This window comes from Filicampus tigris, chromosome 12, assembly GCF_054856515.1.
Source record: "Filicampus tigris isolate MCC_2025a chromosome 12, RoL_Ftig_1.0, whole genome shotgun sequence".
NCBI classification, from domain to species: domain Eukaryota; kingdom Metazoa; phylum Chordata; class Actinopteri; order Syngnathiformes; family Syngnathidae; genus Filicampus; species Filicampus tigris.
In genome coordinates, this window is record NC_141228.1 from 16,275,071 (window position 1) to 16,417,206 (window position 142,136).

The 142,136-nt window shown below is 41.4% G+C and overlaps 10 protein-coding genes and 1 long non-coding RNA gene across 24 annotated transcripts in view; 5 read left to right on the forward strand and 6 right to left on the reverse strand.

The window, feature by feature from the left end:
• The window catches only part of LOC147138719 (cyclic nucleotide-gated channel cone photoreceptor subunit alpha-like), a 12,240-nt gene extending 2,144 nt beyond the window's left edge, over positions 1–10,096 (reverse strand). Inside the window, exons 1-8 of one of the 2 annotated variants that reach the window (XM_086047609.1) lie at positions 9,885–10,096; positions 3,800–3,924; positions 2,551–2,622; positions 2,260–2,391; positions 2,119–2,178; positions 1,403–1,612; positions 1,190–1,291; positions 1,007–1,113 (exon numbers count right to left, since the gene is read on the reverse strand). In XM_086047609.1, the coding sequence (XP_085903735.1) occupies positions 1,007–1,113; positions 1,190–1,291; positions 1,403–1,612; positions 2,119–2,178; positions 2,260–2,391; positions 2,551–2,622; positions 3,800–3,900 (784 nt within the window). In that variant the 5' untranslated portion in view covers positions 3,901–3,924; positions 9,885–10,096. Of the gene's footprint in view, positions 1–1,006; positions 1,114–1,189; positions 1,292–1,402; positions 1,613–2,118; positions 2,179–2,259; positions 2,437–2,550; positions 2,623–3,799; positions 3,925–9,884 lie in introns of both variants that reach the window. The other variant, XM_086047608.1, reaches the window with a different exon arrangement.
• Positions 10,097–14,734: 4,638 nt separating this feature from the next.
• LOC147138720 (uncharacterized) lies at positions 14,735–17,575 on the reverse strand. The gene is made up of 3 exons (XR_015088919.1): positions 17,382–17,575; positions 15,525–15,693; positions 14,735–15,449 (listed from the first exon to the last, which is right to left on the reverse strand). It is a non-coding gene; the product is annotated as an uncharacterized LOC147138720 (long non-coding RNA).
• tmem131 (transmembrane protein 131) lies at positions 16,796–52,432 on the forward strand. 3 transcript variants are annotated; one of them, XM_086046785.1, is made up of 42 exons: positions 16,801–17,145; positions 20,201–20,262; positions 20,563–20,600; positions 23,905–23,961; positions 26,292–26,360; positions 28,808–28,928; positions 29,938–30,054; positions 30,131–30,253; positions 30,342–30,422; positions 32,591–32,741; positions 32,844–32,900; positions 32,983–33,044; positions 33,125–33,233; positions 34,061–34,169; positions 34,242–34,395; positions 35,375–35,545; positions 35,796–35,906; positions 36,078–36,212; positions 38,443–38,547; positions 38,628–38,714; positions 39,138–39,290; positions 40,363–40,438; positions 40,523–40,637; positions 40,784–40,922; positions 41,016–41,125; positions 42,116–42,188; positions 42,267–42,418; positions 42,496–42,638; positions 43,034–43,220; positions 45,266–45,451; positions 45,602–45,757; positions 46,029–46,462; positions 47,006–47,184; positions 48,035–48,162; positions 48,484–48,602; positions 48,688–48,837; positions 49,240–49,390; positions 49,466–49,581; positions 51,077–51,158; positions 51,246–51,349; positions 51,497–51,648; positions 51,728–52,432. In XM_086046785.1, the coding sequence occupies exons 1-42, from the start codon at positions 16,977–16,979 to the stop codon at positions 51,983–51,985; spliced, it is 5,451 nt and encodes a 1,816-aa protein (XP_085902911.1). In that variant the 5' UTR covers positions 16,801–16,976; the 3' UTR covers positions 51,986–52,432. The 3 variants fall into 3 exon arrangements, with proteins under 3 accessions (XP_085902913.1, XP_085902911.1, XP_085902912.1); XM_086046786.1 differs by lacking the exon at positions 23,905–23,961; XM_086046787.1 differs by lacking the exons at positions 49,466–49,581; positions 51,077–51,158; positions 51,246–51,349; positions 51,497–51,648; positions 51,728–52,432 and having other exon boundaries at positions 16,796–17,145; positions 49,167–49,296.
• A 554-nt stretch (positions 52,433–52,986) lies between these two features.
• Positions 52,987–55,383, reverse strand: LOC147138722 (uncharacterized). The gene is given in 4 exon segments (XM_086047585.1): positions 52,987–53,147; positions 53,150–53,260; positions 54,468–54,528; positions 55,132–55,383. Coding segments are annotated over 4 exon segments (585 nt in total).
• On the forward strand, positions 53,466–61,089 carry LOC147138723 (basic immunoglobulin-like variable motif-containing protein). Of its 2 annotated transcripts, none has more exons than XM_086046788.1 (9): positions 53,466–55,931; positions 56,457–56,893; positions 57,325–57,451; positions 58,064–58,159; positions 58,229–58,333; positions 58,931–59,158; positions 59,536–59,619; positions 59,664–59,778; positions 60,257–61,089. In XM_086046788.1, the coding sequence occupies exons 2-9, from the start codon at positions 56,473–56,475 to the stop codon at positions 60,515–60,517; spliced, it is 1,437 nt and encodes a 478-aa protein (XP_085902914.1). In that variant the 5' UTR covers positions 53,466–55,931; positions 56,457–56,472; the 3' UTR covers positions 60,518–61,089. The 2 variants fall into 2 exon arrangements, with proteins under 2 accessions (XP_085902914.1, XP_085902915.1); XM_086046789.1 differs by having other exon boundaries at positions 53,473–55,931; positions 59,682–59,778.
• LOC147138724 (uncharacterized) lies at positions 60,684–65,055 on the reverse strand. 2 transcript variants are annotated; one of them, XM_086046791.1, is made up of 7 exons: positions 64,837–65,055; positions 63,890–63,957; positions 63,543–63,813; positions 63,164–63,325; positions 62,892–63,097; positions 61,747–61,826; positions 60,684–60,958 (listed from the first exon to the last, which is right to left on the reverse strand). In XM_086046791.1, exons 1-7 carry the CDS (start codon positions 64,993–64,995, stop codon positions 60,861–60,863), a joined length of 1,044 nt encoding a protein of 347 aa, XP_085902917.1. In that variant the 5' UTR covers positions 64,996–65,055; the 3' UTR covers positions 60,684–60,860. The 2 variants fall into 2 exon arrangements, with proteins under 2 accessions (XP_085902917.1, XP_085902918.1); XM_086046792.1 differs by having other exon boundaries at positions 60,684–61,012.
• Positions 65,056–65,500: 445 nt separating this feature from the next.
• nme7 (NME/NM23 family member 7) lies at positions 65,501–82,805 on the forward strand. The gene is made up of 12 exons (XM_086046414.1): positions 65,501–65,799; positions 66,612–66,719; positions 68,000–68,166; positions 68,430–68,540; positions 69,073–69,123; positions 69,671–69,866; positions 72,123–72,228; positions 74,774–74,838; positions 75,448–75,516; positions 75,635–75,736; positions 80,143–80,250; positions 81,227–82,805. The coding sequence occupies exons 1-12, from the start codon at positions 65,797–65,799 to the stop codon at positions 81,257–81,259; spliced, it is 1,119 nt and encodes a 372-aa protein (XP_085902540.1). The 5' UTR covers positions 65,501–65,796; the 3' UTR covers positions 81,260–82,805.
• On the reverse strand, positions 81,905–97,713 carry atp1b1a (ATPase Na+/K+ transporting subunit beta 1a). The gene is made up of 6 exons (XM_086046415.1): positions 97,305–97,713; positions 90,066–90,194; positions 87,262–87,417; positions 85,975–86,159; positions 85,712–85,792; positions 81,905–84,516 (listed from the first exon to the last, which is right to left on the reverse strand). Exons 1-6 carry the CDS (start codon positions 97,396–97,398, stop codon positions 84,259–84,261), a joined length of 903 nt encoding a protein of 300 aa, XP_085902541.1. The 5' UTR covers positions 97,399–97,713; the 3' UTR covers positions 81,905–84,258.
• Positions 96,162–112,663, forward strand: dpt (dermatopontin). 2 transcript variants are annotated; one of them, XM_086046417.1, is made up of 5 exons: positions 96,162–96,203; positions 108,518–108,997; positions 111,845–111,970; positions 112,166–112,273; positions 112,358–112,663. In XM_086046417.1, exons 2-5 carry the CDS (start codon positions 108,711–108,713, stop codon positions 112,422–112,424), a joined length of 588 nt encoding a protein of 195 aa, XP_085902543.1. In that variant the 5' UTR covers positions 96,162–96,203; positions 108,518–108,710; the 3' UTR covers positions 112,425–112,663. The 2 variants fall into 2 exon arrangements, with proteins under 2 accessions (XP_085902543.1, XP_085902542.1); XM_086046416.1 differs by lacking the exon at positions 96,162–96,203 and having other exon boundaries at positions 106,721–108,997.
• Positions 112,664–122,562: 9,899 nt separating this feature from the next.
• zbtb11 (zinc finger and BTB domain containing 11) lies at positions 122,563–130,606 on the forward strand. Of its 2 annotated transcripts, none has more exons than XM_086048202.1 (10): positions 122,563–123,123; positions 124,003–124,184; positions 124,636–124,867; positions 124,995–125,971; positions 126,066–126,374; positions 126,597–127,008; positions 128,157–128,274; positions 128,341–128,499; positions 128,982–129,157; positions 129,863–130,606. In XM_086048202.1, exons 1-10 carry the CDS (start codon positions 122,814–122,816, stop codon positions 130,420–130,422), a joined length of 3,435 nt encoding a protein of 1,144 aa, XP_085904328.1. In that variant the 5' UTR covers positions 122,563–122,813; the 3' UTR covers positions 130,423–130,606. The 2 variants fall into 2 exon arrangements, with proteins under 2 accessions (XP_085904328.1, XP_085904327.1); XM_086048201.1 differs by having other exon boundaries at positions 122,564–123,123; positions 124,003–124,283.
• Positions 130,607–131,130: 524 nt separating this feature from the next.
• The window catches only part of tp63 (tumor protein p63), a 54,783-nt gene continuing 43,777 nt past the window's right edge, over positions 131,131–142,136 (reverse strand). For 5 of the 7 annotated variants that reach the window (XM_086047141.1, XM_086047138.1, XM_086047134.1 and 2 more), the window contains 10 exons: positions 140,183–140,369; positions 139,975–140,090; positions 139,648–139,757; positions 139,227–139,363; positions 138,732–138,814; positions 138,529–138,653; positions 135,578–135,723; positions 133,954–134,101; positions 132,022–132,115; positions 131,131–131,937 (listed from right to left, as the gene is read on the reverse strand). In XM_086047141.1, coding sequence (XP_085903267.1) covers positions 131,644–131,937; positions 132,022–132,115; positions 133,954–134,101; positions 135,578–135,723; positions 138,529–138,653; positions 138,732–138,814; positions 139,227–139,363; positions 139,648–139,757; positions 139,975–140,090; positions 140,183–140,369 — 1,440 coding nt within the window. In that variant the 3' untranslated portion in view covers positions 131,131–131,643. The remainder of the gene's footprint in view (positions 131,938–132,021; positions 132,116–133,953; positions 134,102–135,577; positions 135,724–138,528; positions 138,654–138,731; positions 138,815–139,226; positions 139,364–139,647; positions 139,758–139,974; positions 140,091–140,182; positions 140,370–142,136) is intronic. The other 2 variants (XM_086047135.1, XM_086047140.1) reach the window with 1 other exon arrangement.

The window sequence follows — 142,136 nt, forward strand, 5'->3', positions numbered from 1 at the left end:
TTTGTGTTAGGCTCTTTGTCCCTTTCTAGAAATGGTTAAAAGTGCATCAGCCACTCTGCATTCTTGCCCACATATGAGGACACTCCAGAACCTCATTTACTCAATTTCTTTTTCACGTGACTTGAGTGGCAACATATCTGAAGTTCATTCGAAACTGAGGTTTTGGCTGGCAACAAGAAACCAAAAAAATAAATAATAAATAATTAAAGTCAAACAACGGACAGCTATTAACTCAGAAAACTAGTAAATTGGTTTGGACAATGGCAGTTACTCTAAACACAAAGGGAGCAGGGAGTTTGGGGTGTTAAACATCACGTTAAGGTCACGCCTCGCATACTACATTGGAAAACTGCAAATTAAAAAAAAAAAAACTGCATTCATACCTCACACACAAGACAGCGAGCTGGTAATAAGATGGCTTTAGTTAGCCAGTGTCTGAAGGACTGGAAGTGCTCCTTATTGGCTGTGCTTCATCCGGTATTGGATTGTGTTGTATACTTCTTGGTGCTCACAGACCGCAGTGATATTGTCCTACATTGCTTTTCTTTCACCACGCTGTATGTCTGTTTGTGCATGTATTGCAACTGTACGTGACATAGTGAGTGCATTTTCGACGCCAATTGGTTGTCAGTGATGCGATGCTGCTTCAGTTGACATTTTCAAACCTCAGTGAAGTGGGCAAAGAAGCAAATGTTTTGCTTCCAATGATTCATCCACGCTGTATGGTACGAATTCCCGCCTGACTGTATGAACTGCGTTGATTACGTATGGAAATGCACTGCCAGAAACACTCAATTCGCGTTCATTCTGACCGCAGCATAACACCAGAGACACACTGCCCACACTGCTTTCCACTTTAAAATCATCTGTCGCCGTCATCACCACACATCTGATTATCTGAATGTGCAAAGCTGCAAGAATGTACATTTTGGACTACCAGCATGTTCTGTCTGAAAAGCATAGTGAATAAGCATCAATGCTTATAGATACCGGCCATGAAACTGACCTGTTCTTGATCTGACAAACGTGTCTGTATAGTAGATGAAGTCTGAGGTGTAGTCCAAGAAGATCCAAAGTTTTGTGAAGCGGTCCTGGAGTTCATTGAAACAAGCCCTGGCAGAATGGATGAAAACATTTAAAGACGTTTCATTTTCACTACAAATAATAAACCAAGAAAGTAAAACAATACCTGGTAACAATCATTATCAGGTTGTAAAACACTGGGGCAGCAATGACTGTCAGCCACCTGTAGTACATGTCTGCAGCCGGGTCCATGATCCAGATCTCCTTCCTGGATTTAAAGATAAAACTTTTATTGGGCCCTTGTCGGAGAATGCAGGTATCAGACAGATGTTTCTGCAATGAAATCATCCAGATGTGAAGGCTATCGGAGAGTACTTACGGGGGCTCCTCTTTCTTTTTGTCATCTTTCTTATCATCTTTTTTGTCATCCTTCTTCTCATCCTTTTTATCATCCTTCTCATCCTTTTTCTCATCCTTTTTCTCATCCTTCTTCTCATCTTTCTTCTCATCCTTTTTCTCATCCTTCTTCTCATCGTTCTTTTCACTCTTCTGGTCTTTTTTAATGTCGTCTTTCTTGTCTTCCTTTTTGCTAAGGGATACAATCTTGGGCTTTTAATTGTCTTAATCACAAAGGGGTGTTTATATCTATGAGGGACAACCAAAGTAATACCAAAGTACACCAAGAGGGAAGGGTCTGGTTGAGATCTAGAACTATCTTGGCAGATGTTTCTCTTTTTGAACTCCTCTTTCTTGCCTTTTGCCAAGGGTCACAAGCTCTGGATGTTAATCGGGCAAAAAGGGTAGAGTATGGTAGGACTATAACTGGAGGGACTCCGGGCAATACCAAGAGGGGAGGGTCTTGTGAAAGTAGGACTGGTGCTGGTAGGATTGGTGCAAATCATAGCTTTCCATCAGATCCATTGTAAATACAAATTACGACCGCGTAGTACAGAGATTATTTTTGAAACTGTAGCTTCGGTTGGGTGTAACCTCAAAAACCACCAAGACAAGGAAAGGAAGATTAAACTAGGAAGAGATGTCGCTATCACCTAGGCTAGAGTAGCACCCAGTTTTCTACTAAGTCTATGCACTTACTCATCTGTGTTGTTGCAGTTATTCATGTTGCAAGTAGCTAGTGGCCACTTACTGCTAAGACTTTGGAAACAAACAACATAGGGTAGTCAAGACCCTTATATCGTGGTTGACTTTATTCAAACTACCACCATTTCTACTCACTTCTTCCTGTGCATTGTGCCGTTGCGGTCCAGGGACTGGCCGTCGCTCTTGCAGCCAGACACCTCTTTGAGCTCAGGGCCTCGGAAGCGCTCCAGGAAGGAGTCGTGCCTCACTGGTACTTCAGGGTTTATCCTGTTAAAGGCCCAGTTGCGCAGCATGTAGAAGAAGTAAGAGAGCCTAGAAATGGTCAGAGAGAGCGGAGAAAACAACAACGACGTGACACCCATCTAGGCTACTGAGAAAGGTAGTTGTCAGATCACAAGGGAGAGTCACTAGTATATGGGTGTTTACCTGGCCATTGCTCCTGGACCAGTAAAAAGCGTTCTGTTGGACTTTGAAGACAGTGCCCTCTCGGAATTGTGACTGGAAGACATTGTCCGCAGAACTTGAGCAAGAAAGTACCAACATAAAATGTCACAACCAAAATGTTTTTCCCTATCATAGGTCATAGGTCTGTGTCCCTCAGGCGAGGTAGTCTGCAGATTGTAACCTTCCAAGAATCCTTTAGGGGAGCCATGAATATTGCTGTAACAGATATCTGGAGAACTACCAATGATCAAAATGTTGCTCACTACAACTATCTCCCTTTTTAAGAGGCACACCATTCAAATGACCCAGATAATGCAGTCTACGGCGCCGAACCTTCTGAGAAATCTTCACAGGAAATTTCAGGTGAACCTCTGAAAATTGCTGTATGTCTAACGGGAGACTCTCAACTTGTGAGATTTCCTGGTTGCATCACGCTACATGTTCGCATTATTAATTTTTAAGGTGACACCAAGATCAACATTGGGGTGACAGATATTTGAAGAATCCAGATAATGTACACTACAGATCCCAAACTTTTGAAGAATATTTGGAAAGGTATGTCAAATGGGACTGCCTACTTGAGAGTTTTCCGGGTTGTGTCACATTCTTACATTTGCACCAGGATGCTACGAGTCAGCGTGCCAACAGGTTTTTAGGGTCCCCCAAAATTTAACACTGCGGTTCTAGAGAACTTGAGCTAGAGACTGCCAACATTTCAGTCTTACATATAATAGGTATGATCCAATTCAGATGTACGGTACCCTTTAGAAACCCATACAATATATTCTGCAGATCGGAAGTCTCGGAGGAGCCTTCAGAGGAACCTCCAAAGTTGTGTCAAATAGGACTGTCTACTAGGGAGATTCCCTGGTTCATCCCAGGCTTAACTTTAGGTCATGATGCTAGTTGGCTAAACATTAGCATTCCAAAAATATGCTGAGAATATGCTAAGATGACATCAAGTTTGACACTGGGGTCACATATATTTAAAAGATGACTGAATTTGTTGTCTTTTGTTTATATTGAGTATGAACCCAAAACTTGTGTGCCTTCTTAAAAACGTTCAAGACAAGGGTGTACAAATATTCTTCGGATATATAAAATGCCACAAAATCTAAAAAAAAAAAATGGATGTGATATGTATCCTCACAAAAACAGGACGGAAGACCACATTACATTTGGTCTCCTCAATGGGGACGAGGCTAACGACCGTCTGAACCTTCAAACAAACCTGCTGTCTTCATTTTCAATGACGGCTAGGTCCGCATCAGATGTGTGACTGGACAAACGACATCTGGTCGAGTAGGAGATTTCGCTGTTGACCTTCGCCATGGTGTCGTGTCGGGCCCTGCTGGCCTGAGAAGAAACAATAACAACATCAGACGCGGATGCTACAAAGTTGTTTTTTTGGACAGAAGTTCAGGAAAAGACTCACTGGATACATTAGGTACACAGTCTATTCAGATACAATACAAAACTGCTGTTGTACTGTATCTACAAAGGGCCCTGGCATCCCTGACCACTTTAGGGCAATGGCACTCTGGGGTCCTGGCATGTTAGATTTTTTTTCATGTAAGATTAGGAAATTGCTGATTCAAACCAAAATGACTGACTTCCCGTTAAATTTGAAGCATTGGTTCTTCAGACTTTTTTGCGCATTTTCTAATACAGTAGTAGACATGTGCATGTCCCAAATTCTACTGGCGAAACTCGTGTCCGGGGATGATTTTTATTTTTTATTTTTTAAACGTTACGGTGACGTTCAGAGAATTGTATTCGATGGCCTGTTCATCTCTCAACTTCAATCGCGCTTTTTTCCAAAATATATGGACCCGACATAGACACTTTTCCACTATGTGGCGGAGTATATATATACAGCCACTAAAAATACACCCTTCTTATGTCCTTACCACTAAACAGGATGAGCGTGCTGTATGTGTGTAAACGGTCAGCCCTGCTTTTAAAATAAGTGCTGCTTACGGGTCTGCTCTGGCCTTGCTGGCGGCATGGGTGTGTGAATATATAGCACGGTTAAGTCCATTAGGCAGACTTCTTTGGGAACGCATAGTTAAGGGCTGCTTTCCTCACCTCTGCGAAGGCACAGTCTGGGCCGGTTCTTTTAAAACAGCTTTGTTAGGTACCAGTTGTGACTTTCACGGAAATTGCTTGTTTATAACGAAAGTTGCAATTATAAAAGAAAAAGATAAAATGGAGCATATAATGTATGATGTCATATCACAATCTATGGATAGCGTCAAGCATAGCTGTAATCTTAAAAGCAAAATATAGTCAATCCTCATTCGAAATTATCATCAAACTTTGAAAGTACAAACTCTGAAATTAACCCAAATTGGCTGATTCAAACCAAAATGGCTGACATTCTTTTCAATTTCAACCATGAGTCCTTGAGCCTTTTTCATGCGTCCTGTTACGTTAGACATGTCCATCAAATTTGCATCGATTGGTGAATCAGGTGCGCGGGGCCGATTTTTTTTTTTTTTTTAACTTTCACAATTTATGAATTTTTCTCAAGAACATAACTAAAATTACTGGCTGAAAAACACATGTATTCATGTCTATCTGCATTTTTTTTTAAGATCTTTCTGTAACACCCTAAGATGGCTCCCACAAAACAGTCTGCTCTTACTAAGATACCAGTAAAGGGGTGGCTAGCACTGGCCACTGTCCGTCAACAGAAGCATGATGGAAGCTTCCAGTAGAGTTCTGACAGGCAGGTAAGTTTTTGCCAGAGAAAGCTGGGTGATAAACTTCTCAAGATGAAGCAGAGAAAGGTATCATGAAGGGGAAAAAAACATAATAAAATGGCTGATAGGAAAGTGCAGGGCTGCCTTGGACACAATTTAATTTGGTCTGTGACCATGGAAATACCATTGATTAGTCCTAGCCTCCCCCCAAAAAACCCTAACAAAAATGTTTGTAATATACTAAGAAAAATAGCACTTAATAATAACATACAGTAATGATGTAATTAGATAGAAAGGAAAGGTATTAACCAGTTTTTGTCACATTTTTCGCTTCAATTGAATGTTCATTCTGCCTCTCCATCTGTTGTGTGTGTCTTGGCCATTTGGGACTGTATAATGTTATATTATCTGTCTACATGAGTTGCTTCATCATTTGTGTTTAAATATCCATCGCTCAAAGCATTGTAACGCCACAAAACAGATGCTATACGTTAGCTCATCTTTCTCATTGTGTTAGCGTTAGGCTAACAGATTTCAAGGCAAAGTTATGTGGTTACCTTAAGTGTGCAATGTAATTCTTTTTCTTTCATATTTAGTTTGACAGTAAACTTAACTGGAAATGGCTATAAACAGTTTGAGGTCTCTTTTTTTTAAGAAGAATTGCCCTCTATCTGCCACACAGCCGATACTGTGAAGTGAGTTGAGTTCAATGCCAGCATACAGCGCTCATATTTTTGCTCAAAAGTCAAATCAGACAAAAAATCACCTGAACGCTGGTTTATATCTCAAAAAACTCAAGTTATTTGTATCTCAAAGCATCGCTGTATTGTGGACCACCGCATGCTCTACTACTATTTCCTGAAATGTGTCTATGATGTCATAATTTGACTAATTTGCATAACAACCCCCACACAATCTCTGCCTATGACTTGGACCCTAAGATGGCTGAAGATCTGCCGGTTTCTGACTACCGTACCACATGGAAGCACTATCATGTCCAAGCTAAGGTAAGCAGTCTGAGTTTTATAAAGTAGGTGCCAACACGGTGCAATTGAATGGCTTGGTGAAGAAGTGCTGCCTCCACAAGGGAAATTACGATCAAATCTTTATCGGCTGTGATTTAATTAGTCAGTGGTGTCTTCATTTGCAGTCTGATAGTGGAGGTGTTGACACCTATTCTGAAGGAGTTTCAGAAGCCTTCAGAAAACTCTAATTACACCGCGTGGCCAGATTTGTTGCTTTTCACTCTTTTTTAATAGTTGCTAGAGAGTTTGTGACAAAGTTACTGGCCTAAGCTTCTAATACAAATAATGAGGAATAATAAATAATGTTCAGCTTAGTGCTGCCTCCACAAGTGAAAATACATTAGAATCTGTTTGAGCCCTCTCTTAGTGGCGGGGGTTATGGTGAAATTAGCCATTAGTTGCTCTGCGTATGTGCCATTCATTTGCAGTCTGGACATAGGGGGTGTGAACATCTGCTCTGTAGTAACACCATAAAAATTATCTACAATTGTTGCTCGCTACTTTTTGGAAAATATTCCCTTGAGGGGCCAGAAAAATTGTTACATACAGAATAGCCACAAAGTCCTTAAATTGGCCGCACAGAGCAGCCACATTGCTTCATCGCAATGCCCCATCTCCGCCCCTCCATCTTTGTAATGACAGAATATGCATGAACAGTTTCACCATTAAATAAACAAAGTAAAGCCAAAAACATTTTTAAAATACATATATATACATTTTATGAAAATGTTTTCATTTTTTTCTTGTAATGTTATGTATGTAATGTTTTAGATATACATATATTCTTGATTGAGTTTTCCACTAGGCTGCTATTAAGCAGTCAGCATTCATCTGTTTAGATTTTTTTCATTGTCATCTTTGCAAAGATTTAAACTTGCTTGCTAATGTCTGTGGTTGTAACATGTGTAGGCACGCGTAGATTAGCGCTAATGCCAGGGAGTTAATAAGCACAGTACAACACCCCCTGCCCCAACCCCGGCCCCACTATATTAAGCGACACTGACAGTAGTTTACCTTTAGCCAGTGCAGCTAAAGTTTAACTTGAATAGCAATTCATCATCAGCCACATCAACAAAACCTTGCTGAAATGTGAAAATATTACATTTTGACATAATACCTGTATTTTTCACCCAAACATTTATTTCATGGTATGTGCAGTCAATGGATCTAAAAAGTCTACACACCCATCAAATTGGAAGAAATTATGAACGGTTCAAAACAGCAGTCAATGGTTAAATTATGCTTATACTGAAAAGAAGGAAAAAAAACCTCCTGTTACTTGTCACATGTTGTTGTTTGAGAGCTAGCTAGCGTTGGGTCAAATTTCATACTTTAAAAACAACCTGTTCCCATAGCAAACATTTTTGAAGTGTGAAATGGGGGCAACAAACTTCACGAGCAGTCAGTTTGGCAGTAAGTGAACAAATATATGTATGTCTATATTATACACAGTAACAAGGTGGACTCCAGAAGGAGCAGCATAATGTCCATTGAATTGATCGAATAAAATATATTTGTTTTGGTCCCTTAACGCTTACAACAATAAAGATATGGATTACTATTACAATTTTACAATACTTTGTCCTTTAGTGTTTGTTTAACGTCACAACAAAGAGAAAAATTTGCAAAAAATCTTCCAATATTGTGGGACGTCATGTTCGAACGTTCTTAATTTTCTTCTTGTTGTAATATATGTTAATGTATAAAAAAATAAAATAAATTTGCAACAAAAAAAAAAATCTGCCGATTTTAAAAGTTAAAAAATTACTGATATTTGTGTTTAAATGTAGGGTGTAAGAATAAAAAGTCATCAGGAAATTAATTACTCAAGTAAAATACAGATAACTGAAAAATCTACTTGAGTACAGTTACCAAGTATTTGTACTTTGTGACTCCCCACCACTGAATGAAACTAAGCACCGAAACTTACTAGATCAGAATTACTGTTAGCATTATGGTTAACATAATGATCTATTAATATAATAATGCTCTTATTTGGTTTGTGGGAGATTAGCAGCACTGCAGTTTAAAGACCCGCTAAGAGGCTTGAGGCTTGAGGCTTGAGGCTTTCTGTTTATCGGAACAACCTCACCCGGAGCAGGAACAACAAAATACATGCAAACAATGGAAACGATGACGGTTTTGCTCTGTTTTAAAAATTTTTTTTTTTTATTGACATTTAGATGTGTAATCTATAATGTATATTTGTTTGATGATACTTGACTGAGTAATTGAATTGATTTTTCTTATTTATTTTCCGATTCAATTTCAATTCAGAATGTAAAACATATTTGTGTTATAAATACAATAATTACTGTAAATTAGAAAAGTACTGGTGTGCATGTTATTTAAAGAGTAGCTTTGCTACTATACACTGAACTACTCCATTAAACAAAATTACATAAAAAATCTGAAAGCTAAGATTTGTATTTAATATTTATTTTCATAATTACATTCAAAATATATATTTTTTTATGTTTTTAATGGATCGCTATGCATAGTATTTACTGTTAGTAGGACCTTTACTAATGGTGTTCTATTAACTCACTGAACTAGAGCAATCTAAAATACATCAAAAAATAATTTTAAAAAAAGGTGTTATTTATGTGATATTTGAAGGATTTTTTTGTTTCTTTTTTTTCTAATTATTTTTATGCATGGATGTGCACTGTATTTAAAATTACTTTACAACAGATTTGTTTACTGTACATGCTGAAGTAGTACATTAAAACATTAGTTCATTTAAAAAATCACTCTTAAATTGAGACTGATCAATGTACATTTGTAATTAATTTTTTTCTAATGTACCATTCAAGGGTAGCTTTGCTAATATTTTGTATTCAACTAATCCAGTAAACAATGGGTTTTATTTTTTTCAAAATGTACACAAAAAGTAAGATTATTCACCATGTCTTGTTTAACTATTATTTGTTTATTTATTTATATATGTTGTTTATGTGCACAGTATTTAACGAGTACCATGGCTAAAGTTTGAGAGGAAAATCCATGAAAATAAAAACCTTTCTCATATATTTGATATATGTTTTTTTACAATATTTCATTTTATTTTATTGTTATGTACTCCCAATGTTTGTTGTTATGTACTCATATCCACTAAACTGAAAGGGCTACCTTTGCTAGCATTGTTGCTGATACACAGAGCCATTTCAGTAAATATATTTTTTGTTGAAGAATAATTAAAAAAAAAATCTTTATCTTAAATGTGACAATTTATGATTGTCATTTAAAACATTTTTTATTTATAATATAATTTTTGTTTTTATTGAACAAATTTTAAGAGTTGCTTTGCTAATATTGTAAAATAAAATACATAGAGTTAAATAAACAAATTCTGTTTAACATGAGAAAATTTAATATACCGGTATTTCAGAATTATTTTTACAGATTTTTAAAATGTGATTATTTATTCATTTATGTCCATTGTATTTTAAAGGTGCCTTTGCTAATACAGTATATATATGTTTAAACTACATTACATTTCGTAAACAATATTTAAAACATTCTCTCTCTTAAATGTGGGAAAATTCTATGGACGTTTTTTTTTCCCCTGTAATGTGGCACCTACCTGGTCATGCGTTTAAGTCCACCACATAAGAAGAGACTCCTCTGAGACCACCACCGTGCGCATCCATCCTATCTCAAACCACTGTCTTCCCCTCACATGTATGGCAAAATTTAGACAAACAAATATTTCCCCATGGCTCGCTCCTCCGGCTACGGACATCCGCGGTATAGAGATGTGCGCCACCTGGACATCGTCACTGCCAGACCAGGGACTGTGAGGATGAGGATGAGGACGAAGAGGAGAGGCTCAGCCGGCAGATCTCAGATCAGGAGAGGGGAGGAGTCCTCCATCAAGCGGATGAGATGAATATGACCACATTGATAAGATAATAAAATAAGCCAAGGAAGACAAAAAGAAACAAAAGTACCATTTAAATTTGGTTCTTAATACATTGCAGTAAACTACCCTCTATGGCTATTTCACATATTTTTTTTATACGATTCATAACTCTATTTAGGACTAACGCTCATCAATTTTGGGTGTGATTTAACTGTCGACCACTTGATAGTGACACACTGCTTAGTTTGAAACTGTGTAAATTTGAATGAATGAGAACAAAAACAGGAAGTATTTCAGCCCAGCCTAATTTTTCTTGAAAATGATCGAATGTCATATGCTGTAATCCTGCTTTTTACGCCTACAGAAAGTGACGACCAGAGGTGGAGTGGCCATCAGGAATTGCAGGAAGGGCTGGTGTATTTCCGGGCCGGTCTTGGCCATCACGGCTGCCAGCATAGACCAGCAGCTGAAGGTCTGGAAAAACATTTCCAAGGCACTTACTGACCACAAGTCAGGACTTTTTTGTAAGCACTGAACGGGATATTCTTTTGCAGTGGCCTGAGTTTGTTTTTCTCTTATACTGAAACCTCAAGTGAAGGCAAAAAGCAGCAAGTGAAGGCCAGGCAATCCTACGTTGCTATTAGCATGTCATTATTATAACCCATCAGGCACAAATAAATGGTTAGATCTGGAGGGGTCATTATAGTGATGAAGCAGCGTGGCTAATCTCATTTCAACTGTTTGCCCCCTCTCCTGCACGCTCCACCCCTCTCCTCTCCAAACCTCATTAGTTTTAGGCCAGGCTCCAGGTGCATGGAGATCCATTCAAAGCCTCTTTACTCAACATACCACGTGTTCATGACTGCGTTCTTGATGTGCTGCGGCGGCAACGGCGCACCACCCAGATCCTCCCCATGTATACCCGGTGCATTTCCAAGTCAATCACAGCCTAGGTCCCTTTTGTTTCAACCGTCAGCTGTTCGACAATGGGCAGCAAACAAGCGCATTTAATTATTTGTAATGGAGGCTATTACCGGGGAAGGCTCAAAACACAACATGTTATGGAACTTACTGCAGCGATCATTTCAAATAAAAGAAAAGTCATTGAACATAAAGCTAATGGCTTATGCAGTGTTGCTAGGTTAAAGCGGAAATCAAGTCTTTTTTTTTACAATATGTTCTAAGTGGTCCCACTAGTCTATTTATGACTTGACTTCCCCATTATGGTAGCACATAAATAGAGGCTAAGATGCAGCCAAAAGGCAAAGTTTTTTTTTAATGTATCCTGATCAGATATGAGCATCTTCTCATGAAGACATCCTGCCTAAAATAAAGGCATTGCAGACATTTAATATTTTTACAGGTGCTCTGTCTCAGTCTCCTGCTGTAGGGCTCCGCCAGTGACCAGAACCGGAAGGAAGAGCTTTGTGCTGGTTTTCTGAATGCGGAAGTTGGTTGCGCATAAGACAGACTTTTTTTTTTTTTTTTCTGATGCTTAGACTAATGGCACATATGTGCTATTTTGACGCTGACATGTAGAGCATGCTTTGAGGTGACTTTATCTAGAAGGCTAGCCATTAGCTTTTGTTAATTACTCAAAGACAACTGAACTAAACTTTGTATACAGAAAATGCATTCCACAAAGCTGATGATGTAGGTTTGGGTCTGTCCCTTTTGAAGTGGCTACTACCACACTATTAGACAGTCTTGCCAGGTACAACAGGTCCCACTAGATTAATTTGTATTTTTTAAGAAAATAAAATAACAAAACAAAATCCTTTGGGGTATATACCTGCCGGACAAACCCTTCTTTTTTTTTTTTTCATTGTTGTACTTCAGGTCAGCCATAGCCACTCAATTTTCTGCTATGGCACCTATTGTTTGCAAACATTATGAAATGGTCGATAAGAGTATGCTACATCATACATGGCGGAAGCTACTGATTGGCAGAAGGGCCATCGCTATGGACGCCAAAGGCAGTCCTAATAGGGACTGAATCATTCCAATCACTGCTGACAAAAGTCAAGATGCAGCCAGCCAGTCAAGTATGTGTAATCAGGCTACTTCAGCATGGAAATTAAAGTGTGGGGGAGGCCAGAAAATAGCGATGATGATATAAACCAAACACTGCAGAATGATTGAAGGAACATTTTAGCCTACTCTAAGATTGCTGCCATGTATGAACTCCACACGTGTTAGTTACAAGCTGTGTTCGGAATCACTCCCTATCCACTATTATAGTGCCCTATGTAGGGTTCATTAGGAATTCAGTCTGTTGCCCTAACTTGACTCTGAGAGTGCAAGCGTTCAGAGAGGCAGAGTGGACTCCCTTTCTTTGAATTTACGAACGATTGCCTTCCTTGAATGAACAGCTTCCATACTCGTCCTGCCTGACGCCTTTATGCTCTGTATCCCCAATCAGAGTGGCCAGAGTGCATTGTGGCACTCCCAGAGCGCGCTGCTCTGAATAACCAAACAGCCCTTACCAACAACACTGAGTACCCAGACGATTTGGAGTGTAGCAGCGCACGCTCGAGGTACATTTCCAATTTTTCCCTTTAAAAAAAGACTTTAAACAGGAAGTCAACCCCAAAATGTTCTTAATATGTTCTATGCAGCCCCGCTTGTCAAAATACAGTATTCTGATTAATAAAATAAAACAATTCAATAACAAATATAAAAGGGAAAAACAACAAATTCAATGACAATGGAATCTCCAGTCAAACGTGTTGTCTCATGTATAATATGTGTACAATATTGTAAGTATCTGCTCGGTTAAAATTAATGTATAAACTAATTGCATTGCTCACATTTTACTGAGCAGCCAGGCGCCTTGCCTTTTTTTCTCCCTGAGACCTTGAGAATGAGAAAATGTGCTTAACTTTTTAATGGCGGTTTCCAATTCATACCTCCACTAAGGAAGCTAAATTGTAACTATTTGTTGTTTTCCACTGAGGAAATTTGGTACAAGCATACATGTACGTCCTCGTGTGAAGTTTTTCATTGAATCTCCTCCCAATTGTGTCTTTAATGGGAACTTTGATTCCACTAGTAGTCGCTGTAGTTGTAGTACTAGAAGTAATAAATATTCCATTGTTGTCAAATATTATACACAACATGTAATTACTAATGACTTTTAATTAATTTGAATTTTGATCATTTCTTTTACTAGTATTAGTAATACTTTAAATATTCATTCTCGGATTTAGCTTGTTTTCTCCTTTTTAATTATATTTATGGACAATGTGCAATATGGGTATCGCTGGCATCGGGCCAAAACCTTGTCACATTTTGGTGAATTTCATATTTTTTTCAAAATTCTATACTATTGGTCAGTCTACACACCTCTGTGTTTTTTACACATTATTGACCAATCTAAAGTGTTGAAAATGGCTTGCTCTCTTTCAAGATGCAATGCTAATGGTTGAACAAACTTGCCGTTTTTGGTGTCTCCTGAAAAGTGACTGTTTTGGGGGTACAAGGTTTTGACCCAACACCAGTGGTATGCTTGTGCAATAAAAAAAAAAAAAAGATTATCATAATAATAATTTATTTTTTATTTTAATGCTTTTAACACATCAAGGGTGCCAATAATTATGGAGGGCACTGAAACACACACACGCACACTTAATTATATCATGAATAAATTGCTGTTTTTTATTGTTGTTTTACATAGCACAGCACTGGCAATTTCATCCCACATACGCCCTCTACAGGCCACCTTGGAAGTAATGACACGAGCCACCTTGCTACGCTGCGCTAATGCTTTAATATCTTATGATTACTTATCACATATAGAATCAACATAACTAGAGAGTACTTCACTGAAACCTTTATGAATTTAACCTTGACTGAAGCCATTATGGGCCTCGATTTTCAACCAAAACAACGTCATCCTCATCCTCAAAATTTGTCAACAATCAGAACCTCATCAAATATTTCTTGTATGACTTTAACACAAAGATGGTGCCAGTCGTGGTTATGAACTATTGTGGTTTTATTGTGAACAACAAGGGAATTGAGTCATTTTTATCATGTATATTCTCCGTTTATAATCATGATCGACAGTTTGCATGTGTCCCTCGAATCCTGTCATCAAGGGGTAAGTGCGACCGTAAAGTAATAGTTCAGTGACGTCACTAACAGCATTTTGCCTTTCTTCTAAGGAGGCTGAAACAGTGGCTAGGTGCAAATATTTACACCGGTATTTCATCATAGTAATGTGTGTAGTTGGATGATGTCAACTGTAACATTCCCACTTTGTCTTATTGACGTAAAACTGTCTACTTCATTGTCCACCATGTCAACACGCACACATTTTTTAAATATTATATTCAATTGTGACATAAGATGTTTCAGCCCAACAACAGTGAAATACATTACACCAGACACTGGCGCTGACATAATCTAATTATCGGACTACAGAAGGACCTGAAAAAAATATCAATTTAAATTTGGGACTTATGAGGCCTCGGTCTGACACCAGCGATATGTATATACATTTATATACTATAAATACATAAAGAAAAAAAAATTAAACTGACCCAAACTTACCTGAGACATTAAAAAAAGAACAAACTAATTCAAGCAGGTCTCTGATTTGGTTGTGGAAAAACAACCTTTGTATCCGCTTATCACAGAGGCAATAATTAGTATCTTAAGTGTGCTTTTTTTCACTGATATGACATATTAGTCATTCTGGCAGATCATTTGGTTAGTTTAGCACAAATAAACATCCTCTGCAAAAAAAACAGATGACCACATCAAGAGAGGCTTATTATGTTGCATGATGACAAATACGAGTGTGTAGCAAACGTGCTCATGAAATAAGGCTTGTCAAAGACATGTTATCAATTCACTGTAAATATATAATCATGACTGTAGTTTCATTTTCTATTCATCATTTACAACAATGATCCACTGCCCTTTCTAATCTGTTGTCTGAAAAGCATGTCAGCCGTTTTACAGGCATAAAATCCTCTTCAGTCTAAATAGGCTGGGAAAATACATATTTTCTTTACTCATTTTGGACATTTTTAGACCATGTTCTCATGTCAAGACACTCATTATAGGTCATTTTGGTGGTTTTGGGGTTTTGTTGCTATAGATGTTGCATAGCAAAACAGCAGAACATAAAACCGGCTACTGTATGCGACGGTGGTTTACTTTGGCTTCTCCTCCTAAAAACATCCATCCATCCATTATCTATACTGCTTCTCCTCACAAGGGTCGCGGGGCGTGCTGGAGCCTATCCCAGCTGTCTTCGGGCAGTAGGCGGGGGACATCCTGAATTGACACAAAGACAAACATCCGCACTCACAATCACACCTAGGGGCAATTTAGAGAGTCCAATCAACTTACCATGCATGTTTTTGGAATGTGAGAGGAAACCGGAGCACCCGGAGAAAACCCACGCAGGCACAGGGAGAACATGCAAACTCCACACAGGGAGGCCAGAGCCGGGATCGAATCCACGACCTCTGAACTGTGAGGCGGACGTGCTAACCAGTCGACCACCGTGCCGCCCCTCCTAAAAACAAACAAACAAAAATGATGAACAAACAAAAGAAAAGAAACAAGTAAGAACATGAAAAAAATGATTTGATTAGTACTTTTCCAGAACTTAGCAGATATTTCTTTCGGTTTACCTGCACAGTCGAATGACACCTAATATTAAGAAATGTGATGTTACAAAATAGAAAATGCTGAGGAAAATCAACATTTCAAAGCACCAAACAATTATAGAAATATTTTACATGAGTTAAATTACTTTTGAAATATTTTTTTTTTTTACAATTTTATTTCTGGTAATTAATTGTTAAGAAAATAATAAATTACATCAATTAGTTGTTACCCATTTTTAAAGTAATTGCTTCATCAATTTGTATAAAATTATTTTCAAGTAGTAAATTGCTTCATCAATTTGTATAAAATTATTTTCAAGTAGTAAAGTGAAACAATATGAATAGTTGATTGACAATTATTAAAATAAACGTTTACACATTTTACTTGTTTTTATTATTTTATGGCTTTTTAAAATTCATTCATAAAATCACATAATTGGTCAATTGATTTTTGATGTGATAAATAATAAGCAAACAATTCGGGTTTTCTACCCTCATTAAATAGTTAAATAATATCCAATATTTTTAGTAGTTGTAAACAACGTGTAATACTTTGCTTATCAGATTAAAAAAAGTCAATATTTTTAATTGTATTTATTATATAGTTTTTATTTCTTTCATGTAGTCATTGATTAATTAATTCATTAAGTGAATTATTTTATCAAAATTATGAATTGTTAAAAATATACGTATTAATTTAACACATTTTGTCGATATTATAAAATTTTTTAGTTGATTTTATGATAAAGAATAAAAAGAACCAGTTGTTTTATTATTAAATAATTGTTTGTGATTATAATTTATTTTACAATAAATTTTAAATCGTAAAATTAAACGAGAATGATGAATCAATTCAATTTTGAAATACACATCTTTCGCTTTACATAATTTGCTTGGACGTTTGCTGACGAAACGTTTGCCCACGAATGCCCTTGAGGCCCCTCCAAGGCTGCAGGGGGCAGCACCTGCCTGTGCACGTCACAGTGAACGTCTCGCTCGCACGTTAGAGTGCGTCACCCGTGCAATAGAAGAAGAAAGCCCTGTAGCCAGAGAGGAGAGGCTAATGTACGTCCACTACTGTACACTTGGAAGAAGCCCGCACCGCGACGACGACTATGATTGACCGATTCCGAGGAACTTTCCTCGGGCAAGTCCTCACTCTCGCACGGTTCACCTGAAGTGAATAAAAATGAAGAGCACAGAGCTGTCTCGGCGACTGGAGGGAATGGCGGTGGGCCAGGAGGAGCGAGCCTGCCGGACTTCTCGCCATTTTTCGTACACGAGAAAGCTGCCGTGTGTGGGACTCTTGAGGATATTATTTATTGCTTTTATCCACACGGCGCGGGCGAACAAACAAGGTCTGTATAACGGAGGAGAAGGAGGAAGGGACACGGGTTAGCGAAGCTCAAGTGAGCTAGCGTAACTTCATTGTAAATTTTTTGTAAATCATTTGTTATGAAGGCGAGCTGTTAAATCAAGACTGACTTTTGTTTTTTACCGTAATGACGATAGCAGCCTGGTTTGAATACTGGCTGACGTTCCGCTACGTTGCGGTTGTGTTATAAAGCTGGTATGGTTAGCATCGCGGCGCTACCTTAAGGTTAAGTCAGGTGGCCCAGGTGAAAGTTTGTAAACGTGGCCCGGCTTGGCTACTATGGTGGGGAAAAGAAAGGCATAAATGACAGCCGTGTCATTTCTGTTCCCGGCTCGGGTGTCCGGACGCTGGCAGGTCATGGTAATCCACGGCCAGTGGACAGCTACCCCCCTGTCAGGACCAACTCCTCGCGACTTTCCCTGCAACATTTAATTACTAACTTCACAGGAGGACGCTGGCGTTATTATGTGATTTAAAGAGCAAAATAAATCGTCACTTTCACTTTGTGGAAGGCTGCGTTTGAAATGGTCTGAAATGCGTTGTTTTCATGGTGATTTTCGCTTTCGTAAAATGAACGACATTAACAAATCGTGTCTTGCATGCATGAGATACACAATACGGTTGGATGCAAATTTGTTGCCGTAAAATGAGAGAAATCAAATGAGCCCTCTGTCTTGATTGGTTAAATGTGATATTTTTCACAAAACTATACTATTGGTCAGTCCACGCGTGTGGGTATTTTATTTTACTAATTAGACTGGTCAACAGCAAAATTGAATCAGATGACTTTGTGTGTCCGTAAATATATGCATATAGTTTGACGTGTTGACGTTTCAGAAAAAAAAATAACCTGCTGCTGGACATAACCCTCAATTCATAAATATTACCCAATATATTATTGTTAATTATTATATTATATGGTTATGAAAACCCGATGTGCTAGAAAAAACAAGGGCAGATTCAGAAAAGTGATGATTTTGGAGATACGGGGATTCTGCCTGATCCCAGCAATATGCGAAGTTTGTTGTACAGGTTTAAAGGAACCGCTCAAATCAAACACGAGCAGTTTCCCGAAGCCAGTCAACATCAGATTTGTTCAGTTTTAGAAAGAGTTTGTCATTGTAAAAGGAACAAAATCCCCAAATCAAGCTATAGAATGTATTTTCACATTCAAAGAAACTGCTGTAGCATAATCAGTTTGAAGACGCTTGTCAACCTCTGATTTGCCTGGCTTTGGGAACAATTTGTCATCGTCTACAAATAAACTTTTGCAAAGTGTTGTTTGGCTTGCCAATTTTGAAGAAACCGCTAAAGACGAACATGAGTTTCTGAAGCCACTTGACCTCCGGTTTGTTGGGGAAAGACCATTTAAAGATTGAAAGCAAATAGAATCTTAAAAACAACTCTAAAATGTACAGGGAGTCAGTGAAGGGACGCCAGAGTAGGAGTTATGTGCTCCCTCTTACGAGTACCAGTCATGAGGCAACCAGCAGCATTTTGGACTCCTAACTGGAGAATCTTGATGGAGGATTGGTTGACTCCAACATAAAGTGCATTACAGTAATCAAGCTGAGATGTGACGAAGGCAAGAATTGTTTCATAGTGCTGTTGATAAAGAAGAGGCTTTACCTTAGCCAGCTGCCTAAGATGAAAAAAAAAATGGGTTTAACGACAGCACCAATTTGCCGGTGCAATTTAAAATCACTGTCCGATTTAAGAACCAAATTTGCGAGCGTTGCCTTCAGATAAGGCCCCAGGGGGCTTGTTGCTTGTATGTTTTGCTTGTATGTCCTATCTTAATTGATGTTTCAAAAGTTACAAAGAAATATATTGTCTTGTATATATATTTTTATTGATCAGTTTATAAATTGGTTATCGTAATTTTGTTCTGCCAAATATCAGAATCAGCATCGGTCGGATACTACTTGAAACTCGGACGGAATAGTTACACATTTATCATGGTCCACTGTAACTTTTGTGGCTGTTATATCGTGACTCCATTTTTTTGTCTTTCGCAATGCAAACTGACAATAAGCAAACGTGTCATTCCACCAAAAAAAAAAAAAAAAAAAAAGGCCTTGCGCTAGCCAAAATGTGCTGAAACACATTCACTGCCTCACAAGCTCAAGTACAAAGTATCTGTTTCTCAGCTAATGGAGCTATGATATGTTTGCACAGGGGGATTATTTTCGGCTGTGCTAAGCCACTTTAATTGGAAGTACGCACTCTCGCCTTCATGAGTTGATTTAATGTATCCGTTGTGTGTTAGCGTTTTCCTCCAATGATAATAACCGGGTTCTGATTTCGCTGGACGAAAACAGCCACGCGTGATCCGATTTCGACGGTGTCAGGTGATGCGAGCGAAAAGCCTCGTAAATCCCGAGCGGGCTCCCGTTTACGCTTCACTTAAGAATAACGGCAAAGTCAAGCATTGGTGCTGTCTGTCAAAGTAATTGTGCGGAACTCTAAATTCCATACAGTGTACTAAGTGTTGTTTTTGAATTGTAACTCCCACCGTAAGAAGTAATTGTCTGCAACGTAAAGGCAAACACTTTATATGGGACGGTCGTTGCCTTATGTCCTGGTCAGCAGGCCGTGGACTTGGATCGCTAATGCTAAAAACAATGCTATCAGCAAAGAAATGTTGTCTGTGGTGCTTGAGCATTGATCTGTGGCAATGAAGTCATAAGAGACCCATGTTAAGGACAGAATGAAAATTCTCTCGCAGTGTGAGTCGTTGTCTTATCTTTAGCAATAGTCACAATCTAACGAGAACCAATGCAATAATGGGAAAGAAAACAATCTGTATATTTTGGACCAAAGAGTAAAAATACATTTTTGTCACTGTGTGAATCTTGCAAACGTCCCTGCTGATTTCTGTATGTACAAGAAAATATTACATAGACAATGCGTGATTGATTGTGCATATTGTGCGTAAGTGTTCAATTCTCTTGTAAGACGCAAGTTTTATCCTTTTCGTTCGTCTGCGATGCTAATTTGCCTTTTTTTTGTTTTTTTTTTTGTTTTATCTTTCACAGCATTCATTCAGTGCGACACAGTACTAGAGGTTCTACATTTTGGTGATGGAGGTGCTTTACCGGTAAGATGTCACATAATGCTCTTTTTATACAGAAACATTTTAAAAGATTAAATTGGACAGCGATACAAGGCTGGATCCAGACTGTGAGGTGACATTTCTGCAGTTATAGTGTCATCCAAAAGAAAGTTGAGATCCCTATTTGAAATATTTGGTGAATTCAGTCTGTTCTTTTTCTTTTTCTTTTTCCATACAATGACACGTCACGATGACTATACAAGCAATATGGCCTCTTTTTACATAATGTAGGTGTGTTCCTCTAACAACGTTTTACTGACTGCGCCCATCTTGTCCTTTTTGCAGGCGGACTCTGACATCAATGTTAGTTTATATCAACAAAGGTATGTATACAGGTGTTCCGCTGGTCACTTCAAGTTTCTAGAGTTTTATTATCCCCACTCTGGATGTTATATTTTCAACTGCTCCCGATTGTTTGTGTAGTTATTCATCCAAGGACGTTTTCCCATTAAAATAGGACAGCAATCCACCTAAAATTATTTCCTGTCAAATGATTCTAAAGTAGATTATTCCATTGATTAATGGAATAATCGCTTATGCAAAATATTTTTCCAGATTATTATAATTAACAGATTCATTTGATTATTTGGTGTTGGGGCTGTATGTGATGACAATTTTAGTAATCGATTAATCTGTTGATAATTTTTCAATTGATCAATGAATTAGATTTAAATAAGTTTAATTTCCATCCCTATACTGTAAAACAGGACATTTTTTCAAATCGACAGTGCAGAAAATAGGGAAAGGCTGATAATCAAAGGTTTTGCACAATTTTAAGTTAAACAGCGTCTCTAAATGAGAAGTCGATTATCGAAGCTGTTAGTTAATTCAATAATCGATTAATCGTCAGTTAATTAAATGTTGCACATATGTTTCCAGTCGCCAAATCTCGTAAACAATTCCCAAATTCACCTAATTTTCAAGGTTAGACATTTTTAATTTGAATCCATTTCGGTAATTGCATTTGATTAATCAATTCCGCCAATCAGTAGTATTTTTCAGACGTGTATGTTATCACGTGGGTTATGCAGCCAATCGGGTGCCAGTATTGCTCATACCGGCACCCGATTGGCACGAACCCGGAAGTGGCGAGCTTTTATGCTACACTGGCAAGCAAAATTACATTTTAAGGTGAAACGGCTTATTATTTTGCAGTGAAACAAGACCAGGAGATAGCAAGGAACTTTTAGCACCATTCCATGCTCACCATTCCTCACCACATACACAACGAATGGCGTTGACGGCGCAATGCACCCAGCGAAAGGACTTCAGGAGCCGCATGAAACCGGCCAAAGAGCCGCATGCGGCTCGCGAGCTGTAGGTTGGCCAGGCCTGCTTTAAATCCTATCTGGCAGACAATGTGTGTTAAACGTGAGTCCCACTGTGCGCCCAAGGCACTTATGGGGTTCCATAGGGTTACATTTTAGGGCCCTTTGCTTTTCTCCTTACATTTGATGCCCCTGGGCTCCAAACTTGTAATTGGCCCGTGCCTAGTTGAGTATAAACACATAAATTTGGATTTGAACATAATACCACACCGCCGTGATGCAATGATGTTCACATGAGCTTAATGCCATTTCAAACGACCTCAATAAATTGACAAATTTGATGTGCTGACAAAATCCAGAGTTGGGTCTGCCCTGTATTTGTTTACAGAGTAGGGGGCCGTTTCAGTTCTGTCCTTTACCTTCTACGTTCCGCACCAAAATATTGGCACACATGTACCATTAGACTCGTAATAGCTGCAGTGAACATTCCTTCTGCACCCCAGTGAAGTGGGTCACTCATTGATTTTGTTTTTATTTTTTTAATTAACCCTAAGTGACAAATGTGAGTTGTAATTTTATAGCCAGATTTGAGTTGTGTCCCATCAGCTGATCACATATAGTCCCAGCAAAAAAGGAGAAAAGAAAGTTGACACATTTTTGGAACATTGATGCAGGATCTGAGTGTCCATCTTCATGCCCACCGTGTGTTCAGTGTCGGGCACAAGCAATGAGGCTTGACTGTACGGCACGTTCCAATCGGTAAAGGATTATCTCGCGCCTGCTCCCCCACACTGTGGGAGAGCAAATTTTCATTTTCATTTTTGGTTTTCCCTGAAGCAAAAGTTAATCACTATCTCCTGCTCTGCGGGCGTGTCCATGGGTAGGAAGACCGATGTCATTGTTGGCCAGTTTAAGTAAAAAAGACTTGCCACATAGTTGGACGAAATATGATTTGAAGGCCAAAAATATATTTTTTTCTTTTGCTTTTTGAGTCACATCTAGAACTGTGGTGTTTGGCCTTGAAGGCTCTGCTGGGTGCTGTTCAAGTGTTTCATGGCTGTTGATGTGAAGCAGTTTGCAGAAACTAGCATGTGGAGAGAAGGGGAATGAGCGGATGTGGAATGGGGTGAAGGTGTGACTCCAAGATTGTGGCCTTTTTCTTTCTTTTTTCCCAGTAAGTGGGTGATGCACATAACTAGAAGCTAGGCAAGCTTACATGGCAAATCCATTCTTGACGATCCTTTTTTGTGTTACTTCTGTTGTGGTAGAAAACATGTACACCCCTTTCACTTAGGTTTTGTAAAAAAAATAAAAAAATAAAAACAGAACAGTGCCTTACAGAACACAGAATCCCAATTTAATTTAGTTTAGTTCCTGCAATTGGATAACTAGTTGTGCATCGCTGTCTGTGCCAGCATGTGATTATTAATAGTCAAGGAGGCCAATAACCGATATTTGGAGCCCATATTTATTTTCAGCAAAAATTAAAAATATTGGCTTCATAATCTAAAAAAATAAAATAAAACTCTTAACTTTGTTGAAACGTCTGTAAGCATGTTTATTGAACAATTTTTCAGATTTGTATAATGTTTTTTTTTTTAATTATAAATGTTTGCCAACATACAAAATGGGTCCTCCCAGGGACATCAGCATGGCTTCAAAAGTTAAATGAAAACTTAAAACAATAGCTCCATATAATTATCTACAGTAAATAAAGTCCTCCAAAATTTAAAAATGACAGTAATGTTAAAAGGTCACTTCTTTGTTTTTGTATTTCAAACAAAAACAAAAATTGTGGAGTGTTCCCTGGGTCAGTAGAATCTCATAAAGTTAACAGAAAATTTAAATAAATAGGTCCTTGAAGTTAGCACAGTTTTAAATTGATTTAGTATCGTCCATCAAGATTTTTTAAAAAGGCAGATGCTGAAATTTGTCAAATCACTGAATTTTGGAGCCGATATGTATGTGAGTGTTTGTGAGTGCCAACTTGCACAGCCGCAAACAGGGTGACTGACTGGCAGGAGAAGGAATGACGCAGCTCGAATAAATGTTGCTGAAGTATGTAATCAAACACGCATGAAAATGGCCATTTATCGCATCCTTTTTATTAGAATGATAAGTCGATACAGTATTTATCGTGACCGATACAGTGTTTATCATGACTTGCCTACCCGTGGCAGAATTCCGCACACGGTACGGTCGTTCAGCAGCATTTGTCCGCGTGTTCAGTATACTCACGACTCCATTCTTGCCAACTCTGTCAATTCTATAGAGGTATCTAAGGACGCATTAGCCCTTTTTGCACAGAAAAAAAAAAAGCAATACAGCTGCCCTCTGTTTGCTTGTGCCTTTTACACAGAACCCAACATAATGAGGCATTCCTGTGCGGGCGATGCAGCTTCCTTCCATGTGCGAGGTAATTAAAAGTGTGACTCACAGCAACAGTTGCATTAAACATCGCACCTCTGCCCCGCCTCTGCGTCTTATCTTTGATACTACCTCCGAAGCCAGGAAATTTTCATGTCCCCCAACCCCATTCCATGTGGGCTTTCACACGGCGCACCGGCACAGGGAAAAGTGGTAAAATGGGCTGCTATATAAAATACTCAGCGCTGTCGCTTTTGTCCATTATTTTCTTTCTGTAAGCTTACCTGGTAACTCCATTCTAGCCAACTGTCAAATCTATTGTGGTAAGACTTGGGGAACACATTAGGTCCTTTCAAACGGAGAAACAAAAGAGCATTTGAGCAGGCCTGTATTTTGTATGCACACAACCCGACAAAGCGGGACATTCCGCCGGCGACAATGCGGCGTCACGCAGTGAGATTTAGAGTTTCAACGGGCAGTGATAGCGGCGTTAAACTTCACGCCTCTCTCCCGTCTTTCCACTCTGTCCTACATTACGCATCCCTACTTTTCACACAGAACAATGCAGGAAAAAGTTGGTGAAAACATGTGAAAGAGGCTACTATATCACACCCGTATTTGTCTGTTCGGCTTCTGTTGTCAGGCAGGCTTCCCGATTAGCATCATTTTATGACCTGGCTCAAAATTCGTACGTGTTGCCCACGCGCAACAGGAACTGTTTTAATTGAAAGTATTGAAATGTGTTCATCGTTTCTGATTGTTGGACCTGAGCAGATCAAGGAGGGTAAATTCATTCTTATGCCAGAAGCCTCTGTTCCCCCGAGAGGCATTCTAGTAACCCGGTTAGCCTGACATGCAGATCACAGTGCTCTTAAAATACTCCCCTCCCCACAACTGCCACAGCCGCCCCTCCTTAGATCCTTGGCTTCTCCAGTTACTAGCATTCAGCACATTAGCTCTGAAGCCCCAAGCTCAACACCGCTCAACCCCATTCACAGCCGTGGCACGTTTCGATTCTCCAGAACCCGAATGAGGGAAGCGAGGACTGAGCCGCAGATCTCACACACTGCCCCAGTCCAGTCTTTACACACTTTGGATGTCAGCGTGTATGTGTGTGCATGCACCTCCAGAGATGGAAATCAATCCCGTCCCTCTGCAGAGCACGTCACGGCCGCCATTGTCTGCTTCTACTCAATGAAAATGATCTCCGCTTGATTGTTTGACAGCTGTGTGAAGCTGCTGTATTTAACGGTTGAGTTGTGAATTATACAATGGCTTTGGGAGGATTGGAACTATAGGAAATGCAAGAAAGATGCTTTGCTAGGTTGCATTCACAATATGGCATTGTGGACGTGATTAAGGAGCGGCAACATTTTCATTGAACAAAAAGTCATGTTAAATTAGGTCGCTTATTTGTTTGAGCGTAATTTTCTTCTCTTGGCCAATAGCTGCGAGTGGATTTGCGTTGGCAATTAAGATTAAGCAACAGCTACACACCTAATTTACTAGTGCTTTAGAAGCATCTAGCTGGGAAACCTCAGGCATGTCCGAAACCTGCTGCCAGTTTTCAGAGGCGGGGCTGCCAGGCTCGTCTACCGCAGATGCCGGCACCTTCCAAAATCAAAGGTGCTTCTCTGACAAATTGTAATGGCATCTTCCAGAAACGTCCGAGTTAGGTCGACTGCAAAACTGCACGTGTACTGGAATCTGAGTGCCAAGCATACAACGGCAAATTAAACATTTTCTAAAGTTGTCTTCCTGTCTGCTGTATTACACCCTACAGTCTGTAAAGAACAGTTTTCCACAGCAGAAATTGTATTCATCATGACTATCCCTCTTTTTGGATTAGCTAAACTGGCCATGCATTTCGGGGTTACAGTTCCACCTGTGGTTTTCGCAGCCTGTCGTGGGGTTTGTTGAGCCTGGCATGAAGGTGACTGCTTAATAAAATGGGGAAAAAAAACCATACAAAGCCTATAATGTCGGCACAACTTTTGTGATGAAGTGTGCGCCACACCTCTCCCATGCACTTCAATTGATCCTATATTGGCTCCTATTACATCGAGGGCCTGGTCTATTTAAGATCCACCTGTCGCCGAACAGGCTAGGCGAGTTATTGTGTCTGTGTCCTCGACAACAGACGAGCTTCATGGCTGTTACTACCGCTCGCACGCCAGGCGGAGGTGTTCTGAAGAGTCGTGTGGCTGTAACTACCGTTCGCACGCGATGCTGCTGCGCGGACGTTGCAAACGGAAGCCATCCCAGTTGAACTCTTTCCGCACCTCGCGTGTCCCTAGGCGGGTTTGCAATGAACACCGACATTGATGCTGTTGTCTCCCATCTTTTTCTGCTCCTGTCACATCTCTCTGTCCCCCGCAGCACGGCCCCGCACGGTGGGAGCTGCCGCCCCATACGCTTCGAACCTCCAATGTTGGACTTTCACAAACAGTGAGTTTCTGACTCTTCATCACGTTCACACGCTTGTCGCGTCAGCATTGTCGGCTCAGCCAAAATACTAGAAAGCCATGGAATGCGTTGCACTCGACTGCACTGTTTGCTTAGTTTCACCTTTAGCCTGACTGGCGCACATTCCGCACTTGACAGCAGGTACACGTCCGTGCCACAGCAGCATGTCAATCAGGTCAACGTCAACCACATTGAAGTTCAGGGGCCACATTTGCCCAATTTGATGTCACGTTGGCCAGACCGGTAAAATCCTAGCATAACATTAGATTGTGGTTTTCTTCTTTGTTTTAAAGTTAGATATATTAAGATAATCTTTTGAATCAATGAACTCATCATATTAGAAAAATGTCTTCTTAAAAAAATGTGCATTACCTACATAATTAATTTGACCCTTTAAGATTCAGGAATTATTTTCACTACCATTTTCTACATGTGCAAAATTCTCCAAACCTAAACTGACTTCCGTACAAGCTAGATTTAATTTCCTCTCAAGTTGAAATGTTTGCCTGTATGACAATAGTTCTTTGAATCTTTGATATAAAGGGAGAACTATTTTAAAGTGTAAAAGGCAATGGTCACATGCTATAAATATGTGTGAATTTTATATATTTATCTTACCTAAAAATACCTAATTAGACTTTATGGAATTGCATAAACGATGGGAACCCGTCAAACCGAACTCTTTTATAGTGTCGCTATTGACTTTTAATTGTGTAATTGATTGCACATTTTTAAACTATTACCACAGCAAGGATTCATTTTCACAGAACTGTAAGCAGGACAGGTCCTGCGGGTCATAGCAACTGCTAAAAGCAACCCGCGCTGGGTTTTATATGACGCTAAGGTGATGATAGCGAGTCAATGCCGATTAATAGAAATTGTCATTGAGATTTTTTTTTCCAGGTATGAACTCTCAGTAGGCAAGCTCGCTTGCTCACATTGCCCGCCGTCCTCCAATGGACTGGCCCCACTCCTTGACTTGTTCATCCAATTACATTCAGCCACGCACTCATCCAATCTTAAAATACATTCATGGCTTCGCAGACGGTCAGAAATTGTAATACTGTTAACACTAATTGACAGAGCACACTGTAGCACATTATGTGTCGTAGCAAACCTGCACCTGCGGTATGTGGAGTATTGCAAGGGTTTAAAAGATCCGGACTGTCTGCGAGACCATGGAGGTGTCTTGAGTGTGGTTTGTGATTGGGTGAGTGACGCAATGGTGGGTCGACAGGAACGCTGTAGAATATGTTGTCGTTCATTTTCGCAACGCGTTCGTGTTCTTCACTCATCCACTGCCAGACACTTTCAGACCTTGTTTACTCCAACTAATAAATATAAATATGTCAATGGCAGTGAATGAGTTAATACCACAACACAATTGGCGATTACTCGACTTGAATTTTGCAGTGGTAATGTCGACTAGTTGGTTTGTCATCCTGCGGGCTGGAATGAACCCCGTAAGTGGACAGGTTTTGGCCCATGGGCCATATATTTGACAGCACTTGATGTAAAAGGAATCGTGGGGAAGTATGACGCCAGCATGCAGGGGTTCCAGCCTGTCACAAGCTATCCTCACCCTGGCCTACGACAACAGTAACAAACATGGCACTTATCAGCTGTAACCTTGAGAAAGCTCGCTTATCGCTTTTACCAAATCACGGCGGCCCTTGGATTTTTCTGTTCACTAAATCAACCTAATACAATCTGAACTCCATGAAAAAGGTTCAAAAGTTTGCGTCGACCTTGTTGAACAACTCCCACACGTGACTTTTCCAGAGTGCCAAGTGTTGAAATGTTAGTCATTAAAACAAATTATAAGTGGAGATCACCGTCTGCCTGGACGGGTTAGATCAGTTTGATAGTAACAGCAATCAAATGTGAGTTTATTATTGGATTTAATTAATTATTATTAGTATTATGAAACCCACCTGAAATAAACTTCGCCCAACCTGTTTCTCAACTCTCCACTTTTTATATTGAGAAAGTAATTGTGTAAATAATTACAGTATGTTATCGCAAAACAATCTCTAAGATAGAAAATATTACTTACCGTCGATGTACGAGGAAAAAGCATCCATCTCCAAATTTGGTTGTGTGTGCTCATAAGTATAAGTAGAAAAAAAAGTAACGATGCATGTTTTGGGTTTGTGTTGTGATTCTGTGGTTTAAAGACAAACTTAATTTAATGTATTACAAAATAACTCAAAGCAAGTATTCCTACTCGTCATTTTTGGTTGCATTTTTTGATTCAATTATTTTTGTTTTGTATTTTGTTTATTGATTTATACAATTTGTTCTATTTTTATTTAGTTTTGGGGGTAAAAAAAACAACACAATTTGGAGTAACATGTTTTTCCATCGTGGATGGCAACATTGTATGCAGATCTCTCTTGCTCATTAATCTTTGTTTCTTCCATTGACAGGCCTGTGGGGATGCCAAAAATGGAGAAAGTTTATTTACATAATCCTAGCCCAGAAGAAATTAGTTTGATATCAATATCAGCGACGACGGCGCATTTTCATGCCTCCTTTTTCCAGAACAGGGTGAGTACATACGTGTTATGTTTGTTTTGACACATTGCAGCTGATAGCATCTTACCATTTTTTTAATCATGTTGCTTCAAACAATGTAGCATGTGAGCCCCCCAAGCCCCCTCCCGCCCTCCACGCACACACACACCCCACAACTCCTAAATGTAGGAGATCAAGTGATTCAGGTATTTCACCTTGGGAGGTAATATCAGAAGTACAAGCATGAGAATGAGATCATGCGTATCTCCGTTCATCTGGGAAAGAGGTGTGAAGTTAAAACCCCCGACACGGCCGCCTCATTTTACCTGTTAAGTATTTCATACTCGATAATATCCCGCCTTCACTGGGCACCGTGTCAAAAGAAACCAGCGGATAATTGCCGTGTCTTCTGCTAAGGCTTTGATGAAACATTTAGTCACTTTGCCCCACCCCTGTGTAAAATAGGCTGATAGAGAACGTCTGTTCTCCCCTGTGCAGTCACACCTATCCCGTGTTTTTTTTTCTAAGCTCAGTTTAGTTTGATTCATAGATTATTTTATACACACCCGCAGCTGAAAGAAAGCGCTATAGATAAAAAAAAAAAAGACAATTGAGCAAAACATTTAAGGACAATAACACAAGAACAAAATTAAAAACAAAAGAAATACAATACAATACAATGCAATACAATATAGCGCATTTCATAACAGCTAATTAACGTAAAACACGATATACAATAGAGGACTCTATTCTCATGCTGGTTTTAATCGATGCAAGGAATACAATTTTTTTTTTTTTTTTTTGGTTGAGTGGCTTAATGTGCACTGTGAATTCATTGCATAGTTTGGCACCAGCGACAACCTCAGGAGCAGCTGGTTAGCTGACCTAGGGCACTGGTTAAGTGCGTAGGGATGAAGCAGGTCAGGGAGGACAGGCAGGGCAAGACCATTTCAAGATTTCAAGACAAATAGCAGAATATTCAATTGAGCTCAACCTAGACTTGTCTCATTTACTCTAATCTTTCTTTCTGTGTCCTCCACAGATAATTCCGCCAGGAGGAAACACGTCATTTGATGTCGTGTTCCTCGCGCGAGTCGTCGGGAATGTAGAAAACACTTTATTTATTAATACATCACATCACGGAGTGTTTACATACCAGGTAACACATGAAGTTGCACGTCTTTCATTTATCTTGCCCTTGCTGACTTTCTTTTTCCCCTCACCCATTTCTGAAGGTTTTTGGGGTGGGGATCCCAAACCCTTACAGGCTCCGTCCCTTCGTCGGGGCTCGAGTCCCAGTAAACAGCAGCTTCTCGCCGCTAATAAACATCCATAACCCCTACAGTGAACCACTACAGGTAACCTAGAACGGCCAGCAAACTGTTGATGAGGTATTAATTGTACTATTATTAAAATGGCTTTGCCTGTGTGTATGGCTGGCTGGAGGTGGTTGAAATGTATTCCAGTGGAGGGGATCTACATCTCGAGCTTCCCACGGGACAGCAGGGCGGCACTGGGAAATTATGGGTGCGTGATTTGCACGTTTTGTACCAGAAATTGTTCATATTTATATGCTTTTAGCGTTTCCTAACAAGGTAAAACAACATGTTTGCACAAAGCTCAAGGTTTCTGTAAAGCATGCATAAGATGATAATTAAAAGGGTCTTTTGCCACCTGATCACTAAAAGCTGCCCTGTTTTACTATTTTATTTAAACAGTATGGCTCATTGCCTGTCTTCAAAACAGCAGCTGGAGGAGGTGTGCTCTGTAGTTGAAGTTAATGTTTGATGGACACGCATGGGGGTACTCTGTTATCTAGCTTTGTTGTCGTCTTCAAGCCGATCGCAGTTACGTTTGATAAACTATTACAACCTTGCACTGTGAAAGATAGAAATGTACGCGTACTGGATGTAATTGGCTATCTTGACATACTATGGGATATATGACCCACCACAACAGCTACAGCTTGGCAGCAGTCGAGTTTATTTCACAAAGATCAATTGCCCTGCCCTCCATACGGGCAAGAAAAAACTGAGAAAATCCAGGGAAAATTTACAGCGAAAAATGTAAGAAACCTTCAAATGGCAGGACAGAAGGAGGTGTTTCCTTCCAAATAGCATGAATATTTTATTAAATGAAGCACCACATGTAGACACCTTCAGGGAAGTGGTTCTCCTCAAGACTTGTCGCGTTTGGTTGGTGCAGTATCGTTCATAGCAGGCTCACGTCGACCATTGCCACCGAGCCCCCTCGCTGAGCAGGCGGTGAAGCTGCAGTAAAACAGGCCAAAATTCAGAGTTTTGTTGATGATGCCAAGTCGCTTGAAAATGCCAGATCTTCAGCCAGTCTAGCTTCCAGGTCATGAGCACAGAAATTTTTTTATGCATCGTAACATTCAGGATGCCTTGCCTGGAAGTAGGCATCTCTGGTTGGTTGTTAAATAGGGGTGGACGATATGGGCAAAAAAAAGAAATATCTCGAAATTTTTTCAAAAAACTCTAACGATAATTTTTACGATATTCTACAAAAAATATTTTAAGTCTGCACTTGCTTCACAGACCAATTCTGGATAGACAGCGTTTGTGAAAAACATCTGTTTTGAATTGTCAAATACAGCTTCTGCAGAACATAATGATATTCTATGACAATATTTAACAATAAAAAACAAAATTATGTATAGACTTAAATTGACTTTTGGGAATATTTACGTCATTTAAATGTCTGTTGTTATTCCATAATGATGTGACATTTTGAGCTGCAGTAACTTCTGGTGTACCACTGCCAACTACCAGAGCAATCAGAAGGAGAAAAAGGTGTCAACTACAGCAATCAGAATTAGAAAAAATGTATTTGATATGTGACGTGTGACGAAGTGTCACCCAGCGAAAGAAAAAAAACGCCGTCGCCATGACAACACCCATTCTCATTCATTGGCCAACGTATTCAGAATAAAGTTGAATAACAAAACAAAAACTTACAGAAAAGTGCATTTTCCCACTCATTCATCGCTGTGACTTGTAGACTCGACTTTATTCATGTTTGGGTGTATGCTTATATTATATATTTATATTTGTTGGTCCAACTCGGCGACTGTTTTCTGAGTGTGTGTAAGTAAGCTTTTGTTTAGCGTGCTTGCGTGGTCGCCAAGTTTTCCTCATAATCCGTATGGCTCGTGGTGCAACAGAAGTGCTCTTCACGGTGACCGTTTTGGCACGTCAAACAGTGTTATTCCCACCGACGTCAGTCTTGTCAACACCAAACCATTTACAGCCTCGCTATGAATATCCGCTCGACACTCCTCCAGTAGTGCGGACAGAGTCACGTGACCGGGACCTGCCCGCTGATTCGGTGAATGATTATCACTTCCGCCGTCGATGCGCACTGATTTTTCAGCATTTCCTCATACTTTGCGGCCGTCGGCTGACTCGCTTCGAGGCAGTATTAATCTCGATAATGTAAAATTACACATCGTGAAAGCAAGATTGACGATGATATCGATAACGATATATATCGCCCACCTCTATTAAAGTTCACACAACCTTTTTTTTTGTAACTAATATAAGTCCATTTTGTCTTCTTGACATGATGCCGAGGTAAAATATCATAACCCGTTGAGTATGTGAGCTTTTTGTGTAAACGTGTTGTTTTACAACCTGAGAGGCGCATTGTCACCGCGTTACACTTATGTCCCTAAGGAGATCCCGCCTTTCGAGACTAAGGGCGTGATGAGAGCCAGCTTTTCGTCCAGAGACGAGGACAACCACACAGCTTTCATCCGAATCAAAACCAACGCGCCCAACGAAGACAAGTTTATCATCCTGCCTGTCGAGGTGGAGGTCACATCAGGTGTGCTGTAGTTTTTTTTTTTTTGTGTGTGTATTTTTTCATTTACCCCATTCTAAAGAGAGCTTCCATGTCTCACGTTTTTACGGCCTTGTGTGCATGCAGCACCTGGTATTTACTCCTCCACAGAAATGCTCCACTTTGGCACATTGCGCTCGCAAGGTATGTATTCTAAACGTGAAATGGATTGTATTGTTCGTTTCCCCCACACACCCTAAGCCATCTTGTTTTGTTTTTTTTCCAGATCGGCCAAAACTGATGGCTTTGTATCTTTTAAATTCGGGAACAAAAGACGTTCCTATTACAGTAGGTTGCCTTTTTATCTGCTTTTAAAATTCGTCCACATGTAACGCTTTGATTCACCGACTCATGTATCTCTTGCACAGAGCATCCGTACGACGCCACCCAATGATGCCATCACGATAGACTTTAAAGCTATCACACTCAGAGCAGGAGATAGTAGATACACCAAAGTAGCTACTATTAGCTTTGACGGTAAGTCTACCATCATATCGCTGGTGTTGGGCCAAAACCTTTTTTTTTTTTTTCTATCTGTACTATTGACGAGTCCACACGCGTGAATATAAGTATCTATCTCACTTTTCATGTCCCCTTCCTTGAACAAATATCTGTATAAAATGTTTATTCAACAATCAGGAAATAAATTCAGTGGTGCTTCCGAAGTTGTCATCACAAAACTAAACTGCAGGCATCCTTGCCAGTCATGAGTGTAAAACATATACTGCAGGAGGAAAACCTACTGTGAACCCATTGGAATTTCTTAAATTTCTGCATAAATCAGCCATTAAATGTAGTCTGATTTTCATCTGAACCACCACTGTGCGCAAATGAACTACTGCAGTATCCAAGCGACCACCACATTTGATCGTGGTCCAATCGCACAAGAGTCGTGGTGGAGCATGAGCTGTCCTCTGCGCACCCTAATGCGCAAGTTTTTATTCCATTTAGTCGACAGAAGTGACAAAATGGCTGCCCCCAGCGATGGCTAAAAACAGGTGGATTAACTTTTATTCCACAAACGCAGTACTTATCAGAATGCCTTGTTTTAACTAGTGGGCCTGCATAGAACATATTCATGAAAAATATGTATGGGTTGACTTCCGCTTTAAAGAAGTGAATCATTTCCACATGAGCCAGACTCAGTAGTTTTGTCTGTAACTTCAAAAGGTTTGAAAGTAAGCCACTTCATCTTGTATTTGGCTGTGTTTGCCATTTTGCCTACTCCTTTATGGAGCTTTAGATGTACCCGTGTGCTGACTTGCACAACTTCCTCTTTCATTTCTTCTCATTTCTCACTGCAGCCTCGAAGGCCCGAAGACCATATCAGTTCTTTGGTAAAATCACAGTAAAAGCGAAGGAGAAGAGCTACTCCAAGCTCGAAATCCCCTACCAGGCAGACGTTTTAGAAGGGTAAGTCAAACGTGCCTGTGAAAAGACAGATATACTCGTTGATAGTAATGTTACTTTATGTTCCCTGTCCAGCTACCTGGGCTTTGACCACTCAGCGACGTTATTCCACATTCGTGACAGCCCAGTGGACCCGGTTGACCGGCCCATAATCCTCACAAATGCCTTCAGCTTTGCCATCCACATACATAATGTGTCGCTGCCCGAAGAGGCCAAAACCATGTTCAGCGTGAGTCCCCAACAACTCTTAACCTTCCTTGAACGATAGTTTCACCGTAATAGCAATAATGTTCCTGGGTCAGTTTGACCCAGAGCAAGCTCAATTATTTAAAAGTATCACAAATAGGGAAACGATCCCAATAAATGTTGTTCATATATCTCATTTGCGCAATTGCTTTTTATTTGAATATCAATATTTATAGTTGGTTAAATTTACGCTACTACGCGTGGTACTTTGAAACTTTTTTTCTCTCTCTCTGTGACCAGCAACATTAAAGGAAAGTTGACATTCTTTCGCGATCAAGTTGGCCTCTGATCTAAAAAGTGCCAAACATTGTTTATTATAAACTCTATTACTCACCATTTAAAACAATATTTTAAGTCGATTAAACTGTACATCCAATACACATTACTTAAATAAAAACAGGTTAAATGGTTCACATTGACTTGCAACATAACAGGTAGGTAAACTGTTTTTTTTTGTTTTTGTTTTTAACTTTGAATCAATTTGAACTAATATGTAAGGATCCGAAACTAATATGCCCTCTAGTTTTTTGTACTTTGTTTTTTTTTAACCTTAAAATGGGTCAATTTGACCTGCAACATCACTGATTTTTTTTCGCTTTGACCCATTACTGTTAAGTATGCCAAAAAGGAATCCTAATAAACATTGTTTACATCTGATTAACTAAATGTAAACTATGGTGAAAAAAAAAATCCCAATGAACGCGTTTTAAATGTCATTATTAACCCCATAACTCACTGTTTCAAAACCAATAAGCCACTAATTTTAATACTTTTTTTTTATTTATTGTTGTGCTTTGAAAAGGGTCAATCTTAGCTGCAATTTAACTGAAGGTTTAACTTATTGTTATTTTTAATTTAAATGGGTCAATTTGTCCCACATATTCTTATTATCTTAACAGGGCGAGTTTTAAATGTTGTAAGAAACCAACTTGCATTACCTTTTTTTTTCCTGTCACTTATAGGTACAAAACTTCAGCGCGCCCGTTCTGGTCCCCGCACACGAGTCGCGCTACATCTTCTCACTCCTGTTCCAACCGGTTCGGCCATCCATCCACATAGACAGCAACATTCTGCTCATCACTAACGCATCAAAATTTCACCTGCCTATCAGGGCCTACACAGGCTTCTTGGAGGTACACGTCTCATTAACGCCCTCTTTTCCACTGCACTGTACTTTCACTTACTCTTTTACTTAGGGATGCATGATAGCTGCTGGGATGTAGTATGCAAGGATGAATTACCCATCATGGCTCTAACTTTGACTTAATGTATCTGACATTACTACAGCATAAATCACAAAAACAGTTCTGAGCTTTACACTGACACCTAATTCACTGAACTGATCAAACGAGGGTTATGTTTTTTTTCTGCCACCCAAACCAGCCTCATGTGCTGCCGCCCAGCCTGAAGAAGAACGTACTAGACTTTGGCATCCACAGCGCCACAGACACCAGCAGCATCATATTCGTTGTGGTCAACAGTAACCCCATAGAGGTGAAAGCTGTCGCCTATTTCCGTTCAGTGCGTGTCCGATTCAATAGCCATGTTACAACATGTGCTTTTGTGCCCGATGTATTCACGTCTACGCCGACTTAGAGTTGCTCAACCTCAAATGGTCACGTATACGGTATTCCCAAATAAAAATGTGATTTTGAACTCCCTCAGTTGGAGATAAGGTCCTGGCAGGTGACGGGTGACAGCCTCTCAATGGAGCTGCTCAAAGCTGAGAAGGGAAACGCAACAATGGCGTCCAATCGCCTGAGAGACCTGCAGAATGTGTCGGCGTCTCATCACAAAACGGTAAGAGTGCCAAAGATGCGCGGTTAGGGGTGCACTGTGCTGAAAAAAAAAGTTCCGTAATTCCTTGCAGTCAAAAACTGTACAATCCTACGTTTTTTCAGTAGCTGTATTTTTAAGAGTGGCTGTGTGCAGTTCCACAAAATAGTTGAAATTTACTCTAAAACTGACACTTAAACAACAAAAGTCCACTAACCTCATGTGAAACTCCATAGACGGGTTAAAGACAAACATATATGTTAAAATAATTATAAACGGTCAAACAACAACAACAGAGCAGCCTCGACACTTATATTTTAGTATGGTTAATCGTAATGGGGACAAATTAAACAATTGCACATCTATGCATCGCTTTTAGCACACAACGAATAAGTGTCAACACATTACACGGGTCTACCGCACTAAAGGGAAAAACCTAAGCCAACACAACTTGTGTCACATTAACCATCCATCCATCCATTATCTGTACCGCTTCTCCTCACAAGGGTCGCGGGGCGTGCTGGAGCCTATCCCAGCTGTCTTTGGGCAGTAGGCGGGGGACTGAATTGGTTGCCAGCCAATCGCAGGGCACACAGAGACAAACATCGGCACTCACAATCACACCTAGGGGCAATTTAGAGTGTCCAGTCAACGCACCATGCATGTTTTTGGAATGTGGGAGGAAACCGGAGTACCCGGAGAAAACCCACGCAGGCACGGGGAGAACATGCAAACTCCACACAGGGAGGCCGGGGCCGGGATCGAACCCACGATCTCTGAACTGTGAGGCGGACGTGCTAACCAGTTGACCACCGTGCCGCCCTAACATTAACCAATGCACCTAAATATAGGAATATTCGAATACTTCATATATTAAAACATTATAGATGTGTAATTAATATTAAAGGTTAAGTCAACCTAAACTTTTTTTTTTTTTTTTCAAAAATATGTTCTATGCAGGCCCACGAGTTGAAACAAGGCATTCTGATTAATATTGCGTTTGTGGAATATGAGTTGAACAGCAAAATCCACCTGTTTTTAGCCATCTCTGGGGGCGGCCATTTTGTCACTTCTGTCGACTGAAAATGACATCACAGTTGCTCAGGGCTCAGGTAACGACCAATCACAGCTCACCTGTATTCTGAAGCTGCGCCATCAACTTGTCAACTTTCTTTTTCTTCACTATGGTATCTCTTTTAGAAATGGGCAACACAAAAGGTCATGCAGCAAGGTGTTCATTCTGACACCTAACACGAGAGTGGTGTTTTCGGAGAGGCAGAGCGCGCTCGGCGTTTATTTCCGAAAGCACCAAAGAGTGCTGCCATCTATTGCCATCTTATGGTTAAATATAAAACAGCTTAAAAATGTTTTTTTTTTTTTTTTTTTGTACTGTGGTCAACACTCCTGCCGGGCCGCTTATTGTTAATTGTATGCCGGAGACCGCGGGCCAGTAAAAATTTGAACACGGGCCGCATTTGGCCCCCGGGCCGGACTTTGGACATTGTGCTCTTCGAATATTGTTTCTAGGTCAAAAGTGTGCTACCATGAGATCACTATGCAGCTCCATTGATGGGCTGTTTAGTCTTTTAATCATAAGTAAACAATACACTGGTTTACGACACAGGGTGTGTCTAATCTACAGTTGCTATGAAAATATACTAGATACCATGTGTGTTTTCTTTGTTGAATTGTCGGATGCGTCACTATAATGTTGTAAAGTCATGCTGGTTACACGCACACCCATGGTGAATACGTGAGCTTGATTCAAACAGGATGGTGGCAAAAAAACGTAACTCTAGGTAGAGACTTGGAGGCTTTACATATTTTGGTTTTACTTTTACATATACAATCAGTACCTCATCATGAGCAGATGTATTTTATTTAAATTTCTGTATATAATTTTTCCTTTAATGTAATTGCTTTTTATTCTAAATTTGTTGAAACATATAGGGATTTTCACGCACTAAAGATTGTTTTTATTTTAATTCCTTTTCCTCAATTGCCGCTTCTGTAACTGCATTTTTCCCCAGATATTACTTTTTTTTCCCTCCAGGCTTCTGATTGGCTAAAATTTTGTTTAGGGCTTATATTGCCACCTGTTGAATAGACATTCACCTGACAGAGTGTGTCATTTTTACTAACGATGGTAAGAATAGTTTATACCAATACATGTATGCGATGACAGCTAGGTGGCGTGACATTTTTTTTTTCCACATGTACACAAATTTACCTGTTTGTCTATTTGGCTCTCAAGGTAATTATAGCGTCTGGCTTTTACGCCGCCTTCCGCGTGACACTGGTGGCCAAGGCACTGGAGGGCACGTATGACGGAGCCATACACATCACCACAGACTACGAGGTAAGTCGCCGTTTCCCCCATTTGTCTGCTACGCCACCTCGACTCACCGGCTCATTCTTGAACCGCGTTTGTCCCCTCAGATATTAACCATCCCGGTGAAAGCGCTTATCGCGGTGGGCACATTAACCAGCTCCCCCAATCACCTTGTCCTGCCTCAGTCATTTCCAGTAAGTAAGACAGCTTTTACATTGGCACTTGTAGGTTGTTTTTAATCTAAACCTACATTATGCCTATTGTCGCTGTCCTGAGAAAAACATGTATGTCCAATTTTTTTCTCCAAGTTAATGCAATGTCTGTAACGCGGAAACGCCATTCATGTAAAAATTGACTTAAGTGTAAGTGTTTTTTACAGGACAGGGACGATCTGAAAAATCTGGGTTTTACTCAACAAAACCCCTACAGTGGCAAGTGTTGTAAAATACACATAATTCAGTTCTAAATTAAGTAAAAAATAAAATACATTGGAAATAAAACTCATAAAAATGTTATTTGCATTTGTGAGATAATAATAATTTAAAAAAACTCTTCATAACCAAAAAAAACATGTTTTACATGTAGCAATGTTTCTCATTGTATTTTTTGTTTTATAGGGAAAAGTTGTTCACCAACTTTTCAGCATTCGGAGCTCATTCTCGCAAAAAGTGAGACTAGAGCAGATTCGCTCACTGACCGAAGACATCCGCTTCTACTATAAGCGCTTGCGCAACAACAAGGATGAGCTCGAGCCCAGACGCAAATCCAAGGTAGGCCTAACTCTTTGAGTCGCTGTGTTTATTTTTATGATTCTGCCAATGAATTGCCATTTTTATTTTTATTTTCTAAATGAAAATCAACCATTTTTGTTTGAAGCTGCAATTTTGGGGCGAATTCCAGGGCTCATACTCAGTGTTCAGTATGAATGAGGGCCGAGCATGGTATCGAAGCTTTTTGAGGATTCGCCATGAACAGATCCCAGATTGCTCGTACTGAGGCTACATTCACACCAATCGCGTATGAGCGTTCTGCTTCGCTTTATTCGCTGGCGCTGACTGCAGGAAATTTGAAACCTGAATGCCGCAGCTGCTCATTTGCGCACAGTGGAGAGTGGAAGGTCTTCGCTCGGTAGTAGACATCGACAGCATTTTTCGACATCTCAATCAAGTGGCAGACACTGTGCTAATGTAAACGATATTGCCATCTTGGTAAAGTTCAACAGCTGTAAAAAACAAACGAAAGAAAGTAAAGACATCAGGTATACCAAGCTCCTCATTCACGCTTCTCCGAGCCCGTTTTTTTTTTTTTTCTTGTGCCGTTAGTGATAGCTGGCCATGTTATATAGCTCGGGATGTCCACAAATGGCAACAATAATCTTTTTCTCCATTTTGCTCTCCACACAAAACCCGCTGAGTGTACAGGACGCTAGTGACGTACTCCCCGATGCTGATTGGCTGTCGCGAGGTAAAGAGGGAAAAAACAGTGCTTCGCTCCGTGTGACACGGCTGCAAACGCATCATTCGCGCCGCCCCGCACGCAACCGCGCCGTCCGCGCTAACTACATTGACTTCAATTGAATCGCTCCACTAGAAACGCCCTCTATGGATTTTGCGTGAATGCAGCATTAGACTTCACCGACCGAATTCACTCAAATTAACCTTAATTAGAAGCAGATATCAATACAGATGAGTGACGCTAAAAATGATTTTTGCCTGTGCCATTGAAAGCACAGCATCAAAATTGGACCTTTTGGAGTATTGGCCTTGAAAACGGCCTGTGTAATGCTACTTGCGGCTTAAAGTAAGTACTGTCCCACTTAACATATCTCATGCCGCATTGCAGGTTGCAAATATTTATTTTGACGCCAGTTTGCAGTGTGGAGATTACTGCTACGTGGGGCTGCCTTTCGTGTTTAAATGTAAGTGTTATGACATCCCCCCCAGCGCTCGCAACGGGAATCTTGAAAAAAAAAAAAATTAAAACTCAAACTCTCGATTGACAGCTGAGTCGAAGCCACACAGTATGGCGATGCAGGAGGACAATTGGGATGCCGATGTGGATCTCCACCAGAAACTTCTCAGGCGATGGAACGAGTTGAAAGAGCGCTCCGGCCACATGTGAGCGATATATCCTTTTTTCCCCTTTCAAATTAGTGGCTTCGCGGGTGGACACAACTATTTACAGAACACCACATGCTTTTTTTTCCCCCCCACTTTCTCTCCCCTACTGAATTTTTTTCCCCACTTTCTCTCCCCTACTGAAGAATTGAAGCCATGTTTGAAGTCAATACAGATCTCCAGAAAAACATCCAGGCTAAAATTACAGCCCAGCTGACCTGGCCCTCACTGATCAACTCCACGCGGCACATAACGTTTCCGCTGACCAACACAAACAGCTCATCTGTAAGTGCCCTACAATGCGCCTCTTGTGCGCCCGCAAACTCCCGCAGGAATTTTTTGAGGTGTTGTTTAACTTCTCTTCCGCTGCATCTTAAGGAAAGAGAGGTAACGCTGCACAATCCAGCCGACGTTCCCGTATACGTCCAGATTCTCCCGCTGGCGCTACTGCCCAACCCATCGGTCTTCTCTGGAAAGTTGGCAGACAGGTGACATTTCACTCGCACCCTCTTGCGTCATCTCAGTATGTCTACATGCGTCGTTTACAGATGTGTGTACTTGGGGTCTTGTCTCAAACTGTAATTGGTCTGCCTTGGCTACCATAGGTAGTGCTGCCCTCGCTGTGCCTCTTCGGCTGAATTTACACTGCAGGTTCAAGTGCTCATTGTAATTTAATGCCTACAGGATACCCCGTCGTCACGGAATTCCATAGGTGATGAAAATCCACATTACAGAAAAAAAATTATTTAACCCGAATTTCCAAATGACTCCACTGGTCACCGTCTGCTAATGTGGTGCTTTTTTTAATGGACATCAACTGTAACATATATAAAGTACTGTAGTATATACATCCAACATATCTAATATTTAATGTGCTGTGATTTTGCTTTTATGTTTTCAGTGGGTTTTTTTTTTTTTTTTTACATGTTTGTGTAGACATGGGTGTGTCTTCATCACTTATTGGTGTATTTAGATGATGTCAAGCTGGCATTAAGGGGATATATCCCAATTGTATGTTTATGCTGCACTTTTGCATTGGTATTTGCTTTTGCATTTTTTCCCGGTTTTTGATCTAAAATCAATCAATTTCCAATGCATTTCTTTTTGTAAGCTGTCATGACCCATCTCACAAAAAAAAAAAATCTGTCACTTGAACCATGGAGTGGAAATCCCGCCTAGATATAGTACAATGTAGTATTTATAGTCCCAAACATGATGAGGACAAACTAATAAACGGCTCACTGGTCACCTCTAAAAGCTGATTTTTTTTTTTTTTCTGTATGTTTTCCTTGCTGTTTTGCATGAATTGCAGAGGCATGGGCAAGGGAACAAAGTCAACTCTTAAATTTTCTGGAATCACTTACTCTCCTCACAAATAAAATCTGGCTCCATACAGACAACCCTTTTATCGTGTCTTGTTCTGATTGACGTGTTCAATGCAGCTCGATTTTGTCAGACTCCCTCTCTCTGTTTGTCAGGTGGCAACCAGAAAATCTGTCCAACATCAACATTGACACACACACAATGGAGTTCCAGGTACAAAGAAACCTGGTGAGTGGTTGTGAAGATCCCGCATGAGCTCACACAAGGGACGCCATTTGTCTCAACTCATTTTTGTCTGCTCGCCAGACAACTACGGTGAAGAGCGTCATAGATTTTGCGGAGGGTTCAAGCCGGCCTTTTGTGTACAACCTGGTCTTGATGCCAAGGGAGGTGAAGTCATTCAACGCAAGATTCACGCCGGTCCGCAATCACAGCGTCTCCTCGCTGCTCATAGTCAGGTAAAGGCCTCAGCTTGCAAACACAATTGTCTCTACCCGAGTGTGCTTGTCTAAAGACTCCAGTTTGGCTTTTTCAGGAATAATCTGACTGTGATAGACACCATCGTCCTACACGGCCACGGCGCCACCGAAAGCCTCAAAGTCGCTGGGAAGCCTCCGGGCCACGGCAGTTCGCTGAGGTTCAAGATGACAGAAGCGCTGCTGAGAGAATGCACAGACAGTGAGTACCCGCACCAAGCTCAAGAGATGTCGCAAATCTTCTCTATAAGGCATCTCCAAAATAACTTTGCGGGAAATAAAAAAAAACAACAAAAAAAACATTAAATTGGTATTATATTGCATTGTGTTCAAATTTGGATGTGCCAAATCACACTCTGCAACAAAGTATTACACTAGCCATAGTCGTTCAACTCCTGTTTGAGAACAGCAAGTTGTGCAAAAAGTACCCAAACAACAGTTGGACTTTAGAAGAGGTCCAATTAAGTTCGCCTTAAAGATTGTCGCATTGTAGGTACATCCTGAAATTTCACTGAGAATGCCCAACTATGTGGTAGATAGAACACCACTCACCAGCATCCTCTAAATCTCAGCTAACTGAACTCCAATTGATTTCAGAGAAGAGAATCAAAGATCCTACCTTCACGCTGAAGAGAATGTTCCGCGTAGAGAACACGGGCCTGCTCCCCATCACCATCCGCTCGGTGGAGATCAACGGGAAAGCGTGCGAAGGATTCGGATTCAAGGTTCTGAACTGTCAAGAGTTTTTACTTCAACCCAACGCATCAGAAGACCTCGTCATACTGTGAGTGACGTACGACTGACAAGTTACAAAATATTAGTGTTGTTCCGATACCACTTTTTGGGCCCCGATACCGATTCCGCTACTTGGCGGTGCAGTATCGGCCGATGCCGATGTGCAGAGATGCTTGCAAGACTGCCAAGTGGAATAGCAGCCACTTTTACAAGGAGAGACTGCCGATACTGCACCGATGCATTGCCATTTGAAAAATCAAAATCAAAATATATGCATTGATGCATTGCCATTTCAAAAATCAAAATATATGCACTATTTTTCTTGTAATTCTAAATAATTGCATACTCACTTGAATGTAAAATTATTCATATTTAAATCATCACTTGTGAAGTATCTGTTGTAATAGGGCTGCTCGATCATGGAAAAAAATATTAATCACGGTTATTTTGGTAATAATTGACATCAAGATTATTCAAACGATTATTTTTTGCTCCAAAACAAGAACAGGTTTAAACATGTAAAAAATATTAAGACAAAATTCTTTGATTAAATTATTTTAAAAAATTTAAAAAGTGCAAATTTATAAATTAAAGTGTGGATTCTTTGTATAAACAAACAGAGCATTGGAGTTAACTTGCTATGCACTTTGTCAAATTGCCGAAGTAGTGAACTGCTTGGAGTAAAATGCCAATTTTGACAGAATAACAGATATGCTATTCATCCATACATTTAGACCTTTGTCTGTTTTGTTTTTAAAGTAATATTTAAGTCATTTGTTTCTGATAAATTATAAGTTTAATATGCTGATTGCGTCAAACTAATTTAAATGTTGACTGTTACATAATAGTAATCTATACTATACAATACTTCTAAATTACAGTAAGCCATATATAAACTATATTACGATATAATGACCAATAATATGTTTGCAAATTGCATTTGAAGCAATTTGAAACAAAAATAAACACAACAACTTTGACTTCATATTATAGACTACACAAGAAATGTAACTTAAGTCACAATAATAATGTTTAGCATGGTTTCTATTTTTGTGCTAGTAAAAGTAGTGTATATTTGCATAAGATATGTTATTTAAAATAAATCCCTCGTGCCGATTGCGAAGTGGAGTCTGTGCCCTAAACATTTGGAAGGCCTTTCCGGGCAATAGATTCTGTTATCTTTTTATGTCTCTCTGATGTTGATGGGTGGGGGTTGCTGCGTACAGTGTTTCAACGTTGCGAACGATGCCAAATCTGACTGTTTTCTTGCTTTGGTATATCATAACATCATCGTAAACCAAACGATGGTTGAATAGATTTTTCGCGTTGCCGGTGGGTGCGGAGACAACTTGCACTTTATACGCCTTTGCTCACCGTCTTCCACGGCGAACCCAAAATGTAAGCAAATAAGCGACTTCGACTTGCCTTGCTTGTTTACAAGTCGTTCCTGTGGCGGTTCGTGTGCCATTTTTAGGTCTGTTACTTTGTTAAAACGTTGAGTAGGAGCGTGTGCAGTGTGACTTGCCGGGTGCGGGGTACGGGCTGGCTGGCTGGCTAGCTCGCTAGCTAGCTAGCTTAGAGAGGGCGGCGCGGCGGAGTAACTCGTGAGCGCATGCCTCAAAACAACTCAAAATTAGTAATAATAATCATTTTTTTTAACGATTATGCCAATTTTGTAATCGTGGAGTGTAGTAATCGAAAATGTAATTGAATTTCGATTAATTGCACAGCCCTATGTTGTAACATATACACACACACACAGAATACGTGTGTTGAATAAACAGCCTATTTGCATAGCTCTTCGTGCTGGTGAGATTGCGACATGGGCTAGATATTAACATGCATGTGCATTTGGATAAGGCTCTTCTGTTTCACTCCCGTGTGCGGCTCTCAAATATGCGCGCTGCTTTCAAAGAATGATACCAGTATCGATACCAGTATCAATAACCAGCATCGGCGCTTCATTTGTTCGGACCCGCCGATGCCGATACCAGCATTTTAATGCGGTATCGGGATACTTGACGATACCAGTATCGGAATATACCTGATATATTTGTAAATATCCAAAATATCTAAAATGCCCGATCCTGGCAGATTTACTCCAGACTTCACCACATCGCGAGTGATACGCGAGCTCAAGCTGGTGACGTGTGGAGGCTCAGAGTTCGTCTTTGTGATGAACGCCTCGCTGCCCTACCACATGCTGGCAGCGTGCGCCGAGACCCTGCCCCGGCCCACCTGGGAGATGGAGCTCTGCATCATCGTGACCATGGTCATGAGGTGAGGTCAGCGTGAGTGTACTAGATATAGCTATAGATGTAGATGAATTAAAGACAAGGTGAGGTGATAATGACTAATACAATGTGGGGAAAGACTGATGATTATGTCTACATCTCCTCACAACACTCACACTTTATATTTGCCCTGCAGTTCTATGTTTCTCTTGGTGATCGGCACGGCCTACCTGGAGGCGCAGAGCATATGGGAGCCCTTCAAGAGGCGCGTGTCCGTCGAGCCCAATTGCAGCTTGGAGACGGGGAGGCCATTTAATCTCAGGGACATAGTGCAGCTGCACAGTGATTCAAAGTGAGTGAACGAAGGCCTGCAAAACTGGCCATGTACATACCAGCAGTGTTAACTTGATCCAGCTAGCATGAATACAGTACATCTCTATTTCAGATACGACTGCAGCACAGCTATATTATGAACACCATTAGCATTAGTTTTATCGAGGTGTCTGTGTTTGCGCTATGAGTGCCTCTAAGACTAAGACTTCACCGCTTTTAGCACTGCTAACACTGGTTCGTTACACAAGAGGTGAAATTAGCTCTAACGTTTGACCACTTTCATGTTTCAGTGACTCATCTCAGACCGCGAGGGGCTTGTACGCGTCCACCAACGGAGCGACGCGTGGAGGCCGACACAGTAACAGCCGGACCCTATCCGACTCTGACGTCCAAGACAAGCGCTCCAGGATCAGCCTGAGCCGCCCGTCTACGTCTATGCAAGCAGCTTCCTCCTCCCAGGTGCCCAGAGGGGGAAGCGGCAACTCGAGCCAGGAAGGCGCCACGCCGCCCTCCGACTGCCAGCTGACGAACCGCAAAACTCGCAGCGCCAAAACGGACCTCCAGGCTCAAAGTTTAGCAGTGTCGTCGTCACCGCCGCAAAGAGGGGCCACCTCCGACACGGAATACGCTAACCTGGTCAACGCCATGGACACAGACCGCCACCGTCCAGAGTCACTCGTAGAAACGCTACAGGACCAGAGTTCTCAATTACTTCACAACAAAGGTGCTTTATTTTGTAGTATTTTTAATCAGATACAAATCCACAACGCAGGTGTTCATAAACTCTTTGGATCCAGGGAATCTGTACAAGATGATTTTTTTTCCCCCAATGACCTCATAACACTAATGGCAATCAAAGATGCCCACCATGAGTATAACATGGGAGTAAAAAAGTTGCCCTTTTTTTGAAAAAGGTTATGAGAATGAAGTTTCTTCTCAAAAGATTATTTCTGTAGACAAAAAGTATTTTCACAAGAAAACAGTGGTAATCTTGAGAATAAAGCCATATTTTTCCAAGGAGCCCCTCATAATCCGAACGCCAACTAACAAAACTGTACCTCTAAAAGCCATGAGAATTAAAAAGTTTACTATTTTTGACAAACAATGTCTGAATGTTACAATAACAAATTCATATATTTTTTAAGGCTGAAAGTCATGAGAATAGTTTTGTGTTCTATTATGTCAGGCTAAGAAATTATCTTGCGAGAATTGTTTTATTTTTCCAAGATAGTCCTAAACTGAAATAAAATGTTTTTTTTAACATTAGAATCCAAAGGGAAACTGCGGGGCAAAACAAAAGTGCAGCGGAAGAAGGAAGAGAAGGTGAAGAAATGCACAGTCAAGACGCCGGGTGATGAGCTGAAAGACAACTTGGCCGACAACGACGACAGCTCCTCCACCACCACGGAGACATCTAATCCGGACGTGGAGACCAATATCAAAGAGGTACTCCCCCAAAAAAGTTTTCTCGTTTTCATAGCACATTTTGCCAACCTTATTTTGAAGATACATGCACAAGGGGGTACGAAAAGGGGACGAGCTATTCCTTTTTTTAAACCAAAAGTCTGACCAATTCACCAATTTGGAAGTTTTCTGTAAAAGACTAAATTTATTAGTATCATCTGTGAATACCAAGTGTTGGCTGGCAGAGGTATCAGTCTGGATAATTTAACCTTTCATCACTTCATAGCAATCCTCCAGCATCCTCGCTGCAGGGCTCTAGTGTTGTTGGACATACACCTTATCCTTTGCCAACTGTGTTTCTTTCTGGCTCATTTAAATGATCCTGTCAAAATTGAAAAGATGCAAATCGAGTTCTTGAAGATCACAGACAAGGTCATAGTCAAACAAGTACCGTATTTTTTGGTCACACTTTTTTTTTTTCATAGATTGGCTGGTTGTGCGACTTATACTCAGGTGTAACATGTATATATTAAAATCAGAACTCGGACTGGCACCCAAAATCCCCCTTCCGTATTCGTGTTGACGCCAGCGAACGATTTGTGTTTGGATTCAAAACTTCCGCTTCCACCTACAGAAAGTTTAAAATTGCTTACATAAGGCCTGGTACACACACAAGGCTTTTTCAAGTCTAAAAACATGTTTTGTTTTGGACCCTATTAATAGAGACAAATCCACACTCAACGCACCTCTCACATAAGGATAATCTTATTGGACATAAGATTGTCAGGCATTTGAAGTCTTTGGTCTGAAAGGGTCAAAATCAGGACAAAAACAACCAAATTGTGTGTACCCTGCATATATATCATTAAAAGTTGTGTTGCTTTCCTGCCAGGAACCACTGAAAAAGAAAGGAAGGACAGGAATTCCAGCAAAAGAAGATACAAATTCAAATTTCCTCATCAAACAGAAACCCAAGAAACAAGGAGCTGCCAAAAAGGAGGCCCAAATTGAAAAAGCCAGGTCTGTAGTCAAATGCCTGCCGGCATGTTTTATCGCCTTGATCGTTGCAGACGTCATGATGTCACACGTACATCTCGGTGGCAAAAACTCAAGATCAGTAAAGAAACCCTTCCATGTCATTGAACCAAGGTGGAGCAGCCGAGAAAACAAATGGAAATGGTTATAATGGTGATTTTTAGCCTTCTCTACCTCTCTTTTGAAAGTGTGAAGTCATTGAAAAGGGTGATTCGGTTCCCAGTCTCCTTGTAAAAGTGGCTGCTATTCCACTTGGCAGTCTTGCAAGCATCTCCGCGCATTTTTACGATTTATTTGTATTGTCAGTTCACTGGAGTTGCCGTACGTGACGCCGCTTGAAAACAAACAGCGCAAGGGCTTCACGTCCAAATCCACCCAACCCCTCACCAGCGTCCCCAAGACGAGACCGCTGCAGAATCCCAAATGTGAGTCTTCACCACACCCCGGGCTCGTGACCTCATCTTACTTTTGTTGTCATCTTTGCAAAGTTTGCCTCATTGTCCCCCACAGTTGAAACAAAGCTGGAAGAAGGTCGCTCTTCTCTGCTGGTCAAACTGCTGTCCACCTCCGTGCAAGAGCTCGGACACAGCAGCAGCTCGGAGGGCGAGAAGGAGTTTGCCCCCCCTGAGTGGGACATCCCCATTTGCAAAAACAGCGTCCGTAAGTGCCCATCCGGAGCTTTTTCAGTTCAAAGTTTCAGTTTTGAAATAAACGGTTGTGATTCTGTTGTCGCTTGCGGGCAATTTGATTGAGTGAGAAAGCTGCAGATTTTTTGCTAGCTTAGCGTACAATGCTTTTTGGTTAGGCTGTGCATCCAACAACACTGCAGCTTTTGTAGCTCGTTGCCCAACTATCTCCCCACTTGTTCTCTGGCAGCCATGTTTATCCCAGGAACCACTCGTTGTGTATCATCCCCCGCAATAGAGCGGCAATTAATGGCTCGATCAATTTGCATAAGACTGCCCTCCAAAACAGACTCATCTGAACAGGGCTGTTCTGGACTGGGAGCTGTTGAAATGAATGCGTGTACAAATGCGGTGCCATGACTCGTTGAATGCATAGAAGCAGACAGTCTCCAGCAGATCTCCCTCCAGACGCTAAACGCAGACCCCTTCCTCAAGCGATCGTCCACGGCGGGGGCTTGCTCTCCACCGCCCACCTCCCCCAGCCTGCTGTCCCGCGGCAGCTACAGCAGCGTCCTCAACAGCAACAGGTGAGCAACGTGCGCACGCACACGCGACGACGCAGCTCCCTGCGTGCCGTGATTCAAACTCCGGGTTTGTTGCAGTGATGTGAACCACAATAAAGCCCCAGGAAGCAAGTCTTGCTGCTCCACGCCGCTCCCCGGCAAAAATGGAAACCCCACCTTTGCCGCTGTGGCTGCCGGTTACGACAAGAGTCCAGGTAATATTATTGTTGGAATTTAGCGGGTCACTAGGACGTAAGCCCACTTAGCAATTCGTAAAAACAACTACTTCCTCAATGCGTGTTCATTTTATCGACCAAGAAGGCGTCCAATGGAAATACAACTCACACCAAGTCAAATTTAATTTGTTTGTTTCTTTCAATCTCTGAAGCTCGGGAATTCTACAAAGTCAGATCTGGGCTGCTTTTTCTTGTCCCCACCCAAGGGGTGGGCGAAGTCAGACTAGGCACGGTCTAAAATGCAACCCTCACATTTATAGTGTTGCCCCAAAAAATTGAGTCGAAACAGGATGTCGATAGCTGCTCGCCGGCTGGTCCCCGAATCCCCGGGTCGTCCTGGGCGTCTGGGTTGCCCTGACTCCAACCCTCCCTTCGTTCCCTGACTCAATCCTCCCCCTCGTTTCAAGGCCTCCGTTCCTGTAAACATGATCTAATATTTCCAATACACAAGACTATGTGACTGCATGTGTGTGTATGCGTGTGGGTATATGTCACGTTAGAGCACAGTGAAAATACACGAGAGGCAAAGGGTTTCTTTATACCATCACTGTTGATTGTACTATATGGTGTTGATATAAAACTGATTATATGTGATGACCATAAATGTGTAATGCAATTACTGTCTGATGCATATGTGGCATGCAGTTACTGTCCGATTAACATATAGCTAACAAAATGACGAATGTAAAACCATGATTATTGTGTAATACAATTAATCACTTGATTAACATTGGGTTAACTTATTGGCTAATATAAGGCCACCCATATAGAGTTAGTAATTAACGGCCTAGCTCTAATATTGAATAGATCCTTCAATATTAAAAGCTGATGTACTAGAGAAAAAAAACGAGGGCAGATTCGGAATCAGCGCAAACATCTAGAAATCTCTTGATTTTAAAAAGTGGTTGTCAAAGTGTAGAAAAAAATAAGATGTACATAATCATGAATGTGGCCTCTATACGCTCATGTGTGTCCCTACTGCATTACAACAAGGGCTGAACGTTGACATTAATTGGTGGAGAAAAGGATCAGTGATGCCTGACTTTTTTTTCCCTAAATGTTTCGTCAGCACGATATTCTGATTACATTTCTTGTATTGGACTTATTAAAAAATAAATGAAAAAAAACATTCAAAATAGCCTCTAGATGAGCTGCGCACACGGATCCACTCGTTAATGTCACATTTAAAGTGTGACATATTTTCCAAATGGATCTCTATGAAATTCCCCTTTTGTGAAATCTCCACCATCTGAAAATTAGGGCCACCTTCAGACTTGAGCGAATTGCACCTATTTGGTGGTTGTACACCAATTTGCACATTACTTGTGGTGGGTGGGTGTGCCGGAAGCCTGGACGGGAGAATCGCTGCACCATGAAAATGGACGGCGGCCTGCAAATATCCCATTAGTGACTAAAGACGCCCCTGATTTACTGTAGAAGGAAACGTTGGCCTCAAGTTATTTTTCGCCAACAGGTGGTTCTGGATCGGGCAGGCTCGAAGGCCAATCAAGGAGCCTGGCACATACGACATCAGTAGAGAGTGACAGCTCGGACAGGTACTGACGACAGACCGTAAGCGCAAGCGACACGTGACGTCACGCACAAATCCCAACATGCACATGTTTCGTTTGTTTGTGTTGCAGCTCAGGGTTGTGGAGCCCCATCGACACAATCAGCAGTCCAAACTTTAACTCGACCAACTCCTTCTCTGCTTTTGGGCCCAATAACTCCTTCAACCTGACAGGAGGTAAAAAACTCACATGGGTTGACACTAAACAGGCATGTGTAAGCCTGGATGCAGATTTTTTTTTTTTCTTTTTCTTTTTTAGCATGCCAGTCGGACTCGGCCCATGTATTTTTTTAATTTTTTTTTTTAATGAAAACCTTGTTTTAGTTTTCAGCGGAATGAGCCTCCAGAAGCCATCCGAGCCTCAGTTGAGCTGGCCCGACTTCACCACAGTGCAGTCGTCCATCTGGGACATGCCCAGTGCGGACCCCCTGCACTCCTGGCCCAGCAGCTCCAGCTCACCCACCGCGCCCACTTCAGTAAGACCCTGCCTGTCCACCCCGCCTCTGCCGCCTCCGGGTCTAAGTTAAAGTTTTTTTGTTGGTTTTTTTGCCTCAGTCACTCCTGGGGAGCAGCCACAACCCGTGGTCCACCAGCGCCGCCTTCGGCAACTCCATTTGGTCCGCGAGCACAGAGTCGTCGCTGCACCCCTACTCTCCCGCTGTCAATTCGCCCACGCTGACGGACCCCCTGGAGCCCTCACCGCCGCCCTCGACCGACATGAGCCGCACTTACAACCCGTGGAGCATGTGGCGGCCCACGCTCAGCCGGCGGAGCTCGGAGCCCTGGCCCAGTTCCTTGGAGGACGGCAGTTAGAACGACACTTAAGGCGCCGACCCGATCTGATATTTTTCTCAAGCGGGACGGGAAGGATTTCGATCACTCGCCAATACTTTGTTTTTCCCGTCGCTTTTTATTCACGGGGGGCCGGCACTTTTATTTGTTTTAACAGAGGCACACCTGCCCCTCTGCCCCTCTAAAATGAGACGTTACGGCTGGTAAGGCTGGAAGTTTGGTTCGCCACGCAGAATCTCAGTTCAGTATTAAAAAGTTTAACGTTTTTCAAGAGTTTTATTACAATTGGTTTAATGGACTTTCAGCCACACGCAGAGCAGCTCAGATTGGACAGCAACCTTGGCTCTGATTGGACGTTTAATGAAAAGGCTCCCCGTTTTAAAAGTCCAAAAACTACTTAAGTTTGAGGTTTGAATTACACCGGGGCTCCCATTTGTCAGCAAATTACAATAAAGGATTTCAGCACAGCGCCTCCTTCTGGGTCCCAATATTTACTGATTTGCAGTGATTTTGCTTTATGTGAATAACATCAAAGGGGGATATTATACAGTGGGCTTAAGAAATAAAAATTTTAATTTCAATGTATTTAGACATTTAGCAGTACCTAGGGGTTGTTTAAAAAAAAAAATAGAATCACTCATTTATAGAATATTCACCCCAACTCGATATGCTTTGCATACTGTAATTAAAAGTACATTTTAAAACCGTTAGAAGTAAAGAGATTTAAAAACAAAGTGAAGAAATGAAAAATAGCTTGAGTGCTATTCACAGGATTTTACGGTACTCTTTTGCCTCAAATAGTGACCACTTAGGACAAATATTAATGATTCACAGCTATGCACTTTTACACCTTTGTTCCCTGTCTTATACTGCCCCCAGGTGTCCAAGGTATGCACACTAGCAGTAGCACCATGTCAGTTGATGCAAAAATTAGTCTTTTTAATTATTATCCATATATGAAGGTACAATATATTTTCTTCTAATGTAATCTAATTGATTATTGGTTGAATTAAACTGGGTGTTTATTTTCCAGCGTCAGGGCTCCTAAGGGGCTGCCTGAGCGACTTGAGCAGCAGCCGTCCCAACCTGTCCTTGTGGCATTTGGTGAACACGGTTACGCTGTGCTTCTTGTTGAGCCGGCCCACGCGGTCCAGCGCCATCATGCCACGGCACATGGCTCCACGCGCACGGGGCAGCGCACGCTCTCGGCCACCACGCCGGCGTCCACGCAGGCCGCCATCGCGTATGAGTCAAAGGAGACGAAGCCCGGCCCGAAGTCAAGGTCACGCGCCTTATATATATAGATCTATATCTCTATATATATATGTCTATATATATATATATATCTATCTATATATATCTCTATATATATGTATATATGTATGTATGTGTATATATATATATATGTATGTATATATGTGTATGTATGTATATATATGTATGTATGTATATATATATGTATGTATATGTGTATATATATGTATATATACGTATATGTATATATATATATATATACGTGTATATATATACGAATATATATATGTATATATATATATATATATATGTATATATTTATATATATGTATATACATATTTTTTTTTTTAGACAATACCTTTTCTGGAACAAATTAACCCTTTTTTCTCAATTTATTTTCTCAAATAAACAATTAAGAACCTTTTTCTAAACCATGTTCTCTCACACTCACAAAAATTATTACTTTCAGTATGACGGTTATAAAAAAATATGAGTATGACTTTTTTTCTGGAAATAATTTTGTTCTCGTAAATTTACAACTGTTTTTGTTACCAAGAATATGTAGAGTTGCTGTTTTGAACCACTTAGAATTTATTTATTTATTTATTTATTTTTATAAGTAAAGGTGAATTCAACCCAAACATACCGGTACATATTTTTTAAGAATATGTTCTATACAGGCCCACTAGTTGAAACATGGCATTCTGATTATTATTGAGTTTGTGAAATATGAGTTAAGCAGCAAAATACACCCGTTTTTAGCCATATTAAAAAAATAATAATAAAAAATACTTAGGTCGTCAACCCTAATATTTTTTTTAAAGAATATTTTCTATACAGTCCATCCATTTTTAGCCATCTCAGTCTCTTCTTTCGACTGAAAATGACATTGAAGTTGCTCAGGTAATAACCAATCACAGCTCACCTTTTTTCTGAAGCTGAGCCATGATTGGTCATTATCTGAGCCCTGAACCACCTTCTCAAAGGGGAAGTCAACCAAAATTTTTTCACGAATATGTTCTATGCAGGCCCACAAAATTGAAATGATGTATGAGTTAAGCAACAAAATCCACCAGTGTTTAAAAAAAAAAAAAAAAAAGTGTATTGCATTTTTATTGCACCCAAAAAATGTGAATTCACTCTTCTGGAAAAATCACCTCACTCTTGCTCCCAGTGGCGTGAATGATCATTTTTACCTTTTTAAATAAAAATAATCTAAATAAAAAAACTCCCCTGATGTTGGGTTACCTTCCATATTGCCGCCCATGATGTAAAGTTCTTTAAGCTTTCCGGGGAAGCTTGGGTCCAGCTTGGGCATATTTCACATGCAAAGGGGTAAGGTATGTACTAAATGTTAACAAAAAAAAAATTGCTATCGACCTTTTTCCTCGTCAGTAAAATGGGCGTCCTGTGGTGTAATCCATGGTATTACATGTTGAACCACTAGAGGGCAGTGCCTGTGCCAGTTACTGTCTGTGAGGGCAGACTATACCTGTGGGTCTGGTATCACAGAAGAGAATAGTAGTCTATTTAATAGAACACAACAGTCAGTACTTGACTCGGTTAGTGACTATTACAGGGATGGACGAAACCCACTTCCGTCCTTGTTTAGTGCATACTTTAAAAACAAAACAAACAAAAAAAAACTCGTATTCTGTCCCCAAAATGGTCCCATAATGACGGACCGTTCTGACCCTCCAAAATGGTCCCAAAATGAGGGACCTCCGTTCCTGGGAAAGATATAACATATCTTACCATGCTATGTGATATTTATCACGTTAAAATGTGATAACTTACCACGTTGTAATGTCATATAATGTTAAAACTTTTTTCCGCAAAAAAATTTCTTGGGCAAAAAAACCCAAACTTTTTTAGGGATTAGGGGCTGTATTTTTTAATATTTTAAAAAAATATACATTTTACTTTTAAATCTGAAATGAAATCGATTGTTTTTGCTTTTCCATCCGTCCATCCAACCAACCTGCTCCCGCTGCCCCACTGCAAGTACTTTCAACACATTCTGACACACGGCGGCCACCGACGCGTTCCCGAACACGCAGGTGATCGCTAAAGCGCGTACGTGCGGTGCCGCCAAGGCCACCAGGATAGCCTGGGCGTCGTCGATGCCAAAATCTGTGTCGATAACGAGCAGGTTCTCAGACATCTTTGTATCGGAAAAAACGAAGCGTCAGTTTTCAAGCGAAGGAGAAGTTTGACTTTTCCGAGCGGAGTTTGAACCTCTCTCCACAGAGGAGGTGAGACGCAGGATCCTCTCGTTTGATTGGTTCGAAGTGGCGGAATCACTCTGGGAGGGACAATATGACGTAGCTATTAAAACAGTCAAAATGTATCGAAATATACTTGAAAAACAGACATGACATTAATAAATCATAATAAAATGTTTCACCAACAGTTCCCACGTGAGTATAACTGTATAGCATTCCTTTTTTGTCCAGTTACTAATTTTGTTTACTCCTATTCTCGAGAATGGTTCAATCCGGTACAGCTAATCCGGAAGTGTATACATCGAGAATTAATTGACGTCTAAGCAAGCTATTATTGCAAATGTGATAACAAAATGGCTCTACTTCTAACATTTTAATACTAACAATTAATAATAACCTCACAAGAATACGATTTTGTGTGAAAACAGCGAACCACACACCTGCTTTCATCCTGAACTGATGTATAGCCTGGCGACCGAGTACTCAGGTAAAATGGGATTTTCTTATGTTTGTTTTGTTGATGAGCAATTTTGTTAATAGATCAACGTTTTTGGTAGGGAATCACAATGGAAATACCTTCAAAGGGCAACACTGTTTATTTCGTACGACTTTTCCAAAGGAAAAACAAACTTTCATGGAATAACTGTTTTCGTGGAAAAAAAATTACGAAACCAACTAAAATGTTTGCAGAAATGCGACTATTGGAGCATTTTCTTTCTCTTTTCTTTTTTTTTTTTTATTGGACAGATTATTTTATTTAGTAGGTTTTTCCCCCTTTGGGGGAGTCTTTTCCCTAAACCTAAAGTACGATGATGGTTTTTGGGGTATATAGAAATACGACGAAAAAAGTTTATCGTAAATTGTAAGAAAAAAATATTTCTTTCTTTCTTTCTTTCTCAATAAATACGACTTAATTGTTCTTGCGAAGCAGTATTAATGTTTTCTTGGAAAATGGCCCTGAACAGAATATATTTGAAAAAAAAAAAAACTTTTTGCATCGACATTTTCTCAGGTAAAGTGAGTCGTCCATGCCAAACACCTCAGAAGGTCACGCGGGTCCGTCAGAATTGTCAAGTATGCATAGGCAGACCGTGGGCAGGGAAGAAGAGGACCGCCGCCTGATTGGCTCCCTGGCCCGGGACGCCTCCGCCGTGGTAACCCGGCGGGCGTCCAGCGGCGAGCTGCAGCTGCCCCGCGCCTTCCCGGTCACCCACTCGCGGGAGAAGTTCTACACCGTCTGCTCCGACTACGCGCTGCTCAACCAGGCAGTGAGAAAGGATGACGGAGACAAGGCCACCCGAGACTTCGAGTCGGCGGGAGCCTGCGTGGTTTCCGACGGTGACTGCGACATGGAGGACCTGACGGCCAGCAGGGATTCCAAGACCACGCTGGCGTGGGAGATCGACACCACCGACTTCAATGCGGTGTTCACGCGCAAAATTCGGAAGGGTAATATGACAGAGAAAAAAAAAAATCTGAATGCCCCAAAAAATTGAAAATATGGGAGGAAGCTATATTACAGTCGGACTTGGTATATAAACATTTTCCTTTTTTTTTTTTTTTTTTTTTTTGAGTGCCTTCATTGAGAGAGCCTTCATTCCAACTAAATTTACGGAAACCATATTTATTTTCCTGACCCCTTTTTTTTCAATACAACTTGTCTATTCACATTTGTATAATTAAGTAATTAATTTATGGTAGTTCATCAAATACTAAGTTAAAAAAAACAATTGGTTCAAATAATTATAAATACATTAATCTAAAATTCTAAATAAAAAACGGTCATGAATTATTTTATTACTACATTCCTCTGTTTTACATATATGAAAAGATATTTCTGTATCTTATCAAAATAATGTATTTTTTGTATTCCTCTTAAGGCAGCATGAAGAAGTGCAGCAGCAAGAAGATGAGGCCGGACCGAGCGAGCCGAAACCTTCAGGAAGTTCCTCCTCACCCCTCGCTGGAGGACGTCAAGCAAAGGAAAGTTCTCGACCTCCGAAGATGGTAACTATTTTTCCACATTGTATACCTGAACATATTTATTTTATATGCAGTGGTACCTTGCTGTACCAGTGGCCCGAATAGAGTTTTTTTCTTTTTATTTATTTTTTAATTTGGGCTTTTTGTGTACAACTTGTGATTTCCTTTTATTTTGGGTGCTTTTTTCACAGTTGACCGCTAGATGGCAGCACACCATTTTAAAATTGTGTAATTATAACCTAAGAGAAGATGAAACCAGGAAGTGCAGTATTTCAGCATGCCCTAGTTTTTGTTAAACTGTATTAAATGTCACACCGTTATCCTGCTTTTTATGCCTACATAAAGCAACAAATGTAGGTTCATTTTATAATGTACATATTTGGACATGATTATTGCCGTATATTATGAGATGTTTGTTAGTTTGAAAAAAAAATTGAATTTGTAATGTTTACTAACAAGAGAGGTATCCGTACACAGTACAATATTTCTATCTTGTCCATTGCACTTGCTCTCGCAATATATTATGTTTAAATATGTATTATTTTCTAAGTGTGTTTAAAGACATTAAACAAAACTTATTTCTATATTGCAACATAATTCAGCAATGTTGGGACGATTGCTGTATTTTGTTGCCAGGTACTGCATCAGCCGGCCGCAGTACAAGACGTCGTGCGGGATCTCGTCACTGGTGTCCTGCTGGAATTTCCTGTATAGCACATTGGGGGCAGGAAGGTGAAGGCCGTCGCCATCTTGGCGTCATCACACACAAAATGTCGCCTGTTGACTTTGCGTTTCCTTCAGTCTGCCGCCCATCTCCCAGGAAGAGGCCCTCCACATCCTGGGCTACCAGCCGCCCTTCGACGACATCAAGTTTGGGCCCTTCACAGGCAACGCCACCCTCATGCGGTAAGGAGAGGAGGCAATATAATCTATCCATCAATCCGTTCTCTGTACCGCTTATCGTCAGACATAAGCCTATAAATCACAGTAATAGTTGTTCTTTGCAGAGGATAAAGATTATATGCTTAGAAGTATTGTTATAATAGCACCTAGATAAAATGATATTATTATCAACAAGTGAATTCCAAGAATAATTTTAATGTGCCAAGAATATGCCTTATTCCGGAGAAAAAAAAAGCATAAATTCGGCCCCAAAAAGGGACTATATTCTGAATGGGGGAAATAAACCCACTGTTGTTCTTGAGAAAAATAGGACTTTATTCTTGTAATAACCTTTTGTTCTATTTATGTGATGAACCATGACAACTGTATCAAAACGAGTTAGCGATAAATAACTGGTTTAGTATGTTTCCCCATGAAACAACAAATTATTTTGCTGTCCCCCAAGCTAGGGCTCATGGACCCTATTTGTTTTTATTAAAAACACAGGTATCACAGGTAAGTGGGGCTTTGTATTCTCCGTTGACAGAGAAATCGAACTACAGACTCTTATTAGTTGGCCTCCAGTTGTGCCTTAACATGTGTACCTCGCACTCTCTCAAGGTGGTTCCGGCAAATCAACGACCACTTCCGCGTGCGGGGCTGCTCGTACATCCTGTACAAGCCGCACGGGAAACATAAGACTGCGGGAGAGACGGCGGAGGGAGCCTTGGCCAAGTTGATGCTGGGCCTGAGGGACGACACCATGGCCTACGTGTACCACTGCCAGAACCACTACTGCTGCCCCCTCGGATTCGAGGCCACGCCCCTCAAAGCAGCCAAGGCGTATAGGTAAGTAATTAACGCACAACATTTAATACGTTTACTCACTAACATTTTGGCTTAATTGTACTTGTCAGTGGTTTTAATGCAACATACTTTTTATTTTGTGTTTGATGTTTGACTTCATTTCACCAATCAGAGACAGTCACATGACTGCAGAAAGTCCCTTTATTTTAATTTATAAAGCTTGACTTTTGTATATTAGTTAAGAATTTTATTGTTGGGCAATATTTAGCTAAGTTGCACTTTCGAAGCGGAGCACTAAAGATCAAATTACAAAAAACTCACTAAACAAATGGACGTGAAAGGGAAATATAAAGCCTGAGTCTGAAAACAATGTGGAATATTTTCGAGTAAAATATGCTCCTGGTGTTGCACTTTGCCAGGGGTCCTCTGCCCACCAATGAGATGGAACACTGGATCCTGATCGGAGAACCCAGCAGGAAGCACGCAGCCATCCACTGCAAAAAGTAAGCCTTGTGGTCCTCCCGCCAAAGCTTAGCTCTTCTCTAAGATGGTTGTTCACGCACAGGTGGATGGACATTGTCACCGACCTCAACACCCAGAATCCGGAATATTTGGACATACGCCACATGGAGAAGGGCATCCAGAGGCGCACCACCAAAAAAGTAGGCATTTTTTTGTTCGTCAAATTTGAACTTCCGGGCTTTCATTTGGGGTATGGCTTTTTGTACTTTGTTGCAAATTAATTTATAATTTGAGGTATGCCTTACTACTTTTGGCAAATTGATTTATGACCCCGTTGCAAATTTGATTTATGATCATGTTACAAGTCGAATTTGACCTATGGCTGTATGTTTGTGTGTTTTTTTATGTCATTATACGAGGGCATATTGAGAAAATAACTGTCCTCATAAAAACCATTACCTTCAATTTGATAGGCATCCACTTGTTTTGTTTGTTTTATTACATCGCCATGTACAGTACATCGCAATATGAGGGCAAATAGACCAAATAGTTATCGATCGGGCAAGCCCTCATTTAAACCTTTAATTTGACGTGAGTTTGCGCGGTTTCTTTCAAATAGGTTTATGACCCTGTTACTAGTTGAATTAGCCGAAAAACGACGACGTTGTGGGTTCTCAGGTGGGTGGCAACCTACACTGCATTATGGCCTTCCAGCGGGTCAACTGGCAAAAGCTGGGCCCCTGGGCCCTCAACCTGGAAATGCTACGGCACGCCGACGGCGAAGGGGAGGAACCAAAGCGCCTTGCCCAACTGGGACGCTCGCAAAGCACGGGCAGCCAGAAGGACGCCCCCTGGAGGCACATGTCCAACTCTGCCGACAACAGACAGAAGAGCTCGCCCGACAGCGACATCAACGAGGATGATGAAGGGGGGAAATAACACGAGGACAACAAACAACAAGAGAACTAACTAACTAACTAACTGATGGTGGAACGGCGACATGGCATGAAACAATTTCCTCTGGTAGAATAATACGCATTCGGAAAGTTCCTAAATACAAATGACATAGAATGCATACATTATTACAAATACTGCTGTTACATGCTGAAGAACTGAAACGTTAATTTATTCTTTGTACAAAACACATAGCTGTCACATGACTTTTTCTCCTTTTTGTCATTGTAGCTCAAAATGGTCAAAACGAATGAATTTTCTGTTGTGTTTACGCGTTTTTCCAATTAAAAAAAAATACTGTGATTGAATTGAAACTGCATTTTTAGTGTTACATTTCCAGCTCTGCTTCCTCCTCCATTGGGTGACGTGTTTTTAAGTGTTGTCTCAGCTCGCCGATTTGTTCCGGACGAACGCGGCAGCAGCCACCTGACAGGACAGAAACATTTTGAAGTCGTGTAGTCTTTCATCCATCAGATGCTGCTGTGGTGAAAAAAATGATTTTTCTTACGTAGTGATGGTGAAATCAATGTGTAAATAAAATTGCCATATAATCCTTGTACAGTGCTGTTTTTCTAGTGACCCTTGACTTCATGAGGTATGACTAGGAGCTCGAATAACTTCAAAACCTTTGTTTTGAGGTTGATTTATGACTACATCATTTGAAGGCCTATTGATGAAACAATTATATATACTTTCATTTGATGTATGACTACTGGATTTTTTCTGCATATAAATGTATGGCCCCGTTACCGGTTAAAATGGACTTGGGGCTGTGTTTTTGGTTAAGTCGTCACGTGTGGGCATATTGACAAAAAGACATGAGGATCCCTGATCAAGACTTAAATTTAAGATATTACTCCATGTGGTTTGTTGAAAATTGATTTATGACCCTGATGCTTGTCAAATTTGATGTGGGACTGTCTGTTTTTCGGGTTTTAATCATTGTGTGTGCATGTTGAAAACAATTAGTGATCTGGAAAAAAACGCAAGATCTTTAATTTCAGGCCTGACTCCATATGTTTTGTTACAAAAATAATTTATGATCCTGCATAGGAGTCAAATTAGTTTGGGGCTGATTTTGTACTACATCTATTCTTCACAATGAGGACAAAATTGACATCTAGAAAATCCTCATCAAGACCTTCAATTTGAGTTATTACTACATCTGATTTGGTCGGATGTGAAGTTTCATAAAATAAAAATCATGACCTTACCAATCAAGGCAGCCCCTTGCTTTATCCAAGTGTCACTTAGATCTGGTATGGTTGCTGATGTTTTCCCTGATGTCTGCCATCTTAAACAAAATGTACAAATCAAAATTTGACTCCATAGAAATGATAAAACAAAAAATGAAACCAAGCAAACTAATACTATTGAGCAAGGCATGCTGAATTTCTACAGATTCTTAGATTAGATTTTTATATTAGATTCAATGGCATTGCGTAGTACTTTTTGGCAAATTGATTCATGGCACCTTCCAGAGTAGAGACTGCATGTTTTATTACGTCATCTGTTTGTGTGTATATTGATAAAATAATCAGAGAGACAAAAAGTCCTCGTTAAGACTAGGTGTGGTTGCAAATTGATTTATGACCCTGTTAATTGTCAAATTTGAATTATTTTTGCTTATTACGTTCTCTTATTAGAGCACATTGACAAAGTTACTTAAAGAAAGGTCAACCCCCCCAAAAAATCTTTTCAATAATATATTCTATGCGCCTGCACTAGTCTAAACATGTCATTCTGATTCATATTGCGTGTGTGGAATATATGGGTTAGGCAGAAAAATCCACCCATTTTAGCCAACTCAGGGGCGGCCATTTTGTCACTTCTGTCGACTGAAAATGGCATCACAGTTGCTCAGGTAACAACCAATCACAGCTCATATGTTTTCTGAAGCTGAGCCATGATTGGCTAAAAATGGGTAGATTTTGCTGCTTAACTCATATTCCACAAACGCAATATTTATCAGAATGCAATGTTGAGACTACCGGGCCTGCATAGAACAAATTCTTGCAAAGAAACATTTGGGTTTGACTTCCGCTTTAATAAAGTGCTCATTTTTTGTTTTGAAGTACGACTTGTCAGGCTTTGTTTCAAGTTGATTTATGACCCAGTAATTGGTCATTTTGCATAATTTATTATGATGTGGTCAAATGAGAACAATTGCAAAAAATGTGCTTATCCTGTGAAGCCTTCGTCAAGACCTTCAATTTGAAGTACGACTCGATATGGTTTGTTGAACATTTATTTAGGACTCCATTACCAGTCAAATTAAAATTGGAGCCTGTTTATTAGTTATGACAAAATAAGCAAACATTCTAACTGTAAATTCTAAAATAGCCTCTTGTCAACTCACCCCCGTTGATTGTCCCACTCCTCCCCGCTGTTTGGATACACCACCCATCTCCTATCGGGGCTCCTAAGGGCCGCCACAGAGTCCAGTAGAGGTTCCACCCACTCTGGAGGACAACAGTTGACGCCAGTGGCCAGCACTTGCGTAGACCTGCCCGCCACACGGACGCCATCTTGCAGCGGGCTTCCATCAGACAGATGTGTCCCGTCCTGACGCACCGGCACAAATTTGCATTGATGTAGTCGACCGAGCAGTGGTTATTGGTCTCTCATTACCTTGCAAGAGAAGGAAATCCAGGCGTTGCAATTTGGGAATTCCCGGAGCAGCTCCACCAAAGCTCCTGCCTCTTTGACACTCGGGATGGTCTCAAAAGCGAGGACGTCCGCTCCCGCCGTTGCCAAACACTCCAGCTGAGGCCGATGCCAAGCTTTCAACTCCTTGTAATGCGGAGATCAAGTTTATAGAACTGATCTGCCTTGTTTTGAGGAAAGATTCTCTAGGGTTTTAAGTAAACTGATTAAGGATCTTGGTACAAGTGAAATTTGCATGATTTTCCACTTACATGGGTTTGAATAAACCTTATTTGAAGAATATCATGGGCCCAACAATGGAGCCCTGAGGGACAGCGCAGCTAGTTTATGCAATGCATCTCACCTCTACGCTCATTTTGTTGGCGTATGCTCCATTATACTCTGAGCCGTCGTGGAGAAAGGCTCCGTAGGATCCCACGGACACCGCAACCGCCACAGGGCGGGTCACCCGCTTCCCGGAACCAAACGCCGTTACCACCTCTTCTGCCAGACGAAGCCCGGATGCTAGCAATTCCCTGGCGGCGTCAGAGCTAACACACAGGTGTTGAACGAAGCCTTGGATGGTGGCCTGGTAGGTGGCGCTGGTGATGACGTCGGCACCGCTCAGGAGGAAGCTGACGACGCATCACGTAGATGTCAACCAGCAGTTAAGGAGACATTTTGATTCATGATTCAACAATTCAGACAAACCTGTGATGAGCATCTTTGATAGATTGGGGATTGGTGTGTAACAGCCTGGCACTCCACAGTGGATCTCCCTAAACATAATAATAATATTAATAACAATAACATTGTGATACCTTGACCTACGATTTAATTCGTTCTGTGACCATGCTCATAACTCAATTAACTGTGAAATTTGCTGCTGCCATCGATTGGCGAATGGTCTGAAGCTTACTCAAGTTTTGTCTCGCAACAAAGCAAAAAAAGAAAGTTGACCCAGTGACAGCTCGTGACTTAAAAAAATAAAAATTAAAAAATCACAATTTTAGTACGGGTAACTATAAAAATTCTGTGCTTTTCCTTTTCTTTTTTTTTATTCTGAAAACAAGACTTTTTAATTAGATATTTTCTTATTCTTATTCCTCCTTATTTTATTAGTAGTACTTTTAATTATCACTCCTGTGCCTTTTACATTACTATAAAGAACTAAAATTAAGAAGAAGACCTCATATGTCACATTTTAGTAATTTTTTTCCTAAATCTACACCATTGGTCTGTCCACAAATGGTGGTGTTATTTTACTAAATAATTGACCAGTTTTAAGTGTGTTGAAAATGGCTTGTTCGCTTTGACCTTTGACCTATTGTTAACAACGGTGTAGTGGCAAAAGTCCACTTTTCATGTTTGTAATTCACTTAACGTATGTATTGTCACAATGAGCAATTAAATAAATGCTTCTTTTTTTTTTAATGAATTAATCCACATTTAAATCGGTCAGTTTTAACATCTTCCACAAATTGGATGAAACAATTCTTTAGAACAAAGGAAATTATATACAAATTATTTTATTGGTATCATATAAATAAGAAACGTGTAAAATATATATTTTTTGCCCTTATTTATTCATTATTTGTAGTATACATTATACAGTTAACTTGAAATGAGTATCACTGCAGTACTGTGGTATATTTTACCTCTAAACGTGCACCTTGTGCCTCCAATTCTGTTGCTAATCCGCCGTCCAAGAGCAGAACTCCCTCATTGTCCGAGTCATTTCTCAGTCGAGCTCGTAAATTCATTAAAAACAACAATGATGTGAAATAAAAGTGAAAACAATTGCTTATATTATTCATAAATAACAGTGACACAACTTGACAACCACCTCGCTCCTTTGCAGCAATGTTGTGCTTCCGGGTTCGAAGCAGGTTCAAGTGTTGCGTTTTAGTTACTCGAACTTTTAACCACCACGATTGTGATGACTTTTGCACTACCACAAAATATTTTGTATATGACGCTTTAAGACATTATTTTATTTGTAGCTTGAACACTTGCAACCACAAAGTAATTCGTTCTCATATTTGATTTTATTTCACTTGTAAGTTCTCCTCTTACCAATCCTACTCTTCCAAATCTGCCAGTAAAAGTCATTTAGTCTACCTTTTGACTGATTTATCTATCAAATTTGGAGTTGTGTTGTCTTTTGGTGAGCTACTATATTTGGTGATCAACGTGATACATTTCTTAAATTGGTAGAAATCCTTTTACCATAAATAAGCGCTCTTTGTTTGGTCCCTGAACGCATTCTACTTGTAGTATAGTTACTATAGAAACCAATGCCGCATTCAAATATCCTCCGAAATGTTAATTTCATAGTTCATCTCTAAGTCTCAGCCCACGACTAAAAGGACATAGACGTCTTAAGAGATTGTAAACAATAATTCTATTTTAAAAATTGCAAAGTATTGTTAAAAACGAAAGGTTGGGCATTAAATATATTTAGGAACTTTGTGACGTTCCATTAAATATCAAGGAATTCATTACACATCCGACTTTACACTAGAACGGCAACGCACCACGAGCACAGCCAGGGCTACCTAGCTAACGCTTGCCGAGCTAAACATTTGTGAAATGAGGACTTCGTGAACGGCTAAATAATGGTAAGTTGAGTAAAACTAATCGTTTATATACAACAGACAAGGCAAACACACTCTTTAATATCTTTATATTTGCCTCCGGTACAAAAAAGTCGTCGAAAGCTGTCATTTGTGCTCCCCGCTAGTTAGTATTCACGGACGCTAGTACTGCACTTAACGAGAATTAACGATTTGTCGTAGTTTTTCCACACATTATAACCAATTGTGGTGAATAAATGCGTTTTTAATAAATGTTCATTTGGTGTCGGTCGATCGAGTTAATTGACTTTTGAGCCGCTATTGTGCGAGTTTGTGTCAATTTTCTGTTGCTATGGGGATTGTTGGTACAACAAGACCGCAGCAACACAAGCTACACTTGCATAAACGATCGACAATTTCATGAAATCATGACTTATTTGTGTACAGAAAAAAAAAAAATCATTAATATGTAGTTTTTGCCAGTAGGGAGCGCGACTACTCCATATTTGTGCTTTAAGGGCATCGATCCCCAACCATCGGGCCGCGGACCGTTACCGGGCCGTAGGCCACTTTGGACCGGGGCGCGGCGGGCTGCACAGATGAAAGGAAAAAAAATATATATAAAGTACGTCTGGTTTATTTATTATCTGAGGCTGAAAAATATTTTATTTTGAAAAGTGACTGGATTCTCTCCGTTACATCCATCTATGACTGACTCTTTTCAACGCAAGTTGTCCCCGTCGCGTAAAGATAATGCACAAGCTAGCAAATGATTAAAACAAACAGACGTATTTGGAAACATGAAAACACGTCCATGGCATTGATTGAGTTTAATGTTTTTGTCTCTTGTTGTCCAGGAGGAGAAGGAGCGCTTCGCCTTCCTGGCCGATTGGTATGACTCGACGGCATCTCTCCTGCGGCGCTACCAGCTTTTTTACTACCCCCATGACCAATCCGTGGAGATGGTACGGAGCCGTGTGTGTTTTGTGTTGTTTTGTTTTACTTTGTTTAATACTTTATTCGCCCCCCCTAGCCTTGATCGTCTATGTGCGATCACTTCAGCAGTGATGTGTTGATATTGTTTTTCAGTAAATGAAAACATAAATAAATCTGCCATTAGGTAAATAAATCAATCATCAAATAATAAACTGGTTATAAAATGTATAAATAACAGAAAAGTGGTCAACAAATGTTTTCCTTTTTTATCAGTGGCGCAAGTAAACATTTCTAGATGTTTTTTTCTCTAGAACATCAGGTATTAACAATACAATACAATATAATTATTAATATTTAAGAATTAAGGCTTAGGTTCAGCAACAGTTGGATTTTTTTTCTGAAACCGCTATAAAAAATACAAGCAATGGTTAAATCCGTATTGTGCAAGCTTTCATCATTCAAACTTTTTAACAATTAAAATATCTCAAAAAAAGTAAAGACATTTTTAAAATAAATTGGACATGAAAAAATAAGAAATGCATACTCGAATGAAGGCTCAGGTGGTTAACATTTTTATCAGAAATAAATAAATCAGTCATAAAACAAATAAACCATTAGAAAAAAGAAAAAGACATGCCATTATTAAATAAACAAAAAATCGCCTTGAAATACATGAGTCATTTATTAAATGCAGAATGAAATGAGTAAAAATATCAAACAAATACAGAGAATAAATAAATAAAATAAATACATTTGTAATGATAATAACAAAATTAAACGGTCCTGAAACATATATTGTCATTGCATTGAATACAAGGTGATTGAAAAATTAAATATGTAAATAATTCATCATAAAATTAAAACATAATAGAATTAATCAAAAGCCATGAAAACATACATAACTAAATTTATTATTTGGTTATGACAAATTGGTCATGAAATGAATAGACCAATACATACTTTAGGTTCTAGTCAATTATTTCGCGTTAAAATCAACATTGCTATTCATTAACAGCGATTTTTAGCTTTTCATTTAAATTTCATCACTTTATACTTTTTATTTGGTCCCAAAAAACATACTGTATTGGTAAAGCATTTTAAACTTTGATGAAACTAATCCATCAACACTCTTGCAGTTGAATGAATAAACAACACTGGCCATTACTTGAATATGCGGAAATTTAATCTTATTTATTGCTGTGGTGATGGCTTTTAGTGTTATTTTTATGTGTTATTTTTAAGACAGGCCTTTTCATGCCTCATTAGCAACACAAATGACGGAGCCCAACTTTCGGTGTTTTCATGACAGTTTGACGTGAAGAACCAGCGCATCTTCCTGCGACGCACCAAATACGGCGACCTGCACCAGAGGGATCTGTTTGTGGGCAACCGGGTCAACGTCTTCTCGAGGCAGCTCAACATCGTCGACTACGGCGACCAATACACGGCCAGCAAGCTGGGCAGCAAGAAAGAACGGTAACGGCCTCACCTCGTCAACAAAAGCTGCCTGGAGATTATTTTTAGAAGCTTCTTAAGCAGAAGGCCAGACGTGAGCGCCACGTCAGATCAGAATAATCATGCTCGACGAGGTCAAACGATGACTTGTATCATTTTTCGAGAGCTATTTTGGAAGAAAATCTCATCCACTTTCACATTTACTGCACATTTGTTCATCTTAAAAGTCACGAGAGCATTTAATACGCATAATAAATGCAATAAATTGACTTGATGTCGTACAGGACCCTCGCGCTGCTCAAGCCGGCCGGCGTCAGCAAGGTTGGAGACGTCCTGGAAATGGTCACCCAGGCCAACCTGCTGGTCACCAACGCCAAGATGACGCACTTGACATGGTAATTCATTCCTTAAAGCATTTATGCAGTACGGTAATACCTTGCTCCGATAAATACAATTCTCCCCATTGAAAGGAATTGAAATGCCATGAATCCGTTTCTGTCTTGGATATGAGCAGGGAATTAATGTTCCCTCGTCTTCACGTGCCTGGCAGGCATTTTTGACGTGTGAACAGTTTTACCTTATTTTAGTTTCATTTAATGTTTTTAACATGAGCGTGGTGTGAATCCTTAGAGACTAATGTTTCAGCCTTGTTTGATGCTAGTGACCATCTATGCACATATGGACTGGAACATACTGTATGATTCGAATGAGTTGCCAGTTAATTATCCATTAACACACATTTACAGCAGCATGTACAGATGTATTTCACGTTCCCCTCGAGGCCCACTACGTTTTATTTTTTTTATTTGTTCAGCGCCCCTCATTCGTTTCCCTTCATAAACAATAAACGTAAGAGTAGAGTGCTAGCGTGGCAACACATGTATTTTATTCATTTTATACACCATTTACAATATGTTTTCATTACAGGAGCCAAGCTGCAGACTTTTATGTGGAGCATCAGTCAAAGCCCTTCTTCAAGTGAGTGTAAATGTTGACAGCAGGTGATGTGATTCATGATAACTATTCACCACGGACATAAAATGTTAAACAGCTAGAATGAAACGACAACATAGATCAATAGAATTGCTCAGATGCTTTCAAGGCCAATAAAAATGAGCAAACTGTTGTTGCTGGGCAGACTAAAATAAATCTGAATTACAATAGGCCAATGAAACAAGTGAAGGCCGCTGTTGCTAGGCAGATTAAAATATGTCTGAATCACAATTGGCCAGTGAAAGCAGATCAACTAGTTGTTACTAGGGAGAGTAAATAGAGCTCACAACTTCACAATAGGTCAATGAAAACATAGTGGGCAGATCAAATTGGGCTCTTTTGCAACTGCCCAATAGGCCAATGAAAATAGAGTAGAGATGAACAGGAAGCCACTCCAAAGTGCATGTTGTACAAATCTACTTTGTATTGCAATTGAAGTCACTGCTCTGTATTGAATACAAAATACACATTGGAAAGAGGATACATTTCCATACAGTGTATGCATGTTATTAAACATGGCTCCTTTTGGCAGTTCCTTGGTGCAGCATCTGTCCTCTGGTCCCGCGGTAGCGTTGGAGTTGGTAGGCGATGAGGCCGTGTCCGTCTGGAAGAACCTCCTGGGACACTCGGATGCAGCGGTGGCACACAATGAGACGCCACAGAGCGCCCGAGGGCAGTTTGGCAGCGATGTGGCGCACGGCTCGGACTCGCTTTCCGCCGCAGCCAGAGTAAGCAACTTCAGGTCCTTCTTCATGTCCTTTCCGGTCTTCATGCAATAAGATAAAGTCAACACTAATCTCATAACTAACATGTTTTGTGTCTTCTGTAGTCCTAATGGCCTCTCTGCTATTTACATCCCTTTTAGTATAAATGTGCCGTCCTCTCTTGACTGTACCCTTTGTTCTCCCAATGTACAAACAAGTCATAATGTCCTCTTTTAGCTTGTTGAAGTCATACCAAATCAAAACAAACTGATCACATGTAGTCACAGACTACTTCTACTTTTTCCCACTACTCCCACTAATACTAATAAGTGTAGTGCTATTCTTACACTTCTGCTGCTGATACTACAACTACTACTACTGCTACTACTACAACTACTACTACTGCTACTACTACTACTACTACTACTACCCCTCATACCCCTCAAAACTACTTCTCATTAATTTAGCACTGCTACTACTTCTCTTTCTTTTGATACTGCTGCTACTACTATTTCTACTCCTCCAACTGTTGCTACTACTACGACTCCTATTCTTCTTTTGCTGCTAGTAGTATTGCTATTTCTTCTTTTACTACCAGTACTACTGCCATTCTTCTTTTACTACTGCTATAACTGCTGCTGTTTCTCCTACTACTACTAGTACTACTTCTATTTCGTCTACTACTATCTAGCAGTTTGTTAAACTACTTCATCTGCTATTCATTCTTTCTTTTTTTTTTAATTAAAAAAAAAAAAGCTTCACTAGCCTTACTACTTCCGCCGCTAATACTAATACTACTCATTCCTTCATCTGGTACTATGAATAAGTCAGTATCTCACTGAGCGGCGAGTGTTTGCACACAGCCCAAATGTGGATTTTTCGTCAGGGTCTGTTTAAAGTTGCAAAGACGTTCACCAGACGTCTGCAAACAGTTTTAATGGTCGCAAATAGTTTTTCTTGTCGCAACGAAATTTTGAACATGTTCAAAATGTTGTTTGCAATCTTTAACGAACCCTGATGAAAAAAATCAGCTTTTGCTGCGTTCGCTCACACTCGCAAGCCTCTGCCGCTCAGTGAGATATGGGCTTATGATGCTACCACTTCTTTCATGCTCTATAAATAAAGTTGCGTGTACAGAATTGAGGACTATTACTACTACGACTTTGTCTTCCTCTACTACGAGTACTGTATTTTCCGGACTATAAGCCACACTGTCATATAAGCCGCAACCACTCCATTTTTCAGGACATTTCGAAAAAACCTTAAATAAGCCGCACCTTTATATAAACCGCACCAATCTATGTTGAACACTTTTATATTTACTGCATTTACAGAACGATTATGAACTGTAAATGTACATGTGTGTACCTGAGCAGATTCTTTCCTAACAGTGCCTTTTAACACTGCAGCAACGTTGCTGATTAAAACGGAAGAGAAGAAAGAGAAAATAAACAGTACTTATCTTCATTCACTTGTCAGCTAATGTCCACCAGACTCCACCATCTATTGTTCTACTACATTCTACATTTGCACCTGTCTTGTTTTATGTGAATAAAGTCAGCCAATCTAACACACGACGTGCTAAATCAACAATAGCATTTCACATCGAAACAACAGAACAGACGTAACATCGGCCAATCGCATTCATGTGCACTTCAGGAACCTCTAGGAAAACATCAAATCAAAGCATTACAGCACCTAATGCAATAACCTAGTGCATGGCGCCCTCTCCTGTTGAACTCCTCCACCTGCAGTCACATCCAGTCAATGGCAAATGTATTGTATTGAATTGTACTGTCATTCCGGTTAGAGCGCCCCGAGCGGTGGAAGAAAAATCCACAGAATAGCCGCACCGGACTATAAGCCGCACGGCTCAAAATCTAGGAAATAAATTGCGACTTATAGTCCGGAAAATACGGTAGTCCTTTTTTGATTACTTCTACGGAGGCAAAAAAAATCGTAATCGTGCCACCAATGCTGGTCGAATCCGGTCTGAATGTCCTCACTCATCTTTATGCACACTCTAGTTTTAATTGCCTACGTCTCGATGGCTTCTCAAGTTTTTATGTCTTGATGAGGTGCAATGTCCTCCATAGTCCTTATGCCCTCCCAAACCGCAATGCCCTCTGTACGCCTCACATTCTCTGAAGTCTCTGTCATCCCTCATCAATCTTAATGTTCCCACTAGTCTTTATGTCCCCTCTAGTCTGTCTTCATTAGTCTTGGCACCTGGCAAGTAGGCGCCATGTTCTAATGCAGCGTTGTGTTCTCGCCGCACAGGAGCTGGAGTTCTTCTTCCCGACCACAATCTGCCACGGCCCCGTCAACACGGCCCTCTATTCCCAGTGCACGTGTTGCATCATCAAGCCGCATGCCGTCTCCGAGGGTAAGAGCGAGCGTGCACCTTCCTGCGGAATCTTTTCCCAGTTATTCGCTGAGAAACTCTGGTATTCGCGTTTTTGGTTTTTTTTTATGCTCATTCTGAAACGCCCAAAAATGCCATATGTCGCCAAAGACTAAAGTCTATATTGGAATGGTTGTACACTAATTGGTGTCAAGAGGTTTGTTGAAGTGATCTCAATTCTCGACTGGGAGTTGAGTTTTGCGGCGTCGGCAGGGGGTAGGTTATGCCTGGGTTGTAAGTGGCAGAGGCGAGTCTCGTGAGATCGAAGCTCCCGATTTTAGTATTTATAATCATTTGATTCCCAAGATTATGTTTTTGAATGAGAGCATGCCAACATGCAAGGTTTGCAAATGAACGATCGGAGAAAAGACAACTACGGCATCGCACATCTGTCACTGTAGAAGCCACAAAGAGAGGTTAGCTGTGTTAACGTTGCAGTTTAGCTAACCGATAGCTGGTCATACGCTAACTAAGCTTCATATCGGTTATGTGTTTGATTGAGAAGACATTCAAGTCATAAATTATTTACAATCCTATTTGCGTGGGATTACTGTTGATCGTTGGGTTTTACTGTTGTGACCCGCAGAGCACTCCTAAATCCTTGGACGCGGACCAGGGACTTATAAAATGTTTTAGATTTAGGATTTTTAATACCTTGCAATCCCGAGTGACAACGTAAATGACTGCTTCCATTCACTCCCCTGGTAATAAAACTAGCCGTACTTATTAAGACACGTCGGGATCACGATGGCATGCACGTTCCTCCCGCCACACCTTCCTGGAGCCACGCCAGGGTGAAGTTTGTTGAAGGAGTTTGCTTCTCCTGTCGAGACACGTCAATTTTTGGTTTATATAAGGTAAGCCTCGGACCGTGATGTTTGTTTGGCTGCCGGGGACGATTGAGCAACCGGCGGTGAATGCTCAACTGGCGTCAGTGTTGGGCAGAGGAGAAAGCCGTGCATGTTACTTTCAAATTCACCTAAGTTCATCTCCCCAAAATCACCCAAATAGTTTGTTAATGTTAATCTAACGAGATCACATATACGAGCTCTATCTCAAATTGTTCCTCCTACAGAGATGATCGTGGTCCGTTTGGATCACACTTTTAACCGTATCCCAGCCACGTAAATTGCATAGAATAGTCATTTGTTGCGGTTTTAATTGGAACGCGTTTTCATAACAGTATTCAAAAACACTGTGGATATACAAACCGGAAACACTGCAGAGGTGGAGAATTCAGCTGTGCCTGTTTATTGCCTTCATTGCCTCTGATAATTTGGTTGTATCGGTTCACTGGCTCCAGTTAACGGGCTCGTCGAAAATACCACTGATTCGGATTATTTGGTTCCGTACATCGACTTGAGTTAGCAGACTGACCGGGAACACTGCGGACAAGGATAATATGGTTGCATCAGATCACTGACTCAAGTCTGCAAACACGACAGACTCAGAATATTCATCTGTATTAGTTCACTGACTCGTGGACTCGGGTTATAACCGTTGTCCCCGTTCACTGACTCGAGTTAACGGACTCACCAGTAACACGCTGAACTCGGACGACGTTATTGGTTCAGTGACTCCAGTTAGCAGATTGATGACTTGGCTGTATGGTTCTGACTCGAGTTGGCAGATTCGCCAGAATCACTGTCGACTCTGATGATTCAGTTGTATCGGCTCTCAGATTTTGGTTTGCGGCCTTATATGGAGTCGCATCCGTTTATCGAGTCGATTTATTCGACTTGCGCAAAACACTGCAGATGATTCGGTTTTACTGGTTCGCTGAGTGAACTCACGTTTGCGATCGGCAGCTCTTGTATTGGATCTGATTAGAATGTGCAAGTGTGCCTTTTGAGGTCTCCAGTGGTTCATAGAGTAAGACAAACACAGAAATGGCTAAAGTAAAGCCGTTTTGCACAAATGGTCCGCTTTGAATCGGCACGCCTGGCACCCGTCTTGTCAAAATCGCTATTCCAGCCGCACAGTCTCATTCCAGACGAGTCCGCAGCGTCATGGCGGCCGAGCGCCCCCCACCCAGCCCCGCCCCGCCCCCCCCGCCACCACCACCACCCCCGATGGCGGTCACGCTCTAGGAAACGCGCCGTGCAGACATGATTGGAATAGAAGAAGCTTCTGTTGCCAGGCACCCACAAGTAGTAGCGGGTCGCCTAGCAACAGGAGCAGTTGTTTCTTTTTTTTTTTTTTTTTTTTTTTGGGGGGGGGGGGGTTTGTTTAGTTTTTTTTAAGAGGGAGGGCGACACATGAGCCAAACAGACTGAGCCAGATTGGCAAACGTCTTATCATCATCCCATGTGACCTTCGCTGTCTTTTTGTCGTTATCCATCCCGTTTTTCAATCTGCCTCCACCTGACTCCCATGAGAGCATCTGAGTAGCTAAAGAGACAGCCTGGAATAACCTGTAAAGAAGAATGCTGCTGCGTTTAGGGTCATCTCATCTGATAAGAATACATTTTCAAAGAGCTGACGTTTTTTTATTTTTTATTTGTCTGTTTATTTGTTCTTTCGGCAGGGCTGGCCGGCAAGATCATCAACTCCATTGCCGCGGCCGGCTTTCACATCTCAGCTCTGCAAATGGTAAACACTCACACACACACACACACGCTGTTGTCCTGTCACGCTACAGGTAAAAGTATTGGGATGCAACCCGAAAACAACATGGATCATTCCTTTCCCTTCAGTCGGAGTCACTCAAGTCAAACAAGCACCTGTCAAATGTTTTATTTGGATCTATTATAATGTGTTGGTGGGCGGCACGGTGGTCGACTGGTTAGCACGTCCGCCTCACAGTTCAGAGGTCGTGGGTTCGATCCCGGCTCCGGCCTCCCTGTGTGGAGTTTGCATGTTCTCCCCGCGCCTGCGTGGGTTTTCTCCGGGTACTCCGGTTTCCTCGCATATTCCAAAAACATGCATGGTAAGTTGACTGGACTGTCTAAATTGCCCCTAGGTGTGATTGTGAGTGCGGATGTTTGTCTCTGTGTGCCCTGCGATTGGCTGGCAACCAATTCAGGGTGTCCCGAAGACAGCTGGGATAGGCTCCAGCACGCCCCGCGACCCTTGTGAGGAGAAGCGCTATCGATAATGGATGAATAATGTGTTGGTGCCGAGTTCCGCACACATACACAATGGTGATGTAAGCAAATGTTTTTTTTTTTCTTTTATGTGTGACCCCCCCGCCCAACACAGTTCAACGTGGACCGGGCCAATGCAGAGGAGTTCTACGAAGTTTACAAAGGCGTCGTGACGGAATACTTGGTAAGTACAACATCGGCGCGTCATCGGCTGAGTGGGAAAACATTTCAGAGTAAATGTTGACATCCGAGCGCGCGTTGTGACCACGATTAGCAACATTAGTTATCGTGTCCCCACGCAGGATATGGTGAGCGAGCTGTCTTTGGGAAGCTGCGTGGCCCTGGAGCTGCATGGCGCCGACGTTGCCAAGACCTTCCGTGACTTCTGTGGACCCGCCGATCCGGTGAGTTGCTCACCAAAACGGCAACACCTACCAACATTTTACCACAAACTCTCTTGTCCCGTATGTTATTGAGCTAACCATCTGCGGCGGAGTAAAAAGAGGAAACGCACTATTTCAAATGGCTAAGTTGCCGTTACCTCCCTAATGCGTGTCGGTGACACATTCCTACGATGATGTGACTAAGTGAGCGTGTGATCACATGACTGTCACCTTCATATTAGATCATGTGCGTTTTGACATCGAGATTAGATTTATCAGTTTTTGTTTAGTCATTTTTTTAATAGTGTAATTTATTAACGTGAATTATTTTCAAATTTTTACATTATTCATTATAGGATATATTTTCTTATTTATTTTGTATTCATTTATTATTGCACCCTTTCTGTTGTACATATCTATTTATTTCGTATTTCATCTGTGTGTCAATTGCTTATTTTTCATTTTATTTTCACATAATTTTATTTCTAAATTGGTTTGGTTATTTTTTAACTTATGTATTTATTTACTATTATTTTTGTTTTATTTTATTTATGTCTTGTTTGATTTATATTTGAATTATATATATATATATGTATGTATATATAATAACATATATATGTATGTATATACGTATATATATACATCTATATATATATATACGTATATATACATATATATTTACATATATATGTATATACATACATATATATATATATACATATATGTGATACGTATTTATATGTCCTATATCATATATATGTATATATATATATATACATGTGATACATATTTATATGTCCTATATCATATATATGTATATATATATATATATATATATATATATATATATATATATATATATATACACATATATATACATATATATATATATGTATGTATACGTATATACATATGTATATATATATATATATATATATATATATATGTCAATTGTGTATTTTCATTTCATTTTTATACTTATTTTTATTTTATAAGTACCCCTTTGATTATTATTGTTTCTGTAATCGATTATCAGTTAATCATCATTCTAGTTCAACATGTAGCGATGGAGTCTGCGCATCTGCTGAGCGCGTTCCCGCCGCAGCAGCACGTGGTTTTGCTTTGTGGATATATCAGCAGCATATTTCGGAAATGACGCTCTGCCTTTGTCTGAAATAGAAGAGCTGTTGTCGTGCATCTTTGCATGCTGTTGCGTAACTTCCAGCCACCTGATGAGACACATGCAGCCCCACCCCCGCCAAATACGTCATCAATGAGTGTAGCGTCTGATCAATGAAGAGGAGGGGTGTCTTATTATTAGCACCGACAGTTGTGCAGTCATGTGTTGTGGATCTATTAGTCAATAGTCCATTGTGACCATCAGCCACAATACAAACGGGCACGGTGACCTTCGCACCGCAGTCGGGGGCTCGCTCCAATTGGTTGGAGTGGTGGTAGCTCTCCCCCCCAAAACCGCGTCCCGCGTCCAGCTCATTTCACAACACAACACATGGATGCGGGCCGGTATCGAGCCAGCCTCATTATTTCGGCAACCGGAGCCCGGCAGGATGTGCGCTCTTGTGACCGGCCTGGAAATCATTAGCCGATTAATTAACCTTATTTTGCCGCGCACTTCCCTGCATGTTTAATGACAAGGCGAGGAAAATGTCAAAAAATAAATAAGAAGAATGAGCCATTTAATCACAAAAAAGCTTTTATATTTGTTCTACTGTATGTAGTTACAATTTGTATTATTCTAATGAATTAAATATGATTCTTTCACTTTTTTATTCAAATTATAAACACTTGTTTTATTTCCATTTTATTTAATTAGTAACATTTTTTTAACATTATTTGTATTATTAATTAAGAATGAAAAATAATTTATTATTTGTATTATTGTATTTATTCATTATTGAATCATATTTTTCTTTTTTAATGTATTTAATTCAGATTGAATTACACGTTATTTTCCATTTAAAATATTTTTATTATTATTATTTGGAAAACATTTAATATTAATATTGTAATTATTAATATGCAATTTAATTCGATAAATATGTATTATTATTTTTCATTCATTCATCATGCATAACATACCTTTCGTGTGCAGGGAAAAAGCCGTCATAATAAATAAAATAAAGAAACTCCCCCAAATTATTATGAATCCTTTTTATTTAGAATTTATTTCTGAATTTAATCTTATCAGAATACCAACACGTAAAGAAGAAGGTGTAATAAACCTGCTTATTATTTTTTTTTTTTAAATTAATAAAAAAAACTGTGCTGAGTCACATTCCTGCTGACAAGCTCGTCGCCACAGCAACAGGGCCCGGCGTTGCATCCATTAGCTTTCACGTCACGCACCTGCAACCCCTTAACTAACACACGCACACGCTCTCTGTCACACACACGGTAAGGTTGTAAGTTTGATTCATAGCAAGAACAAACATCTGTCTCAAGGTGCAAGGTTTCTCTTCACTTGTCTCCCTCGGGAGAAAAGGGGAAATGTTATCTTGGAGCAAGGACGGTGACATGTTGACTCATTTGGTGGACTGCAAAGATTTTGAATGTGAATGTTTATCGTCAACTGAGGTTGTGAATTTGGGGAAAATGCTCCTTTTTCCTCAACTGGATTTGAGTCCTTTTACGTCCTTTAAGAATTCGGACATTCCAATCTTATTGATATATATATATATATATATATTTAAAAAAAATAAAAACCACATGGCAAAGGAGTTTGTGCAAATGGCCAGCGCAACACTGTGTAGTGGTGTGTAGCAGAACAATAAAGTAAAAGTGCTTCTTCTTAAATGAAGGTAAAGTCAAACTAGTCAGCCTATAATGGTAAATGCGATTGTATGGTTGAGTGAAGCCTCTGCAAGTAACTGAGCAAGGTGGGGTTCCTAATGCCTTTTTTTTTTTCTTTTTTTTTTTTTTTTGTCCTTCCGAATGTGAGCGATGACGGCTGTCAGTCCTCCACCTTGTCGATGCGCTAATGTGATCGTGAGAAGAGTTTGGCCCGACCTCTAACTTCATGTCACTGCTGTGCTGTAACACAGAGAGGCCTTTTGTATGTGTAAATGCAAGGTTATAGTATTATATAACATTGGGTACTATGCGGTAGTGTATTTATACAGCAAAAAATAAAATGGAGACAATACAAAATGGTCAGTTTCTCAGATTTGAGTCATATTATGTTTTTGTTGTCACATCAGTGATATTTAAAAAAAAAAAAAAATACAAATGTATGAATGTAATTTCCGATTATGAGACTCCTTTTGCCAATTTCATGCTAATGTTAGACCTCCGAATAATTGCCTTTTAAACGGCATCTTCAATTTCCCCGATGCATACTGCGTACGTGCGCGGATCGACGGACGCGGCAAGCCGTGACGCCGGCGAGGGGTCCGCGCTCCCTCTCTGTCAACACAATCCAATTACAGTTGAGGAGGAAGGTCGATCACCAGGAACCGACGCAGTTACGCAAACATCTCTCGCATGAAAAACTAACGCCGTTACCGCCCCCAAGGCCGCTTCGCCACGAGCTCTGTCCCTGCGTATATTGCGACCGTCGGTCCGTTCGGTATTCATCTCCTGTTGTGCTCGTGTGGCTCAATAACGTCCATTTCCTGTTCTACATTTGTTATTATTATACATCTATACATTCGGTACTGTCCCATTTCCAATGCACACATACTGTACAATCCTGTGAATAACACCATTTTTTTCTTTTTGCCCCAACCTCCAACCTCTAGTTTGCGCCACCGTGACCCCATTCAAACTTACGGAGGGTCTACGAAAATAGCAACTTTCCCCTGCCAAAAGTCTTTTGTGCGCAGTAAATAACAATCCTTATTGTTGACTTGGTGCGTTTCCCCCCGTCGTATTACGGCGTGTGTATAACTTAACCTTCCCGTCAGGTCGTATGTACTGTTTTACGTTCATAATTCATGAAAATGATGCACATCAAAGGCAGATAAGAGCCTCTTTATATTAGAGGACAATGAAGGACTTTGGGAATTGCGTTCCTGTGACAAGTTCCTGCCGTTTACAATTGGGACCGACTTTCCTCATGATCTGCTTTCTTTGTCGGCTTACTCTCCATAGAATTAACACTCGTCTTTGCACGTGTGTGTGCTCATTTCCTGGAGGCGAGGCGCGGTGGTGACCTTCGAGGAAGGACACTGGCGCTCAGGATACGGCGTGCGCTGCCATTTTGTGTGTAACACAAAGAGGACCGTAGTACTCACTTTTGGAGCCATTCATCGGACAATGTGATTAGTATGGGACTTGTGGTTCGTAGTGTGTGTAATTGTTCAGGTGTCCCTAATCAAGTGTCCAGTGAGGGTCATAAATTTCAGTTTCAGGATGTTACGTAGTTGCTTCCTGATGTGAACCTTGTTCAACTTTTGGTCCTTCCACAGGACACCGCTCGCCACCTGCGTCCGTCCACGCTGCGAGCCATTTACGGCACAGACAAAGTTAAAAACGCCGTCCACTGCACGGACCTTCCCGAAGACGCCATCCTGGAGGTGGGTGTTAACTCACCGCGCTCAGTAGCCGTGCGAAATGGATGCAGCTCGACCGAGACACAAGGGAGAGCCTATGCCAATTTAACATTTTCGACAACGAAGTTGAGAATGAAGGTCCAGTGATAAAGGCAAAATGTTTGAGATCGGAAATCGAATATTTTGGAGCCCCCCCCCAAAAAATTGGTATCGTCGGGGCATCATTTTTAGAAAGTAGATCTTTTTGATGAAAAAAATTTGATTTAAAAAGTAATGAGAAAAGCCTAATGGAAAAAAAAAATGTGTATCTGAGGGGCTAAAAAATCCTATTTGAGCAAAATTAAACCCTTAGCGGAAAAGAGGCCAATATTTTACAGACAAAAACTCAAATAATTTCGGTGAAAATATTTATATATGACAGGGAAAAGAAATAAAGAACCAAAGCTAACATTTTTGAGTCTTTTGAGATTAAAGTCAAATTTTTGAGATAATGATTAAGATTTTTTAAATATAACTGAATATATTTGGGAAACAGATGGTATAATACACGAGCACAAGCAAAATTAATAAATGAGTCCAAAGGAAAATCAGCTTTTGAAGGCTGATTTTGTGGGTGCGGAATATATGAGTGTTCGTTATACTAGAGAAATTACGATACTTGAAAAGATGTCTGCTTCATATCCCCCATTCCTGTTGGTGCCATCTGTACACGACAACTTGGAAAAATGCTGCCTTTTACAGGCAGTGTTGAAAGGGACTATGTTACCCCCCCAGCCCATCCCACAGAAAGTCTCATGACCGCAACGTGGGCCCCGATCCCGCCCGCCTCAGATCTCTCACAGTATGACGGGAACAAGAATGACGGCGGGATTTGAAACAAAAGCTTTTGTTTAGAGGTGGAGGGGTGGAGCGATGGCGGGGGGGGGGGGGAGACATAATGCCTCCTTGTTAAACCATTTGCCACTTGAACCTGACGGTGCGGCCATTTTGTGGTCCACAGGTGCAATATTTCTTCAAGATCTTGGATGGCTGACTACAAAGAAAGTCACGACACATCAAGACTTTTATTTTTTTCCACACAGTTAAAATAGTGACCAGAAGACCCCTGGCAAGTGTTTGGATTAGTATCATTACTAGTACCCAACCGATTAATCGGCCGATATTAGCTCCTTTATATTCTGCCAAATTTTGAAAAAGATGCAGCGTGAATAGAATCCTTTTTTTTTTTTTTAGCGGGCGTGGTTTCACACATTCATCAGACACATCCACAGCACACTGAGAGCGAAGAAAATAGATTGATTTTGATACGTATTCAAATTTGGCCGGGTTGTTAACTACACACTCTCTTCTCTGTGGTATGCCAAATGCAGGAGACATTTATTTTCACTTGACAGGAACTTTGATGAAACATTACTGCTCAGATCAAGTATCAATGGTACCGATGTTGATTTGAGAATTTTAGTCCATAAAAATTTTGTACCAGAGGAATTGCTATGTTTCCAATGGATGATCTGATACTCTTGATTATTCTACTCATTCTAATCCCTCAAAGATAGATTCAACTTAAACAAGGTCTTGGACGGCTGATGGGGGGAAAAAAATGACAAACAGCACAGGACTTTTTTTGTTGTTGTTGTTTATTGTTTCAGCCAGATTAAATAAAGTGACCAGAAGACTCTTGACAAAGTGTTTTGATTATTTTCTTCTTTCTTTTTTTTTGACAACATGTAACGGGATACTGCATTAATACTTGTTTTTTGTTTTTTTAAATGTTTTCAACCAGCGACTACTTTGGTATCAGATTCAAAACATGACATTTCTGAGAGAGAAAAATAAAATGTACAACTGCATAAATATAAAATTCTTCCACCATGAACATGGCTAAAACATTCAACAGTATAGGACTCTGCTAGGAACTACTAAAAAAAAAAAAAAAAAAAAAAAAAAAACTACAAACGACAGAAGGGGGGTGGGATGATAAGCGTACAAACAATGGATCCTTCCTCGATGGTGTCCAGTACCGCGCTAGTATTTCAGTTAGTCGCACACACACACAGACAAACACGCGCGCAGGCACACGCACACAGAAGCGGACGAGACAAGATTTTACGACACAAACACGTCAGTAGTAGTAAGTAGTAGTAGTGGAGTTGCAGGTTCTGTTTTTTGTTTTTTCATAGACAGTATGGACGCGTCTCTATGGCTCCAAGAGGAGTAAAATTCATCATCATGTACAGCAGAATAAATATGATTTGATTTGCTTTGCTATTGCTACGCCACATCCTAAAACCCTGGACAGACACAAGAGAAGCCCGAGTGGGAATGAAGCGCGCACTTTTTTTTGTTGTTTTTTTTTCAAGTGGAATACGATCCTGTAGAGCAGTGATTCTCAACTGGTGGGGCAGCACCTTAAAGTGGGTTTGGCGGTGGAAAGGGAGTGGAAAATCGAAGACGTGCCCTTACTTTATGACGGTAACCGACATATGGCAGTGTAGGATTATAGAATCATTTCAAGCACGGGTTAAAAACAAATGTAGGTTAAGAAACTAAACGTTTACATTTTTTTTTTTTTTTTTTTTTTTTTTTTAAAACCAAGTAAAATTTTTATGAGAACAAAGTCACAGTTTTGAGGAAAAAGGGTCCTAATTTTTATGATAGTCTCATATTTTCAAGAAAAAAGCCCAGATTTTTGGAACAAAGTTGTAATGTTAACAGTCTCATATTCAAGTAAAAAAAAAAAAAAAAAAAACTCAAATTTTGTTGCCCTCAAGAGGGTTCTAACTCTGAAACCATATAAATGTATTATGGCCTTATTGAATTTATTACAAACAAAATAAATTGATGAATCACTTGTTTTTGAAATCAAGAGTAAAAGAGAATAATATCAATTATTCAATTCCTTTTGAAAAAGGAGTTTGGCAATAAAATAATGCTTGAAATGAGAGGTGCAATGATTAATCGATGAATCAACAACTAATCGATTATCAAATTAATCTATAATTAATTTGGATAGTTGATTAAACATTTAGATGGGTGATTTTTTGGGGGGACGTTACAGACCAAACCAGTGACTGAATCTTTGAAATAATGTCAGGTTTTTGAATCTTGGAATGGAAATCAAAACAAGATTTTTATGATCCGTTTCATCGATTGACAGATTAACTGATTATCATAATAATCGTTTGTGGCAGCGCTACTTGAAATATCTCAACGTCTTTAACGTGAGGACAATTTGCAATTTTGGCACGGATTCGAGCAAGAAATGTGAAGTTGACGTGTATAAAATTATGTGGCGGGCCAGATCTGGCCCCAAGGCCTGAAGTTTGACACCTGTGTCCGCGGACGGTGATTCCCACACCCGGTGGAAAATGATCCAATTTCACATCATTGGTCCAAAAATTAGGATTTATTTACTACAAATAATATTTGTTCATCTATCTATACCAGTGATGTAAAGTGACAGGCAGAACAATAACATGCTCTTCCAACATTTTGTGACTTTTTTTTTGTTTTGTGGTGTGCCAAGACTTTTTATTTTTACTTTTAATATTGTTAGCTTAATAGCATAATTGACCAAGTCATTCTTAACTAAAAAAAAAAAGTTATTATTTTACATCTGTGTAGATGCTCAGTCATCCAGTTTGTGGTAAAACCGCAAAAGTCGAATCAAGGCAACTGGACTGGTCTTCAATTTGTCGTCTTTTCTTGTTTTTGAAAACATAAAAAAATGACTTTTGCCATCATACTTTTAGGATAACAATATTTGCCTTGGCTTGATAAATTTGGAGGAAACTCTGAAGTCGGTAACACGAGTTGAGAACCGCTGCTGTATAGTGTGAATGCTTAAAAACTACTATAGTGGTGTTTTTTTTTTTTTTCTTTCTTCCTGATTTGACTTTTATCATCTCAGTTGGCTCTACATGTTTTTTTGGGAGAGTTGCTTGTCAAAAGAAAAAACAAAAAAAAACAAAAAAAAAAACCAAGGGGCGGGGTGATGAGTGCGCGCCGACTGACCGACCGACCGTGTAGAGGTCACGAGTTGATGGTGAACTTGACATCGAATCGTCCCTGATAGCGATCCTTGTCGCTGTACTGGATGTTGGTGCCGTACACCTTGCACTCGATGCGCACCTCCTGGCCCCGTGTCACGTTGGTGAACTGGATGGCCACCAGGGGCTGAAGGTAGTTGGCGTGCAGCAGCCGGCCGTAGTACGGGTAGTACTGCAGCGGGAAGGTGCCGTCGAAACCGAAGTAGTTGATCTCACCGATCTTGTCCACGTCCTCGTCACGCTGACAAACACACACGGGAGCGGCATGATTCTGAAGTCCTGGTTTTATAAAGTCCTTGAGCCCACTTACTGCGTTTTGCATTATGTTAGCTCCAAGCAGACGTTCATTAGATTCACTGATATGATTTTGGTTGACATTTTCAGTTTGAATATGCGTTTCATTTTCATGTTTTATGTGTCAGGTTTACAGCAAACTTTAACTGGGAGTGGCAAACACATTCGGAGAACGGCGCGAGCCAGCGTATTCCTTTCGTTTGACGTAAGTGATCTTTTAACAATAGTCTCTCAACTGGCGCTAAGGAATACTTGAAAAAGTGTTTTACTATGTTTAAAGCGCATGGGAGGAGTAAACTCTTACTCTTAGACAATGCGATTCTAAATTCGTGTGGTACGAGTCCTCGCTCTTGCGGTATGCCAAAGACTCACCGAATTAAATGTTCCAACCGTGCATAATGTTACAGCGGCTTCAACTTATTTTTCATTTAGTGCAGTACATTTGTTAGCAGTCATTTGAGTCTTGTTTACTGTAACTTAACTACGATACATTTGCATTTAATCAATTTGAAAAGTTTCTTTTCAATGTAACCAATTTGAAAGGTTTATTTTCAATCATTTAGGTCAAACTTGCATTGAATGTTTGTGTAATACCATTTAACTGAGACATTAAGGACTGAAAGCGGAAGTCAACCCAAACAGATTTTTTTCAAGAATATGTTCCCAGCAGGCCCACTAGTTGAAACACGGCATTCTGATTCATTTTGCGTTTGTGGAATATAAGTTAAGCAGCAAAATGCACTCGTTTTTAGCCATCTCTGGGGGCGGCCATTTTGTCTTCTGTCGACTGAAAATGACATCACGACTGCCCACAACGACCAATCACAGCTGACCTCTTTTTCTGAATCTGAGCCGTGATTGGTCACTGTGAGCAGTCGTGATGTCATCTTCAGTCGACAGAAGACAAAATGGCCGCCCCCAGAGATGGCTAAAAACGAGTGGATTAACACTTATTCCACAAACAATTCATCAGAATGCCCTGTTTCAACTAGTGGGCTTGCATAGAACATATTCTTGAAAAAAAGTATTTCTACTTTAAGTATTTCTAAGTATGTGAAAAAACGGATTTTTTTTTTCCGTTTGGTGGATTTTCATCATGGGTGGCTCTGGAACCCCTGGGGTTCACTGGAAACGTTACTCACCTTGTTCTTACAGAAAATGGGCACGGAGTTGGGCTGTAATCGGTCCTGAAAAGGCGCGGGCACGGCATCTGCGGTGGGAACCTGGAAGCGTACAAACGAGACATTTATTTGACGGAGACATAATTCTAACTAAGGCCAAGGTTTGAGAACATATGCCCCATATCTTTGATTCCGGCTGTGGCGAGGTGGTCACCCGAGCAGCCGTTTTGTGACGAGGTGCGCGTTACACGGGTGGTCATTTCGTGTGACCCCGCCTCACCTACCTTGGGCCTGAAATTGACGATCCTGTTCAGTTTGACGATGATGCACGGCCATCCTTTCTGGAAGCCGTAGGTGGCGTCGCTATTGCCCGAGCAGCCTTGCAACCAGGACCTCTTATATCTGCAGGCCTTGCGCTGCCCTTTGTCGTTCTCTATGGTGTCGCGGTCGCGGTACGGCTGGGGATTATCTGCGCGGCGACAGGTCAACACATTGATAACGCTTTCACTCCATTCGGTAACCGCAATGGTAATATATACGGACAACTTTATATCAGCGGCTGTATTTTTTTTTTGTTTTTCTTCGTTAATGAAGACAAAGTGACACGACCCCTCCCTCTCCAGTTGTAGGTGCAAGCAGGCAGTTTTCCCCTTGACAAAAAAAAAAAAAAAGTGCTTTTTGAGGAATTTTTCAGATTCGTCAGTTTGGTCGAGGAAGAACGTCCAAAACGCGGACGCAACGCTTGCAATGCAATATGACATTTACGAGAGCGCCACACCCATCAAAGTAGCGTCGCCCGCTACGAGAGTTGGCGTGTCTCCACCTAATGAAATAAATACCGTAGACGTGCCCCCCCCCCCCGGCCGATAACGTGGCTCACCGGCAAGGCCAGCTTCAGCTCGTTTCCGCTTTGACCTGACTTCACGAAGCGCAAAGCTCCACATTTTCAGAAAAATGTGTACTTTATCTTTTGTAACACATTTTGTTTTCATTGTATTTGTTTACTAAAGTAACACATTCTACATGTTGCTTTAAAAGTAAAATAGGTTGCACGCAATGGAGAAAGGTTATTTGCCCCCCCCCCCCCCCCAACATTTCACGATGAAACCTTTTACAGCTGTAACGTCAATAAACCGTTGCCGTGAAATCGCAATACTTTTTGGCTCGGGTTGATCAAACCATCAGAATTTGATATCGGCCATTGCCTACTAACAAAAAGGCAAAGCTAACAAGCCTTTTTGTTGAAAGACACTGCTTGATGCTAAAGAAGACTTAGGAAAAGGCTTTTGAGGTCAAAATAATCATTCATTTTCAAATGCAACCATGAAACGAACCCCGAGTGATGCTGACTCGGCGCACGGCTCCAAACATTTGTAGGGTGGGCATCGATTACTCTTCTTTTTTATACAATATATTCTATTTATCTAACTGGGAAGAGGGATGGTGGTGATTGTGTTGTGATTAGGAGTTTGTATCACATGTTGGTGCTTCACTGCTGTACTGAGATGAGGCCATCCCTTTTTTTTTTTTTTTTTTTTTTCTTTTGCATGAGTTGATGCTAAAAAACTTGCCTCCGCAGTCTTCGTATTTCATCAGGTCGGTTTGGCGATCGTCGTCGTAGAGCGCCAGGAAATTGTTAATGCTTGCCACGTACTTCTCGTACGACTTCGGGTCGCTCATGTTGAATGAGATCTCGGACTTTTCAGAGCGTGGTGTGTGTGACAAACCTGCAAGAAAGGCGGGGCAAACGTTCAAGTGGACATATGGCAAATTTACTTTTTTAATTGCTGGTATACAATTGGTGCCCTGGAGAGTCATCAAGTGTGAAATGACACGACTATGTTAATTTTCAACTCAAATCTAATTTACGTAATCCCACCCGCCGCTGACCATGATAGCTGTGATAGCTCGGGCCAAAAGCGGCAATTTTCAAACGAGAGACAAACTACTAATCATTGTTGTGTCAGAGGTAGACGCAAAGCAGAGATGCAGAGCATGAACAGATTTGCTTCCAGCCAAATAAGTTCTTTATTTAAAGCACAATTCCACAAGACGGGTAATTTACTCCAAAAAGATTGGCGCTTCAATGATCCGTGCCAGAGTGATAGCACTTAAGAATATATCAGGCCTTAATTTAACGTTCAAAAAGATCAATCGTTCTTATCATCTTCCCATCCGTAGCTATTTCCACTCTACTGTGTATCTGATTAGAGTGATATAGCGTATTTTCCCAGAAACTAGCATGATCAACAATATCATTGGGTGTTTTTTTATGCTGCTCTTTCGAAAGAGCATCTTAAATTGAGTGTAACCTTTTCGATAGTAAATAGGTTTTGTTCTCAAAATTGAACATTAGCATTGAAATGTAGAACAATAAATAAAATATCCAAGATTAGTAACAAATAAAACAGAGATACCGACGTACAGTCGAGTCAGCAATACCTCAACAGGCAATATACTGCCAATCAAATTTCCAGTTGGTTAAGAATAAGTGCCAAGTAACAACATTAATTTGGTCCAGTAACAACAAATGACATCATAACAAGAACCTGTTGTGCATTAACATTCGTACGCCTATCAAGAAGGCAACATTTGCGCTGTCATTGTGTCGACACGTAGTAACAGTGTTGATATTTGAGTTGAATTTGATCCCATTTGAAACATGGACACCTGCGGCAATAGCAATAATGTAACCACGCAGACGTTTCATAGATGTCTCGTTGGATCAACACTGAGTCTCAGGTATTGAACGTCACACTCTGGCCACTAGGCCTGTCATGATAATTATATTAACTTAAAGCTCGAGAAATAAAATGGACACAATAGTTTTTTTTGTTTTTTTTTCGGGACTCCATAAATGATCATTTAGATGCGCGTTTGTACACATTTGCTATCAGCTGTCAGTGACACTGATTCGTTTCCCTCTCCTGTCAGTCAACTTGCTCACCGCACACAAATACAGAGTTAATTAAGTGTGGGACAATTTTTGAAAACCATTTACCGTATTTTCTGGACTCTAAGCCGCACCTTTATATAAGCCGCACCCACCCTATTTACATTTTTTTTTAAATAAATAAATAAAAAAATAAAAAAAAACATAAGCCGCACCTTTATTTAAGCCGCACCTATCTATGTTGAAAAATGTTATATTTACTGCATTCACCGAACAATTTTGAACTGTAAATGTACAGAACAGATTGTTTCCTAACAGTGCCTTTTAACACGGCAGCAACTTTTCTCATTCAAATGGAACAAAACAAAGCAAAAATGAAAGTACTTATCTTAATTTCACTGCCCGCTGCCACTCAAAACCCACCCATTGTTATCCATGTCAGGGGGCGGCCATTTTGCCACGTGCCGTCAATTGAAAATAACATCACAGTTGGCCATGGCTCGTGCAATGACCATTCACGGCTCACCTGTTTTCTAAAGCTGGGTAAAATGGCCGCCCCCTGAAATGTATAAAAACGGGTTGATTTTGCTGATTTTCCACAAATGTTATGTTAATCAGAATGCCGTTTGGACTAGTGGGAGTGCATACAACGTGTTATTGTAAAGAAAATGTGGGGGTTGACTTCCACTTTAAGCACAAGTCGGGGACAGAACAGCCCTCCTCAAAACCGGATGATTTCAAGAGGGCTTTTCAGAAAGGGTGGAAATAGTGCCATCATTTTTGTTTCTGGGCTATTTTGAGCAGAGCATGTCCCAAACATTTTAAGACATCCAGGCACTGTTTTAAAAAAGAGGGGAAAAAGCTGCATGTGTCTCCCTTAAGTGTTCTCTGACAGCACTTCCACTTCCTGCTCTCTTTGCTATCAGACGGGAAACAGTAGTAGGAGCGCTGTGCAGATTTTACACACGTGTGTGGCTTGTGAGCGTCCCCTCCCGCCCCTTTCACCCGTGACTCCTTCACAGTGGAAAATTTTTGGCGTCGGTGTGAAGAAAAAAAAAAAAAAAAAAAAAAAAGAAAAGCGTTTCCTTTATCAGTCACATTGCTGTAAACCAAAGTCGACAGCCGCGCCGGCCGGGCTCGACAGTCGGGCAAACTAAAACCGCGAGGAGCTTCACAATGGCTTCTAAAAATACGGCCCAAACATGTGCTGCTGCTGCTGTTTCTGACTAAAAGCTTACGCATTACAGAGAGCATTTTGTCCCGCTAATCAACAAGCTTAGAGAGGCCTCGCGCCGCCGTGCCGCAACAACAAGCCCTCTCGGTGCGCATTTGCGAGCCGCAACACTTCCGCTCGCCTGAGGGGGAGCCGGCATCGACAGGTTTTCGTTGTGAGTGAAGGACAAAATGGCCGATGCTATCTGAGGTCAGAGAAATGCTGCCTGGGGGCACAGGGCCCTCTCAGCCATTTTGAGTCGCTCATACCTGGGGGGGCCACCCGATCCTGGTAGGTGGGCTTGTAGTTGCTCAAGGTGAGCAACATCACCTGAATGGTCCCCACGAAGATGGCCGCCAAGCATCCGTAGAAGATAACGTAGAACAAAAAGATTTTGACTGTGGGGAAAAAGAAAGAGGAGGATGACGGTCAATTTCGTTTATTTGTCGTGTCACACATGAAACGATCACATTTTGCGCCTTTACAACACTGGTATCAAACTCCAGATCCGGCCCGCGAAAACAAAGGATGTGCGTCGACTTCATGTTTCTTGCTAAAATATCACAATTGCAAATTGATTTCACTTTTTAAAATGTTGAGATATTGCAAGCCATTTTGTCACAATTCCCTTTTGAAATAAATGCAATAATATTTGGAAAAACTATTTTACTGGCCTCTGATTTCAAAACTACTTCATTCATTGATTCGTTGTTTTGTTTTGGGTTTTTTTTGCCTGTATGCCACTAAAAAGTTGCCAAGTGCGCCAAACGATGGACAGTGTGTTAAAAACACAATGTTCTGAGTCATCCAAAAACAAACAAAAAAAAGGCTATCGGCTCATGTTTTGATCCCATTCACAACCAAGGGCCCGCGCAAACTCGATTTCTCTCCCAAACAGCAGTAGAAACGGCGCACTCTGCGAGGGGTACATACAAAAGTGAATTTAGCGTGCTCAATGTGACTTATCAAACTTGATACAAATTGCGAATGGGTGACTTTGTATCTAAACAGCACATCAAAAAGTCAGGCGCAAACTAGCATGCAAAGCAGAGCCAGCCGAGCGCAGGCCAAATCAGATGTGGCTTGAAGCACTTTTCTGCTTGTATGAACATTTTTGAAATGCCAGAAACTTTGTTGCACCATATCGGCTATTCGGAGCCAGTCATAAGAAGGAGTTATGCCGTATCACCTATGACAAAACTCTGTTCCAACTCTGCATTGCCGCGTGCCTGGGACATTTCAGCGACAATTGGCGATGGTCTCTCCCAGAGCTGTTTTGCCAGTTTGAGGTCTTAAGTTTTAAACACATAAAGGTACAAAAGGGGGGGGGGGGGGTTCTTGTACATCCAATTGCCACGCACTTAGAATGAAATCAGACAAAACATGTCTTTCGTGCAGTTGCTGTCTTCCCTCATATAATCTGAGTGATTGATTTTTTTTTTTGTGTGTAACTCCGCTATGTTTGTCTTCCACTAACACTTCCAATTCCTTCACTTCAACTTCATTTTGCACTTGCGGCCCCCTTCCCAAATTTTTCAGTGTGAAAATGAGAGCAACCTAAAGCGCCAAAACACTTAAGAGTGTTAGAGCCAAGTTAGCGCCCCCTATTTGGGATTAGTAAATCAGATCCAAAGTCTCTGTTAAGTGTTCAAAACAATGTGAATGGTGAAGGTTTTATCTCCAGCCAATGGAGTTGGACAAAAGGTTGCCGCTACTTGGTCCATTAAAACAAAGTAATGGCGATCATCTCGTCTTTACTCTTCTTCAAAACAAAGTGCAGTGTAGTTCAAATAGATTTGATGACCTGTGGAGACATTCTTTTTTTTTTTTTAAAGACCCAACATTTATAATCCAATGTACTTGGTTTATTAACGCCAAGTGCCGGTACTCGTTCTCATCCTGATCACTTGGTGCTTTTCCATCTGAAGTCACTAACTGAACAGGGGATGTGTGGTCTTAAGAGGAATTACAGGTTTGGTCATCAATGGAAAAACTTGAGTTGTTGAAAGTAAAAACGACCGGTTCTTGTCTTCATTGCAAAGTGAGGAGCTGTTTGCCGACCAATAGAGAAGTTACGTTACGTTCAGAATCCGACAAGGGATGTAACTATATGGGCGCTATCACGATATCAAAATTGCCATTTCCGTCATCATTATGTTACGATATTAAAAGCAGCACAACATTCATTTTGGCCGACGTCAGCCGAGCACAGCATTGTGAACTACATAGATCATGATACTTCCCTCTCTAGGAATATTATTGAGAATTTAGATAAATTAATAAATAAGTAAATGTGATTTTAGTCTATGGCAACTGTGTCAGGCTGTCAGCATCAAATTGAGCAGAGTCATGTAGGTCTATTAGCTTGGGCTCTGCTCGCGTGGCTATCTCTAAATGCCTGCAACTAGCACCCTAAATTAGCAATTGAACATTATTTCGGTTTACTGAAACGAAGTAATAGGGCTGGGACGATACACTTTTGTCCCAATTCGATACGGATCCTGATACTTGGGTTGCGATCCGATATCTATTGCGATACTTAGGTATAATAAAAACTAGATTTTTTTTTTTTTTAAAACTGAGGCACGTGTTTCCAAAGTTTTAACTTAAGTGCCATTTGACATTTTTTAAAAGCTGAGGCACGTGTTTCCAAAGTTTTAACTTAAGTGCCATTTGACATTTATTCAAGTGTCACCATTGGAAAGTGCATAAACTGTTCCAGTCCCTGATGCACAAGAGTGCAATAAATAAAACCCCTTTGCAGCATTTACAAAGCTCACCTTTAAGGTTCTCAAATGTTCCAAAATTATGTCACAGAACGTGCAAAACATAAGGTATGGCAAGTGTCTGTACTTCATCAACGTATCGATACGTGGTATCGGCATATAATGTATCACGATACATCGTGATACGATATTTTTTCCCAGCCTACTAAGTTGAAGGGGTCAACTCGCTTTGATCGTAAACTAGCTTGATCGTCTTGGCGAGGTGTAGAAACACTGTGTGGTCTGAACAAAGGAAGCATGCCTTTGATATTTGTTAAAACGTGATATTTGAAAACATTCCGCTCATAATCCAAGGTTGTCCGCACTTTGGGTTTATTAAAACAAAGTACAGTCGCGGCAATCATTCCATCTTTCCTCAGTTTTCGGCGGTACGCTTTTAACCCAACCTACTGGAAAACACCGGCAATGAAGTTATGTTAAAAATGTGTAATATGACGATACAAGGTTCTCATTTAGAAATCAATGTGGCGATACATCAGGTTATATAATGGTCATCCGTGGTAAAGAACAGTCCCCAGGAAACAACTGTTTTAATTCAAGGACGCAATGTGAACACGAGAGGAGCGTTCGCAGGAGGGGGTGACCAGTCGTTGCATATAATTGTCAGCCTCATGATGAACTACAACCACAAAGGATCCCTTTCTCGTCTCGTGGAGAAAGCTTTGTGAGGGAACTATTGTGAGAGCGCCTCCTTTTCCACTCTTCTCCGGTTGCCAGAGAGGGGGGCCATTTAGGGAAGTACAGGATAAGTCACCGGTCATTCCAGACGAGCCCCGTTTCCCTCCCCCGCCGTGTAGCCCACCGCCACAACAGGTTTGGCAGAGAAACACGGCTCAACCGCCTCCAACACCAGTTTCAGCAAATGACACAAAACCGGGTGCACATTAGGACTGTGCAATTAATCCAAATGCAATTGCAATTACGATTACACTGCACGGTTAAAAAATCGGCATAATTGTAAAAAAAACGATTATTGATATGCATTTATATCCAACGCACTATGTTTGTTTACACGGGGAAATCATACGTGAATTTATGCATTTGTACCTTTTTAAAATAATAATAATAATAATTATAATAACTACATTTATAAATTGTGTTTGGTCCAAAAAGAACTATCATAATTATAGTGTTTCAAAGACATTTATTTGTCAAACGCCGGTCCTCGAGGGCCGCTCTCCTGCGTGTTTTTCATCTCTCCCTGCTGCAAAAAAAAAAAACGGATTCAAATGATCAGGATCACGATTGCTGATGAGTTTTTAAGACCTCATTCAATAACGCACTCACTATCGGAAAAACCATCCATCACGTTTGACGCCCAACACGAGCGTTTACACGTTCACACTGATATATCCTTGCCTAGGTTTCCCGTTGTCATGTCAGCATTCCCGAGGTGTCTTTCCGTTACCAGTTACAATGCGGGACCCCCGGGAACCGGTCTGAAGGTTCCAGCGTCGCTTCAGCCGACAGGCCCCCGGGCCCCGTCAGACCTCCCGCTCCCCTCCCCACCCCGGCTGGCGTAACGTTGACTGAGAGGTTTCAAGTAATCGTAGTGCGCCGGTGCGACGACCAGTGTTTTGCTGAATCCATTTTAAGTTGTGCCCATATGCGGCATTGAAAACTAGAGCCACAACACTTCCGACCAGATTAACTCTGGACTTTATATTTTTGTTATTAGCCATTGTCTGAATCTCAGCACCTGTTTATAATGAAACTCTTCATGTTATGTTTTACCAGCAAGTGCCTGGTCATTTGTAAGGCAAATGAGTGTTTTCCTCACGGTCGCAGGTGAGAATGAGGCGTGCCGGGAATAGCAAGAACAGCACGAGTCTTTTTCTGCGTATCTGTCCATTCAAAAGTAGTTCTTGAAATTTGTGATTGCAGTCTCACGATTGATAGTCGGGGGTCGTATTGGCCATTATCGACATAATTTCTAAAGTTTGAGATGACAAAGCCGAACAAAGTACCTTACGGCAATAATGCCTCTATGATTGGCAACACAGAATCGGAGTTATCTGCGTTAATGTAGTCTAACACCGCTAGTTAGAACATATTGTAATGCAAGTGGTGAGACACAAGCGTAAGTATAGCAGCCGTACGCTTCAAATCAATCGCTTTATTGAGAGAACGGTTACAATAAACATGTAATAAGCACATTCATGCATGAGCTGCTACAGCCACAAACGACACTTTGGCCCTCACTCGACACAGACCGACAAACGGTTGGCCAGTTAAGAGCGAGTCGCTAGCCTGAGCTAACAGACAACTCTACACTCTAATTTGCTGACTCCCACGTCACTCACCAGGTCAGACCCGACTTTTGATACCTCATATATTATATCAAAAAGTCACAGATATTATAGTGTGGAATGAGTATGGTAATAACGGAAAATCAATTATCATCCGATTACTCAAACTTATCAAAAGGTATCGCATTTTAGTTAAGGGCCTCCGTTTGTAAGTTGGTTCACGCAACAACGATTGTTGACAAATTGTTGTTTCATAGCGTTTTTGAAAACGTTCCATCCAACAAGGCGGACGTCGTTGACAAAAATGAACCGCGGCCAGGCCAGTTGGAGGCAGTATCACAACACACATATGTCCAACATCTGCGTTTTTTTAAAATACTGCTCGCCCAGGTGTATGAACGTTTATCAACTTCATGTATAAGAGATAGTGTAGTATGTACACACTTCAGTGGCGTTATAAACACCAAGCAATGTTGTATGGCTGTTGGATGTTTTGACTTGCTTGTTACATTACCTCTTTTTACAGATGAGAGTCAAGCGATCAATTTCCAAGACTCACTCAGTATTAAGTGCCAAATCAATGCAAGGTTCGTTTACCTTTTTTTTTTTTTAAATATAAAAAAAATTCATCTCATTTTTGGCACGCACAAATGCAAAAAAACACTCGCATCACAGCGTCAAGACACAGATGCAACTTTTCTAAAATGGGGGACGTGCACTTGCAATCAAATAATCAACGGAACGCAGTTGCTGTTGCATGTGTGCAGCTCAAGATAATGAGCCTGACTTTTTAGAGGGACTAGCTACTGCAGTTATTGACACAAATATACTCCCAAGTATTAAAATTTGTGTTTGATGAATTGCTGTACAAATGATAGTCCGGACTGGTTTGCATTCTTTGTGGGAGGGGAGGTCTTAAAACTACTTTTATTTGTGCGCAGAACTTGTCAACATTCCAACCGAAAACTTGATTTTTAAACGGGCGACACCCCAGGAGAGATGAGCACACACATTGCATGTGGCTGGGGATAGCCAGTGTTTATCTAGCAGTTCAGCAACAGGCACAACAACCTGAAACAAGTCAATGGAAAGAGCCCCCATCCCCCAACACACTGCAGCAGGAGCTTGTGGTGAACAAACCATCACCACATTCACACTGGTCCCCCCCCCCCCCCCCCCCCCCCCCACCGCCACCCCAACCCCCGCCTTTTTCATGGCCTTGCCCTCGCTGTGGTGCGTTCACGAACACTCTGGCCACTTTGAAGTAGCTTCGATCTTTTAAATCACCACCTAAAAGCAGTAATACAACCACAGCCAATCGGACTTTGAGACATATCGTATCCCCGTTATTTTTGCTCGAGCTCTTTCCATGGTGCGTTGATTGACAAACCTGTTGCTTTCGAACATTTTGGCGACAAAGTGACGCCCTTCGGTGACAGCCAGGCACGGTGGAGTCATTAAATAGCTGGTCGTGTACGATTAAAGGGAACTTGGGTTCAATTTTGCGAATGAATACACAGCTAAAGCCAAGTTTCCTCTTTTCGGAAAATGGAAGCGTATGTGTTCGACGGCAGAGGAGGAGGAGTGGAGAGGATGGCCCTTGAGAAATGTGAGTCGTGATCAGTTCGACAGTACCGGACTCGACACACTCAAATGTGATTAACATGCAATTCGGGGGGATTTTTTTTGTAAAAGGGGAGGGGGTTGGATCCACGTCACGTGTTTGTTAGTCAACCACGTCAAGCTTGATGAGGCAAACACTGGCCGGAATGCTAACTATTCGGGGTGGAAAAAGTGGTAATTTTTTTCTTTCTTGGAAAAAAAAGAACCAAGCAGGCCCTCATTAAAAAAAAAAAGATGCCATTTAAGCTAAAATAACAAATCAATTAACTCGTTTGTCGTCTGGGTGCTGAAGAAGTGACTGTAGACTACCCGCTGAACGCAACTTTCACCACCGGCACGAGTGAAAAGCCGTGGCCCAACACAGGCTGTCCTTCAGGGGTGACCTTTTTTTCAAACGAACCCCCTCACCACAAGTACGAACGACTAAGCCTTTATTAGCCGTCATATTTCCTTTATTACCTGTCAGCCCTTCGTAGTAGACTATCTGCCCATTAAATGAATGGATTCTAAATCACATGATCGATTCTGGTCGTTTAATAGTATATTAGAGGCGTTTTACTTTAAAGTTATCTCCCCCATTTTGTTATCTTTCAGCGCCCAAGCTGTGAATTTTCGTCGATTTCCCAAAATCAAAATGACGGCGCTACTTCCAAGAGGTGGAACGGAGAGGGGGGGGGGAACCCTCCGACAAGTCACGACGCAGTCTTGTCAGTCGCGGAGAGCTCGAACAGGTGCTGCCTGCTTGCCTAACTAAGCAAGCAGCCTTCTTGTCGCCAGAAAATGGAGGGAGGTGGCGAGAACAAACCGCGTCGTGACATTCAACAGTTACTTAAAAAAATGGAAGACTTACACCAACTGCCGCCGGTTCTCCCCAGAAACTCCTTCTTCTCGGAATTCCACAGAAAGCTCCTCCAGCCGCCATCGGTGTCCTTATTCCCCGACATGTTATAGAAATCCCCCCACGCATACGCCGGTAAACTCCAACTTTTTTGGGCTTCTTTTTTTCTGTTAAAAAAATAGCAACCCAGACCACTCGGGAGTGTTTTGAGGAGGAGACGACTGCTGCGCCTCACCGGAAACGCGAAAAGGGCACTTTGTAAGCCCGCACCGCCGCTTGAATCTCACTCTTTTTTTCCCCCTCTCTCTTTCCCCTCTCTCTTTTCCCTTTCTCTCTCTCTCTCTCTCTCTCTCTCTCTCTCTCTCTCGCTCTCTCTCGCTCTCTCTCTCGCTCTCTCTCGCTCTCTCACTCTCACACGGTGTGCAACTCCGCCCGCAAACTCCCGCAATAAGTTCCACCGCGAGAGGGAGGAGGAGGTGGGTAAGACAGGGGGGGCAACTAACCAATCAGAGTGGCGTGCTGCTGTATGACGTCACGATGAAGGCAGTGCGGAGGAGGGGGGGTTCAAATGAGGGGGGCGGGGGGTAACGTCGCACAGTTGCCAAGAGCAGTAAGACAAAATGGGCCAGGTGCCATAGCAACCGTACCCCCCGCCCCCCCAACGTTCTTCTCCCTCTCTAACGTAGTGGCTGTTGGTGACTTCATTACCTTGCCAGAACTAAACGTGGGTGCTAATATGATGACAAGTGAAGGGATAAATTTGACCATAACAGTAGTGCTCTATTGGGGTGTATGAACAAAATGGGTACATGAACAAAATGGTGGCTGACTAATAACCCTTTAGGGCAGTGCTTCTCAGAGGGCCACTTTGAAAAATCAAATCTACTTACCATTTTATCAGCTTTCAATATAAATAGCCAGCATAAAGTGAATTTTGAGAATTACCAGCTTTCCATATAAATAGCCAGCATAAAGTGAATTTTGAGATTTTTTTTTCTAAAGACGTGATACATATTTGAAGACATCTGCTGAAAACGTGCAGTCTGACAATGTATAGTACACATCTGTGGTGATTTAAGTTTTTTCTTCATTTAAGTTTTTCTGATTTCATTTGAGTGTCTAAATTGGCGCAGCGTGACAAACTTCATAGGTTATCTGGTTCAATTGTACACATGTGGTTAGCTAGCTAGTTAGCTACCCTTTGGATAGTCCGCTCGCATGGCCGCTTTAGAGCGCCTTCTTGTCGACCCGTGCGTGCACGCACGTCACAGATACAGGTGGAATAGCGAGGAAGAGGGAAATTTTAGACCTGCAACTAAGAATTATTTTAATAACTTTTTAATCCGTCAATCATGTTTTCGATTAATTGATTTGGATTAAAAATAATAAATGATGTCCCTTACCTCAATATATGGGCGGCATGGAGGTCAACTGGTTGGCACGTCCGCCTCACTCTGCGTGGGTTTTCTGCGGTTACTCCGGTTTCCTCCCACATTCCAAAAACATGCATGTTAGGTTAATTGGACGCTCTAAATTGCCCCTATGTGTGATTGTGAGTGCAAATCTTTGTTTGCCTCTGTGTGCCCTGCTTTTTTTTTTTAAGTGACAGGGGCTTTGCTCTGGCATGGACACTTTAGAGCGCTATGTTATAGCGACGTGGAAAAGCACATCCTCACCTTGTAATTCTTATTACCACCACTTGTAGGTCTGGAGTGGAAAAGCATCATCTTCTAGTTACAACAGATGTAAATGTCTTTTAAACAGTTTACTTAGCAAGAAAGTATATATTACTTGTTCATTTTCCCGTATGCTCTGTTGTTTTTGTGCTCTATTTTGCTTGTGTACCAGATTTATGTTTTTGTCTGTTTGTGTGCCGGATTACATTAAAACTACTTCAACAAGTTCCACACACTTTGTGGCTGGATATGGCATGGGCCAAAAAACAAAACAATTTTGGAACGGTGTTTCGGAGCCAGATGAAGGTGCGTGTCGGGGTATTTATTTTCACTTTTGTTTGACCTCTGAGTGAGTCTTTATGGTAGAATTAGCGTAGTCTTTTTCATTTTAACAGTTAAACCTCTGGCTCACAAAAAATTCCATTCACAGCCTTTGTGCCCACTAGGCAGTAAGTTTCCACCTCACATGTGTGTGTGCACACGCATGCAAGTTTGTGTGTGTGGAATATTGAGCCGGGATTTGGCTACCGAACAATTGAAAATCACTCTCCAAGCTCTTCAAATCAGATTTATAATGAGCACAGAGTCGGGAGCAAATGGGGGCGGGGGTGGAGGGGCACTGATATATGGCCTGATTAGCTTACAGTCTCAGCTGCTCCGACATGTAGCTGCTATGCACACCGTATCTGCATGGGTATAAGAAAAATAGGTGCATTTTGGACTAATGGTTTAATTTCAGTGACAATTGGAACCGCTACTTTTGGCTCCGCCTTTCAAAGCCACACACACTCAAAGTTGCAGATATTGCGATGGTTACCCGAAGTGGACGACAATAATACTGCCGCCTCACATTTTGTTTTTTAATCCTGCAATAAAAAAAACGTTATCCAATCACTCAATTAATCAATGGGATAATAGTGGGATAATTAGCTCTGAAAATATACTAAATTGACGGTTGAAATTCAACCCATTCTGTGTAGCTGATGTGGTGTCTATACAAAACTGCGACGTGTAAAAAAAAAAAAAAAAGTTGCTACTTGTAAAGCAAACATGTTCAGACCTGTCAATCATACCTTGAACAAACCATATTGCTATTGCTAATGTGTTGTGATGTGTTCTACGCATGTTATTGTAGTCACCTGATGGTTTACTTTGTGGATTGTTGTGTTTGAACCTATAGTGTTATTAAAGTTTGCAGTCGGAATCGTTGACAGAAGCCCGGTTAAAACCAGAGGCGGATTGGCCTATAGACGGGTACCTACCCTAAAAAAAAAGACGGAGGACGGAAGGGTACCCACGCTGCAGACGGATGACGAATAACAGACGCTCAATTTTTAGTAAAATGCCCAGCTCTGCTGTTATATTGTCAGTGTACATGTTTTGCACCGCAGTATAGATGCTAATTAGCATTAGCGTTAAGATAGCAGACCGAAAGGCTCAGCTATGGTTGTTTTAAATACACGAGGTGTGATTCTCTTTGTTCTAAATTGAGTTTGATCATAAACGTCAATTAGGGGTGTCAATAAAGAGCTCCAAGCCTTTTTTTTGAAGAACTACTCTTTTGTAAAGTGAGGTGAGTTGAGTTCGCTGACACCATATTTCGACATTTTTGTTCACAAATCAAAGCAAAACAATCGGCCGGACGACTGCACCACCGTATGACAGTAAACCACAATACACTTATTTTTACTCTTGTAGTATAGTTCCGACGGTTCAGAGAAAACAAAAACAACGTGACTTCCGCGTGAATGGCAATGGGTCTGTTTTCACTGCATTCAAAAAGTAAACAATGTAATGAACTCCGCCGGCGACAGTATTGATTTTTTTTTATGAGGCGATAGCACAGCGGGCCCGCCGTGTTTGCGCAGATCAAGGCTTAGCCAAGATTACCAGGAGGTGCGGCATTCTGAGATGGCTTGTGGACGGAATCTGGTATGCGGGGAGCCAGCCCGACTCGAACCTGTCAACAATAGTGTGTCTATGCAGGCGGCCCCCGGGTGTGGGGGGAGGTTCGGATCGACTCCTCCACAAAGTTGTCAAAAAAAAAAAAAAAAAAAAACCTTCCCATAGGCAAGTTACCTGTTGTCATTATAAAAGCTTTACAATGGACAGGCAGTGTTTACAGTAAAACGACTCAGCCTTTAAGGATTAACCACTGTGACAAATAAAGCTAAATTTAAGTCAAACTACTCACTTCTTTGGAGATGCCTTCCAGAGATGTAAAAGAGTAAATCACAGTTTGAATCTCAAATAAAGTCAAACTACCAACTCTGAGTTAACCAATGATTCAATACAACCCAAAAAAAAAAAAGAAAAAAAAAGTCTCACAACTCACCTTTGACAGCCAGGTAAAGAGGTTAGCCCCTGCTATGAAATAAAAACTACAATAAAGTAAAACGAATTACCCTTTGAAGATGCCTAACACACACATCATTGAGTTACATAACTCAAAATTAAATTTAAATAAAGGTCACCCTGTACGTCCAATTATTTAATGCACGCAATAGTGTTTTTTGTTTAGTTTTGTTTCCAGGCTATAGTTTTTGGAGATGACCGCTGCCAATCCTCTCCATGCAATTACCTCTGTACTGGTTTTTGTTGTAAAACCTGTTACGTGAATTTACGTAGGCATCCACTTTGTAAACACTGAGTAGACTTGAGGCGAGTTGAAGCAAGCTATACATCTAAGAAGGCTGTGTTGCGTTCTAAGTGTAAACTGGAAGCTTCTGCTGTGACCTTGCACCAGTGGGAGGCCTTGCTTATTCACCGCAGTCTGTCTTTAATATGTCACAGTTCCTTTTCACCTGAACTAAAGGGGGGCCAATATTGTGGACAGTTCTGTGATCCCAAATTTTTGCCAACAGTTTTGGGGATGGTTCTTTGCTGTTCCAACATGCAACAAGCACCAACAAGCACCGGTTCACAAAGCAAAGTTAATAAAGGCACGGATGAGTGAGTTGTGCGTGGATGAACTTGACTGGCCCGCACAAAATTCTGACCTGATCCCAGTAGAACACCTTTGGGATGAATTACAGCACAAGCCTGCTCATTCATTGTCACTGTGTGACCTCACAAATGTGTTTCAGGAAGAATGGTTAAAAAAAAATCCCATTAACGCAATTTGAAACCTTGCGGAAAGCCGTAATGGGAGATGTTTATATCCAGCTATAGTCAGGTGTTGCATAGATGTTGCCTTCAGGGACAGCCTGAAATCGTAGTTGTTGTCATACTTAGCGATTGTTCCAAATGTTCTTAATATAGCCGGTCAGTTCACGCACTGATCCATTTGTCCTCAGACCATCCATCCAATGTCAGGTGTTGCCTTCAAGGACAGTCTGAAATTATTGCTTTCATTGTTCCAAATGTCCTTAATTCATCCATCCATTCATCCATTCATCTCTCCAATAGGCAATTGTTGTTTTTCAGAACAGTCCGAAATCATAGATTTCCTCATTTCCTGCTAAACTGCTAAATATATTACTTACACTTAAGTATATGAGTGCAAAATATAAACCTCATTATTTACTTACATTTTTGGTAAGCGTACTAAACTGATTGTTTATTGATTCTTATATTTCAGCAATAAAAATGAAAAATGTCTTGCCTAGTTGGCCTGTGTACCATCATTTAGAGACTTTGTTTGCGGTTGCCAAGCTTCGTTCGTCACTCCATTCTCGGCACTAAACCTGACACCAATGCTAACAAGCTAACAAACATGTAAACTGTGGGCAAATAAACGCACCCAAAATAGTCGGAGTGACGCTTCTTTTTCCTGCGAGGCCTTTTCATCTTATCTTAGACACGCATCCTCCTTCCGAACAACCACCAGAGGTTGTTTTTTTTCCCCCCTAATGGTTGCCCGGAGCACAATGGTTTGTCAAGGTTACTGTGTTGGCCTTTTGCTCGCACTCTTAATTTCATCAGTGAAGCCCAATTAAACAGCAAAGGTCTGATGAAGGGGGGAATAGAACCATGCTGGGTGACCTTTTGACATGCTAGCGCAACGCCACATACCACAGATTGCTTTCGGCTTTCTGTCGCCATTCATAATTGTAGCAGCCAATGTTAGCCTTTGAGTATGTCAATGGAAGCTGTACAGTACGTATACTGTACACATATATATATATATACACTGTATATACTGTATATATATATATATATATACACACTGTATATATGTATATACTGTATATATATATGTATACATTGTATATATGGATATATACATATATATATATATATATATATATATATATATATATATATATATGTATATATATATATGTATATATATATATATATATATATATATATATATATATATATATATATATATATATGTATATATATGTATATGTATACATTGTATACACATTACACAGATGTGCGCATTTTACTAAATTTTGCCGGTTCGTTATCCGGCCAGGGTACCCATCTTCCGTCACTCCTTCATTTTTCGTGACGAACTAAATTGCCACCGTTAGTCCGTCAGAAGTCCGTTGGTCCGTCAGTCGGTCCCTCCCAAAAAAACGTCAAAAAACGGGCATCCGCCAGTGATGGACTAATGGTCTGTCAGTGACGGATGACGACGGTGAAAACCCTCTTCCGTCATTCATCTTATAAAGCAATCGTCAGCAAAACCGACGCCCATCAGTGACGGACTGACGGACCGGTGCCCATCTCTGTGTGTACACAGTATATACTGTATATCTATCTTGATAAATGCCTGTGCTTACAGTTTGAAATCATACCTTTCTTTACACACCTAATCCATCTACTGTATCTACAAGCATTTGTGGTGTGTATGGGTAGTAAATATTTGTTCCAAAGTTGCACTATATTTAATTTATTAATTCAGGTGACTTTCTGGCCACTGATAGGAAAAAAGTGACTAATGAGGCGTAGCATCTTTTATCCCGGCGACCATATTGATGCTGTACGGTGTTTTCCTTCTTTGTGGAAAATGTACGTCATTGCCCAATTCCAATGGAAGCCAGATCTGCGTCATGTTGCACAGTTGTCATATTGGATTATGTTGTTACCAGACAGGCATGCTATTAGAACCTTCAAAAATATGCCTTCCCTTTTCTCTGAAACACTGATAAAAGATTAATCATTCACTTACTGTGTTAATGTCCGACAGGCTTTTAATACATTTTGAAAAGATCTGTAGTTTATCATTTGATCTTGACAATTATGAGCATTTCCTTGATCCCGATCAAACTGTGTGTGTGTGGAAAATGAACAGTATGTAAAAGTTCAACAAAACAATTCCCAGCATGCACCAGGGCTGTAGGGCCCTAAATTGTGATTCCAGTTTATGGCTGTGTTTTATTGTCAAAACAAGGCACGCTTATCTCCGTAATTGTCACGGTTTAGGGTCCAATAAAGGATTACGATAGTTAAACATAACACCTAACAACGTCTAGACAATCGTTTTTACAGCAACGATAGACATTATGAACCAAATTCGATGGTCATATAAATCCAATTCTTTGGTATAGGGACTGCCTGAAATCCGTTTGTCTGTCCGTCCGTCCTCTGTATATCATCTTGTAACCCCAGCGAAAGTGTTTTCATGGTAGTTGGATTGATTGTCATATTTGAGGTAAATCGTACTCCAACTGGAGTCAATGATATTGTATCATAAATGGAGTGTATTGAATCGTGTTATAACTAGAGTGAATCATATTCTTTTATATCTACAGTGAATCATGATTGGAGTGAATTGTATTCTATCGTAACTGCGAGGCAGATGTGCTAGCCACTTGTCTACTGTGCTGCTCTTTATTTACATCCCTTTTGTTATGTTTTATTATGTTTTTTAAGACAGTGCTATTTTTTTTACTAAAAAATTTTTTTTTAAATTATTTGTTATGCGAAAATTGAGTTGTGAGGTTGGTTAAACTCAGAAGCCAAGGCACATTTGTAGATGAATGAAGCCCTACATTGAACAAGCCCCGTTCCCAAAAGACAACCCTAAAATAGATGGCGGCGTCTATAAATACTTGCTGGTTGTGCTCCCGTTCAGGACTCTTATTTTGGAAACATGGGACAGTGTTTTATTTTGGGATGCTTTGAAGATAATCACAAGGGGGTGGTATGGAATGGTGAGGCCCTCAAAGAACAAATGGATGCCTTCCCCTCGCTAATCAGGGTGACAAGAGATGCTCGGCAGGTTGCCGCAGAGACCGGAGGACGCTTGGAAACAACGCGTCATTGGCTGACTCATGTCCTAATGCGAAAGAGCAGTTAGGAGCCTGTCTAAACTACAAACTAATGAGAAAACAGATTTCAAAATGGCAATTTTCTTGCTATTATGATCATTTCTTCTCACAAAACTACAACGTCTGTGAAGTCCCAATCCCAAAATTTTACATTGCTTTAAATATCCTGCACTTAATCCCACAAGTATTTTGTAAAATGGACCTTCTATGACATTGACACCGTGATGTCTATGAATTATTTTATGTGTACATTATGAAAGCATGAGTGCATGCAGTATGTGGGAGGAGAATGATAGGAAATGTGACACTGTGTACATAAAAGAAGATTAGCTAATTTGTCATCTTTTGTTTCCCCCACGGGAATAGATGACGCCAACGCCCAGTGATAGAGCACTAAGTGGTGAGTGTAAAATGGAGGCTTTCAGCGAATGCCCTTTTTGACCGTTTTAAGGCAATTAGCTTAATAAAGAGTGACACTGTATTGATACATTAACGGCTCCCCAAGGCATATTATTACTGGTATGGTATTAATATTTTATTTCATGTTCGTTCAGCTTTTGAGATGCAGGTGGAGTGTATGTATGTCATAACGTTTATTTGTTAGCCTGCTCAAAAGTAAGTATGCAAATGTTTTATATATCTATGATAATGACGGGACTTCCCCCCCCCCATTCTAACAACCTGAAAATACACAAAAAACAAAAACATGCCTGAAAAAGTTTTGAAAATGAAATATTTTGACATAATTTCCCAATCTACTTAGCGAGCTCCACAGCTATCCACCAACCTATTTGCCAACAAACCAACCTGCGAACCTAGCTTCAAATATAGCTACCTACCAAGCTACTTAGCTACCTGTCAACCTATTTAACGACCTCCCTACCAACCTAGGACCTTTAGGACCTTCATACCTACCAAACTACCTACCTACTTACCTACCTAGCTAACTACATACCTACCAAGCTACTTACTGACCTACTACCCTACTTACCTCCCAACGTACCTACATATGTACCTACCAACCTGTGTACCAATTTAATTTACCAGATTAAATTGTTAAATAAGTGTAAATGTAAATGCAAGTATAAATGTTTTTTTAAATATATATACCGGTACCTAATTTGTCTCAGTGGTTGCTTAGTACAGTGGTTGCTTAGTACAGTGTTTGTGTGCTTGTGTGTGTGCATGGAAACACTTTTGTCAAATCCGAGCTGGTCGCAAATGACAGGTTTGCTCAGCTCGGTGTGTAAACATTAATAATAAACGTCTATGGGCTAAAAAGCTGTAGCAACAGGAACATGCTATCACAAAAGAATTGAGATGGTTAATGTGACAGGCTAGTGAGTAGTGACAGATGTAGTGACTAATGATAAAATATTCTGAAAATTGTGTGAACCTGGAATTACAATTAGTAGCGTCGATGACAAAATGTAGTGCATGGCATGGCTGCCACCAGCAGAGGCGCTGTTGATTCACTCTTAACTGGCGTGTGGTCTGAAGAAGAAAGTGTGCCAAATTGTAATTGGAGTAATTGTATGGTATTGTAATTGTCATGATGATCGTTTAATTGTTGCCTTGTAGTCAGAGTGAATTAAATTGGAGTCAATCAATTGGACAATTGGAATGAATCGTTGTATAATCCATTGTAAGCGGGGTGATTGTTTCATAATCGGAGCAAAGCGTATCGTATCACTTTATCATCAGAGTAGCGGTAGATTGTATTGTGGGTGAAGTCAGTTGTACCGTAATTGCTGTAAATCATATCATGTATCTTAACATGGTAAATGGAGGGAATTATATAGGAATTAAATTCAAACTTATCTTAATGCATCATAAAGGGAATGAATCACATCCTATCGTGAGTGGTGTAACTTGTATGTTTTGTCACGACTGTAGTTAAACATACCGCATCACATCAGGAGAGTAAACTGTATCGTATTGTAATTATCGTGAATCCTATCATATTTGCAGTGAATTGCATCAAAACCTTAGTGAATTGTTTTGTAATTGAGTGTATCATAATTAAAGCGAATCCTTTGGTATCACATCATACTCTATATGGAATGAATTTTATGGTGACTGGAGTGAATCGTATCATATAATATTTCAACTGTGTCGTATAGCAGATCAAAAGTATTGTATTATTGTCTCAATATTCGTATCGCATTGTCTTCAGTGCTAAAGGTGTCTTGTGTAAAGGTACTTTGTCTACATTGAATATCCCATTTGTGACAGAGTCCAATTATTGGCTCCAGGTCCTAAACATTCATCTCCTGTGCGGATCTTTCCAATAACACTCTCTCCTGGTGTTTATATTAAAGTGGAACACATGGCTACGATTGCTAACAGGTGACCGAGTGCATGCAACAGAGGCTAACAATGCATGACATAAACGGAGTGAATCACATCGTAATTGGATGAAATCGTTACTCTGAATCGTACCACAATGCACACAAAGTGAATCGTGTCGTCGTATAAGTGTATAAGTATAATTGTATCACATTGGAAATGGAGTGAACCGTATCGCATTGTATTTATAGTGAATTGTATGACATTGTGAATAGAGTGAATCGTATTGTAATTGGAGTGAAGTGTATTGCATCGTAAACTGAGTGAATCCAATCGTATTTTGGAATTTGAAGGAATCATATTGTTTCACATCATAAATGTGAATCGTATCGAAATGACAGTGAATCCCGTCATAGCTTATCATCAAGGGAGTGAATTGTATCACGTTGCATTGTAAAGGGAGTGAATCGTAGCATAATTACAGCGACTCGTATCATATTTGAGTTCTGCATATCCGTATCGCATCTCGGAGTAAATTTTATCGGAACTGCAGTGAATCTTAACGTTTTTGGAGTAAATCACATCGTCATTACTTTGGCTCATCATAAAGAGAGCGAATCGTCTTGTAATCGGAGTGAAATGTATAATGTCCTATTTTAAAGGGAGTGAATCGTAGCGTAATCGGAGCGAGTTGTACATTGTATCATAATTAGAGTTGGGAGTGTCCTTTCGCATCTCAGAGTTAATTTTATCGTAAATGCGGTGAAATGTATCGTTATTGCCGTAAATAATTCATATCGTAATAACTGTAGCTACTTTCAAATATCATATGAAATGGTTGCAAGGTCCAGTTGTCCTGCATCTTCCGTTTCACGTGTACTCTTTCCCCAAAACACATTTTCTTGTTTATATTGAAGTGGAACACATGGCTACGATTGCTAACACATGAGCGAGTGCACGCCAGAGAGGCTAACAAAGCATGACGTCAATATTTGAATCGCACGTAATAAATGGAAAAATCCTGTCTTTTAAGGTGCACCCTTACAAGCCGACAGTAATTCCTGCATTCTTTTCCCCGAGTCCACCTTAAAATGTCCAACGAGGTCCAATGAGTTTTGGATCGTGGCTCTCGGCGGCTCATTTACATCGACGCCGGATGCCAAACATCTGGAGGCTTATAAGCAGGCGTTTGCGAGGGAGAGCGCCACAAGTCCTCACCCGTCAACATGAATCCGGTTCTGGTGGCGCTGTCCTGGTCCCTAGTGGTCTCGGTCCGGGCTCAGTTTCAGTCTCCGTCGCACGACCACCAGGACATGGGCTGGGTCAACGGCTACCGCCAGGGTTTCAGCTTCCAGTGCCCCCACGGCGAGGCCCTGGTGGCCGCCCGGAGCTATTTCAGCGCCGCCGACGGTTCCGACCGCACCTGGTCCTTCGAGTGCCAGCCCACGCCCGAGGGCTTGGGACCCCCCACCGACTGCTGGTGGGACGACATCAACCGTGCCGGCCTGGAGTGGTAGGTGACCTTCTTTGTGGACCGTTCTAATTATAGAAAATACTGCATTTCTGCAATTTGTTAGCCTTATAGCATAATTGTCAAAGTTGTTTTAAACTTACTTTTTTTTTTACTCAACTGCAGATTGTGGGGAGGCATTTGTATGATATAAAGTTTTTTCTGTTGTTGATATTCTGACTTCATTTTATGTCAAATTTACTTTAGTTTGTTGTGTTTTCTTGCAAAAAAAATTTTTTTTTTTCTTGTAAAGTGAATATTTTCTTTATGCTATTATAACCTTTTTGGGGGGGGATGAAATTACCAATATTTTTATTGTTGCAACGTCCTTCATTTCCACCCCTCTATTCAAAAACTTGGCAGTGCGCAAAAACAGGTTTCTGCATGAAAATCTCAGTTTATCCTCATAAAGTCATTTTTGTTTCTGTTCTTGATGGCATTTGTTTCTAGTAAAATTCTGATTCTATTAGGACGTTCTTCTCACAAAATTGAGAATTTTATTTTTTATAAATTTAGTTTTTGCCTATTCTTTGTCAAATTAAACTGAAATTACTATTATTTTTCAGTTTTCACATTACAGCTTTTTTTCACAAACTGACTTTATCCTCAAAGTAAATGTTGTTTCTGTGTTTGATGATATGACTTTTTCAAAATTGCGACTTTATTCTCATAGTGTCATGTCATGTCATCTTCCAAACCGCTTATCCGAAACAGGGTCGCGGGGAGTTGCTGGAGCCTATCCCAGCCGTCAATGGGCGAAGGCAGACTACACCCCGAACTGGTCGCCAGCCAGTCGCAGGGCACACATAGACACTGTCACTGAGCGGGAATCGATCCCACGCTGCCCGCACACAACTCGGGCGTGTGTACCACTACACTATCAGCGGACCTTATTCTCATAGTGATACAGCACAATTTTTCTCACAAAATTAAAGCTTATTTATCGTAAAGTTAGGTCTTTTCCATTGATATGACTTTTTCCTCATAAAATTATAGTCAATTTTGGGGTTGTCGGTATTCCACCGTTATTTTCGCCATTCTTGTAACATGAAAAGTTTGGTGTGTTACATTGTTTTCTTTCTTGTAAAAGCGCTATTTTCTTGTTGTGCAGTTAAAAACATTAGTAATGATGTAGAAACCTGAGTTTGAATTTCAAAGTTGTCGCTGAGTATTTTTATCTCGTAAAAATGGTCCTATAAAGTATTTTTTTTTTCTGTCTTTAACATTACGACTTTGTCCTCGTAAAATTACAGTGACTTTTTGTCATAAAACGCAATTTGATGTTTGTAGAGGATTTTGCTCTTGTTGATATTATCGCTTTATTCTTCCAAAGTTACTTGTTGACATAATGATTTTTTTTGTCTCTTAAAATTGCAGCTTTACTCTCGTGAAGTTACACACGTGTCTTCTATTTGTTGGAAAGAATGAAGTGCATTTTGACGGCCCTTCGGAGGCTGCATTTTTTTAATTTTATTAGCCACATACTAACAGATGTCCTACAACATAGGCACAGCAGTCTACTTATTGAGCTCAGAAGCATATTTTATATTAGAAAAATCTCAGGGCAGTTGATCACCAAACAACAATATCATCAAAAGTATGTATACTAAAATACTGCTGATCCCGTCTCAGTTTACTCCCAGATGGCTGGAGGAGGTTGAATGAAGTGATTCATTTTGACAAAGTAAGGGGTACAAAATACAGATACAGTAGTTGCTTTCAAATGTAGATGGAGTGGAGTCAAATTCCAAAGTCACAAGAAAAATAAAGACTCAAATAAAGTGCAGATACCTGACAAATCTATTCAAATAAAATTGTAATACTTCAGTGACTTTCCACCATCGTGAATCACTGATCTACGTGATAAAAAGTTGAAAAAAAGAAAAGGAAATTGTGATGTAAGTTACAGTTAGAATAAAAGTTGAAACGTCCTCTCTGAACTTGTCATGCGAAATGTCAGCGGTTGCGCAACAATCCGTGAATGAACTTCCAGCAAAACCGCTTTGCTGGGCCACAAAAGGAGTGTCGTAAAGTTGAACTTCAGATTTACTGCCTACCAGTTGACTTGATTCAAAGGCAAACACTCCATTAAGCACCACATTTACCCGACACTAACATACTCCCAAGTCTATTTGAATGAACACCACGGGTCGGGGGGGAAATATCCCCCGTGGGTTATAGTAGGCTGTGTTGCCATGACAAATGTCTACGTATGCCCAAGACCGCCCACCCACCCCCCGCGGACCTCAACATTCCCTACATATGTTGCACTGACAGGGAAAACCGAGAAGAATTGCACTACTTCAACAATGACATGTGATGTATTTTAAAACCACATTGTGTTACCACAGTCCGCTAGCTTAATGCTAACGCAATTTGCAAAACGCCGTAGACAGGCTAATAAAACTACCGTTGATGTGGCTGACACAAAAAAAGCAATGAATATTTGAACACAAACGGCGGAGCAACACACGTAGACGGGCATAACTCACAGGTGTATATTCTTCATCTTCTGTGAAAAACGACTAATATTACTGCAGCTTACCGAGCAGTTGTCACCACCTTTTTTGTCCATGCACATATTGCACTGCACACTCATGATGCACAAGTGGTTATGTTCTATTTAATTATTACTGTATGTCTTAATAAGGTACAATACTGTAGATTGCTATTTTTCCAAACTAAAAAAACATGTTTATGCTTTATGGGGGTCTGGAATGGATTAATGGCATTTACATTCATTTGATAATTCAAATGAATGACAATATTTGGAGATACTTGCCGTGTGTGGTCTGCCCAATGATGACTTTTTTTTTTTTCTTTTTTTTTTTTACACCTTTATCTTTGCAGGACTTCAAAGTGCACCCGTAACGGCCTGGTGGCAGGCGTGCAGAGCAAGTACTTTGAGAGCGTCTTGGACCGAGAATGGCAATTCTACTGCTGCTACTACAAACGGCGATGTCCCTACTCATGCATGTGTGTATGCAGATTTTCGGGGGAATATTTGTGTGTGCTTTTTGTGGAGAAACCCAAGTTCAAGCACCTGACAGTCTTTTGAATTTTTCTTTCGGCGCTAGATTTGATTTGGGGGGGAAATTACCGATACGTGGGAATCTGAAAAAAAAAAATGTAATAGGCTCCCGGATTGAATGATGTTGTTTTTCACTACAGAAAGACCAATGACATTCCTGAACACCACCAAGAGGAGGGCGAGCTAGTGGTTCCAAACTACGGCTATTTCATCCGAGGAGCTGAGACCACCTTTAGCGGAGTGCTGAGGTCTGTTTCCAACAGCCCTCTGAACTTCTCTGTTTTATCTTGTTTTGCCGGATTGACAAGTGTCGTCTTGATATTTGCCCGCAGGGATCGCCAGTGGAAGTACATCTTGTGCCGGATGACCGATTTCGACTGTGAATTTGAGAATTTGTAGAAAAACTTCATGTTTACCTATAAACGCAGTAATAATTCAATAATTATTAGCAATAAGTCACTAGCATGCAACATAGAAAATGCACATAAAAACCTCAAAACATTTAAACAACAAATGCCATTAATTTGTGGTCGCTTATGCAAAGTCCCTTTCATGTCGGTTTGGCAACTATAAACATATTGTTCTATAACCACAAGTTTAAAAGCGTCACTTTCTTCATTACATCGTGTAGGCCTCTTTATCCTGTGTGATGTAGATTTATATTATCTCAGCATATGGTACAAATAATCCAAGAAATCTTGAACATATTCAAACAACTTTTTCCACTGTCTGTGAAACACCGTTGTCGCATTTTGCAACGTTTCATGCAACCAAGAAAAGAAAAAAAAAAAAAAATTGCTACGTTCATAAGCATCAACGCTCGGTGAGATACTACTTTTCACTTTAACTTTTATAAGACATGCTGCTGATACTGGGAACTCCCTATACTTTTTTATTTTGTTAGATATTAAAACAAAAACAAGTGACTGTTTAACATTTCAGTTATTTTGAAAACTATTTACTGGAGAAAACCTTTTTTTTTTTTTTTTTTAGTTTTTCATTTAGCTTGAGACATGCTAATGAAAGCTCCCTGAAGTTTTTGTTAAAATTGGAAACCAAAGCCACCTATTCTCTATATGTTTAAAATGAAAAGGAAGCCTTTAACATGTTGAACATTTTAAAAGTTGTTTCAACAAACATGTTTGATGGCATTTCAATAAGGTTCCGTTGTTTAATTTTCACGCTAATATTTTCACTTTTACAGAAAATGAATATCGGTTATCGGCCCCCTTGACTACTAATAATCGGTATCCATATCGGCCCTGAAGAAGACATATCGGCCTATCACTAGTCCAAACCCCGCCACACCTTTCGACGAATAGGTTTCCCTGCATGTCGGCCGCCGTACGCAACCCCGCCCCCCACCCCGTTTAGGGAACCGAACCTGAACATTCCAGGTCTTCTCTTGCCACCTCCTACAGTTCCACTGGGAGGACACCTGAGCCATTCCCAAAACCAGCTGAGAGACTCTCCGGTGTGTCCTAGGTCTGGGAGTTATCCAAGGAAGACCTATTATACCCATAAGACCAATTAAAAACCCATGTGTAGTCCCTGAACCCGAACTTGTCTGACTTGTAGGCCAGCAGCCTGAACAAGGGTAGTCCAGGAAAAAAAGAAGTTAGGACACTTTGTTGGCTTTATCGTTTATCTCACTTGTTCGAGACAGGACTGGTGTTTTTTTGTTTGTTTTATTTACCACTCTGGTCCAGCTCCAAAATGCAGTTAACAAACTGGAGGATACAATGAACTGAGTGGTCCCTCTTTGAGGAGAGCGCCGGGGTCTGGGCCAGCTGCTTTTCAGCACTGTTTGTTTACGGCAGCTGCCGTCTCGGGGCTTGAGGCCAAACACCGTCACACTGGGCCAATCCCTTCCGCCACCGAGCCGCAGACTCACGGCACGCCACACGCCTGCTGAGGCCCCCCCCCCTCCTAGTCCCCCTCACCTACTAAAGAACCCAAAGTCGCTTGGCCCAGTGAGAACTTTTCTTGTTCTTTTTGGGCGATCAATCTTTAACTTTCTGTTCAGTGGCCAACAAACATTCAAGTTCTCATGGTGTGGGTGAGGGTGCAAGGGGAGGGTTGTTTAGACGAGCCCAAGTGGGTCAGCGCCATGCCGCTTGACGTCCCCACCGCCCGCCCCTGGGGCCTGCCTGTTTATTTTAGGGATCCTCCAGCCACGACGAAAACAGCTGCCTCTTTTTTTTTTTCCCACGTGTGACAACAACCGCAGCGGGGTAGCCCGAACGGTTAGCCGCTTGGCTGGTAATAATATGAAAATAACATAAAAATAAACAGTGCAATGCTCAAGGAAATATAGAACACATTTCTGGACTTACCAGTTTCAGTTGCTGTAAATTTGCCAGTTAATTAGCTAGTTAGTTTCATTGCTAGTCCGACAGCTGGCTAGTTGGCGAGACTGGACTATGCAAAAATAAATACTGTAGAAATACTGTACTTGAGCAATTGATCTAAAACATGTATTTGGTTGATATCAGTTAACTAGCTAAATAGTCAATTAACAGTGTTATAGTATAGAGAGTTTTTTTGTTAAGGTTAGCTAAGTTTGCTTTGAAATGTTTGTTATAACAATATTTTGTATTTTTCCAAATAGCAAGATTCATAGTGCTAGACTGCAAATGATGTTAGAGATGAGGGCACACTTCACCTTTATTATCCTTCTCTGGATCCAGTCATACACAAAAACGCAAACGCACACTGACAGGCTGGCACACGTTTGCGCTCCGTACCTCCCATAAATCCCACGCGCTCCATTGTGATTATCCCGAATGTTACAACGTGTTCCTGTGCGACGTGTCTTTGCACGTGGGAGGGAGGCTGGCAGCCTTCTGATGTCATTTCATATTCAAACCATTTTTTTGCGGGGCACGTACGGGGAGTTAAGCCAAGACCATTTATAAGAGAACGAGATGACCTCCACCAAGGCCAAACAATTCAAAATGTTTTCACTTGAATTTAACAATCGTGACGATGATGCTTGATATTGATCCACTCCATTCCTTTAGGTGGCAGTAGGATGCCCATTGTCACACATAGCAGGTGTCTTGCCACATATTTTTCACCGCATATTTAGTCTGGTGGTTCAGTTCCCCAACTGGTCCTGATATAAGTACTTAACAATGTAAGTACTTGCTTACTAAGTAACTAACGAACCGACTGACTACCTAACGACCTAACAGCTATGAAAGGAAGGTGTTACAGTGTTCTGGTTATGTATTTTTGGGTGATCATGATAACTACATAAACTGAAAAGTAACAAACCAACCAACTGACTTAACAGCTATGGAGGAAAGTCATTGGTTATTTATTTTTGTGTAATCCTGCTAACTTTCTAACACACGATATAGCTAGCAAGTCAACTAACTAGCTATGAAAGAAAGTCGTCTGTTACGTATTTTTGCATAATCCTGCTAACTACTGAATTAACTAGATAAGTAATTCACATACCAGCCAACTACTGTAACTAACAGACTAACCAACTGAACCAATGTAATACGACTACGGAAATAACTAGATAATAACTAGCTAAGTGACAAACTAAATAAGCAAGGGCAAACACAACCTATTCCTCTTGGAATTGCTGATGCATTTTTGGGGAATACTGCTTACTTGCTAACTAACCAACAAAGTAACTAACAACACTGTCTGATTGACAACTAACTGACTAACCGCTAGAAAAGAAAGGCACTGTTTAATCCTGATCACTACATAACAAACAAATTAACTACCAAGCTAACCAGCTAACTAACAACACTGTCTGGTGGGTCACTGCCCAACTTGGTTCTGACGTAAGCATACTGAAGCGCCAAAAAGTTACAAATACATTCCATACTTCTAGCTACACCAGAAATCAATTTCCGTACTCCTGCTAACTAGGTAACTAACAAGCCATTTAACTGCTGGGAAAGAACGGCACTTTTTGTGTATTTCTTGCGCAATCCTGTGACTAGCCAACTAACCTACCAAATAACAAATAAAATAAAATAAACAAATAACTTAATGACAAAATAACTGCTAGCAAAGAAAGGCACTGCTTATGTACAATATTTTGTGCGTAAACCTGATAGCTTTGTAACTAACCGGTGGGAAAGAAATGCACTATTCATGTATTTTTGTGTCATCCTGATAGCTATGTAGGGTTGCCAACTGTCCCGTATTAGCCGGGACGTCCCGTATTTTGGGCTAATTTGGTTTGTCCCATACGGGACCTTAAATGTCCCGTATATTGATAATCAACTCTTGAAAGTACCGAAAACTGCAATCTACCGATACTGTAATATAAGATGCTTTTCGTAAAGCTTTGGATGGCAATCGATTGTCAATAACGACGGACACAGACGAGAAGGCAGCTCAATGTCTTTTACTTGAATACTTGCTCGAACATACATTGCTGGTTCTTAAACAGTGATAGCACATTACAGCGCTTCTAATGGAGAGTCTCGGGACTACACATGACAGATCCTAGATCAGATAAAGCGTCAATCTCAGAACAAGCGGCAATCACTCCACCTGTCATGTAAGGACTTCTCTCTTCTCTCTCAGAAATATCCAGAGAAAAAATAAATTTGGTGAGTCACACACCTCTTTTACATTTCAGATTTCTTACACTCGTTTTTTGATGAAAAGAGCCAAATTGTGGTTTCATATGAGGTTTCATGTGAGGTGACATATCGTCGCTGTCCTGTGAAAAACACTGTCCATTTTTTTTTCATTTTTCTTATTTTCACGTGAATGTGGTTTCAGCGTTAACGTGAAAATGAGAAAAAAAATCAAAAATTCATACATCATGCTCACACCACCGTGGCACCGTGCAGCTGTCCCTTATTTAGGAGTGAGAAAGTTGGCAACCCTATAGTTATGTAACAAGTAAACCAGCGAACTCACTAACTGCCATAGCTTTCCATAAAGTCATTGGAGTATTTTGTTTCGTTATCCTTGCCATCCAAACCGAAGTCCATGTCCTACTATGCGCTTTGTCCTCCCGAGTGGAGCCAAACTGTGCACTCGTTGACGACTGCGTGCTACTAGTACTACACAGCGGCCTAAAATTCGACGAGTTAACATCTAGCGCTTCACTAGCAATACCGACGTGAACAACAAGAAGTGGGTGAGGCTCTCGGTGCTTGGTGAAGGTTATAGCGTGACTAGCACATCAGCGGTTGAGCTTCAGACAGGCGCACATGCTTGACGGTGCGAGAAGAGCTTTTGTTTTGTGTGCACACAATACTGTCAGAGCCCGGCTCGGCTCTCAGATTAACGGCAGCGCATCGCTTTCATGCTGGCTGCCTTCACCTTTCACCCCTTCACCGCCGCCTCATTCCGCGCTTCCCGCCGCCGCACACGGTGACACCCAATGAGTGGCCAAAGGAAAGCTGTTTGAGTGTTCATTCCGTATCCTTGAAATCTGCTTTGACGTCCATGTAAGTAGGCTACTAGTACACTCTTTGACCTCACTAGAAGTAAGACAATTCAGCGCACTAGTAGAATGACTGTGTCCTACAAGTAATGTGCTTTTTCCACTACTGAATGACATTTCGGCGCACCAGCTGGACAACTTTGGCATTCTATTAGTAGAACTAGCGTGTTACTAGTGAGACACAACTATTACTACTAGCACTATTTTATGTCAGTCGTAGTATTAGTAGGTCAACTCGTGTCGTTTTGATTCACTAGTAACATTTAGTTGTCGTAGTAGTTTGCCAATGTTATAAAGAGTGGATTAGTCTGCTCTTTGTCCTTACTAGTAAGACAATTAGGCACACTAGTAAAATGACTAGGGTGCATTCGTTGAATGACTGTCCTACTATTGTTTTTCCACTAGTAGTGCCACTTATGGCCAACTAGTAAACAATTACACCTTATGACTTAACTACTATCCTACGCTACAAACACTGCTAGGCCCGAATACTAGGCATGTGTCACACTAGTAGCCTCCTGGACCCTACTACTAGCACCAAAATTCCCAGTAGTAGTTTGACCTCACAAGTCACATGTAGTCGTCCTACTAGTGTGCAGAAGTGTCATTCAGTATTGGGGAAAAAACACGTTACAAGTACAACAGTCAGTCTACTAGTGCCCTGTATTGTTTTAGTAACGTTAGCTGTTTTGTCAATATGATATCCAAATTAAGGCCATGTACTAGTATACAATTTGTCCTCACAATAAAGATAATTCAGTGCACTTGTAGAACCGGTGTGACATAATAGTAGTAACATGTTTTTGATTGCCATGACCGCATTTCTGCGCATTAGTAGGTCACTACATGTTACTAGTGAGGCATGTTACTACTAATACTGCTAGTGAAGTGCAAGATATTTAGAATTTGATAATGTCACCAGTAGTACTTGTAACATGCGGTTATCAACTAGTGCACAGTTCTGCCTCAGTTGTAATCATTTGTTGTCCTACTACCCAGCGCCGTCCGTCTCAACCGTGCAAGAATGAGGCTTTTGTGGCCCAAACGTGAAGGCTGGGAACCGGAGGAGCAACCCGGCTCACCTTACGCCGCCCTGGTTCCCACACTGCCCCAAGGATGCTTTTATTATTATTATTATCCTTAACCCTAAATCTCCACCGTGATATTACCCGACACCCCAAGTTGGACATCACGAGGGCAGTGTGTAAACACTCGCGCCGAGCTCCCTCCTGAGATTTCCCAGAAGAGCGGACATTCCCATCTTGCTTGTGTTTTTCCTCCTAAAATGACAGGGAGGGGAAAAAAGGGACCATTCCTAGGCAGTTTTTAAAGTCTGTACACCTCTAATGCAATATATTCACATCAGATTGAATGCCCTATACAGATCATTTTTACAGGTACATGAACCTTCCATGTACCATATTTACACACTTATTGTACTACACACCTCTAATGTCCTATATTTAAGATGTAATTTGGCCGGCCAACCAACACATGACAATTTGAGTGCGTGTTGTATCGTGAAACACGTATTAGCGCCTGTGTGCTGTGCGCAGTCATTAAAACATTAGCGGCTCGCGGTGAAAATGTCGTGTTGCTTGCTTTCCCTCCTTGCTACCCCGGCAGCGTGCTGCAATCCCAGCACATGAGACAAGATCAACACCACAGAGGCTCTTTCTCACGTCCACACACAGTCTCTCTCTCTCTCATGGTGCCACCAACGGTGTGTCATGGAAAAGTACTGCAGCAGCAGCAGCAGAAGAAGCACCAGGGAGGGCCGTCGCCAGACGCATATCGGACGGCCTTGGCCGCACGCACAGCCATCCAGACAATAAAAAGATAACTCGGCCCGCTTCTGCCCTTCCACAGGCAGACGCTGTTATCTGGGACCCCGAGGCGGGGTCATCGGACAGATTGGTTCGTGCCTTCCAGCTGGAACGGAAAGCCATTAGAGGGAGAGATTGATGAGGCAGCTCAAGGATGGCGAACGCGCGTTGCAAATGGACAGTAGCGCAACAGCATCGTGCACAGGTTGAGGGAAACATGAAACAATGGAACGCTACCAAAGTGGAGTGCTACCAGACAAGCTATCATTTTGGGAGTCCGACCTAAAATGGTCTGGGAAAATGGGCTTCAAAAGTCAAACAAAACTTGGGAGTTGAAACCATCGTCGTGCGTCACGACCAGATGTCATCACGTTCATTAGTTGTTTGTTTGGCTGGCGGTTCTCATTTTTTATAGGTTAGAGATGAAGAAAAAAATGACTCTTTTTACAAGGTCATAGTGCAAACCTATTGGTTAGTTCATTAGCTAGCTAGCTAGAGTGTTAGTTACTCACACAAAAACAAATAATTTTCGTAGTTGATGTTAGTTAGTTAAAGATGATGCCAAGAAGAAAAAATCCTTTTTTTTGGTTTTGTTTTGTTTAAACAATATTGTCTGTAGACGTTAGGGCCGCAGCTAACAATTATTTAAAAAGACGATTAATCTTTTTTTTTTTTTTTGCTGGTAAAAATGCAAAATGCACAAATTAAGTTGATCATGATGGGTATGGTGTCGCCACACAGCGGCGTAGTGGGGCCATCGGGCCTCCGTCAAAACCAGCATTCCATTCTTCCTGTGCAACTCCAGCCTAACCACTGCTTTGCTACGAGGACCTTGCCTCAACCTTGACTAAACCTTGCCACTTAAATTAAGTAAATAGCACCCGGCCTAAAATGGATCCCTGTGGGACACCTGTCACTGACACATTGGGCTAGTATTATATTACCCTTTGCAAAGACAGTATGTAGATGTACTGGACCTGTATTACATTAATTGGTCAGACATGAAATTTTCGGCTCTTCTCCATGTGTCAATTGTGTTTTATTTTAATTTATTGTCTTTATTTCTTTATATATATTTTTTTATTTTTATCTTATATATCTATATTTATTAATACTTGTGTATTATGGCCTTTTATTGTCTTTGTTTATTGTCTACTGTTTGTAAAGTGCTTTGTTACAGCTCTAGCTGTTTTGAAATGCGCTATATAAATAAAATTGTATTGTATTGTATAATAGAATCAGAATTAATGGATTTAGAAAGTCAGACATGGTCCATTGTTACTTCTGACAGTAAGTATGATGAAAATGTTCATAATTTTATGAGAATGTTCGTAAATTCTTTGATAAATGTTTATCTTCCAAATTGAATAGATTCATAGTTGCTAATACATTTGTCAAAGGAAATCACGTGCACACCGTGTGCATGTGTAAAACAAAATTTGTGTTTTTGTACAGACAGGGTATATAGTCCAGACTTACTCAAGCTGTCAGACTACGTGAGAGACAGGCAAGAGCTTCCTTTTTTCAAAAAGGAACATCTTTCAGTCGCATCAAAATAAAATCAAACGAGGGAACTGAACAATGGAGAGGAAATGACACCGAGGAGGATGAGAAACAGTGGTGAAAATAGATAACAAAGAAACCATGCTGTTGATACTTGGATGGGGAAAAACACACCCAACAAAACAAATGCCTAAAATAAATCTGCTCCGTCACTATGCCACAGAGGTGGAATTAAGTCACATATGAGCAATTAGTCTCAAGTCTAAAGTGGACATGCATATAAAAACGTGTTTTTTTAAAAAATGTTTTAAACAAGATTCTTCATGTTTTTGTGAACATAAAGACAAGTGAAAATCTTGGACAAATTTAACATATTTTTGGCTGAAATTGTAACATTGTTTGTGTTAGCATCAAAGACAATTAAGCGTTTTCAAACAAACATAATATACGTCTTTTTGTAACCAATAAGTTAATCCGTGATGTACCTAATGTATGTACTTTTGTACACGTCTCACTAATTATAGCATGTTTTTGTCAGACAATTTACTAAACTAACGTGTTTCTCGTAAACATCAAAGACCATTTAGTATGTAATGATGTAAACCACTGAAGACCATTATGCTACTCTTTGAGTGATCATAACAGATCATTCATTTTAATTAGATAAATGACAAATAAGCGACCAGTAGCTAGCTACTGTTATCTAATGTCATAGTTATGGTTTCAGATAGCCGAGGCCTGCTTCTGACACGAAGTGCTTCACAGTGTGTTGAAGGGTTGATTGTGAGGAAATAACTTATCTGCACCCTTGAGAGGGTTTCCATGTCTTTATTTCTATTTGTTTATGTAAATTGGAGCCCTGATCATGTGTGTTTACTGTGAAAACACAGGCAACTTGTCATCCGTATCAACATGCCGACTCAACTCGATACACTCGCTCTGAGGTATTTTAGACCAAACAATGTTGATGAATTGCAGACTTTTGTGGTAACGTGGCAGTTTATTCATCATGAAAAAATTTCAAGCCCACACGTGTTGCGAGTCGTTTCCTATTCCCTCTTATTTTGAAATAGTTGCAGTTCTTTTTCCTGTGCTGGTCTTTGTTTTTGTTTTCAGGGCTGGGCGTACTCAGGTGTGCTAAGCTCCTCGCACAACTGTTCTCCATCACTCACCACATCCAGTATTTAGGTTCCGGTCTGATTTCCACACATCGCCATAACGTCTTGTCCCTTCACAAGAACAGCCCCAAGTGTTGAGTGTTTTCTTTCCATATACTTTCTATCTGTGTTTTGTTTTCATTATTTGGCATACAAATGGCATTGGCATTTGGCATTTGGTCTTTCTCCCATCCATTCATCCATCCATCCATTCATTATCTGATCCGGTTATCCACATGAGGGTCGTGGGCATGCTTTCCTTTCTCAATATTACTGTATATTTTCCTAATGCATCGTCACTTGATTATCAATCAAAACATTGTTTTCATTACGGAGCAATGCTGTTAAAACTCATCTCAACTGAACTTTATTGATAGAGCCCAGACAAAAACAAAGGTCATTCATTTGACATATTATGAAATTAATAAATGTTCTTTTCACCTTAATATTTGATTGTTAATTATTACGTTGTATTATTCTTTGTCATTAGATAATATCAATATAACATGTTATACAATATTTGACTTTAGCAATACTTAACATTAAAAGTGTCTGTTTGGTGAAATGTTTAACTACAGCGCTCTCTATCGGCGCCTCGTGTTTTTTTTTCTTCTCAGGGGCGCACTTCCGCCCGTACGCAACATCCGGTTGTGCAGCAGCCATTTTGTCTGTTCGGGCACGTCTACTCTGACGTTCGGAAAACTGCCGTTCCACCTTAACAAAAACATTGCAATATACTCACCATGCCTTTATTTCAACTTAATACTTGCATCTAAAATTATATTAACATCCCAAACGCGGGTCCGAGGAAGGGCCAACTTTTCGCAATAAACGCCCCGCGTTGAAGCGAGCGAGAGGGCCGAGCAGCATGTCGTGCAAGGAAAGCTACTTGGCCATCTTTCGCTATCTGACGGACGAGCGGGAACCGTACGCGCCGGGCACGCCGGGCAACACCAAGCGTAAGATCCGCAAAGCGGCGGCCTGCTACGTGGTCCGAGGCGGCACCCTGTACTACCAGCGGCGGCTCAAGGGCCAGGACGTGTTTACCGAGCTGGAGGTGGTGCTGCGGGACGAGCGCAGGAAGGAACTGATCGAGCAGACACACGTCCTCGAAGGAGGGGAGCACCTCAACCAGCAGCTCACCTGGGAGAGCATCTCGCGGAAGTACTGGTGGAGAGGTAAGAGCGGGTTACGAGACTCGCGGCGTCCGAGGGACGAAGCTTTGTTGTCGGGTTAAAAAGCGAAAATGAGCGAGGAAGTGTTAGCATTTCGTATCAAACGTTTCCCTCCCCGTCACGGTGACGTACAGTCGTTGTTTGGCGTGGCAAAAAAAAAAAATGCATTGATAAAACCCACAAAAATCGAGGGTTTGACTATATGGGGTTTCCACTTTAATCGTTCCAAAACCCTCCAAACGAACACTGCCTTTTTTTACGCATGTTTTTATTTAAAAGTAGCACAGTAATGTATAGGTGTCAAAATGAATCGACAACTCTGTCCAAATCCTCTGATTTCAGCCTCTCAACAGTAATTATTCTTTTTTTCTGTAGTCCTCTTTTGTGTCCAGTCAAAATAAGACATTTGCATAATTGCTTTTAGTTTGAATAACAAGTAACTGAATCAGGCTTGTAAAGGTTTGGTGTATACACCAATCCCGCTTAATTGTTTTTTTACTTGTTTTTTTATATCACGAACCAATACCAAATACGCAACAGGATTTTGGATAAATTAATTGGCTAATAAACAGTAATGTGGGGGAAAATGGTTTTCCAAATCCACTCTAATGTAAAATAAAAATGTATCTGATTCATTGATCAAATAATTGGTAGAACAATCGATATGAAAAATATTCACTAGTGACAAGCCTGAAGGTATGTAAAATACCAACAGAGTCGGCTAACAGAAAGAAATGAGCTGTTTTTGTGTTTTTGTACCCGTACCTCAAGTCATTGCTCGCGAGTCAAGGGGAAAACATCTGCTGCTTGACGGCTTCAGTCTCGAAAAACTCATGATTTGGGAGTGAATTGCCGATTGTTGTTTTTCGTCGTCCATCTTAGGTATCCTTAAACACGTGAAGGATCACATCCGCGAGTGCACCACCTGCACCGCTCGCCGTGGCGCGGATGACGGCTTCGGAGGAGGCTTGCGTTCAAACAGTCGGGCGAGGAAGCGCAAGACGGCCGGGAGAGAAGACGACGACGACGACGACGACGATGAAGAAGAAGAGGAAGAGGCGGAGGTGGGAGAAGAAGTTGATGATAATCTCTTCCTTACACACCCGTCTAGTCGGAGCAGATCCAAGGTGGCAAAGACTTCAGATAAGCACGAGCTAGTTTATGTAAGTATTGTTAGCCCGCTATGATAGCATCGGTTTGATGCAGTATGGTGTGATTGTGTAGTCCACCCCAGTGTCCAAACCGTCCATGTACGTCATCCTCCCTGAGACAGGAAGTAGCTGATTAGCAAACAGATTTTTACCGTACCTCACCGTATAGTTTGCGTTTCATGTAGAGTTGCGCGGTATACCGCCACTGGGAATGTTTTTTGATGCCTCGCCGTCAAAAATGAAACATCTTCAGTACCAGTACTTTTGAGCTCATAGCCTACTTTGATTGGTTCATTGCACGGGTCGACAGTTCCCACTTTCACGCTGGGCTGTGCGTGTGTGTGTGTATTTTTCGAACCCCCAGGTTAACAGCAAAGGCGAGGTGAACCAGTTCCTGTCCAATCACGGCCAGACAGTGCTGGAAAAACTCAACCAGCAGCGCATTAACAATCAGTTCTGCGACATCACGCTGCTGATTGAGGGCGAGGAGTACCGAGCGCACAAGGCGGTGTTGGCGGCGTGCAGCGAGTACTTCAACGAGCTCTTCTTCGAGAAGGGCGCCGCGTCCACGCACGAGGCCGTGGTCGACCTTGCCGGTGAGTGTGCGCGCCGCGTATGCCGGCCCGGAGTCAAACCGGTCGGTCCTCGAGTAATTCCAGTAGCTCGATAAAATAAAATTGCTGTCCGATTGAGTAAGTCGACTCCACTTGCTGCGCCGTGCAGGGTTCACCAAAGACAGCTTCCTGCCTCTGCTGGACTTCGCCTACACGTCCATGCTGACCTTCAACTTCAGTGTCATGGCCGAGATCGCCAACCTGGCGCGCCACCTGCTGATGCCCGAGGTGCTGCAGATCTGCGAGTCGGTGCACAAGCAGGTGGAGGAGCAGAGGCTGGTGGTGTACCAGCACGAGGACAGCCAAACTGTTTTAGCCGGACAGGAGGCGGAGTCCCACCCGGCGGAGGAGGCGGGCTCTTACACGGTCACCATACAGAGCGACGGCAGCGCGGTGGTCACCCACACCGGGCTCGCCGTGGCGGGGGAGTCTTTCGCCATCGTGGCGCCGGCGGGCAGCGAGCAGGTGGCCGTCGCGGCCGAGGGGGTGGAGACTGGCGAGACCCTGACGCTGATCGCGCACCAGGCGGCCCTCGTGGGCGCCGAGGGGGAAACCATGACGGTGGTCACCCACAGCGGGCAGGCGGGCGCCACCGAGTCCCTGGCCGTGGTGTCGGCCTGCCTGGCTATTGAGCAGCCCGACGGGGCTGAGACCTTCCTTTTAAACATGGAGGCGGGACAAGAGAAGCCCGCGGAGGTTAATGTGGTGCCCGCGGTGGAGCTCCGGGCGCAGGTGGCCAACAGTGCACCCGAGTCGGCCACCGATGCACCCGGGCCCGCCCCCGAGCCCCTCGTTCCGCCGCCCCCGAAACGGAAACGAGGGCGCCCGCCCAAGGTGAAGAAGGACGTGGAGATGGAGGAGTATGCGCCGCCGCCGCCAGCGGAGGACGAGGAGGAAGAGGCGGACCCGTGCGCCCTGGACGACAAGCAGGATTCGGGGAGCGACTCCAACATTCGGCGACTGCGGCAGCGCTCCATCGGCGAGGGCGGCTACGCTCGCCTCCACATGGGCTTGGACGACGACGACGGCGGCGGCGGCGAGGGGAAGGGCGCCGCCGGGGCCCCTCGTGGCGCTCCCACGCCCAAGGTACGCGCGTACGGCGGTTTGTTGCCAGCTTGTAATCATCCGCTGCTCTTTCCTTTGTCCACTACGTGATTTACTCAGCACAAACATTGTCTAGGTGTGTCCGAAGCCCGGGAAGAGGGGGCGGCCCCCCAAGCAGCCCGAGGAGAACCCGGCGGGAGGAGAACCCGGGCCGGCGGAAGACCGGGAACCAGACGGCGCGGAGGCCGCTCCGGACGAAGACGCTCGCTCGACAGCCGGCGCCGGCGCCGCCGCACCTGAGCCGGATGCGGGTGACAAAGTCCCGGCCGAGGGCGGCGCGGAGGGCGGGCACGCGTGCCCAGAGTGCGGCATGTCCTTCCCCCGCCGCTACGCCCTCATCATGCACACCATGAAGCACGACAAAAGTCGCGAATACAAGTGCAGCGTAAGCAGGCGCCTACTTCCTGACTCCAAATATAAAGCCAGTCTTGAAAACCCCATTTGGAACCCTAACCCTGTCTTAAACGAAACCTTAAGTCAAGTTTAAACGTCTAATCGGCTCGAAACCCCAATGTGGTCCCCAAACCCTGGCCTGCCGCCTTAATCCTTCCCACCCGCGCCCTGGCCTACGAAGGGTTAGTCCACAATGTTATGCTGTGTGTTACAGCTGTGCAGCAAAGACTTCCAGTACGCCGCCTCTCTGCGCGCCCACCTGGCCCGCCACAAGCAGCAGAGCAGCCAGCGGGCGCCCGCCTCCAAATCGGCGCCCTCGCCCTCCTCCTCTTGGCACCCCGCCGAGGGCGGCCAGGACTCCAAGGCGGCGCACACCAAGCGCGAGTTTGTGTGCGACATCTGCGGCAAGACGCTGCCCAAGCTGTACTCTTTGCGCATCCACATGCTGCACCACACCGGCGTGCGGCCGCACGCGTGCAAGGTGTGCGGCAAGACCTTCGCCCACAAGCACGGCCTCAAGATGCACCGCGCCCTCCACGACGTCACCAAGCAGTTCCAGTGCCAGTACTGTCACAAGTCCTTCGTCAGCAAGCGCAGTATGGAGGAGCACACCAGCGTGCACACCGGTTAGAATCGCGCACCGCTCGTCGCAAAAAAACAGCCTGGCTCCAAGCCCCGACCCAGGAATAAAAACCCCGTTTGAAACGCTAACCCGACGCGGACGCCGTGAATCAGCCACCCAACCCGACGCCAAGATGAAAAGCTAAACGCGGGCTTGAAACTCCAATTTGTGAATCTTCAATCCCTTAATCTGAATCCCGAACCCAGGAGGTGCGATAGATACCCTCATTTGAAGCCCTAACCCAAAGGTTGAAACCGTAACACAGGCTTGAATCTCGAAACTTTTCTTGAACTCTTCCATTTGAAACCCGAACCTTTGTTTGAAACTCTCATTTGAAATGCAAACTCGTGGATGCATAAACCTTAACCCAGACTCGAAAACCTCGTTTGAAACCCTAACTTTGCCCAAAAATCCATTCCAGTCTTGGAACGCTCATTTAATGCCCAAACAAACGATGGAAACCTTAACCCCAAGGTTGAAACCTCATTCGCAAGATAGAAACATTCATTCAAGCTCAAACCTTAACTCATTCTATCCCAATCACATATTTCTTTGCCATTTCACAATGGGTCTGAAAAAGTCTGGCACTGAATGAGTTTTAATTTGAGAAATGTCTTTTTTTTTGCCTTGCAATCCCTAATTTGAAACCCTAACCTTTGTTTGAGACCCTCGTTTGAAACACCAACCCAAAATACAAAGCTAAATCCGGGCTTGAAAGCCTCATTTGAAACCCTGACGTTTGCTTGGAAATCCATCCCAGGCTTGAAACGCTAATTTAAAACCCTAGCCTTGTCTTGAAACCCTCACTTGACCCCCGTTTAAAGATAAAAACCCGAACCCTGGCTTGAACGCCCCAATCTGAAAAGGTAAACCCCAAATTTGAAACCTAACCTAGCCTCAAACCCTCAACTAATCCAACTACTAACTCATAAAATCGAAGAGAAACAACTCTGAGAACAGGATTGAAATCCAAGTTTGAAACCACATTCTCTTCATAAAAAACAAACAATCTGATACAGCTTTAAATCCTGTCTTGAATCCTTAACTAGTCAGCCCAAACTTAACTTGAAACCCTAATTCGAACGCTTACCCTAACTCAAACCCCTAACGTGAAATCTTTCCTTGTTTTGCGATGTCTTGACTACGCCGCAGGCGAATCCAAGTACCTGTGCAACACGTGCGGAGCGACGTTCCACCGAGCCTCGGCCTTGAGCAAGCACCTGAAGAAGCACAGACCCAAGCCGGACGTGCGCGCCTTCGCCTGTTCCCAGTGAGTAGCGCCGCGCCGCGCCCCGCAAACGACGCCCCCGCGCTGACCGCCCGTGCTTGCCCGCAGCTGCGACAAGCGCTTCTACGAGGCCAAAGACCTGCAGCAGCACATGAACAAGCACATGGGCCTCAAGCCCTTCCAGTGTCAGATGTGCGGCAAGTGCTACAGCTGGAAGAAGGACTGGTACTCGCACGTCAAGTCGCACAGCGTGGCCGAGCCTTTCAAGTGAGTCACGCGCCCACTTCATTTGAAAGCCGGTCTTGGAAACGTTCATTTGAAATCCTAAACCTGCCTTGAAACCCCGATTTAAGAAAAAAAAAAAAAAAAAAAAAACTCATTTGAAATCTTAGCCCTCGTTTAAAACCCTCATTTGAAATCTTAACCTTTTCTTTAAGCTAGGGATGAGCGAATTTTGATACCAGATATCAGGTCCTCATGGAGGATGCCAATACCAGCCACCGATACTTAAGAGAAAAAAAAAAGAAAAGACATTAAGTCCTCCTCGGCAGTAGTTGGCGCTATACTGCGACAGTTTGACACATCGGCGAATCATCGGCCGCATCAGAAAGAAGTACTTACAAGTACTGGCGGTATCGGTATTCTGTGTCAGTGAGTACTCAAAGAGGGAATACTCGATGCTCGCGGTATCTGTCTAAACCTTAACCCGGGCTCGAGACGCTTAACTAGTCTCGCTGTCTCCCCTTCAGGTGCAACGTGTGCGGCAAGGAGTTCTTCGAGAAGGCGCTGTTCCGGCGCCACGTGAAGAAGGCCACGCACGGCAAGAAGGGTCGCGTCAAGCAGAACCTGGAGCGAGAGTGCGAGCACTGCGGCAGGAAGTTCACGCAGCTCCGAGAGTACAGGAGGCACATCAACAACCACCAAGGTGACGTCTTCCTCTTCAAGTCCTCTCGTCTGATTGAAAATCTCATTCAGAGCCCTTATTCTGTTTTTAAAAACGCTAACCAAGCCTTCCTTGATACCCCAATTTGAGATCATTGCCACAGCATGAAGCCCTCATTTGAAGCCCCCTCTCTGGCTTTGACATAATTTGCAACCCTAACTTCAGTTTCAAATCCTAATTTAGAAACCTTTCTTGTGGTTTCAAACTCTAATTTGAGGTCTGAACATTGCTTTCCAACCCCAAACGCAAATTGATGTTAGAAACCCGAACGCAGCCTTGAAAGCCTCATTTAAAACCCTACTTTGAAACCCAAGCTTTGAAGCCCCAGCCCAGGATGGAACCATACATTTCAAGGAAAAATGCTCTGTTTTCAAACAAACCTAGAAGCCCTAATTTGCAACCTTAATCACATTTGGAAACCGTAACCTTAGCGAAACCATAATTTGAAACCGAACCCAGCCTTGAAACCCTAATTTGCAACCATAAAGACATCTCGAAACCCTCATTTGAAATAGCTACCCAGCATTGAAACCTTGAACCGGGCTGCTCAATTTGAAACCCTAACCATCCAGGTACATTCATCGCAGGCTACACAAATATGAGAACAGGTTTCACAGAAGCTAAATAAAGTCAAAGCAGTCACCCGACCGACGCGTTAACGTCTCCGCCCTCCTCCCGTTTTTCCAGGCGTGAAGCCGTTTGAGTGCGTGACGTGCGGCGTGGCTTGGGCCGACGCCCGCTCCCTCAAGCGCCACGTGCGCACACACACGGGCGAGCGCCCCTACGTGTGCCCCAACTGCAACGAAGCGCACATCGACGCCCGCACCCTCCGCAAGCACATGTCCAAGTACCACGCCGACAGCCTGCCGTGCAAGATCATGCTGGAGAAGGACACGCTGCAGTTCCACAACCAGGGCACGCAGGTGGAGCACGCCGTCAGCATCCTGGCGGCCGACCTGCCGCCCGAGCTGCGGCTGGCGCAGACGCCCGCCCCTGCCGCCGAGGAGATCGAGACGGTGCTGATCACCGAGGAGACGGTGGAGGCGGTGCAGGCCGTGCAGGCGGCGGAGGCGGAGGCGGAGGCGGCGGCGGCGGCGGCCGACGGCTCGGTGGCCACGCTCTCCGACCGGGGCATCATGCAGGTGGTCAACTACGTGCTGGCGCAGCAGGCCATGACGGGCGTCAGGCTGGACGAGGCGCCCGACGCCATTCAGACCATGGAGGTGGAGGTGACCGAGGTAGAATAGACGTATTTATCTTATCCCGGACCGATCTTCCCACGTAGCCTGCGCCGCCCTTTCTTTTTTTAACTGTGTAAATAGCTTTGGACAAAACGGGAGGAATCATGGCTTTCGGGCCCTTGAATGCCCAAAAGCCCCGCCCCCTGGTTTTGGATTGGATCATGAGATAATAAAAAACACAAAAACAAAACAGCACTGTGTTAACACTCTTGTTTTTTTTAAAATCTAATTTCATTTGCTCTCATGTGTATCAGTGAATTTACACACTCTCACTGGACAAAAAAATCATATGAATATAATAAATGAAAAACGTCTCATCTTGCAATATTTCACCCAACTAAAATAAAGTAAAATGACTGTACTGAATAAAGTAAAATGTGAGTAAAACAAATACTTAACCAGTCAAACAGTTGTAAAAAATTAGTAGAATAAAGGAAAAATAATTCACCCCGTCTAATAATAAAAAAAGTATAATCCCAAAAAAGTACAACCTAAACCTAATGTCAAAATACAAGAAAACTAAAAGTTAAACTACTATCATGCTCATATAATTAAAATTACTTGCAGGAGAGTATGAATATTTATTTTGGATTTATAGCTTAGTGTGTTTACAGTAAAAAAAAGAAATACTGGTTTTCCAATATTTGTCATTTTTTATTTGTGTGGACAATTTTCATTTTGAAATAAGAAAAATCAAGACAAGACACAACAGAGTAGTCAAGAAGGGTGGATATTTATTTTGCATTTATATCAAAATAGCCTCGACATATTTACAGTTAAAAATTGTACAAAAAATAGGAAAATGCGGCTGTTTTTTGTCTCTATTTCTAACTTTTGACGTTTTATTTCCTGATGACAACAACAACAAAAAAACTATACAACATGTACATACATTAATCCCACGTAATAATCCTCAACCAAATACAACATAGGAGTGGCCGGGTAAAACTTAAAATTGAAATGATGCTCCTGAATCCTGTACAACAACACTCTGGCCTATAGGTGGCGACACACCAGCTAAATATCAAGATACAGGTACTTGAAATGTACAATCAGGACTTGGAAATGCATTTTTTAAACACTTTAAACATTTCTTAAGTGCTCTCAAGAAATCAGAATCGTGCAGGAAAAAGAATAAGTGCACGTCTCTTGAAAAAAAGAAGATGGAAGGAAAAAAAAAAAAAGGAATCAGGGGAATGTTCCGGGCGTTTTTGTATCGGTCCGGTCCTACTCTCCCTCTTCCTTGATGCGCTGCTGCTGCTTGTTGCGGCGCGAATCCAAGTCAAAGGAGAAGTCGGACCAGTCGTCGCGCTGCGGGAAAGAGATGGTCTGGCGCAGCGTGAAACGCACGGCGTCGATGACGCGCTCGCCGCGCGCCTCGGACGAGCTGACGGCGGACGCCCCGCTGGTGGTGCGCACGATGTGGGGCGGGGGGGAGAAGTCCATGGCCTGCCGGTGCTCCAAGATGCCTTTCCAGATGGCGTGCTGGTACTCGGCGGGGATCTTGAGCCGCGACAGGTCCTAGTGGTCATGACACAGGGGAGCGTTAGTGGAGGCCGGCGGGGCGGGGCTCCACTCGGTTGTGATTGATGACTGAGGGCTCACCTCCATGTTATAGTTCTCAATCTGGTAGATGTTGCTTAGACCCTGTGCTGTGAAGTAATCCAAGCAGCCTGCGCAGCCCAGACGAATGAGGAAGCTGTGGGGAGGGGCGGGAGAAAAAAAAAAAAAAAAACGGCCTTAGTCGAATTTTAAGATAAGCGTTCTGAAAAGTAGCATAGCACACAATGTTAAGTTTTCAGGGAAGTCGTAATTCTATGAGAAATAATGTAATGTTTCAAGAAAAAAAAAAAGGAATTACAAAGAAACTAATAACCTTAAAGAATATTGGCTACCCCCCCACCAAAAAAGTAGTTTTTATGACAACATTTTGAAAGAAAGGATATTTGAATTTTTTGTTTTTGTTGAAAACAAAAATCATTATGAGAATGTGTTGTTGCTTTTTTTAAATATAAGAGTACATTCAGGGAAAATTTGTTAAAAAAAAAAAACAATGAAGAAGAAGAATGTCATATTTTTGAAAGTATTTTTCAAGAATAAAATTAAGTGCCAAGACAATTTTGTCAATTTTTTTTCCTCAAGAAAAAAATGCAACATTACATGACATTTTGTTTTGGAAAAAAGTCTAAATATGTGTTATGAGAATCACAGTTAAGTTGTAATAAGTTATGGGTTGGATGCTGCCCCCTTACTAAAAAATTCAATGTACTTTTTTCAGTGAAAAAATCTTTCAAGAAAAGCGTAATTATTTGGGGGCGGGGAAGTTGTAATATGAGAATATTTACATTTTTTTTTCAAGAAAAATTTGAGGCATTTTGGGAGAGAATATTTATTTTTGATTGAAAAATCCTTTTTCCTACGTATGATTTTTCGAGATTATGCGCGAAGGGAAATGTGAAGTAATCTATGCAATTTAAACAGCTTTGGTTTTTTTTGCAACGCTCCTGACTGACCCAGAATCTGTTCTATCAACGGTCTCACGCAAAAACGCAGTCTCCCGCCAAGCTCACCAATCAGACGGCTACTCATGACAGGTCGTGAAACCAATCAGCTTCCGAGCTGCTGCTCACAAATTTGAAGGGAATTCTTGGGCACTAACACGCCTGGCTCAAGCTACGAGCTACATTACCCTCGCGCGGTGCAGATCGTCTCTTCTAGTAACTAATCATCGCCCCTGTGATAGCGAATGAACTACACTTTTAATAAGCATCATTATTACTAAAGGCAGACAAGGACTAGCAACACCAACTGAGAGCACAAGAAACCAATGCTAACCGCTAAGCTAACACTGTGTCGCCAAACACCAGAACGAGTGCTTTGGTGTACAATGCACTTTTCACAGAAGTCTGGTTTGAACCACAATAAAGTGGAGAGAAAGGAGCTATGAACAGCAAACTAGCAGGTCACTTAGTACTTGTCTAAAGTGAAATTGACAAATTGTGAATCGAAATTGCAATTTCTGCCCCCCCCAAAAAAATCACAATTCAGTGTTCCTTTGAAAAAGATGTTGTGATGTATTTAATCTTAGTAGAATTGTTCTGGGAAAGGTTAGAAAGCTAAACTGATAGTTCTCTAGAAAAAAAGCTGTAATCATGCGTAAAAGCCATATTTCCTAAAAAAAAAAAAAATAAAAAAAAAAAGAAAAGTCAGAATATTATGCAAATAATTCTGTATTGTTTATAGAGAAATTTGGGGTATTTTTACAGACAAAAATTGTAATCTTACAAGAATAATGTAAATGTAATGTTTTTTGGGGGGAGAGAAAAAAAGTATTTTAAAAGAATTTAGTTGAATGCCCATACCTAGTGTGACAACATTTTATTTTATTTTTCTATTTATTATAATAGTGATTGGCTTCTTTTATGAGCAAAGTTTGAACCTTTGCGCTTCCACTGTAAGTTATGTTTACTTCCTCCAGGATCAATTTTAAAAAAATATATATTTTAGGTCGCATTTTTTTTTTTTTTTGTGGGGTACCTGGAGATGCTGCTGTCCATAGGGTACGGAGGAGGGGGCGTACAGTGCGAGGAGGGCACCAGGGGCAGCTGGGGCTGCAGGGCGTGAGTGGGGCTCAGTGAACTCATGTCAGCGCTCATGGGGATGTGAGTGCCCATCATGGGAGTCACTGCAGAAACAAAAGCAGTGGCGGTCGGTCAGCCGGAAAAATTTAGACCACAGCTCGCTTTACTTTATTCTTGTTACGTCTGAATAAAAATTGGGATTAAGTAGGGCTGGGCGATTATTCGACAGACAGCGAACCCCCACTATTCGCGAAAATCGGACTTGATTTACCTCAAATGAAAAAGATTTGTAATTGTGCGTAGATGCCACAAGATGGTGGCAAAGCACTTAAAAAAGAGGTTCGTAAAGCATCAACACCATGCATTTAGCACAATCATCAACTCATACTTGTCAACTTGGACGTTTTCCCCGTATTTTGTACGTTTTTTGATCATTTCAAATTGTGTACGCCGTATAACAATTTTTGTACGGGGAAAAAAAAAATAATTAAAAACTCGTTTTTTATTAGACTGATCTCGTCTTGCCCATTTCGGCTCTAATCCGGAGCGTCCGTTAGCGATTCCGACTGCAAACTTCGGCCGACTTTCGCGAGCAAAGTTAGCTGTTAGAAGCAGCATGAAATAAACTTCCCACAGCTAAAGTGTATAGTCAAAAACTACCTAGCTTTCTATCCATGCTACAAGTCAAGGGGGGGGGAGGTTTCTGGATCAGATTTAATGTTGTAAGGAAGCAGCACCTTTAATTCAAGTGAATTAATTCATGTTCCGTTAACTGACAGTTTTTGTTGTTACATATCAATTCCAAAGATAACATTTGATGTTAAGATATTGCTGGCAAACATTTCAACTGTTTTATGAAAATATATTAATGATTGTGTTTAAAATGACACTTCGTCCCAGAGGAATCATTTACGGCTGACCCGATTTCCGACTTTTTTCGATTATCCGTAATGAATCGCATTGTTGAGGGACTAAACATGAACAAAAACTCACCTGTTTTTGAGGATCTAAACCTAGGAGAAAACTCATGAAACTTTGTACGTGCATCAGGCCTGGCAAACACATTTGAGATTTTATTGGGTGTATTGTCCTTTGTGCCAGTACCCCACCGTGCCTCTACCTCAACGTGGCCAGGTTTGCAGCTTTAGTTTTTGTTGTATTTATGAGGACGACAACGTATCAATGGCATTTCTATTCATTTTAATTGGGAAAGATGATTTCAGATGAGCTTTCAGTTACAAGCGTGGTCACGGAGTCAGTTGTTTCATATTATTCCTGTTTAAAAAAAAAAAAAAAAAAAAATCAATCTGCGGTTGCAGTAGAAGAAAATCCCAGAAGGGGAAAAGAATCAAGTCATTTCTCTTCACTTTGTATTGAAGGGAAAAAAAAATGTAAAGCAATTGAAAAAAAAAAATCTGATTAAAATCAGAAATGCGATTTCTGTGGAAGACAAACTAAATTGGCAATTTTATTTTAAGGCCATACTGCCCAGCCCTACAGGACGTCGTTTGAACGCGGGTGAGAGGCGTGACAGGAAGTGGAGTAAACAAACAAACAAACAAAAGAAGGAGCGAGCTTACTATCGGTGAGGCCAGTGGACATGCCGGACGGGGTGAGCGTGTTGCGCTGCTGCGGGTTGATGAGCTGACTGACCGACGGAAGCTTGTTGACTTTGCCGTGAGGGGGGGAGCTGGAGCCGTATGCCGGCTGAGGCGCCATCGACGTCCTGGGTGCAAAAGGCAAGAGAATAGATGGCGTCATCACTCACATTGGATTAGCATTCCAGAAATGCTTTTGTAGGCCTAGTTTAATATTTGAAGTCAAAAGGAAGATATCACCTTTAAATGGTAATTTAAGGATCCACTGACACCCTGGAAATCGTATTAGGAACTTGGTTTGGTTTTGATTGAAAAAAAAAAAAAAAAAATTCTTTAAAAAAAATAAAATAATGTTACTTAAAAAAAAAAGCATGTTGAAAAAGATTGATCAAATTTGATCAATATCTTTTTTGAAACACTTGTTTTTTTACACATTAAAAAATGTTCACATTTGTTATTTTTTTTAATCAAAGTCTTGACTTTGTCTTTCTTTTTAATGTATATAAGTAGTAAATAGTTAAGTAGCAAAAAGGTATTTAAAAATGTACATTAATATGCATAAATTCAATTAAGTCAAATAAATAAATGAATGAATACTACGGCCTAGGTGATAAGATTTTTGTGTGTCTGATTCCGATATTTGGCAGGATAAAATTCCGACAGCCAATTAATCCCAAAAATATATACCTATAAGGAATAAAATGCCTTATTTTTTTAGTGTTTACAACAAAAAAGATGTGAATTACAGGCAGAACTGTTTTTCAATACTGTTTTTTTTGGGTGGGGGGGGCAATGTTTGAATGTACTTTAATATAAAATAATAGTTTTTTTAAGTATTTCACAGTTTTTTAATACTTTTTATTTTACATTTACAAATATTTTTAAACATAAATCAAAGTCTTAAGACAGCCTGCAGTTCATATTTAAATGTGTACAGCATGACTTTTGCCAAACAGTTATCGGGGCAGGGATATAAAGAATATATAAAAAGAAAACAACAACAACTAATAAAAACAACATAATAACCCAAACAAAAAAGGCATTTTATTAGCATTAGCCACAAGAAAAGAGAATCTGTTTCAAACAGAAGAAAAACATTGGCTTGTTTCCCCAAACTGTCCTGCAGTGACTTTACAAAACATGACCAGCATTTTGTCAAAACAAATAATAATAATACAATAATAATAACATTAAGACCCCTCACCCACCCACACCATAACATGAACGAGTCCAGCTCTGGCATTAAGCAACACATACACACAAAACGCATGCAAACTCATCAAAAGAGTCCATTGAAGACAGAAAAGTCTGGAAAAAGGAGTGAAAAGAGGAGGAGGAATGAGGAAGGCTCAGGAGGAGGTGCAGCGCCACCTGGCGTCCCCGGTGGGATCCAGCAGCTGACTGCCGAGACGTGTTTTGATTACACTGCAACGAGGAACCACACACACCACACACACGCACGCACACACGCACACACACACGCACACGCACACACGCGCGCACGCACAAGAGCATGATGTCAAGTAGTTGTCAAAAGCCAAAAAGACCCCAAAGACTTGAGGAAGTAAAGTTGCACTGCTGAAGTTAGCCACAAGAGGGCACCATGCGACCGCAACAAGAATCATAAAGTTGAAGGAGCAAGAATGGAAACTGACATTGAATTATTTATAGTTTTTGTAGTTCTATAGTGGTGCTCAGGGGCATTTGTATTATCTAGAGTCCTATATTTAATGTTTAAAGAAAAAAAAGTGTCACATTCATTTTTTACTCCCCCTGCAACTAATTCCTGGTACTTGGAATAAGCATCGACGTGACCTCACAAAATGTGCAATGTTAGCCTGCTAAGCTATAAATTAACCAACAAGCAGTGATTTGTTTTATGTCGGACTGACAATGTTTAGCATAGGTACGTTATGGAAACAAATATAACATAAAACTTCACAAAATAGTTGCTTTAGTGGAACCATACATACATAAATGCAAACTACGAACGTTAGTTAGCATAGTTAGCAGAGGAGAGTGCTAATATGTATCATTTAGCTAATAATACAACATTTGATGACATTTTTGGAGGTGAAAAAATACACCTTTTGTCAGGAAAAAAATAATTTAATAAATAAGAAACCAAACAAAAAAAAAAACCCTACCTTTTTCTTAAGTCAAGGCTAGCTTGCAAAACCAGTATTTTTTTTCTTGTAAAAATAAAAATCTTTTGACTTTTTCCAACATTTTTTTTCTGAGAGAAAATGTGATTTTTGTTAATAAAACGTTTTGTCAGAAAATCATGTATTTTCCTTCATAAATATTTTTTTTCATTTTGGGAAAATATTACTTTTGTCCTAAAATTAAAGGAATGCATCAGTTTTTTTTTTTGTGGAAAAATTTTGGAGGTGAACGCTACTTTTCCTTGAAAATATATAATGCTTAAAATAAATCCCAGAAAAATACGGAAAAATATCATCTTTGTTAGAAAGGCTTCAAATCTATTTTTGTTGGAAAAATGTGATTGCCCAAAAATTATTTATGTCAAAAATGTCATTCTTGACAAAGTGTTAACTTGACTCCGTGATTGAGTTTGTTCCTTAATCTACACTTTCGGACACTTTCTTTGCCCCCATCTAGCGGTGGTGTATTAAAAGCTTGCCTGTATGTCATATTTTGGCGAACACGAAAAAAGCCACCGATAGACGGCTTCTAACCCTCGAAAACTTTTTACGTTGCTGCCGTTGAGAGTCAAGCTACCGGTGTATATATTTTTAAGTAAAAAAAAAAAAAAAAAAAATGCAATTTGCTCACTCTCCAACTGCCATCAGCTGCTGTAAAAGTCTCGTGACGTACACCGACACCAGCGACATCGACAGTAGCCCTTCAAGCTCAAAAATGCTGACGACGCGCTACACGAGTGGCCCTGAAGGCCGCGTGGCTCCACTCACTGTTTCTGCAGCAGGTTCTGCTGCTGCTGCCGGTACGACTCGATCGTGTGCTGAGGCAAAAACTGCATCAGCTCCAGAGACTCCTTGATCTTCACCAGAATCTCGTAGATTTCGCGTCCTTTTATCTGAAAGGACGAGGCGGTCAAGCGGTGCGGGGCGACGGGCGCGGTCGGAACGGAGGAGGAGGAGGAGGACGCGCTCACCGGCAAACAAAACACCTCCTCGTCCGTGGATCTTCTCTTCTTGATGGCCGACATTTGGATGCCGTGAGACACCTGGCGGAAGGCTGGAAGCAGAAAAGGGAGAAGGCGGGTAAGAGCGCGAGGCGGCGACGTTTCAGGTCTACTATGGCAGAGCGGGAATCAAGGAAGGCAGAAAGAGAGGTAAAAGTTGCTCACCCCAAGCTGTACTTAGGGAATGGGGGACAATTTTCCACCTTTGGAGGTTCTTTCAAATTGTCCGTAAAAGACGGAATTTTACCAACTATTTGTTTTGTTGTCGTGGTGGTGTTCTGTCCTGTCTCTTTTTTTTTTTTTTTTTTTTTTTTACGGTCTGTAAAAAGCGTGACAGCTTTTATACAGCTCGCTGATGGGCCGACTTCCCGACCCCATTCCACGCATGCGGGCGTTAATGCAGAACGGGGCGAAGCGTAAAAAGCCGCAGGGCCCCGTCACCAAGCCCCCCCAAGCTCTACTTACGGCGCTTCGTACCCTCACTGCTCTTTGTGGCGTCCGTGATGTGTTGCTTGCGGATGCTGTCCTCGTCCGCCTTGCGGTCGCGACCCGGACAGGCGCAGATGCGAGCCTCGAAACAGCGGCGGCCCAGAACCTGACCACTACACGCACGCGCACACCCACACACACACACATCATGTGGAGGCTGGCAACTCTCAATCTTCAAAAAGTAAAATCTGCCCAAGATGAAGACAATCGAAAACAAGCTCCAAGGGATTTCGTCTCCCCCTCCCCCCGCTTTAAAAGTCTTAAGAATGTATTGTCAGATTCTCGCAAAGGTTGAGTGGAGTCATTTCTTCTTTAATGAAGTAATAAACTCCTCATTTCAGGACTTTTTGCCTTGTTTTCTTTTCGAATGCCAGTTACGTAGTGTTGTGCCGCTTACTCTCTGGTCTCCAGGGTGACGATGATGAGAATGGGTCGCCGGTTCATGCCGCCCACGCAGCTGGAGTTGCACATGAAGTTGTACAAGATGGTGGTGAACTCCGTGCCCACCTGATGGGGAAACGGGACGTCAGCCCATCATTTCTTTTTTTGGTTTTTTAAAAGAAAAATTAAGTACATTTTTTTTTTCTTTTTTTTCCCCCCAAGCATAACTAGCATACGGACATAATAGGGTGAGCGAACAAGAATTTTCCCTTCCAGCAAAACGTCATTTTTCCCTCCTCCTCCCACTCGTCCGTATCAAAATCCCAGAGTCCTCGATTCTCACCTGAGGCGGCTCGTAGGGCACCAGCACGCTCTGCCTCCCGGTGATGGAATCCTCCACATACTGGGCGTGGCTGTTACCCTCCACGCGGATCAGGTGACTGGGAGGCGCGATCTGACCTGGATTACGCCGGATTACAGTGGCGCTCAATACATGACGACCGAGCGATCGGTTCAGTCAAGAGCAATCGAGAGTCAATCAATCAACCGACCGTCGTTGAACTCGCGGCTGAGCTCGTGGTTGGGGCAGCGCTTGACCACCTCGGTGACGTGTTCCGCCTTCTTGTAGACGGGCATGGCGCGGATGACGGCGCCCTGCGGGGGGGTGGTCAGAACTTTGATCTGGATGGGACAGGTCTTGGCGATCTGGCAGTACAGCTTCTTCAGTTCTGTGGAGTACTGACACAGGAAAGAGAACACGTGACGCGGACTGGAGTCAACATGTGAATCTGTTGGAACGCTGGCATGGTCCGTCTTCTTTTTTTTTTTTTTTTTCGGGTGTCGCTGTTCTGTATAATCAGCATGATCACGGAATTGCGCTACGTAGTCAGCCCTGGAATGTTCCGCTTTTAGAGGCGGTAAGAGAGCGCCGTTTCACGCCGCCAGATTTTCTGGCTCTTTCCTGTGTTGTTGATAAAAAGAACACCGAATGGGAGGGGGGGGGGGGGTCAACTGGACTCAAGTAGTATTAGAAGCTTTCATGCTGCTTGTAAGAGCCGATATTTGAGGCTTTGTTTTTTCATGACTGTTTCCTGATAACGGGCATAGATATGGAACGGGGAACCGAGTCCACCTGACAATTTTCCGCCTTGAGAGGTAGCATCCTAAGCCCTTTTTTGACCTCTACATTCTGTATGTCCTTCCTACATGTTGCCGTAAACGATAGAAATCACGGATATGGACCAACCGGAGCTGGTCATTTTCCGCTTTTAGAGGTAGTATTCAAAGTCCATTAAACACTGCCTGGTAAAGCCTTTCCATCGTCAGCAGTCGTCTTTTCACACTGCCTGAAAAATAGGGACGATTTCAACGTTTTTTATGTGTGACTGTTCTGTCCTTCACATGTTGACCTGGCAATTTTCCACCCTTGGAGGTAGTATCAGAAGACCCTTTTCAGAAAGCCGGTAAAAGAAAGCCTTTTTCCAACTTTTGCCCATGTCAGTATCATTTAGACAGAACAGTGAATTTGGGGGAAATCAGTCCGGCAATTGTAGGAAGTAGGCAGGTCGAAGCTCCTTTCACACTGCCTTTAAAACCGGCATTTTTTTAATCTTTCTTCTGTGACACTGTTCTTTTTCAATGGAATCAACACAGAGATGGGGGGGGGGGGCTGAAGTCAACACAGCAATTTTCCACCTTTGGAGGTAGTATCAGATACCATAACAGAGGACAGAATGTCCCCCGTGTGTAATGCCAGGGCAGGCGTGTCGAGTTTCACACATCTACTGCCCTGTCACTTTCAAACGGAACTATTTTGTAAGTCGCGCCCTACAGCGACATTGTCTAATCTGCGACAGCACCGCCGTCTACCCATCGATGCTGCGCTTTTTCGGCGAGGTCTCTGTGTGAAACAAGGTTGGAATCGAGGGATCACGATTACTTACGAGCACACGAAAACAACAACAGGCCGAATCGAAGAGACGGACGGACGAGGGGGGGGGGGGGAGGTAACACCTGTTGGTCGGACCAACCCAAGCCAAGCCAAGCCTAAGCCAACCCTGCTTTGTTTTGCCCTCCGGCAAAAAGGAGGTTAAAGACAGAACTGTGATTACCACCCACTTGAATACGCACGCACACACATTTTGGGCATCCTTGAAGATGTCTAATGGAAAGCCGGTGGTACTTCCGAGCGGCTCCATAAAAACGAAGCCTGCAGCCGCAATTAAACCAGGCACGGCTTTCATCTTTTGAAGGGCTACAGGGCGGGGGTTGGGCGGTTCGGGGGTTATCTTACCTTAGCCAGGCTACGCTAGCGCTCCCCGTACATCCTTCTGTCCTCCCTCCCTTCCTTCCTTCCTTCCTTCCTACCTTCCTTCCTTTCATACCATCCTTGCTTTCACTCTTGACCAATGCGCGAAAGTGTAACGAAAACAAGAGCCGGTGGCAAAGACGGATGGCTGCACTCGAAACCCGACACTCCCCCCCGCACGCCGCCGTCACTCTGTT

Coding starts and splice junctions, on each gene's coding strand:
- tmem131 (XM_086046785.1), top strand. CDS start 16,977: ATGAAGAGCACAGAGCTGTCTCGGCGACTGGAGGGAATGGCGGTGGGC. Junction 35,546..35,795: donor CCTACACAGGCTTCTTGGAG/GTACACGTCTCA, acceptor CACCCAAACCAG/CCTCATGTGCTGCCGCCCAG. Junction 45,452..45,601: donor ATCGTGACCATGGTCATGAG/GTGAGGTCAGCG, acceptor TTTGCCCTGCAG/TTCTATGTTTCTCTTGGTGA.
- LOC147138723 (XM_086046788.1), top strand. CDS start 56,473: ATGCCAAACACCTCAGAAGGTCACGCGGGTCCGTCAGAATTGTCAAGT. Junction 58,160..58,228: donor AGCACATTGGGGGCAGGAAG/GTGAAGGCCGTC, acceptor CGTTTCCTTCAG/TCTGCCGCCCATCTCCCAGG. Junction 59,159..59,535: donor AAAGCAGCCAAGGCGTATAG/GTAAGTAATTAA, acceptor GCACTTTGCCAG/GGGTCCTCTGCCCACCAATG.
- LOC147138724 (XM_086046791.1), bottom strand. CDS start 64,995: ATGAATAATATAAGCAATTGTTTTCACTTTTATTTCACATCATTGTTG. Junction 63,326..63,542: donor CCAACAAAATGAGCGTAGAG/GTGAGATGCATT, acceptor CCGCATTACAAG/GAGTTGAAAGCTTGGCATCG. Junction 63,098..63,163: donor GGATTTCCTTCTCTTGCAAG/GTAATGAGAGAC, acceptor CCGGTGCGTCAG/GACGGGACACATCTGTCTGA.
- nme7 (XM_086046414.1), top strand. Junction 68,167..68,429: donor CTGGGCAGCAAGAAAGAACG/GTAACGGCCTCA, acceptor GATGTCGTACAG/GACCCTCGCGCTGCTCAAGC. Junction 75,517..75,634: donor GCGTCGTGACGGAATACTTG/GTAAGTACAACA, acceptor GTCCCCACGCAG/GATATGGTGAGCGAGCTGTC.
- atp1b1a (XM_086046415.1), bottom strand. CDS start 97,398: ATGTCGGGGAATAAGGACACCGATGGCGGCTGGAGGAGCTTTCTGTGG. Junction 87,418..90,065: donor GGATCGGGTGGCCCCCCCAG/GTATGAGCGACT, acceptor CCTTTCTTGCAG/GTTTGTCACACACACCACGC. Junction 85,793..85,974: donor TCGTCAATTTCAGGCCCAAG/GTAGGTGAGGCG, acceptor GTACGCTTCCAG/GTTCCCACCGCAGATGCCGT.
- dpt (XM_086046417.1), top strand. CDS start 108,711: ATGAATCCGGTTCTGGTGGCGCTGTCCTGGTCCCTAGTGGTCTCGGTC. Junction 108,998..111,844: donor AACCGTGCCGGCCTGGAGTG/GTAGGTGACCTT, acceptor TTATCTTTGCAG/GACTTCAAAGTGCACCCGTA. Junction 111,971..112,165: donor CGATGTCCCTACTCATGCAT/GTGTGTATGCAG, acceptor TTTTCACTACAG/AAAGACCAATGACATTCCTG.
- zbtb11 (XM_086048201.1), top strand. CDS start 122,814: ATGTCGTGCAAGGAAAGCTACTTGGCCATCTTTCGCTATCTGACGGAC. Junction 128,275..128,340: donor CGCGCCTTCGCCTGTTCCCA/GTGAGTAGCGCC, acceptor GCTTGCCCGCAG/CTGCGACAAGCGCTTCTACG. Junction 129,158..129,862: donor GCACATCAACAACCACCAAG/GTGACGTCTTCC, acceptor CCGTTTTTCCAG/GCGTGAAGCCGTTTGAGTGC.